Raw genomic sequence first — 144,179 nt, 5'->3', positions numbered from 1 at the left:
ATTATCTTCAAATAAAAACTACTCAGAAGCATTCTGTGAAACTTCTTTCTGTTCTGTGCTTTCAACTAACAGAGTTGAAGCTTACTTTTGATTGAAGAGTTCTGAAACACTGTTTCTGTAGAAACTGCAAGCGGACATTCGGAGCCCTAAGGGGCCTATAGTGGAAAAAGGAATATCTTCAAAGAAAAACTACACAGAAGCATTCTGTGAAACTTCTTTCTGTTCTGTGCATTCAACTAACAGAGATGAATATTGCTTTGATAGAGTAGTTCTGAAACACTCTTTCTGTGGAAACTGCAAGTGGACATACAGAGCGCTAATGGGCTAATAGTGGAAAAAGAATATCTTCAAATAAAAACTACACAGAAGCATTCTGTGAAACTTATTTCTGTTCTTTCCATTCAACTAACAGATTTGAAGCTGACTTTTGATTGAACAGTTCTGAAACATTGTTTCTGTAGAAACGGTAAGTGGACATTCGGAGCCCTAAGGGTCCTATAGTGGAAAAAGGAATATCTTCAAATAAAAACTACGCAGAAGCATTCTGTGAAACTTCTTTCTGTTCTGTGCATTCAAGTAACAGAGTTGAATATTACTTTTGATAGAGCAGTTCTGAAACACTGTTTCTGTAGAAACTACAAGGGGACACTCAGAGCGCTATCGGGCTTATAGTGGAAAAAGGAATATCTTCAAATAAAAACTACACAGAAGCATTCTGTGAAACTTCTTTCTCTTCTCTGCATTCAACTAACAGAGTTGAACCTACTTTTGATAGAGCAGCACAGAAACACTCTTTCTGTACAAACCGCAAGTGGACAATCATAGCGCATGGGGGCCTATTGTGTAAAAAACACTTACTTCAAATAAAAACTACACAGAAGTATTCTGTGAAACTCCTTTCTGTTATGTGCATTCAACTAACAGAGATGTATATTGCTTTTGATAGATCAGTTCTGAAACACTCTTTCTGTGGAAGCTGCAACTGGACATACAGAGTGCTAATGGTCTTAAAGGGGAAAAAGGAATATCTTCAAATAAAAACTACACAGAAACATTCTGTGAAACTTATTTCTGTTCTTTGCATTCAACTAACAGAGTTGAACTATACTTTTGATTGAGCAGTTCTGAGACGCTCTTTCTGAAGAAACTGCAAGTGGACATTTGGAACCCTAAGGGGTCTACAGTGGAAAAGGGAATATCTTCAAATAAAAACTACACTGAAGCATTCTGCGAAATTTCTTTCTGTTCTGTGCATTCAACTAACAGATATGAATATTACTTTTGACAGAGCAGTTCTGAAACACCCTTTCTGTGGAAAATGCAACTGGACATACAGTGCTCTAATTGGCTTATAGTGGAAAAAGGAATATCTTCAAATAAATACTACAAAGAAGCATTCTGTGAAACTTATTTCTTTTCTTTGCATTCAACTAACAGAGTTGAACTTTACTTTTGATTGAGCAGTTCTGAGACGTTCTTTCTGAAGAAACTGCAAGTGGACATTTGGAACCCTAAGGGGCCTATAGTGGAAAAAGGAATATCTTCAATTAAAAACTACACAGAAGCATTCTCCGAAACTTCTTTCTGTTCTGTGCATTCAACTAACAGAGTTGAACTTTACTTTTGATAGAGCAGTTCTGAAATTCTCTTTCTCTAGCAACTGCAACTGGACATTCTGAGCTCTACGGGGCTTATAGTGGAAAAAGGGATATCTTCAACTAAAAACTACTCAGAAGCATTCTGCGAAACTTCTTTCTGTTCTGTGCATTCTACTAACAGAGTTGAACATTACTATTGATTGAGCAGTTCTGAAACACTCTTTCTGTAGAAACTGCAAGTGGACATTCGTAGCACTAAGGAGCCTATGCTGGAGAAAGGAATAACTACAAAGAAAAACTACACAGAAGCATTCAGTGAAACTTCTTTCTCTTCTGTGCAATCAACTAAAAGGGTTGAAGCTTACTTTTGATTAAGCAATTCTGATACACTCTTTTTGTAGAAACTGCAATTGGACATTCATAGCGCTAAGGGTCCTATACCGCAAAATAGAATATCGACAAATAAAAACTACACAGAAGCATTCTGTGAAACTTTTTTCTCTTCTGTGCATTCAAGTAATAGAGTTGAACCACCTTTTGAGAGAGCAGCACAGAAACACTCTTTCTGTAGAAACTGCAAGTGGACAATCATAGCGCATGGGGGCCTATAGTGTAAAAAGGACTTACTTCAAATAAAAACTACACAGAAGCATTCTGTGAAACTTCTTTCTGTTCTGTGCATTCAACTAACAGAGTTGGAACTTTGTTTTGATTGAGCAGCACTGAAACACTCTTTCATTAGAAACTGCAAGTGGACATTCATACCGCTAAGAGGCCTACAGTGGAAAATGAAATGTCTTCAAATAAAAACTACACAGAAGCATTCTGTGAAAGTACTTTTTGTTCAGTGCGTTCAACTAACAGAGTTGAAGCTTACTTTTGATTGAGCAGTTCTGAAACACAGTTTCTGTGGAATCTGCAAGTGGATATTCGGAGTCCCAAGAGGACTATAGTGGCAAAAGAAATATCTTCAAATAAAAACTACACAGAAGGATTTTTTGAAACTGCTTTCTCTTCTGTGAATTCAACTAACAGAGTTGAAGCTTACTTTTGATTGAGAAGTTCTGAAACACCGTTTCAGTAGAAACTGTAAGTGGACATTCTGAGTCCTAAGGGTCCTATAGTGGAAAACGGAATATCTTCAAATAAAAACTACACAGAAGCATTCTGCGAAACTTCTTTGTGTTCTGTGCATTCAAGTAACAGAGTTGAATATTACTTTTGGTAGAGCAGTTCTGAAAGACTGTTTCTGTAGAAACTACAAGTGGACACTCAGAGCGCTATTGGGCTTAGAGTGGAAAAAAGAGAATCTTCAAATTAAAACTACTCAGAAGCATTCTGCGAAACTTCTTTCTGTTCTGTGCATTCAACTAACAGAGTTGAAGCTTTCTTGCTATTGAACAGTTCTGAAACATTGTTTCTGTAGAAACTGCAAGTGGACATTCGGAGCCCTATGGGGCCTATAGTGGAAAAAGGATATGTTCAAATAAAAACTACACTGAAGCATTCTGCGAAATTACTTTCTGTTCTGTGCATTCAACTAACAGAGATGAATATTACTTTTGATAGAGCAGTGCTGAAACACCCTTTCTGTGGAAAATGCAACTGGACATACAGAGCTCTAATTGGCTTATAGTGGAAAAAGGAATATCTTCAAATAAAAACTACAAAGAAGCATTCTGTGAAACTTATTTCTCTTCTGTGCATTCAACTAACAGAGTTGAACTTTACTTTTGATTGAGCAGTTCTGAGACGCTCTTTCTGAAGAAACTGCAAGTGGACATTTGGAATCGTAAGGGGCCTATAGTGGAAAAAGGAGTATCTTCAAATAAAAACTACACAGAAGCATTCTCCGAAACTACTTTCTGTTCCGTGCATTCAACTAACAGAGTTGAACATTACTTTTGACAGAGCAGTTCTGAAACACTCTTTCTGTAGAAACTGCAACTGGACATTCAGAGCTCTACGGGGCTTATAGTTGAAAAAGGGATATCTTCAACTAAAAACTACTCAGAAGCATTCTGCGAAACTTCTTTCTGTTCTGTGCATTCAACTAACAGAGTTGAACATTACTATTGATTGAGCAGTTCTGAAACACTCTTTCTGTAGAAACTGAAAGTGGACATTCGTTGCACTAAGGAGCCTATACTGGAAAAAGGAGTAACTACAAACAAAAACTACACAGAAGCATTCAGTGAAACTTCTTTCTCTTCTGTGCAATCAACTAAAAGAGTTGAAGCTTACTTTTGATTGAGCAATTCTGATACACTCTTTCTGTAGAAACTGAAATTGGACATTCATAGCGCTAAGGGTCTTATACCGCAAAAAAGAATATCTACAAATAAAAACTACACAGAAGCATTCTGTGAAACTTCTTTCTCTTCTGTGCATTCAACTAATAGAGTTGAACCACCTTTTGAGAGAGCAGCACAGAAACACTCTTTCTGTAGAAACTGCAAGTGGACAATCATAGCGCATGGGGGCCTATAGGGTAAAAAGGACTTACTTCAAATAAAAACTACACAGAAGCATTCTGTGAAACTTCTTTCTGTTCTGTGCATTCAACTAACAGAGTTGGAACTTTGTTTTGATTGAGCAGCACTGAAACACTCCTTCATTAGAAACTGCAAGTGGACATTCATACCGCTAAGAGGCCTACAGTGGAAAATGAAATGTCTTCAAATAAAAACTACACAGAAGCATTCTGTGAAAGTACTTTTTGTTCAGTGCGTTCAACTAACAGAGTTGAAGCTTACTTTTGATTGAGCAGTTCTGAAACACAGTTTCTGTGGAAACTGCAAGTGCATATTCGGAGCCCCAAGAGGACTATAGTGGCAAAAGGAATATCTTCAAATAAAAACTACACAGAAGCATTTTATGAAACTGCTTTCTGTTCTGTGAATTCAACTAACAGTGTTGAAGCTTACTTTTGATTGAGCAGTTCTGAAACACTGTTTCTGTAGAAACTGTAAGTGGACATTCGGAGCCCTACGGGTCCTATAGTGGAAAAAGGAATATTTTCAAATAAAAACTACACAGAAGCACTCTGCAAAACTACTTTCTGTTCTGTGCATTCAAGTAACAGAGTTGAATATTACTTTTGATAGAGCAGTTCTGAAACACTGTTTCTGTACAAACTACAAGTGGACACTCAGAGCGCTATTGGGCTTATAGTGGAAAAAGGAATATCTTCAAATCAAAACTACTCGGAAGCATTCTGCGAAACTTCTTTCTGTTCTGTGCTTTCTACTAACAGAATTGAAGTTTACTTTTGATTGAAGTGTTCTGAAACACTGATTCTGTAGAAACTGCAAGTGGACATTCGGAGCCCTAAGGGGCCTATAGTGGAAAAAGGAATATCTTCAAAGAAAAACTACACAGAAGATTTCTGTGAAACTTTTTTCTGTTCTGTGCATTCAACTAACAGAGATGAATATTGCTTTGATAGAGCAGTTCTGAAACACTCTTTCTGTGGAAACTGGAAGTGGACATAGAGAGCGCTAATGGGCTTATAGTGGAAAAAGTATATCTTCAAATAAAAACTACACATAAGCATTCTGTGAAACTTATTTATGTTCTTTCCATTCAACTAACAGATTTGAAGCTTACTTTTGATTTAACAGTTCTGAAACATTGTTTCTGTAGAAACGGTAAGTGGACATTCGGAGCCCTAAGTGTCCTATAGTGGAAAAAGGAATATCTTCAAATAAAAACTACGCAGAAGCATTCTGTGAAACTTCTTTCTGTTCTGTGCATTCAAGTAACAGAGTTGAATATTACTTTTGATAGAGCAGTTCTGAAACACTGTTTCTGTAGAAACTACAAGGGGACACTCAGAGCGCTATCGGGCATATAGTGGAAAAGGAATATCTTCTAATAAAAACTACACAGAAGCATTGTGTGAAACTTCTTTCTGTTCTGTGCATTCAACTAACAGAGTTGGAAGTTTGTTTTGATTGAGCAGCACTGAAACACTCTTTCATTAGAAACTGCAAGTGGACATTCATACCGCTAAGAGGCCTACAGTGGAAAATGAAATGTCTTCAAATAAAAACTACACAGAAGCATTCTGTGAAAGTACTTTTTGTTCAGTGCGTTCAACTAACAGATTTGAAGCTTACTTTTGATTGAGCAGTTCTGAAACACAGTTTCTGTGGAATCTGCAAGTGGATATTCGGAGACCCAAGAGGACTCTAGTGGCAAAAGGAATATCTTCAAATAAAAACTACACAGAAGGATTTCTTGAAACTGCTTTCTGTTCTGTGAATTCAACTAACAGAGGTGAAGCTTACTTTTGATTCAGAAGTTCTGAAAGACCGTTTCAGTAGAAACATTAAGTGGACATTCTGAGCCCTAAGGGTCCTATAGTGGAAAATGGAATATCTTCAAATAAAAACTACACAGAAGCATTCTGCGAAACTTCTTTCTGATCTGTGCATTCAAGTAACAGAGTTGAATATTACTTTTGGTAGAGCAGTTCTGAAAGACTGTTTCTGTAGAAACTACAAGTGGACACTCAGAGCGCTATTGGGCTTAGAGTGGAAAAAAGAATATCTTCAAATTAAAACTACTCAGAAGCATTCTGCGAAACTTCTTTCTGTTCTGTGCATTCAGCTAACAGAGTTGAAGCTTTCTTGTGATTGAACAGTTCTGAAACACTGTTTCTGTAGAAACTGCAAGTGGACATTCGGAGCCCTAAGGGGCCTATAGTGGAAAAAGAATATCTTCAAATAAAAACTACACTGAAGCATTCTGCGAAATTTCTTTCTGTTCTGTGCATTCAACTAACAGAGATGAATATTACTTTTGGTAGAGCAGTGCTGAAACACCCTTTCTGTGGAAAATGCAACTGGACAAACAGAGCTCTAATTGGCTTATAGTGGATAAAGGAATATCTTCAAATAAAAACTACAAAGAAGCATTCTGTGAAACTTATTTCTGTTCTTTGCATTCAACTAACAGAGTTGAACTTTACTTTTGATTGAGCAGTTCTGAGACGCTCTTTCTGAAGAAACTGCAAGTGGACATTTGGAACCCTAAGGGGCCTATAGTGGAAAAAGGAATATCTTCAAATAAAAACTACACAGAAGCATTCTCCGAAACTTCTTTCTGTTCTGTGCATTCAACTAACAGAGTTGAACATTACTTTGACAGAGCAGTTCTGAAACACTCATTCTGTAGAAACTGCAACTGGACATTCAGAGCTCTACGGGGCTTATAGTGGAAAGGGGATATCTTCAACTAAAAACTACTCAGAAGCATTCTGCGAAACTTCTTTCTGTTCTGAGCATTCAACCAACAGAATTGAACATTACTATTGATTGAGCAGTTCTGAAACACTCTTTCTGTAGAAACTGCAAGTGGACATTCGTAGCACTAAGGAGCCTATACTGGAAAAAGGAGTAACTACAAACAAAAACTACACAGAAGCATTCAGTGAAACTTCTTTCTCTTCTGTGCAATCAACTAAAAGAGTTGAAGCTTACTTTTGATTGAGCAATTCTGATACACTCTTTCTGTAGAAACTGCAATTGGACATTCATAGCGCTAAGGGTCCTATACCGCAAAAAAGAATATCTACAAATAAAAACTACACAGAAGCATTCTGTGAAACTTCTTTCTCTTCTGTGCATTCAACTAATAGAGTTGAACCACCTTTTGAGAGAGCAGCACAGAAACACTCTTTCTGTAGAAACTGCAAGTGGACAATCATAGCGCATGGGGGCCTATAGTGTAAAAAGGACTTACTTCAAATAAAAACTACACAGAAGCATTCTGTGAAACTTCTTTCTGTTCTGTGCATTCAACTAACAGAGTTGGAACTTTGTTTTGATTGAGCAGCACTGAAACACTCTTTCATTAGAAACTGCAATTGGACATTCATACCGCTAAGAGGCGTACAGTGGAAAATGAAATGTCTTCAAATAAAAACTACACAGAAGCATTCTGTGAAAGTACTATTTGTTCAGTGCGTTAAACTAACAGAGTTGAAGCTTACTTTTGATTGAGCAGTTCTGAAACACAGTTTCTGTGGAAACTGCAAGTGCATATTCGGAGCCCCAAGAGGACTATAGTGGCAAAAGGAATATCTTCAAATAAAAAGTACACAGAAGGATTTTTTGAAACTGCTTTCTGTTCTGTGAATTCAACTAACAGAGTTGAAGCTTACTTTTGATTGAGAAGTTCTGAAACACCGTTTCAGTAGAAACTGTAAGTGGACATTCTAAGCCCTAAGGGTCCTATAGTGGAAAATGGAATATCTTCAAATAAAAACTACACAGAAGCATTCTGCGAAACTTCTTTGTGTTCTGTGCATTCAAGTAACAGAGTTGAATATTATTTTGGTAGAGCAGTTCTGAAAGACTGTTTCTGTAGAAACTACAAGTGGACACTCAGAGCGCTCTTGGGCTTAGAGTGGAAAAAAGAATATCTTCAAATTAAAACTACTCAGAAGCATTCTGCGAAACTTCTTTCTGTTCTGTGCATTCAACTAACAGAGTTGAAGTTTTCTTGTGATTGAACAGTTCTGAAACACTGTTTCTGTAGAAACTGCAAGTGGACATTCGGAGCCCTAAGGGGCCTATAGTGGAAAAAGAATATCTTCAAATAAAAACTACAATGAAGCATTCTGCGAAATTTCTTTCTGTTCTGTGCATACAACTAACAGAGATGAATATTACTTTTGATAGAGCAGTGCTGAAACACACTTTCTGTGGAAAATGCAACTGGACATACAGAGCTCTAATTGGCTTATAGTGGAAAAAGGAATATCTTCAAATAAAAACTACAAAGAAGCATTCTGTGAAACTTATTTCTCTTCTTTGCATTCAACTAACAGAGTTGAACTTTACTTTGACAGAGCAGTTCTGAAACACTCTTTCTGTAGAAACTGCAACTGGACATTCAGAGCTCTACGGGGCTTATAGTGGAAAAAGGGATATCTTCAACTAAAAACTACTCAGAAGCATTCTGCGAAACTTCTTTCTGTTCTGTGCATTCAACTAACAGAGTTGAACATTACTATTGATTGAGCAGTTCTGAAACACTCTTTCTGTAGAAACTGCAAGTGGACATTCGTAGCACTAAGGAGCCTATACTGGAAAAAGGAGTAACTACAAACAAAAACTACAGAGAAGCATTCAGTGAAACTTCTTTCTCTTCTGTGCAATCAACTAAAAGAGTTGAAGCTTACTTTTGATTGAGGAATTCTGATACACTCTTTCTGTTGAAACTGCAATTGGTCATTCATAGCGCTAAGGGTCCTATACCGCAAAAAAGAATATCTACAAATAAAAACTACACAGAAGCATTCTGTGAAACTTCTTTCTCTTCTGTGGATTCAACTAATAGAGTTGAACCACCTTTTGAGAGAGCAGCACAGAAACACTCTTTCTGTAGAAACTGCAAGTGGACAATCATAGCGCATGGGGGCCTATAGTGTAAAAAGGACTTACTTCAAATAAAAACTACACAGAAGCATTCTGTGAAACTTCTTTCTGTTCTGTGCATTCAACTAACAGAGTTGGACCTTTCTTTTGATTGAGCACAACGGAAACACTCTTTCATTAGAAACTGCAAGTGGACATTCATAGCGCTAAGAGGCCTACAGTGGAAAATGTAATGTCTTCAAATAAAAAGTACACAGAAGCATTCTGTGATAGTTCTTTTTGTTCAGTGCATTCAACTAACAGAGTTGAAGCTTACTTTTGATTGAGCAGTTCTGAAACACAGTTTCTGTGGAAACTGTAAGTGGACATTCGGAGCCCCAAGAGGACTCTAGTGGCAAAAGGAATATCTTCAAATAAGAACTACACAGAAGCATTTTATGAAACTGCTTTCTGTTCTGTGAATTCAACTAACAGAGTTGACGCTTACTTTTGATAGAACAGTTCTGAAGCATTGTTTCTGTAGAAACTGTAAGTGGACATTCGGAGCCCTAAGGGTCCTAGAGTGGAAAAAGGAATATCTTCAAATAAAAACTACACAGAAGCATTCTGCGAAAATTCTTTCTGTTCTGTGCATTCAAGTAACAGAGTTGAATATTTCTTTTGATAGAGGAGTTCTGAAACACTTTTTCTGTAGAAACTACAAGGGGACACGCAGAGCGCTATCGGGCTTATAGTGGAAAAAGGAATATCTTCAAATAAAAAATACACAGAAGCATTCTGTGAAACTTCTTTCTCTTCTGTGCATTCAACTAACAGAGTTGAACCTACTTTTGATAGAGCAGCACAGAAACACTCTTTCTGTACAAACCGCAAGCGGACAATCATAGCGCATGGGGGCCTATAGTGTAAAAAGGACTTACTTCAAATAAAAACTACACAGAAGCATTCTTTGAAACTTCTTTCTGTTCTGTGCATTCAACTAAGAGAGATGAATATTGCTTTTGATAGAGCAGTTCTGAAACACTCTTTCTGTGGAAACTCCAACTGGACATACAGAGCGCTAATGGGCTTATAGTGGAAAAAGGAATATCTTCAAATAAAAACTGCACAGAAGCATTCTGTGAAACTTATTTCTGTTCTTTGCATTCAACTAACCGAGTTGAAGCTTACTTTTGATTGAACAGTTCTGAAACATTGTTTCTGTAGAAACGGTAAGTGGAAATTCGGAGCCCTAAGGGTCCTATAGTGGAAAAAGGAATATCTTCAAATAAAAACTACACAGAAGCATTCTGCAAAACTCCTCTCTGTTCTGTGCATTCAAGTAACAGAGTTGAATATTACTTTTGATAGAGCAGTTCTGAAACACTGTTTCTGTAGAAACTACAAGGGGACACTCAGAGAGCTATCTGGCTTATAGTTGAAAAAGGAATATCTTCAAATAAAAACTACACAGAAGCATTCTGTGAAACTTCTTTCTCTTCTGTGCATTCAACTAATAGAATTGAACCACCTTTTGAGAGAGCAGCACAGAAACACTCTTTCTGTAGAAACTGCATGTGGACAATCACAGCGCATGGGGGCGTATAGTGTAAAAAGGACTTACTTCAAATAAAAATTGTACAGAAGCATTCTGTGAAACTTCTTTCTGTTCTGTGCATTCAACTAACAGAGTTGGAACTTTGTTTTGATTGAGCAGCACTGAAACACTCTTTCATTAGAAACTGCAAGTGGACATTCATACCGCTAAGAGGCCTACAGTGGAAAATGAAATGTCTTCAAATAAAAACTACACAGAAGCATTCTGTGAAAGTACTTTTTGTTCAGTGCGTTCAACTAACAGAGTTGAAGCTTACTTTTGATTGAGCAGTTCTGAAACACAGTTTCTGTGGAAACTGCAAGTGCATATTCGGAGCCCCTAGAGGACTATAGTGGCAAAAGGAATATCTTCAAATAAAAAGTACACAGAAGCATTTTATGAAACTGCTTTCTGTTCTGTGAATTCAACTAACAGAGTTGAAGATTACTTTTGATTGAGCAGTTCTGAAACACTGTTTCTGTAGAAACTGTAAGTGGACATTCGGAGCCCTACGGGTCCTATAGTGGAAAAAGGAATATTTTCAAATAAAAAATACACAGAAGCATTCTGCGAAACTACTTTCTGTTCTGTGCATTCAAGTAACAGAGTTGAATATTACTTTTGATAGAGCAGTTGTGAAACACTGTTTCTGTAGCAACTACAAGTGGACACTCAGAGCGGTATTGGGCTTATAGTGGAAAAAGGATTATCTTCAAATAAAAACTACTCAGAAGCATTCTGTGAAACTTCTTTCTGTTCTGTGCTTTCAACTAACAGAGTTGAAGCTTACTTTTGATTGAAGAGTTCTGAAACACTGTTTCTGTAGAAACTGCAAGCGGACATTCGGAGCCCTAAGGGGCCTATAGTGGAAAAAGGAATATCTTCAAAGAAAAACTACACAGAAGCATTCTGTGAAACTTCTTTCTGTTCTGTGCATTCAACTAACAGAGATGAATATTGCTTTGATAGAGTAGTTCTGAAACACTCTTTCTGTGGAAACTGCAAGTGGACATACAGAGCGCTAATGGGCTAATAGTGGAAAAAGAATATCTTCAAATAAAAACTACACAGAAGCATTCTGTGAAACTTATTTCTGTTCTTTCCATTCAACTAACAGATTTGAAGCTGACTTTTGATTGAACAGTTCTGAAACATTGTTTCTGTAGAAACGGTAAGTGGACATTCGGAGCCCTAAGGGTCCTATAGTGGAAAAAGGAATATCTTCAAATAAAAACTACGCAGAAGCATTCTGTGAAACTTCTTTCTGTTCTGTGCATTCAAGTAACAGAGTTGAATATTACTTTTGATAGAGCAGTTCTGAAACACTGTTTCTGTAGAAACTACAAGGGGACACTCAGAGCGCTATCGGGCTTATAGTGGAAAAAGGAATATCTTCAAATAAAAACTACACAGAAGCATTCTGTGAAACTTCTTTCTCTTCTCTGCATTCAACTAACAGAGTTGAACCTACTTTTGATAGAGCAGCACAGAAACACTCTTTCTGTACAAACCGCAAGTGGACAATCATAGCGCATGGGGGCCTATTGTGTAAAAAACACTTACTTCAAATAAAAACTACACAGAAGTATTCTGTGAAACTCCTTTCTGTTATGTGCATTCAACTAACAGAGATGTATATTGCTTTTGATAGATCAGTTCTGAAACACTCTTTCTGTGGAAGCTGCAACTGGACATACAGAGTGCTAATGGTCTTAAAGGGGAAAAAGGAATATCTTCAAATAAAAACTACACAGAAACATTCTGTGAAACTTATTTCTGTTCTTTGCATTCAACTAACAGAGTTGAACTATACTTTTGATTGAGCAGTTCTGAGACGCTCTTTCTGAAGAAACTGCAAGTGGACATTTGGAACCCTAAGGGGTCTACAGTGGAAAAGGGAATATCTTCAAATAAAAACTACACTGAAGCATTCTGCGAAATTTCTTTCTGTTCTGTGCATTCAACTAACAGATATGAATATTACTTTTGACAGAGCAGTTCTGAAACACCCTTTCTGTGGAAAATGCAACTGGACATACAGTGCTCTAATTGGCTTATAGTGGAAAAAGGAATATCTTCAAATAAATACTACAAAGAAGCATTCTGTGAAACTTATTTCTTTTCTTTGCATTCAACTAACAGAGTTGAACTTTACTTTTGATTGAGCAGTTCTGAGACGTTCTTTCTGAAGAAACTGCAAGTGGACATTTGGAACCCTAAGGGGCCTATAGTGGAAAAAGGAATATCTTCAATTAAAAACTACACAGAAGCATTCTCCGAAACTTCTTTCTGTTCTGTGCATTCAACTAACAGAGTTGAACTTTACTTTTGATAGAGCAGTTCTGAAATTCTCTTTCTCTAGCAACTGCAACTGGACATTCTGAGCTCTACGGGGCTTATAGTGGAAAAAGGGATATCTTCAACTAAAAACTACTCAGAAGCATTCTGCGAAACTTCTTTCTGTTCTGTGCATTCTACTAACAGAGTTGAACATTACTATTGATTGAGCAGTTCTGAAACACTCTTTCTGTAGAAACTGCAAGTGGACATTCGTAGCACTAAGGAGCCTATGCTGGAGAAAGGAATAACTACAAAGAAAAACTACACAGAAGCATTCAGTGAAACTTCTTTCTCTTCTGTGCAATCAACTAAAAGGGTTGAAGCTTACTTTTGATTAAGCAATTCTGATACACTCTTTTTGTAGAAACTGCAATTGGACATTCATAGCGCTAAGGGTCCTATACCGCAAAATAGAATATCGACAAATAAAAACTACACAGAAGCATTCTGTGAAACTTTTTTCTCTTCTGTGCATTCAAGTAATAGAGTTGAACCACCTTTTGAGAGAGCAGCACAGAAACACTCTTTCTGTAGAAACTGCAAGTGGACAATCATAGCGCATGGGGGCCTATAGTGTAAAAAGGACTTACTTCAAATAAAAACTACACAGAAGCATTCTGTGAAACTTCTTTCTGTTCTGTGCATTCAACTAACAGAGTTGGAACTTTGTTTTGATTGAGCAGCACTGAAACACTCTTTCATTAGAAACTGCAAGTGGACATTCATACCGCTAAGAGGCCTACAGTGGAAAATGAAATGTCTTCAAATAAAAACTACACAGAAGCATTCTGTGAAAGTACTTTTTGTTCAGTGCGTTCAACTAACAGAGTTGAAGCTTACTTTTGATTGAGCAGTTCTGAAACACAGTTTCTGTGGAATCTGCAAGTGGATATTCGGAGTCCCAAGAGGACTATAGTGGCAAAAGAAATATCTTCAAATAAAAACTACACAGAAGGATTTTTTGAAACTGCTTTCTCTTCTGTGAATTCAACTAACAGAGTTGAAGCTTACTTTTGATTGAGAAGTTCTGAAACACCGTTTCAGTAGAAACTGTAAGTGGACATTCTGAGTCCTAAGGGTCCTATAGTGGAAAACGGAATATCTTCAAATAAAAACTACACAGAAGCATTCTGCGAAACTTCTTTGTGTTCTGTGCATTCAAGTAACAGAGTTGAATATTACTTTTGGTAGAGCAGTTCTGAAAGACTGTTTCTGTAGAAACTACAAGTGGACACTCAGAGCGCTATTGGGCTTAGAGTGGAAAAAAGAGAATCTTCAAATTAAAACTACTCAGAAGCATTCTGCGAAACTTCTTTCTGTTCTGTGCATTCAACTAACAGAGTTGAAGCTTTCTTGCTATTGAACAGTTCTGAAACATTGTTTCTGTAGAAACTGCAAGTGGACATTCGGAGCCCTATGGGGCCTATAGTGGAAAAAGGATATGTTCAAATAAAAACTACACTGAAGCATTCTGCGAAATTACTTTCTGTTCTGTGCATTCAACTAACAGAGATGAATATTACTTTTGATAGAGCAGTGCTGAAACACCCTTTCTGTGGAAAATGCAACTGGACATACAGAGCTCTAATTGGCTTATAGTGGAAAAAGGAATATCTTCAAATAAAAACTACAAAGAAGCATTCTGTGAAACTTATTTCTCTTCTGTGCATTCAACTAACAGAGTTGAACTTTACTTTTGATTGAGCAGTTCTGAGACGCTCTTTCTGAAGAAACTGCAAGTGGACATTTGGAATCGTAAGGGGCCTATAGTGGAAAAAGGAGTATCTTCAAATAAAAACTACACAGAAGCATTCTCCGAAACTACTTTCTGTTCCGTGCATTCAACTAACAGAGTTGAACATTACTTTTGACAGAGCAGTTCTGAAACACTCTTTCTGTAGAAACTGCAACTGGACATTCAGAGCTCTACGGGGCTTATAGTTGAAAAAGGGATATCTTCAACTAAAAACTACTCAGAAGCATTCTGCGAAACTTCTTTCTGTTCTGTGCATTCAACTAACAGAGTTGAACATTACTATTGATTGAGCAGTTCTGAAACACTCTTTCTGTAGAAACTGAAAGTGGACATTCGTTGCACTAAGGAGCCTATACTGGAAAAAGGAGTAACTACAAACAAAAACTACACAGAAGCATTCAGTGAAACTTCTTTCTCTTCTGTGCAATCAACTAAAAGAGTTGAAGCTTACTTTTGATTGAGCAATTCTGATACACTCTTTCTGTAGAAACTGAAATTGGACATTCATAGCGCTAAGGGTCTTATACCGCAAAAAAGAATATCTACAAATAAAAACTACACAGAAGCATTCTGTGAAACTTCTTTCTCTTCTGTGCATTCAACTAATAGAGTTGAACCACCTTTTGAGAGAGCAGCACAGAAACACTCTTTCTGTAGAAACTGCAAGTGGACAATCATAGCGCATGGGGGCCTATAGGGTAAAAAGGACTTACTTCAAATAAAAACTACACAGAAGCATTCTGTGAAACTTCTTTCTGTTCTGTGCATTCAACTAACAGAGTTGGAACTTTGTTTTGATTGAGCAGCACTGAAACACTCCTTCATTAGAAACTGCAAGTGGACATTCATACCGCTAAGAGGCCTACAGTGGAAAATGAAATGTCTTCAAATAAAAACTACACAGAAGCATTCTGTGAAAGTACTTTTTGTTCAGTGCGTTCAACTAACAGAGTTGAAGCTTACTTTTGATTGAGCAGTTCTGAAACACAGTTTCTGTGGAAACTGCAAGTGCATATTCGGAGCCCCAAGAGGACTATAGTGGCAAAAGGAATATCTTCAAATAAAAACTACACAGAAGCATTTTATGAAACTGCTTTCTGTTCTGTGAATTCAACTAACAGTGTTGAAGCTTACTTTTGATTGAGCAGTTCTGAAACACTGTTTCTGTAGAAACTGTAAGTGGACATTCGGAGCCCTACGGGTCCTATAGTGGAAAAAGGAATATTTTCAAATAAAAACTACACAGAAGCACTCTGCAAAACTACTTTCTGTTCTGTGCATTCAAGTAACAGAGTTGAATATTACTTTTGATAGAGCAGTTCTGAAACACTGTTTCTGTACAAACTACAAGTGGACACTCAGAGCGCTATTGGGCTTATAGTGGAAAAAGGAATATCTTCAAATCAAAACTACTCGGAAGCATTCTGCGAAACTTCTTTCTGTTCTGTGCTTTCTACTAACAGAATTGAAGTTTACTTTTGATTGAAGTGTTCTGAAACACTGATTCTGTAGAAACTGCAAGTGGACATTCGGAGCCCTAAGGGGCCTATAGTGGAAAAAGGAATATCTTCAAAGAAAAACTACACAGAAGATTTCTGTGAAACTTTTTTCTGTTCTGTGCATTCAACTAACAGAGATGAATATTGCTTTGATAGAGCAGTTCTGAAACACTCTTTCTGTGGAAACTGGAAGTGGACATAGAGAGCGCTAATGGGCTTATAGTGGAAAAAGTATATCTTCAAATAAAAACTACACATAAGCATTCTGTGAAACTTATTTATGTTCTTTCCATTCAACTAACAGATTTGAAGCTTACTTTTGATTTAACAGTTCTGAAACATTGTTTCTGTAGAAACGGTAAGTGGACATTCGGAGCCCTAAGTGTCCTATAGTGGAAAAAGGAATATCTTCAAATAAAAACTACGCAGAAGCATTCTGTGAAACTTCTTTCTGTTCTGTGCATTCAAGTAACAGAGTTGAATATTACTTTTGATAGAGCAGTTCTGAAACACTGTTTCTGTAGAAACTACAAGGGGACACTCAGAGCGCTATCGGGCATATAGTGGAAAAGGAATATCTTCTAATAAAAACTACACAGAAGCATTGTGTGAAACTTCTTTCTGTTCTGTGCATTCAACTAACAGAGTTGGAAGTTTGTTTTGATTGAGCAGCACTGAAACACTCTTTCATTAGAAACTGCAAGTGGACATTCATACCGCTAAGAGGCCTACAGTGGAAAATGAAATGTCTTCAAATAAAAACTACACAGAAGCATTCTGTGAAAGTACTTTTTGTTCAGTGCGTTCAACTAACAGATTTGAAGCTTACTTTTGATTGAGCAGTTCTGAAACACAGTTTCTGTGGAATCTGCAAGTGGATATTCGGAGACCCAAGAGGACTCTAGTGGCAAAAGGAATATCTTCAAATAAAAACTACACAGAAGGATTTCTTGAAACTGCTTTCTGTTCTGTGAATTCAACTAACAGAGGTGAAGCTTACTTTTGATTCAGAAGTTCTGAAAGACCGTTTCAGTAGAAACATTAAGTGGACATTCTGAGCCCTAAGGGTCCTATAGTGGAAAATGGAATATCTTCAAATAAAAACTACACAGAAGCATTCTGCGAAACTTCTTTCTGATCTGTGCATTCAAGTAACAGAGTTGAATATTACTTTTGGTAGAGCAGTTCTGAAAGACTGTTTCTGTAGAAACTACAAGTGGACACTCAGAGCGCTATTGGGCTTAGAGTGGAAAAAAGAATATCTTCAAATTAAAACTACTCAGAAGCATTCTGCGAAACTTCTTTCTGTTCTGTGCATTCAGCTAACAGAGTTGAAGCTTTCTTGTGATTGAACAGTTCTGAAACACTGTTTCTGTAGAAACTGCAAGTGGACATTCGGAGCCCTAAGGGGCCTATAGTGGAAAAAGAATATCTTCAAATAAAAACTACACTGAAGCATTCTGCGAAATTTCTTTCTGTTCTGTGCATTCAACTAACAGAGATGAATATTACTTTTGGTAGAGCAGTGCTGAAACACCCTTTCTGTGGAAAATGCAACTGGACAAACAGAGCTCTAATTGGCTTATAGTGGATAAAGGAATATCTTCAAATAAAAACTACAAAGAAGCATTCTGTGAAACTTATTTCTGTTCTTTGCATTCAACTAACAGAGTTGAACTTTACTTTTGATTGAGCAGTTCTGAGACGCTCTTTCTGAAGAAACTGCAAGTGGACATTTGGAACCCTAAGGGGCCTATAGTGGAAAAAGGAATATCTTCAAATAAAAACTACACAGAAGCATTCTCCGAAACTTCTTTCTGTTCTGTGCATTCAACTAACAGAGTTGAACATTACTTTGACAGAGCAGTTCTGAAACACTCATTCTGTAGAAACTGCAACTGGACATTCAGAGCTCTACGGGGCTTATAGTGGAAAGGGGATATCTTCAACTAAAAACTACTCAGAAGCATTCTGCGAAACTTCTTTCTGTTCTGAGCATTCAACCAACAGAATTGAACATTACTATTGATTGAGCAGTTCTGAAACACTCTTTCTGTAGAAACTGCAAGTGGACATTCGTAGCACTAAGGAGCCTATACTGGAAAAAGGAGTAACTACAAACAAAAACTACACAGAAGCATTCAGTGAAACTTCTTTCTCTTCTGTGCAATCAACTAAAAGAGTTGAAGCTTACTTTTGATTGAGCAATTCTGATACACTCTTTCTGTAGAAACTGCAATTGGACATTCATAGCGCTAAGGGTCCTATACCGCAAAAAAGAATATCTACAAATAAAAACTACACAGAAGCATTCTGTGAAACTTCTTTCTCTTCTGTGCATTCAACTAATAGAGTTGAACCACCTTTTGAGAGAGCAGCACAGAAACACTCTTTCTGTAGAAACTGCAAGTGGACAATCATAGCGCATGGGGGCCTATAGTGTAAAAAGGACTTACTTCAAATAAAAACTACACAGAAGCATTCTGTGAAACTTCTTTCTGTTCTGTGCATTCAACTAACAGAGTTGGAACTTTGTTTTGATTGAGCAGCACTGAAACACTCTTTCATTAGAAACTGCAATTGGACATTCATACCGCTAAGAGGCGTACAGTGGAAAATGAAATGTCTTCAAATAAAAACTACACAGAAGCATTCTGTGAAAGTACTATTTGTTCAGTGCGTTAAACTAACAGAGTTGAAGCTTACTTTTGATTGAGCAGTTCTGAAACACAGTTTCTGTGGAAACTGCAAGTGCATATTCGGAGCCCCAAGAGGACTATAGTGGCAAAAGGAATATCTTCAAATAAAAAGTACACAGAAGGATTTTTTGAAACTGCTTTCTGTTCTGTGAATTCAACTAACAGAGTTGAAGCTTACTTTTGATTGAGAAGTTCTGAAACACCGTTTCAGTAGAAACTGTAAGTGGACATTCTAAGCCCTAAGGGTCCTATAGTGGAAAATGGAATATCTTCAAATAAAAACTACACAGAAGCATTCTGCGAAACTTCTTTGTGTTCTGTGCATTCAAGTAACAGAGTTGAATATTATTTTGGTAGAGCAGTTCTGAAAGACTGTTTCTGTAGAAACTACAAGTGGACACTCAGAGCGCTCTTGGGCTTAGAGTGGAAAAAAGAATATCTTCAAATTAAAACTACTCAGAAGCATTCTGCGAAACTTCTTTCTGTTCTGTGCATTCAACTAACAGAGTTGAAGTTTTCTTGTGATTGAACAGTTCTGAAACACTGTTTCTGTAGAAACTGCAAGTGGACATTCGGAGCCCTAAGGGGCCTATAGTGGAAAAAGAATATCTTCAAATAAAAACTACAATGAAGCATTCTGCGAAATTTCTTTCTGTTCTGTGCATACAACTAACAGAGATGAATATTACTTTTGATAGAGCAGTGCTGAAACACACTTTCTGTGGAAAATGCAACTGGACATACAGAGCTCTAATTGGCTTATAGTGGAAAAAGGAATATCTTCAAATAAAAACTACAAAGAAGCATTCTGTGAAACTTATTTCTCTTCTTTGCATTCAACTAACAGAGTTGAACTTTACTTTGACAGAGCAGTTCTGAAACACTCTTTCTGTAGAAACTGCAACTGGACATTCAGAGCTCTACGGGGCTTATAGTGGAAAAAGGGATATCTTCAACTAAAAACTACTCAGAAGCATTCTGCGAAACTTCTTTCTGTTCTGTGCATTCAACTAACAGAGTTGAACATTACTATTGATTGAGCAGTTCTGAAACACTCTTTCTGTAGAAACTGCAAGTGGACATTCGTAGCACTAAGGAGCCTATACTGGAAAAAGGAGTAACTACAAACAAAAACTACAGAGAAGCATTCAGTGAAACTTCTTTCTCTTCTGTGCAATCAACTAAAAGAGTTGAAGCTTACTTTTGATTGAGGAATTCTGTTGAAACTGCAATTGGTCATTCATAGCGCTAAGGGTCCTATACCGCAAAAAAGAATATCTACAAATAAAAACTACACAGAAGCATTCTGTGAAACTTCTTTCTCTTCTGTGGATTCAACTAATAGAGTTGAACCACCTTTTGAGAGAGCAGCACAGAAACACTCTTTCTGTAGAAACTGCAAGTGGACAATCATAGCGCATGGGGGCCTATAGTGTAAAAAGGACTTACTTCAAATAAAAACTACACAGAAGCATTCTGTGAAACTTCTTTCTGTTCTGTGCATTCAACTAACAGAGTTGGACCTTTCTTTTGATTGAGCACAACGGAAACACTCTTTCATTAGAAACTGCAAGTGGACATTCATAGCGCTAAGAGGCCTACAGTGGAAAATGTAATGTCTTCAAATAAAAAGTACACAGAAGCATTCTGTGATAGTTCTTTTTGTTCAGTGCATTCAACTAACAGAGTTGAAGCTTACTTTTGATTGAGCAGTTCTGAAACACAGTTTCTGTGGAAACTGTAAGTGGACATTCGGAGCCCCAAGAGGACTCTAGTGGCAAAAGGAATATCTTCAAATAAGAACTACACAGAAGCATTTTATGAAACTGCTTTCTGTTCTGTGAATTCAACTAACAGAGTTGACGCTTACTTTTGATAGAACAGTTCTGAAGCATTGTTTCTGTAGAAACTGTAAGTGGACATTCGGAGCCCTAAGGGTCCTAGAGTGGAAAAAGGAATATCTTCAAATAAAAACTACACAGAAGCATTCTGCGAAAATTCTTTCTGTTCTGTGCATTCAAGTAACAGAGTTGAATATTTCTTTTGATAGAGGAGTTCTGAAACACTTTTTCTGTAGAAACTACAAGGGGACACGCAGAGCGCTATCGGGCTTATAGTGGAAAAAGGAATATCTTCAAATAAAAAATACACAGAAGCATTCTGTGAAACTTCTTTCTCTTCTGTGCATTCAACTAACAGAGTTGAACCTACTTTTGATAGAGCAGCACAGAAACACTCTTTCTGTACAAACCGCAAGCGGACAATCATAGCGCATGGGGGCCTATAGTGTAAAAAGGACTTACTTCAAATAAAAACTACACAGAAGCATTCTTTGAAACTTCTTTCTGTTCTGTGCATTCAACTAAGAGAGATGAATATTGCTTTTGATAGAGCAGTTCTGAAACACTCTTTCTGTGGAAACTCCAACTGGACATACAGAGCGCTAATGGGCTTATAGTGGAAAAAGGAATATCTTCAAATAAAAACTGCACAGAAGCATTCTGTGAAACTTATTTCTGTTCTTTGCATTCAACTAACCGAGTTGAAGCTTACTTTTGATTGAACAGTTCTGAAACATTGTTTCTGTAGAAACGGTAAGTGGAAATTCGGAGCCCTAAGGGTCCTATAGTGGAAAAAGGAATATCTTCAAATAAAAACTACACAGAAGCATTCTGCGAAACTCCTCTCTGTTCTGTGCATTCAAGTAACAGAGTTGAATATTACTTTTGATAGAGCAGTTCTGAAACACTGTTTCTGTAGAAACTACAAGGGGACACTCAGAGAGCTATCTGGCTTATAGTTGAAAAAGGAATATCTTCAAATAAAAACTACACAGAAGCATTCTGTGAAACTTCTTTCTCTTCTGTGCATTCAACTAATAGAATTGAACCACCTTTTGAGAGAGCAGCACAGAAACACTCTTTCTGTAGAAACTGCATGTGGACAATCACAGCGCATGGGGGCGTATAGTGTAAAAAGGACTTACTTCAAATAAAAATTGTACAGAAGCATTCTGTGAAACTTCTTTCTGTTCTGTGCATTCAACTAACAGAGTTGGAACTTTGTTTTGATTGAGCAGCACTGAAACACTCTTTCATTAGAAACTGCAAGTGGACATTCATACCGCTAAGAGGCCTACAGTGGAAAATGAAATGTCTTCAAATAAAAACTACACAGAAGCATTCTGTGAAAGTACTTTTTGTTCAGTGCGTTCAACTAACAGAGTTGAAGCTTACTTTTGATTGAGCAGTTCTGAAACACAGTTTCTGTGGAAACTGCAAGTGCATATTCGGAGCCCCTAGAGGACTATAGTGGCAAAAGGAATATCTTCAAATAAAAAGTACACAGAAGCATTTTATGAAACTGCTTTCTGTTCTGTGAATTCAACTAACAGAGTTGAAGATTACTTTTGATTGAGCAGTTCTGAAACACTGTTTCTGTAGAAACTGTAAGTGGACATTCGGAGCCCTACGGGTCCTATAGTGGAAAAAGGAATATTTTCAAATAAAAAATACACAGAAGCATTCTGCGAAACTACTTTCTGTTCTGTGCATTCAAGTAACAGAGTTGAATATTACTTTTGATAGAGCAGTTGTGAAACACTGTTTCTGTAGCAACTACAAGTGGACACTCAGAGCGGTATTGGGCTTATAGTGGAAAAAGGATTATCTTCAAATAAAAACTACTCAGAAGCATTCTGTGAAACTTCTTTCTGTTCTGTGCTTTCAACTAACAGAGTTGAAGCTTACTTTTGATTGAAGAGTTCTGAAACACTGTTTCTGTAGAAACTGCAAGCGGACATTCGGAGCCCTAAGGGGCCTATAGTGGAAAAAGGAATATCTTCAAAGAAAAACTACACAGAAGCATTCTGTGAAACTTCTTTCTGTTCTGTGCATTCAACTAACAGAGATGAATATTGCTTTGATAGAGTAGTTCTGAAACACTCTTTCTGTGGAAACTGCAAGTGGACATACAGAGCGCTAATGGGCTAATAGTGGAAAAAGAATATCTTCAAATAAAAACTACACAGAAGCATTCTGTGAAACTTATTTCTGTTCTTTCCATTCAACTAACAGATTTGAAGCTGACTTTTGATTGAACAGTTCTGAAACATTGTTTCTGTAGAAACGGTAAGTGGACATTCGGAGCCCTAAGGTTCCTATAGTGGAAAAAGGAATATCTTCAAATAAAAACTACGCAGAAGCATTCTGTGAAACTTCTTTCTGTTCTGTGCATTCAAGTAACAGAGTTGAATATTACTTTTGATAGAGCAGTTCTGAAACACTGTTTCTGTAGAAACTACAAGGGGACACTCAGAGCGCTATCGGGCTTATAGTGGAAAAAGGAATATCTTCAAATAAAAACTACACAGAAGCATTCTGTGAAACTTCTTTCTCTTCTCTGCATTCAACTAACAGAGTTGAACCTACTTTTGATAGAGCAGCACAGAAACACTCTTTCTGTACAAACCGTAAGTGGACAATCATAGCGCATGGGGGCCTATTGTGTAAAAAACACTTACTTCAAATAAAAACTACACAGAAGTATTCTGTGAAACTCCTTTCTGTTATGTGCATTCAACTAACAGAGATGTATATTGCTTTTGATAGATCAGTTCTGAAACACTCTTTCTGTGGAAGCTGCAACTGGACATACAGAGTGCTAATGGTCTTAAAGGGGAAAAAGGAATATCTTCAAATAAAAACTACACAGAAACATTCTGTGAAACTTATTTCTGTTCTTTGCATTCAACTAACAGAGTTGAACTATACTTTTGATTGAGCAGTTCTGAGACGCTCTTTCTGAAGAAACTGCAAGTGGACATTTGGAACCCTAAGGGGTCTACAGTGGAAAAGGGAATATCTTCAAATAAAAACTACACTGAAGCATTCTGCGAAATTTCTTTCTGTTCTGTGCATTCAACTAACAGATATGAATATTACTTTTGACAGAGCAGTTCTGAAACACCCTTTCTGTGGAAAATGCAACTGGACATACAGTGCTCTAATTGGCTTATAGTGGAAAAAGGAATATCTTCAAATAAATACTACAAAGAAGCATTCTGTGAAACTTATTTCTTTTCTTTGCATTCAACTAACAGAGTTGAACTTTACTTTTGATTGAGCAGTTCTGAGACGTTCTTTCTGAAGAAACTGCAAGTGGACATTTGGAACCCTAAGGGGCCTATAGTGGAAAAAGGAATATCTTCAATTAAAAACTACACAGAAGCATTCTCCGAAACTTCTTTCTGTTCTGTGCATTCAACTAACAGAGTTGAACTTTACTTTTGATAGAGCAGTTCTGAAATTCTCTTTCTCTAGCAACTGCAACTGGACATTCTGAGCTCTACGGGGCTTATAGTGGAAAAAGGGATATCTTCAACTAAAAACTACTCAGAAGCATTCTGCGAAACTTCTTTCTGTTCTGTGCATTCTACTAACAGAGTTGAACATTACTATTGATTGAGCAGTTCTGAAACACTCTTTCTGTAGAAACTGCAAGTGGACATTCGTAGCACTAAGGAGCCTATGCTGGAGAAAGGAATAACTACAAAGAAAAACTACACAGAAGCATTCAGTGAAACTTCTTTCTCTTCTGTGCAATCAACTAAAAGGGTTGAAGCTTACTTTTGATTAAGCAATTCTGATACACTCTTTTTGTAGAAACTGCAATTGGACATTCATAGCGCTAAGGGTCCTATACCGCAAAATAGAATATCGACAAATAAAAACTACACAGAAGCATTCTGTGAAACTTTTTTCTCTTCTGTGCATTCAAGTAATAGAGTTGAACCACCTTTTGAGAGAGCAGCACAGAAACACTCTTTCTGTAGAAACTGCAAGTGGACAATCATAGCGCATGGGGGCCTATAGTGTAAAAAGGACTTACTTCAAATAAAAACTACACAGAAGCATTCTGTGAAACTTCTTTCTGTTCTGTGCATTCAACTAACAGAGTTGGAACTTTGTTTTGATTGAGCAGCACTGAAACACTCTTTCATTAGAAACTGCAAGTGGACATTCATACCGCTAAGAGGCCTACAGTGGAAAATGAAATGTCTTCAAATAAAAACTACACAGAAGCATTCTGTGAAAGTACTTTTTGTTCAGTGCGTTCAACTAACAGAGTTGAAGCTTACTTTTGATTGAGCAGTTCTGAAACACAGTTTCTGTGGAATCTGCAAGTGGATATTCGGAGTCCCAAGAGGACTATAGTGGCAAAAGAAATATCTTCAAATAAAAACTACACAGAAGGATTTTTTGAAACTGCTTTCTCTTCTGTGAATTCAACTAACAGAGTTGAAGCTTACTTTTGATTGAGAAGTTCTGAAACACCGTTTCAGTAGAAACTGTAAGTGGACATTCTGAGTCCTAAGGGTCCTATAGTGGAAAACGGAATATCTTCAAATAAAAACTACACAGAAGCATTCTGCGAAACTTCTTTGTGTTCTGTGCATTCAAGTAACAGAGTTGAATATTACTTTTGGTAGAGCAGTTCTGAAAGACTGTTTCTGTAGAAACTACAAGTGGACACTCAGAGCGCTATTGGGCTTAGAGTGGAAAAAAGAGAATCTTCAAATTAAAACTACTCAGAAGCATTCTGCGAAACTTCTTTCTGTTCTGTGCATTCAACTAACAGAGTTGAAGCTTTCTTGCTATTGAACAGTTCTGAAACATTGTTTCTGTAGAAACTGCAAGTGGACATTCGGAGCCCTATGGGGCCTATAGTGGAAAAAGGATATGTTCAAATAAAAACTACACTGAAGCATTCTGCGAAATTACTTTCTGTTCTGTGCATTCAACTAACAGAGATGAATATTACTTTTGATAGAGCAGTGCTGAAACACCCTTTCTGTGGAAAATGCAACTGGACATACAGAGCTCTAATTGGCTTATAGTGGAAAAAGGAATATCTTCAAATAAAAACTACAAAGAAGCATTCTGTGAAACTTATTTCTCTTCTGTGCATTCAACTAACAGAGTTGAACTTTACTTTTGATTGAGCAGTTCTGAGACGCTCTTTCTGAAGAAACTGCAAGTGGACATTTGGAATCGTAAGGGGCCTATAGTGGAAAAAGGAGTATCTTCAAATAAAAACTACACAGAAGCATTCTCCGAAACTACTTTCTGTTCCGTGCATTCAACTAACAGAGTTGAACATTACTTTTGACAGAGCAGTTCTGAAACACTCTTTCTGTAGAAACTGCAACTGGACATTCAGAGCTCTACGGGGCTTATAGTTGAAAAAGGGATATCTTCAACTAAAAACTACTCAGAAGCATTCTGCGAAACTTCTTTCTGTTCTGTGCATTCAACTAACAGAGTTGAACATTACTATTGATTGAGCAGTTCTGAAACACTCTTTCTGTAGAAACTGAAAGTGGACATTCGTTGCACTAAGGAGCCTATACTGGAAAAAGGAGTAACTACAAACAAAAACTACACAGAAGCATTCAGTGAAACTTCTTTCTCTTCTGTGCAATCAACTAAAAGAGTTGAAGCTTACTTTTGATTGAGCAATTCTGATACACTCTTTCTGTAGAAACTGAAATTGGACATTCATAGCGCTAAGGGTCTTATACCGCAAAAAAGAATATCTACAAATAAAAACTACACAGAAGCATTCTGTGAAACTTCTTTCTCTTCTGTGCATTCAACTAATAGAGTTGAACCACCTTTTGAGAGAGCAGCACAGAAACACTCTTTCTGTAGAAACTGCAAGTGGACAATCATAGCGCATGGGGGCCTATAGGGTAAAAAGGACTTACTTCAAATAAAAACTACACAGAAGCATTCTGTGAAACTTCTTTCTGTTCTGTGCATTCAACTAACAGAGTTGGAACTTTGTTTTGATTGAGCAGCACTGAAACACTCCTTCATTAGAAACTGCAAGTGGACATTCATACCGCTAAGAGGCCTACAGTGGAAAATGAAATGTCTTCAAATAAAAACTACACAGAAGCATTCTGTGAAAGTACTTTTTGTTCAGTGCGTTCAACTAACAGAGTTGAAGCTTACTTTTGATTGAGCAGTTCTGAAACACAGTTTCTGTGGAAACTGCAAGTGCATATTCGGAGCCCCAAGAGGACTATAGTGGCAAAAGGAATATCTTCAAATAAAAACTACACAGAAGCATTTTATGAAACTGCTTTCTGTTCTGTGAATTCAACTAACAGTGTTGAAGCTTACTTTTGATTGAGCAGTTCTGAAACACTGTTTCTGTAGAAACTGTAAGTGGACATTCGGAGCCCTACGGGTCCTATAGTGGAAAAAGGAATATTTTCAAATAAAAACTACACAGAAGCATTCTGCAAAACTACTTTCTGTTCTGTGCATTCAAGTAACAGAGTTGAATATTACTTTTGATAGAGCAGTTCTGAAACACTGTTTCTGTACAAACTACAAGTGGACACTCAGAGCGCTATTGGGCTTATAGTGGAAAAAGGAATATCTTCAAATCAAAACTACTCGGAAGCATTCTGCGAAACTTCTTTCTGTTCTGTGCTTTCTACTAACAGAATTGAAGTTTACTTTTGATTGAAGTGTTCTGAAACACTGATTCTGTAGAAATTGCAAGTGGACATTCGGAGCCCTAAGGGGCCTATAGTGGAAAAAGGAATATCTTCAAAGAAAAACTACACAGAAGATTTCTGTGAAACTTTTTTCTGTTCTGTGCATTCAACTAACAGAGATGAATATTGCTTTGATAGAGCAGTTCTGAAACACTCTTTCTGTGGAAACTGGAAGTGGACATAGAGAGCGCTAATGGGCTTATAGTGGAAAAAGTATATCTTCAAATAAAAACTACACATAAGCATTCTGTGAAACTTATTTATGTTCTTTCCATTCAACTAACAGATTTGAAGCTTACTTTTGATTTAACAGTTCTGAAACATTGTTTCTGTAGAAACGGTAAGTGGACATTCGGAGCCCTAAGTGTCCTATAGTGGAAAAAGGAATATCTTCAAATAAAAACTACGCAGAAGCATTCTGTGAAACTTCTTTCTGTTCTGTGCATTCAAGTAACAGAGTTGAATATTACTTTTGATAGAGCAGTTCTGAAACACTGTTTCTGTAGAAACTACAAGGGGACACTCAGAGCGCTATCGGGCATATAGTGGAAAAGGAATATCTTCTAATAAAAACTACACAGAAGCATTGTGTGAAACTTCTTTCTGTTCTGTGCATTCAACTAACAGAGTTGGAAGTTTGTTTTGATTGAGCAGCACTGAAACACTCTTTCATTAGAAACTGCAAGTGGACATTCATACCGCTAAGAGGCCTACAGTGGAAAATGAAATGTCTTCAAATAAAAACTACACAGAAGCATTCTGTGAAAGTACTTTTTGTTCAGTGCGTTCAACTAACAGATTTGAAGCTTACTTTTGATTGAGCAGTTCTGAAACACAGTTTCTGTGGAATCTGCAAGTGGATATTCGGAGACCCAAGAGGACTCTAGTGGCAAAAGGAATATCTTCAAATAAAAACTACACAGAAGGATTTCTTGAAACTGCTTTCTGTTCTGTGAATTCAACTAACAGAGGTGAAGCTTACTTTTGATTCAGAAGTTCTGAAAGACCGTTTCAGTAGAAACATTAAGTGGACATTCTGAGCCCTAAGGGTCCTATAGTGGAAAATGGAATATCTTCAAATAAAAACTACACAGAAGCATTCTGCGAAACTTCTTTCTGATCTGTGCATTCAAGTAACAGAGTTGAATATTACTTTTGGTAGAGCAGTTCTGAAAGACTGTTTCTGTAGAAACTACAAGTGGACACTCAGAGCGCTATTGGGCTTAGAGTGGAAAAAAGAATATCTTCAAATTAAAACTACTCAGAAGCATTCTGCGAAACTTCTTTCTGTTCTGTGCATTCAGCTAACAGAGTTGAAGCTTTCTTGTGATTGAACAGTTCTGAAACACTGTTTCTGTAGAAACTGCAAGTGGACATTCGGAGCCCTAAGGGGCCTATAGTGGAAAAAGAATATCTTCAAATAAAAACTACACTGAAGCATTCTGCGAAATTTCTTTCTGTTCTGTGCATTCAACTAACAGAGATGAATATTACTTTTGGTAGAGCAGTGCTGAAACACCCTTTCTGTGGAAAATGCAACTGGACAAACAGAGCTCTAATTGGCTTATAGTGGATAAAGGAATATCTTCAAATAAAAACTACAAAGAAGCATTCTGTGAAACTTATTTCTGTTCTTTGCATTCAACTAACAGAGTTGAACTTTACTTTTGATTGAGCAGTTCTGAGACGCTCTTTCTGAAGAAACTGCAAGTGGACATTTGGAACCCTAAGGGGCCTATAGTGGAAAAAGGAATATCTTCAAATAAAAACTACACAGAAGCATTCTCCGAAACTTCTTTCTGTTCTGTGCATTCAACTAACAGAGTTGAACATTACTTTGACAGAGCAGTTCTGAAACACTCATTCTGTAGAAACTGCAACTGGACATTCAGAGCTCTACGGGGCTTATAGTGGAAAGGGGATATCTTCAACTAAAAACTACTCAGAAGCATTCTGCGAAACTTCTTTCTGTTCTGAGCATTCAACCAACAGAATTGAACATTACTATTGATTGAGCAGTTCTGAAACACTCTTTCTGTAGAAACTGCAAGTGGACATTCGTAGCACTAAGGAGCCTATACTGGAAAAAGGAGTAACTACAAACAAAAACTACACAGAAGCATTCAGTGAAACTTCTTTCTCTTCTGTGCAATCAACTAAAAGAGTTGAAGCTTACTTTTGATTGAGCAATTCTGATACACTCTTTCTGTAGAAACTGCAATTGGACATTCATAGCGCTAAGGGTCCTATACCGCAAAAAAGAATATCTACAAATAAAAACTACACAGAAGCATTCTGTGAAACTTCTTTCTCTTCTGTGCATTCAACTAATAGAGTTGAACCACCTTTTGAGAGAGCAGCACAGAAACACTCTTTCTGTAGAAACTGCAAGTGGACAATCATAGCGCATGGGGGCCTATAGTGTAAAAAGGACTTACTTCAAATAAAAACTACACAGAAGCATTCTGTGAAACTTCTTTCTGTTCTGTGCATTCAACTAACAGAGTTGGAACTTTGTTTTGATTGAGCAGCACTGAAACACTCTTTCATTAGAAACTGCAATTGGACATTCATACCGCTAAGAGGCGTACAGTGGAAAATGAAATGTCTTCAAATAAAAACTACACAGAAGCATTCTGTGAAAGTACTATTTGTTCAGTGCGTTAAACTAACAGAGTTGAAGCTTACTTTTGATTGAGCAGTTCTGAAACACAGTTTCTGTGGAAACTGCAAGTGCATATTCGGAGCCCCAAGAGGACTATAGTGGCAAAAGGAATATCTTCAAATAAAAAGTACACAGAAGGATTTTTTGAAACTGCTTTCTGTTCTGTGAATTCAACTAACAGAGTTGAAGCTTACTTTTGATTGAGAAGTTCTGAAACACCGTTTCAGTAGAAACTGTAAGTGGACATTCTAAGCCCTAAGGGTCCTATAGTGGAAAATGGAATATCTTCAAATAAAAACTACACAGAAGCATTCTGCGAAACTTCTTTGTGTTCTGTGCATTCAAGTAACAGAGTTGAATATTATTTTGGTAGAGCAGTTCTGAAAGACTGTTTCTGTAGAAACTACAAGTGGACACTCAGAGCGCTCTTGGGCTTAGAGTGGAAAAAAGAATATCTTCAAATTAAAACTACTCAGAAGCATTCTGCGAAACTTCTTTCTGTTCTGTGCATTCAACTAACAGAGTTGAAGTTTTCTTGTGATTGAACAGTTCTGAAACACTGTTTCTGTAGAAACTGCAAGTGGACATTCGGAGCCCTAAGGGGCCTATAGTGGAAAAAGAATATCTTCAAATAAAAACTACAATGAAGCATTCTGCGAAATTTCTTTCTGTTCTGTGCATACAACTAACAGAGATGAATATTACTTTTGATAGAGCAGTGCTGAAACACACTTTCTGTGGAAAATGCAACTGGACATACAGAGCTCTAATTGGCTTATAGTGGAAAAAGGAATATCTTCAAATAAAAACTACAAAGAAGCATTCTGTGAAACTTATTTCTCTTCTTTGCATTCAACTAACAGAGTTGAACTTTACTTTGACAGAGCAGTTCTGAAACACTCTTTCTGTAGAAACTGCAACTGGACATTCAGAGCTCTACGGGGCTTATAGTGGAAAAAGGGATATCTTCAACTAAAAACTACTCAGAAGCATTCTGCGAAACTTCTTTCTGTTCTGTGCATTCAACTAACAGAGTTGAACATTACTATTGATTGAGCAGTTCTGAAACACTCTTTCTGTAGAAACTGCAAGTGGACATTCGTAGCACTAAGGAGCCTATACTGGAAAAAGGAGTAACTACAAACAAAAACTACAGAGAAGCATTCAGTGAAACTTCTTTCTCTTCTGTGCAATCAACTAAAAGAGTTGAAGCTTACTTTTGATTGAGGAATTCTGATACACTCTTTCTGTTGAAACTGCAATTGGTCATTCATAGCGCTAAGGGTCCTATACCGCAAAAAAGAATATCTACAAATAAAAACTACACAGAAGCATTCTGTGAAACTTCTTTCTCTTCTGTGGATTCAACTAATAGAGTTGAACCACCTTTTGAGAGAGCAGCACAGAAACACTCTTTCTGTAGAAACTGCAAGTGGACAATCATAGCGCATGGGGGCCTATAGTGTAAAAAGGACTTACTTCAAATAAAAACTACACAGAAGCATTCTGTGAAACTTCTTTCTGTTCTGTGCATTCAACTAACAGAGTTGGAACTTTGTTTTGATTAAGCAGCACTGAAACACTCTTTCATTAGAAACTGCAAGTGGACATTCATACCGCTAAGGGGCCTACAGTGGAAAATGAAATGTCTTCAAATAAAAACTACACAGAAGCATTCTGTGAAAGTACTTTTTGTTCAGTGCGTTCAACTAACAGAGTTGAAGCTTACTTTTGATTGAGCAGTTCTGAAACACAGTTTCTGTGGAATCTGCAAGTGGATATTCGGAGTCCCAAGAGGATCATAGTGGCAAAAGAAATATCTTCAAATAAAAACTACACAGAAGGATTTTTTGAAACTGCTTTCTGTTCTATGAATTCAACTAACAGAGTTGAAGCTTACTTTTGATTGAGAAGTTCTGAAACACAGTTTCAGTAGAAACTGTAAGTGGACATTGTGAGCCCTAAGGGTCCTATAGTGGAAAATGGAATATCTTCAAATAAAAACTACACAGAAGCATTCTGCGAAACTTCTTTGTGTTCTGTGCATTCAAGTAACAGAGTTGAATATTACTTTTGGTAGAGCAGTTCTGAAAGACTGTTTCTGTAGAAACTACAAGTGGACACTCAGAGCGCTCTTGGGCTTAGAGTGGAAAAAAGAATATCTTCAAATTAAAACTACTCAGAAGCATTCTGCGAAACTTCTTTCTGTTCTGTGCATTCAACTAACAGAGTTGAAGCTTTCTTGTGATTGAACAGTTCTGAAACACTGTTTCTGTAGAAACTGCAAGTGGACATTCGGAGCCCTAAGGGGCCTATAGTGGAAAAAGAATATCTTCAAATAAAAACTACACTGAAGCATTCTGCGAAATTTCTTTCTGTTCTGTGCATTCAACTAACAGATATGAATATTACTTTTGATAGAGCAGTGCTGAAAGACCCTTTCTGTGGAAAATGCAACTGGACATACAGAGCTCTAATTGGCATATAGTGGAAAAAGGAATAACTTCAAATAAAAACTACAAAGAAGCATTCTGTGAAACTTATTTCTGTTCTTTGCATTCAACTAACAGAGTTGAATTTTACTTTGATTGAGCAGTTCTGAGACGCTCTTTCTGAAGAAACTGCAAGTGGACATTTGGAACCCTAAGTGGCCTATAGTGGAAAAAGGAATATCTTCAAATAAAAACTACACAGAAGCATTCTCCGAAACTTCTTTCTGTTCTGTGCATTCAACTAACAGAGATGAATATTACTTTTGACAGAGCAGTGCTGAAACACACTTTCTGTGGAAAATGCAACTGGACATACAGAGCTCTAATTGGCTTATAGTGTAAAAAGGAATATCTTCAAATAAAAACTACAAAGAAGCATTCTGTGAAACTTATTTCTCTTCTTTGCATTCAACTAACAGAGTTGAACTTTACTTTTGACAGAGCAGTTCTGAAACACTCTTTCTGTAGAAACTGCAACTGGACATTCAGAGCTCTACGGGGCTTATGGTGGAAAAAGGGATATCTTCAACTAAAAACTACTCAGAAGCATTCTGCGAAACTTCTTTCTGTTCTGTGCATTCAACTAACAGAGTTGAACATTACTATTGATTGAGCAGTTCTGAAACACTCTTTCTGTAGAAACTGCAAGTGGACATTCGTAGCACTAAGGAGCCTATACTGGAAAAAGGAGTAACTACAAACAAAAACTACACAGAAGCATTCAGTGAAACTTCTTTCTCTTCTGTGCAATCAAGTAAAAGGGTTGAAGCTTACTTTTGATTGAGCAATTCTGATACACTCTTTCTGTAGAAACTGAAATTGGACATTCATAGCGCTAAGGGTCCTATACCGCAAAAAAGAATATCTACAAATAAAAACTACACAGAAGCATTCTGTGAGACTTCTTTCTCTTCTGTACATTCAACTAATAGAGTTGAACCACCTTTTGAGAGAGCAGCACAGAAACACTCTTTCTGTAGAAACTGCAAGTGGACAATCATAGCGCATGGGGGCCTATAGTGTAAAAAGGACTTACTTCAAATAAAAACTACACAGAAGCATTCTGTGAAACTTCTTTCTGTTCTGTGCATTCAACTAACAGAGTTGGAACATTGTTTTGATTGAGAAGCACTGAAACACTCTTTCATTAGAAACTGCAAGTGGACATTCATACCGCTAAGAGGCCTACAGTGGAAAATGAAATGTCTTCAAATAAAAACTACACAGAAGCATTCTGTGAAAGTAATTTTTGTTCAGTGCGTTCAACTAACAGAGTTGAAGCTTACTTTTGATTGAGCAGTTCTGAAACACAGTTTCTGTGGAATCTGCAAGTGGATATTCAGAGTCCCAAAAGGACTATAGTGGCAAAAGTAATATCTTCAAATAAAAACTACACAGAAGGATTTTTTGAAACTGCTTTCTGTTCTGTGAATTCAACTAACAGAGTTGAAGCTTACTTTTGATTGAGAAGTTCTGAAACACCGTTTCAGTAGAAACTGTAAGTGGACATTCTGAGCCCTAAGGGTCCTATAGTGGAAAATGGAATACCTTCAAATAAAAACTACACAGAAGCATTCTGCGAAACTTCTTTGTGTTCTGTGCATTCAAGTAACAGAGTTGAATATTACTTTTGGTAGAGCAGTTCTGAAAGACTGTTTCTGTAGAAACTACAAGTGGACACTCAGAGCGCTCTTGGGCTTAGAGTGGAAAAAAGAATATCTTCAAATTAAAACTACTCAGAAGCATTCTGCGAAACTTCTTTCTGTTCTGTGCATTCAACTAACAGAGTTGAAGCTTTCTTGTGATTGAACAGTTCTGAAACACTGTTTCTGTAGAAACTGCAAGTGGACATTCGGAGCCCTAAGAGGCCTATAGTGGAAAAAGAATATCTTCAAATAAAAACTACACTGAAGCATTCTGCGAAATTTCTTTCTGTTCTGTGCATTCAACTAACAGAGATGAATATTACTTTTGATAGAGCAGTGCTGAAACACCCTTTCTGTGGAAAATGCAACTGGACATACAGAGCTCTAATTGGCTTATAGTGGAAAAAGGAATATCTTCAAATAAAAACTACAAAGAAGCATTCTGTGAAACTAATTTCTCTTCTTTGCATTCAACTAACAGAGTTGAAATTTACTTTTGACAGAGCAGTTCTGAAACACTCTTTCTGTAGAAACTGCAACGGGACATTCAGAGCTCTACGGGGCTTATAGTGGAAAAAGGGATATCTTCAACTAAAAACTACTCAGAAGCATTCTGCGAAACTTCTTTCTGTTCGGTGCATTCAACTAACAGAGTTGAACATTACTATTGATTGAGCAGTTCTGAAACACTCTTTCTGTAGAAACTGCAAGTGGACATTCGTAGCACTAAGGAGCCTATACTGGAAAAAGGAGTAACTAGAAACAAAAACTACACAGAAGCATTCAGTGAAACTTCTTTCTCTTCTGTGCAATCAACTAAAAGAGTTGAAGCTTACTTTTGATTTAGCAATTCTGATACACTCTTTCTGTAGAAACTGCAATTGGACATTCATAGCGCTAAGGGTCCTATACCGCAAAAAAGAATATCTACAAATAAAAACTACACAGAAGCATTCTGTGAAACTTCTTTCTCTTCTGTGCATTCAACTAATAGAGTTGAACCACCTTTTGAGAGAGCAGCACAGAAACACTCTTTCTGTAGAAACTGCAAGTGGACAATCATAGCGCATGGAGTCCTATAGTGTAAAAAGGACTTAATTCAAATAAAACTACACAGAAGCATTCTGTGAAACTTCTTTCTGTTCTGTGCATTCAACTAACAGAGTTGGAACTTTGTTTTGATTGAGCAGCACTGAAACACTCTTTCATTAGAAACTGCAAGTGGACATTCATACCGCTAAGAGGCCTACAGTGGAAAATGAAATGTCTTCAAATAAAAACTACACAGAAGCATTCTGTGAAAGCACTTTTTGTTCAGTGCGTTCAACTAACAGAGTTGAAGCTTACTTTTGATTGAGCAGTTCTGAAACACACTTTCTGTGGAATCTGCAAGTGGATATTCGGAGTCCCAAGAGGACTATAGTGGCAAAAGTAATATCTTCAAATAAAAACTACACAGAAGGATTTTTTCAAACTGCTTTCTGTTCTGTGAATTCAACTAACAGAGTTGAAGCTTACTTTTGATTGAGAAGTTCTGAAACACCGTTTCAGTAGAAACTGTAAGTGGACATTCTGAGCCCTAAGGGTCCTATAGTGGAAAACGGAATATCTTCAAATAAAAACTACACAGAAGCATTCTGCGAAACTTCTTTGTGTTCTGTGCATTCAAGTAACAGAGTTGAATATTACTTTTGGTAGAGCAGTTCTGAAAGACTGTTTCTGTAGAAACTACAAGTGGACACTCAGAGCGCTCTTGGGCTTAGAGTGGAAAAAAGAATATCTTCAAATTAAAACTACTCAGAAGCATTCTGCGAAACTTCTTTCTGTTCTGTGCATTCAACTAACAGAGTTGAAGTTTTCTTGTGATTGAACAGTTCTGAAACCCTGTTTCTGTAGAAACTGCAAGTGGACATTCGGAGCCCTAAGGGGCCTATAGTGGATAAAGAATATCTTCAAATAAAAACTACACTGAAGCATTCTGCGAAATTTCTTTCTGTTCTGTGCATACAACTAACAGAGATGAATATTACTTTTGATAGAGCAGTGCTGAAACACAATTTCTGTGGAAAATGCAACTGGACATACAGAGCTCTAATTGGCTTATAGTGGAAAAAGGAATATCTTCAAATAAAAACTACAAAGAAGCATTCTGTGAAACTTATTTCTCTTCTTTGCATTCAACTAACAGAGTTGAACTTTACTTTGACAGAGCAGTTCTGAAACACTCTTTGTTTAGAAACTGCAACTGGACATTTAGAGCTCTACGGGGCTTATAGTGGAAAAAGGGATATCTTCAACTAAAAACTACTCAGAAGCATTCTGCGAAACTTCTTTCTGTTCTGTGCATTCAACTAACAGAGTTGAACATTACTATTGATTGAGCAGTTCTGAAACACTCTTTCTGTAGAAACTGCAAGTGGACATTCGTAGCACTAAGGAGCCTATACTGGAAAAAGGAGTAACTACAAACAAAAACTACAGAGAAGCATTCAGTGAAACTTCTTTCTCTTCTGTGCAATCAACTAAAAGAGTTGAAGCTTACTTTTGATTGAGCAATTCTGATACACTCTTTCTGTAGAAACTGCAATTGGACATTCATAGCGCTAAGGGTCCTATACCGCAAAAAAGAATATCTACAAATAAAAACTACACAGAAGCATTCTGTGAAACTTCTTTCTCTTCTGTGCATTCAACTAATAGAGTTGAACCACCTTTTGAGAGAGCAGCACAGAAACACTCTTTCTGTAGAAACTGCAAGTGGACAATCATAGCGCATGGGGGCCTATAGTGTAAAAAGGACTTACTTCAAATAAAAACTACACAGAAGCATTCTGTGAAACTTCTTTCTGTTCTGTGCATTCAACTAACAGAGTTGGAACTTTGTTTTGATTGAGCAGCACTGAAACACTCTTTCATTAGAAACTGCAATTGGACATTCATACCGCTAAGAGGCGTACAGTGGAAAATGAAATGTCTTCAAATAAAAACTACACAGAAGCATTCTGTGAAAGTACTATTTGTTCAGTGCGTTAAACTAACAGAGTTGAAGCTTACTTTTGATTGAGCAGTTCTGAAACACAGTTTCTGTGGAAACTGCAAGTGCATATTCGGAGCCCCAAGAGGACTATAGTGGCAAAAGGAATATCTTCAAATAAAAAGTACACAGAAGGATTTTTTGAAACTGCTTTCTGTTCTGTGAATTCAACTAACAGAGTTGAAGCTTACTTTTGATTGAGAAGTTCTGAAACACCGTTTCAGTAGAAACTGTAAGTGGACATTCTAAGCCCTAAGGGTCCTATAGTGGAAAATGGAATATCTTCAAATAAAAACTACACAGAAGCATTCTGCGAAACTTCTTTGTGTTCTGTGCATTCAAGTAACAGAGTTGAATATTATTTTGGTAGAGCAGTTCTGAAAGACTGTTTCTGTAGAAACTACAAGTGGACACTCAGAGCGCTCTTGGGCTTAGAGTGGAAAAAAGAATATCTTCAAATTAAAACTACTCAGAAGCATTCTGCGAAACTTCTTTCTGTTCTGTGCATTCAACTAACAGAGTTGAAGTTTTCTTGTGATTGAACAGTTCTGAAACACTGTTTCTGTAGAAACTGCAAGTGGACATTCGGAGCCCTAAGGGGCCTATAGTGGAAAAAGAATATCTTCAAATAAAAACTACAATGAAGCATTCTGCGAAATTTCTTTCTGTTCTGTGCATACAACTAACAGAGATGAATATTACTTTTGATAGAGCAGTGCTGAAACACACTTTCTGTGGAAAATGCAACTGGACATACAGAGCTCTAATTGGCTTATAGTGGAAAAAGGAATATCTTCAAATAAAAACTACAAAGAAGCATTCTGTGAAACTTATTTCTCTTCTTTGCATTCAACTAACAGAGTTGAACTTTACTTTGACAGAGCAGTTCTGAAACACTCTTTCTGTAGAAACTGCAACTGGACATTCAGAGCTCTACGGGGCTTATAGTGGAAAAAGGGATATCTTCAACTAAAAACTACTCAGAAGCATTCTGCGAAACTTCTTTCTGTTCTGTGCATTCAACTAACAGAGTTGAACATTACTATTGATTGAGCAGTTCTGAAACACTCTTTCTGTAGAAACTGCAAGTGGACATTCGTAGCACTAAGGAGCCTATACTGGAAAAAGGAGTAACTACAAACAAAAACTACAGAGAAGCATTCAGTGAAACTTCTTTCTCTTCTGTGCAATCAACTAAAAGAGTTGAAGCTTACTTTTGATTGAGGAATTCTGATACACTCTTTCTGTTGAAACTGCAATTGGTCATTCATAGCGCTAAGGGTCCTATACCGCAAAAAAGAATATCTACAAATAAAAACTACACAGAAGCATTCTGTGAAACTTCTTTCTCTTCTGTGGATTCAACTAATAGAGTTGAACCACCTTTTGAGAGAGCAGCACAGAAACACTCTTTCTGTAGAAACTGCAAGTGGACAATCATAGCGCATGGGGGCCTATAGTGTAAAAAGGACTTACTTCAAATAAAAACTACACAGAAGCATTCTGTGAAACTTCTTTCTGTTCTGTGCATTCAACTAACAGAGTTGGAACTTTGTTTTGATTAAGCAGCACTGAAACACTCTTTCATTAGAAACTGCAAGTGGACATTCATACCGCTAAGGGGCCTACAGTGGAAAATGAAATGTCTTCAAATAAAAACTACACAGAAGCATTCTGTGAAAGTACTTTTTGTTCAGTGCGTTCAACTAACAGAGTTGAAGCTTACTTTTGATTGAGCAGTTCTGAAACACAGTTTCTGTGGAATCTGCAAGTGGATATTCGGAGTCCCAAGAGGATCATAGTGGCAAAAGAAATATCTTCAAATAAAAACTACACAGAAGGATTTTTTGAAACTGCTTTCTGTTCTATGAATTCAACTAACAGAGTTGAAGCTTACTTTTGATTGAGAAGTTCTGAAACACAGTTTCAGTAGAAACTGTAAGTGGACATTGTGAGCCCTAAGGGTCCTATAGTGGAAAATGGAATATCTTCAAATAAAAACTACACAGAAGCATTCTGCGAAACTTCTTTGTGTTCTGTGCATTCAAGTAACAGAGTTGAATATTACTTTTGGTAGAGCAGTTCTGAAAGACTGTTTCTGTAGAAACTACAAGTGGACACTCAGAGCGCTCTTGGGCTTAGAGTGGAAAAAAGAATATCTTCAAATTAAAACTACTCAGAAGCATTCTGCGAAACTTCTTTCTGTTCTGTGCATTCAACTAACAGAGTTGAAGCTTTCTTGTGATTGAACAGTTCTGAAACACTGTTTCTGTAGAAACTGCAAGTGGACATTCGGAGCCCTAAGGGGCCTATAGTGGAAAAAGAATATCTTCAAATAAAAACTACACTGAAGCATTCTGCGAAATTTCTTTCTGTTCTGTGCATTCAACTAACAGATATGAATATTACTTTTGATAGAGCAGTGCTGAAAGACCCTTTCTGTGGAAAATGCAACTGGACATACAGAGCTCTAATTGGCATATAGTGGAAAAAGGAATAACTTCAAATAAAAACTACAAAGAAGCATTCTGTGAAACTTATTTCTGTTCTTTGCATTCAACTAACAGAGTTGAATTTTACTTTGATTGAGCAGTTCTGAGACGCTCTTTCTGAAGAAACTGCAAGTGGACATTTGGAACCCTAAGTGGCCTATAGTGGAAAAAGGAATATCTTCAAATAAAAACTACACAGAAGCATTCTCCGAAACTTCTTTCTGTTCTGTGCATTCAACTAACAGAGATGAATATTACTTTTGACAGAGCAGTGCTGAAACACACTTTCTGTGGAAAATGCAACTGGACATACAGAGCTCTAATTGGCTTATAGTGTAAAAAGGAATATCTTCAAATAAAAACTACAAAGAAGCATTCTGTGAAACTTATTTCTCTTCTTTGCATTCAACTAACAGAGTTGAACTTTACTTTTGACAGAGCAGTTCTGAAACACTCTTTCTGTAGAAACTGCAACTGGACATTCAGAGCTCTACGGGGCTTATGGTGGAAAAAGGGATATCTTCAACTAAAAACTACTCAGAAGCATTCTGCGAAACTTCTTTCTGTTCTGTGCATTCAACTAACAGAGTTGAACATTACTATTGATTGAGCAGTTCTGAAACACTCTTTCTGTAGAAACTGCAAGTGGACATTCGTAGCACTAAGGAGCCTATACTGGAAAAAGGAGTAACTACAAACAAAAACTACACAGAAGCATTCAGTGAAACTTCTTTCTCTTCTGTGCAATCAAGTAAAAGGGTTGAAGCTTACTTTTGATTGAGCAATTCTGATACACTCTTTCTGTAGAAACTGAAATTGGACATTCATAGCGCTAAGGGTCCTATACCGCAAAAAAGAATATCTACAAATAAAAACTACACAGAAGCATTCTGTGAGACTTCTTTCTCTTCTGTACATTCAACTAATAGAGTTGAACCACCTTTTGAGAGAGCAGCACAGAAACACTCTTTCTGTAGAAACTGCAAGTGGACAATCATAGCGCATGGGGGCCTATAGTGTAAAAAGGACTTACTTCAAATAAAAACTACACAGAAGCATTCTGTGAAACTTCTTTCTGTTCTGTGCATTCAACTAACAGAGTTGGAACATTGTTTTGATTGAGAAGCACTGAAACACTCTTTCATTAGAAACTGCAAGTGGACATTCATACCGCTAAGAGGCCTACAGTGGAAAATGAAATGTCTTCAAATAAAAACTACACAGAAGCATTCTGTGAAAGTAATTTTTGTTCAGTGCGTTCAACTAACAGAGTTGAAGCTTACTTTTGATTGAGCAGTTCTGAAACACAGTTTCTGTGGAATCTGCAAGTGGATATTCAGAGTCCCAAAAGGACTATAGTGGCAAAAGTAATATCTTCAAATAAAAACTACACAGAAGGATTTTTTGAAACTGCTTTCTGTTCTGTGAATTCAACTAACAGAGTTGAAGCTTACTTTTGATTGAGAAGTTCTGAAACACCGTTTCAGTAGAAACTGTAAGTGGACATTCTGAGCCCTAAGGGTCCTATAGTGGAAAATGGAATACCTTCAAATAAAAACTACACAGAAGCATTCTGCGAAACTTCTTTGTGTTCTGTGCATTCAAGTAACAGAGTTGAATATTACTTTTGGTAGAGCAGTTCTGAAAGACTGTTTCTGTAGAAACTACAAGTGGACACTCAGAGCGCTCTTGGGCTTAGAGTGGAAAAAAGAATATCTTCAAATTAAAACTACTCAGAAGCATTCTGCGAAACTTCTTTCTGTTCTGTGCATTCAACTAACAGAGTTGAAGCTTTCTTGTGATTGAACAGTTCTGAAACACTGTTTCTGTAGAAACTGCAAGTGGACATTCGGAGCCCTAAGAGGCCTATAGTGGAAAAAGAATATCTTCAAATAAAAACTACACTGAAGCATTCTGCGAAATTTCTTTCTGTTCTGTGCATTCAACTAACAGAGATGAATATTACTTTTGATAGAGCAGTGCTGAAACACCCTTTCTGTGGAAAATGCAACTGGACATACAGAGCTCTAATTGGCTTATAGTGGAAAAAGGAATATCTTCAAATAAAAACTACAAAGAAGCATTCTGTGAAACTAATTTCTCTTCTTTGCATTCAACTAACAGAGTTGAAATTTACTTTTGACAGAGCAGTTCTGAAACACTCTTTCTGTAGAAACTGCAACGGGACATTCAGAGCTCTACGGGGCTTATAGTGGAAAAAGGGATATCTTCAACTAAAAACTACTCAGAAGCATTCTGCGAAACTTCTTTCTGTTCGGTGCATTCAACTAACAGAGTTGAACATTACTATTGATTGAGCAGTTCTGAAACACTCTTTCTGTAGAAACTGCAAGTGGACATTCGTAGCACTAAGGAGCCTATACTGGAAAAAGGAGTAACTAGAAACAAAAACTACACAGAAGCATTCAGTGAAACTTCTTTCTCTTCTGTGCAATCAACTAAAAGAGTTGAAGCTTACTTTTGATTTAGCAATTCTGATACACTCTTTCTGTAGAAACTGCAATTGGACATTCATAGCGCTAAGGGTCCTATACCGCAAAAAAGAATATCTACAAATAAAAACTACACAGAAGCATTCTGTGAAACTTCTTTCTCTTCTGTGCATTCAACTAATAGAGTTGAACCACCTTTTGAGAGAGCAGCACAGAAACACTCTTTCTGTAGAAACTGCAAGTGGACAATCATAGCGCATGGAGTCCTATAGTGTAAAAAGGACTTAATTCAAATAAAACTACACAGAAGCATTCTGTGAAACTTCTTTCTGTTCTGTGCATTCAACTAACAGAGTTGGAACTTTGTTTTGATTGAGCAGCACTGAAACACTCTTTCATTAGAAACTGCAAGTGGACATTCATACCGCTAAGAGGCCTACAGTGGAAAATGAAATGTCTTCAAATAAAAACTACACAGAAGCATTCTGTGAAAGCACTTTTTGTTCAGTGCGTTCAACTAACAGAGTTGAAGCTTACTTTTGATTGAGCAGTTCTGAAACACACTTTCTGTGGAATCTGCAAGTGGATATTCGGAGTCCCAAGAGGACTATAGTGGCAAAAGTAATATCTTCAAATAAAAACTACACAGAAGGATTTTTTCAAACTGCTTTCTGTTCTGTGAATTCAACTAACAGAGTTGAAGCTTACTTTTGATTGAGAAGTTCTGAAACACCGTTTCAGTAGAAACTGTAAGTGGACATTCTGAGCCCTAAGGGTCCTATAGTGGAAAACGGAATATCTTCAAATAAAAACTACACAGAAGCATTCTGCGAAACTTCTTTGTGTTCTGTGCATTCAAGTAACAGAGTTGAATATTACTTTTGGTAGAGCAGTTCTGAAAGACTGTTTCTGTAGAAACTACAAGTGGACACTCAGAGCGCTCTTGGGCTTAGAGTGGAAAAAAGAATATCTTCAAATTAAAACTACTCAGAAGCATTCTGCGAAACTTCTTTCTGTTCTGTGCATTCAACTAACAGAGTTGAAGTTTTCTTGTGATTGAACAGTTCTGAAACCCTGTTTCTGTAGAAACTGCAAGTGGACATTCGGAGCCCTAAGGGGCCTATAGTGGATAAAGAATATCTTCAAATAAAAACTACACTGAAGCATTCTGCGAAATTTCTTTCTGTTCTGTGCATACAACTAACAGAGATGAATATTACTTTTGATAGAGCAGTGCTGAAACACAATTTCTGTGGAAAATGCAACTGGACATACAGAGCTCTAATTGGCTTATAGTGGAAAAAGGAATATCTTCAAATAAAAACTACAAAGAAGCATTCTGTGAAACTTATTTCTCTTCTTTGCATTCAACTAACAGAGTTGAACTTTACTTTGACAGAGCAGTTCTGAAACACTCTTTGTTTAGAAACTGCAACTGGACATTTAGAGCTCTACGGGGCTTATAGTGGAAAAAGGGATATCTTCAACTAAAAACTACTCAGAAGCATTCTGCGAAACTTCTTTCTGTTCTGTGCATTCAACTAACAGAGTTGAACATTACTATTGATTGAGCAGTTCTGAAACACTCTTTCTGTAGAAACTGCAAGTGGACATTCGTAGCACTAAGGAGCCTATACTGGAAAAAGGAGTAACTACAAACAAAAACTACAGAGCAGCATTCAGTGAAACTTCTTTGTCTTCTGTGCAATCAACTAAAAGAGTTGAAGCTTACTTTTGATTGAGCAATTCTGATACACTCTTTCTGTTGAAACTGCAATTGGTCATTCATAGCGCTAAGGGTCCTATACCGCAAAAAAGAATATCTACAAATAAAAACTACACAGAAGCATTCTGTGAAACTTCTTTCTCTTCTGTGGATTCAACTAATAGAGTTGAACCACCTTTTGAGAGAGCAGCACAGAAACACTCTTTCTGTAGAAACTGCAAGTGGACAATCATAGCGCATGGGGGCCTATAGTGTAAAAAGGACTTACTTCAAATAAAAACTACACAGAAGCATTCTGTGAAACTTCTTTCTGTTCTGTGCATTCAACTAACAGAGTTGGAACTTTGTTTTGATTGAGCAGCACTGAAACACTCTTTCATTAGAAACTGCAAGTGGACATTCATACCGCTAAGGGGCCTACAGTGGAAAATGAAATGTCTTCAAATAAAAACTACACAGAAGCATTCTGTGAAAAAAATTTTTGTTCAGTGCGTTCAACTAACAGAGTTGAAGCTTACTTTTGATTGAGCAGTTCTGAAACACAGTTTCTGTGGAATCTGCAAGTGGATATTCGGAGTCCCAAGAGGACTATAGTGGCAAAAGTAATATCTTCAAATAAAAACTACACAGAAGGATTTTTTGAAACTGCTTTCTGTTCTGTGAATTCAACTAACAGAGTTGAAGCTTACTTTTGATTGAGAAGTTCTGAAACACCGATTCAGTAGAAACTGTAAGTGGACATTCTGAACCCTAAGGGTCCTATAGTGGAAAATGGAATACCTTCAAATAAAAACTACACAGAAGCATTCTGCGAAACTTCTTTGTGTTCTGTGCATTCAAGTAACAGAGTTGAATATTACTTTTGGTAGAGCAGTTCTGAAAGAGTGTTTCTGTAGAAACTACAAGTGGACACTCAGAGCGCTCTTGGGCTTAGAGTGGAAAAAAGAATATCCTCAAATTAAAACTACTCAGAAGCATTCTGCGAAACTTCTTTCTGTTCTGTGCATTCAACTAACAGAGTTGAAGCTTTCTTGTGATTGAACAGTTCTGAAACACTGTTTCTGTAGAAACTGCAAGTGGACATTCGGAGCCCTAAGGGGCCTATAGTGGAAAAAGAATATCTTCAAATAAAAACTACACTGAAGCATTCTGCGAAATTTCTTTCTGTTCTGTGCATTCAACTAACAGAGATGAATATTGCTTTTGATAGAGCAGTGCTGAAACACCCTTTCTGTGGAAAATGCAACTGGACATACAGAGCTCTAATTGGCTTATAGTGGAAAAAGGAATATCTTCAAATAAAAACTACAAAGAAGCATTCTGTGAAACTTATTTCTGTTCTTTGCATTCAACTAACAGAGTTGAACTTTACTTTTGATTGAGCAGTTCTGAGACGCTCTTTCTGAAGAAACTGTAAGTGGACATTTGGAACCCTAAGGGGCCTATAGTGGAAAAAGGAATATCTTCAAATAAAAACTACACAGAAGCATTCTACGAAACATCTTTCTGTTCTGTGCATTCAACTAACAGAGTTGAACATTACTTTTGACAGAGCAGTTCTGAAACACTCTTTCGGTAGGAACTGCAACTGGACATTCAGAGCTCTACGTTGCTTATATTGGAAAAAGGGATATCTTCAACTAAAAACTACTCAGAAGCATTCTGCGAAACTTCTTTCTGTTCTGTGCATTCAACTAACAGAGTTGAACATTACTATTGATTGAGCAGTTCTGAAACACTCTTTCTGTAGAAACTGCAAGTGGACATTCGTAGCACTAAGGAGCCTATACTGGAAAAAGGAGTAACTACAAACAAAAACTACACAGAAGCATTCAGTGAAACTTCTTTCTCTTCTGTGCTATCAACTAAAAGAGTTGAAGCTTACTTTTGATTGAGCAATTCTGATACACTCTTTCTGTAGAAACTGCAATTGGACATTCATAGCGCTAAGGGTCCTATACCGCAAAAAAGAATATCTACAAATAAAAACTACACAGAAGCATTCTGTGAAACTTCTTTCTCTTCTGTGCATTCAACTAATAGAGTTGAACCACCTTTTGAGAGAGCAGTACAGAAACACTCTTTCTGTAGAAACTGCAAGTGGACAATCATAGCGCATGGGGGCCTATAGTGTAAAAAGTACTTACTTCAAATTAAAACTACACAGAAGCATTCTGTGAAACTTCTTTCTGTTCTGTGCATTCAACTAACAGAGTTGGAACTTTGTTTTGATTGAGCAGCACTGAAACACTCTTTCATTAGAAACTGCAAGTGGACATTCATACCGCTAAGAGGCCTACAGTGGAAAATGAAATGTCTTCAAATAAAAACTACACAGAAGCATTCTGTGAAAGTACTTTTTGTTCAGTGCGTTGAACTAACAGAGTTGAAGCTTACTTTTGATTGAGCAGTTCTGAAACACAGTTTCTGTGGAAACTGCAAGTGCATATTCGGAGCCCCAAGAAGACTCTAGTGGCAAAAGGAATATCTTCAAATAAAAACTACACAGAAGCATTTTATGAAACTGCTTTCTGTTCTGTGAATTCAACTAACAGAGTTGAAGCTTACTTTTTATTGAGCAGTTCTGAAACACAGTTTCTGTGGAAAATGTAAGTGGACATTCGGAGCCCTACGGGTCCTATAGTGGAAAAAGGAATATTTTCAAATAAAAACTACACAGAAGCATTCTGCGAAACTACTTTCTGTTCTGTGCATTCAAGTAACAGAGTTGAATATTACTTTTGATAGAGCAGTTCTGAAACACTGTTTCTGTAGAAACTACAAGTGGACACTCAGAGCGCTATTGGGCTTATAGTGGAAAAAGGATAATCTTCAAATAAAAACTACTCAGAAGCATTCTGTGAAACTTCTTTCTGTTCTGTGCTTTCAACTAACAGAGTTGAAGCTTACTTTTGATTGAAGAGTTCTGAAACACTGTTTCTGTAGAAACTGCAAGCGGACATTCGGAGCCCTAAGGGGCCTATAGCGGAAAAAGGAATATCTTCAAAGAAAAACTACACAGAAGCATTCTGTGAAACTTCTTTCTGTTCTGTGCATTCAACTAACAGAGATGAATATTGCTTTGATAGAGTAGTTCTGAAACACTCTTTCTGTGGAAACTGCAAGTGGACATACAGAGCGCTAATGGGCTAATAGTGGAAAAAGAATATCTTCAAATAAAAACTACACAGAAGCATTCTGTGAAACTTATTTCTGTTCTTTCCATTCAACTAACAGATTTGAAGCTGACTTTTGATTGAACAGTTCTGAAACATTGTTTCTGTAGAAACGGTAAGTGGACATTCGGAGCCCTAAGTGTCCTATAGTGGAAAAAGGAATATCTTCAAATAAAAACTACGCAGAAGCATTCTGTGAAAGTTCTTTCTGTTCTGTGCATTCAAGTAACAGAGTTGAATATTACTTTTGATAGAGCAGTTCTGAAACACTGTTTCTGTAGAAACTACAAGGGGACACTCAGAGCGCTCTCGGGCTTATAGTGGAAAAAGGAATATCTTCAAATAAAAACTACACAGAAGCATTCTGTGAAACTTCTTTCTCTTCTCTGCATTCAACTAACAGAGTTGAACCTACTTTTGATAGAGCAGCACATAAACACTCTTTCTGTACAAACCGCAAGTGGACAATCATAGCGCATGGGGGCCTATAGTGTAAAAAACACTTACTTCAAATAAAAACTACACAGAAGTATTCTGTGAAACTCCTTTCTGTTATGTGCATTCAACTAACAGAGATAAATATTGCTTTTGATAGATCAGTTCTGAAACATTCTTTCTGTGGAAACTGCAACTGGACATACAGAGTGCTAATGGTCTTAAAGGGGAAAAAGGAATATCTTCAAATAAAAACTACACAGAAGCATTCTGTGAAACTTATTTCTGTTCTTTGCATTCAACTAACAGTGTTGAACTATACTGTTGATTGAGCAGTTCGGAGACGCTCTTTCTGAAGAAACTGCAAGTGGATATTTGGAACCCTAAGGGGTCTACAGTGGAAAAGGGAATATCTTCAAATAAAAACTACACTGAAGCATTCTGCGAAATTTCTCTCTGTTCTGTGCATTCAACTAACAGATATGAATATTACTTTTGACAGAGCAGTTCTGAAACACTCTTTCTGTGGAAAATGCAACTGGACATACAGTGCTCTAATTGGCTTATAGTGGAAAAAGGAATATCTTCAAATAAATACTACAAAGAAGCATTCTGTGAAACTTATTTCTGTTCTTTGCATTCAACTAACAGAGTTGAACTTTACTTTTGATTGAGCAGTTCTGAGACGTTCTTTCTGAAGAAACTGCAAGTGGACATTTGGAACCCTAAGGGGCCTATAGTGGAAAAAGGAATATCTTCAAATAAAAACTACACAGAAGCATTCTCCGAAACTTCTTTCTGTTCTGTGCATTCAACTAACAGAGTTGAACTTTACTTTTGATAGAGCAGTTCTGAAACCCTCTTTCTCTAGCAACTGCAACTGGACATTCTGAGCTCTACGGGGCTTATAGTGGAAAAAGGGATATCTTCAACTAAAAACTACTCAGAAGCATTCTGCGAAACTTCTTTCTGTTCTGTGCATTCTACTAACAGAGTTGAACATTACTATTGATTGAGCAGTTCTGAAACACTCTTTCTGTAGAAACTGCAAGTGGACATTCGTAGCACTAAGGAGCCTATGCTGGAGAAAGGAATAAATACAAAGAAAAACTACACAGAAGCATTCAGTGAAACTACTTTCTGTTCTGTGCATTCAAGTAACAGAGTTGAAGCTAACTTTTGATTGAGCAATTCTGAAACACTCTTTCTGTAGAAACTGCAATTGGACATTCATAGCGCTAAGGGGCCTATACAGCAAAAAAAATATCTACAAATAAAAACTACACAGAAGCATTCTGTGAAACTTCTTTGTCTTCTGTGCATTCAACTAACAGAGTTGAACCTACTTTTGCTAGAGCAGCACAGAAACACTCTTTCTGTAGAAACTGCAAGTGGACAATCACAGCACATGGGGGCCTATAGTGTAAAAAGGACTTACTTCAAATAAAAACTACACAGAAGCATTCTGTGAAACTTCTTTCTGTTCTGTGCATTCAACTAACAGAGCTGGAACTTTGTTTTGATTGAGCAGCACTGAAACACTCTTTCATTAGAAACTGCAAGTGGACATTCATACCGCTAAGAGGCCTACAGTGGAAAATGAAATGTCTTCAAATAAAAACTACACAGAAGCATTCTCTGAAAGTACTTTTTGTTCAGTGCGTTCAAGTAACAGAGCTGAAGCTTACTTTTGATTGAGCAGTTCTGAAACACAGTTTCTGTGGAATCTGCAAGTGGATATTCGGAGTCCCAAGAGGACTATAGTGGCAAAAGTAATATCTTCAAATAAAAACTACACAGAAGGATTTTTTGAAACTGCTTTCTGTTCTGTGAATTCAACTAACAGAGTTCAAGCTTACTTTTGATTGAGAAGTTCTGAAACACCGTTTCAGTAGAAAATGTAATTGGACATTCTGAGCCCTAAGGGTCCTATAGTGGAAAATGGAATATCTTCAAATAAAAACTACACAGAAGCATTCTGCGAAACTTCTTTGTGTTCTGTGCATTCAAGTAACAGAGTTGAATATTACTTTTGGTAGAGCAGTTCTGAAAGACTGTTTCTGTAGAAACTACAAGTGGACACTCAGAGCGCTCTTGGGCTTAGAGTGGAAAAAAGAATATCTTCAAATTAAAACTACTCAGAAGCATTCTGCGAAACTTCTTTCTGTTCTGTGCATTCAACTAACAGAGTTGAAGCTTTCTTGTGATTGAACAGTTCTGAAACACTGTTTCTGTAGAAACTGCAAGTGGACATTCGGAGCCCTAAGGGGCCTATAGTGGAAAAAGAATATCTTCAAATAAAAACTACACTGAAGCATTCTGCGAAATTTCTTTCTGTTCTGTGCATTCAACTAACAGAGATGAATATTACTTTTGATAGAGCAGTGCTGAAACACCCTTTCTGTGGAAAATGCAACTGGACATACAGAGCTCTAATTGGCTTATAGTGGAAAAAGGAATATCTTCAAATAAAAACTACAAAGAAGCATTCTGTGAAACTTATTTCTGTTCTTTGCATTCAACTAACAGAGTTGAACTTTACTTTTGATTGAGCAGTTCTGAGACGCTCTTTCTGAAGAAACTGCAAGTGGACATTTGGAACCCTAAGGGGCCTATAGTGGAAAAAGGAATATCTTCAAATAAAAACTACACAGAAACATTCTCCGAAACTTCTTTCTGTTCTGTGCATTCAACTAACAGAGTTGAACATTACTTTAGACAGAGCAGTTCTGAAACACTCTTTCTGTAGAAACTGCAACTGGACATTCAGAGCTCTACGTTGCTTATATTGGAAAAAGGGATATCTTCAACTAAAAACTACTCAGAAGCATTCTGCGAAACTTCTTTCTGTTCTGTGCATTCAACTAACAGAGTTGAACATTACTATTGATTGAGCAGTTCTGAAACACTCTTTCTGTAGAAACTGCAAGTGCACATTCGTAGCACTAAGGAGCCTATACTGCAAAAAGGAGTAACTACAAACAAAAACTACACAGAAGCATTCAGTGAAACTTCTTTCTCTTCTGTGCAATCAACTAAAAGAGTTGAAGCTTACTTTTGATTGAGCAATTCTGATACACTCTTTCTGTAGAAACTGCAATTGGACATTCATAGCGCTAAGGGTCCTATACCGCAAAAAAGAATATCGACAAATAAAAACTACACAGAAGCATTCTGTGAAACTTCTTTCTCTTCTGTGCATTCAACTAATAGAGTTGAACCACCTTTTGAGAGAGCAGAACAGAAACACTCTTTCTGTAGAAACTGCAAGTGGGCAATCATAGCGCATGGGGGCCTATAGTGTAAAAAGGACTTACTTCAAATAAAAATTACACAGAAGCATTCTGTGCAACTTCTTTCTGTTCTGTGCATTCAACTAACAGAGTTGGAACTTTGTTTTGATTGAGCAGCACTGAAACACTCTTTCATTAGAAACTGCAAGTGGACATTCATACCGCTAAGAGGCCTACAGTGGAAAATGAAATGTCTTCAATTAAAAACTACACAGAAGCATTCTGTGTAAGTACTTTTTGTTCAGTGCGTTCAACTAACAGAGTTGAAGCTTACTTTTGATTGAGCAGTTCTGAAACACAGTTTCTGTGGAATCTGCAAGTGGATATTCGGAGTCCCAAGAGGACTATAGTGGCAAAAGTAATATCTTCAAATAAAAACTACACAGAAGGATTTTTTGAAACTGCTTTCTGTTCTGTGAATTCAACTAACAGAGTTGAAGCTTACTTTTGATTGAGAAGTTCTGCAACACCGTTTCAGTAGAAACTGTAAGTGGACATTCTGAGCCCTAAGGGTTCTATAGTGGAAAATGGAATATCTTCAAATAAAAACTACACAGAAGCATTCTGCGAAACTTCTTTGTGTTCTGTGCATTCAAGTAACAGTGTTGAATATTACTTTTGGTAGAGCAGTTCTGAAAGACTGTTTCTGTAGAAACTACAAGTGGACACTCAGAGCGCTCTTGGGCTTAGAGTGGAAAAAAGAATATCTTCAAATTAAAACTACTCAGAAGCATTCTGCGAAACTTATTTCTGTTCTGTGCATTCAACTAACAGAATTGAAGCTTTCTTGTGATTGAACAGTTCTGAAACACTGTTTCTGTAGAAACTGCAAGTGGACATTCGGAGCCCTAAGGGGCCTATAGTGGAAAAAGAATATCTTCAAATAAAAACTACACTGAAGCATTCTGCGAAATTTCTTTCTGTTCTGTGCATTCAACTAACAGAGATGAATATTACTTTTGATAGAGCAGTGCTGAAACACCCTTTCTGTGGAAAATGCAACTGGACATACAGAGCTCTAATTGGCTTATAGTGGAAAAAGGAATATCTTCAAATTAAAACTACTCAGAAGCATTCTGCGAAACTTCTTTCTGTTCTGTGCATTCAACTAACAGATTTGAAGCTTACTTTTGATTGAACAGTTCTGAAACACTGTTTCTGTAGAAACTGTAAGTGGACATTCGGAGCCCTACGGGTCCTATAGTGGAAAAAGGAATATTTTCAAATAAAAACTACACAGAAGCATTCTGCGAAACTACTTTCTGTTCTGTGCATTCAAGTAACAGAGTTGAATATTACTTTTGATAGAGCAGTTCTGAAACACTGTTTCTGTAGAAACTACAAGTGGACACTCAGAGCGCTATTGGGCTTATAGTGGAAAAAGGAATATCTTCAAATAAAAACTACTCGGAAGCATTCTGCGAAACTTCTTTCTGTTCTGTGCTTTCAACTAACAGAATTGAAGTTTACTTTTGATTGAAGTGTTCTGAAACACTGTTTCTGTAGAAACTGCAAGTGGACATTCGGAGCCCAAAGGGGCCTATAGTGGAAAAAGGAATATCTTCAAAGACATACTACACAGAAGCATTCTGTGAAACTTCTTTCTGTTCTGTGCATTCAACTAACAGAGATGAATATTGCTTTGATAGAGCAGTTCTGAAACACTCTTTCTGTGGAAACTGCAAGTGGACATACAAAACGCTAATGGGCTTATAGTGTAAAAGGAATATCTTCAAATAAAAACTACACATAAGCATTCTGTGAAACTTATTTATGTTCTTTCCATTCAACTAACAGATTTGAAGCTTACTTTTGATTTAACAGTTCTGAAAACTTGTTTCTGTAGAAACGGTAATTGGACATTCGGAGCCCTAAGGGTCCTATAGTGGAAAAAGGTATATCTTCAAATAAAAACTACGCAGAAGCATTCTGTGAAACTTCTTTCTGTTCTGTGCATTCAAGTAACAGAGTTGAATATTACTTTTGATAGAGCAGTTCTGAAACACTGTTTCTGTAGAAACTACAAGGGGATACTCAGAGCGCTATCGGGCTTATAGTGGAAAAAGGAATATCGTCTAATAAAAACTACACAGAAGCATTCTGTGAAACTTCTTTCTGTTCTGTGCATTCAACTAACAGAGTTGGAAGTTTGTTTTGATTGAGCAGCACTGAAACACTCTTTCATTAGAAACTGCAAGTGGACATTCATACCGCTAAGAGGCCTACAGTGGAAAATGAAATGTCTTCAAATAAAAACTACACAGAAGCATTCTGTGAAAGTACTTTTTGTTCAGTGCGTTCAACTAACAGATTTGAAGCTTACTTTTGATTGAGCAGTTCTGAAACACAGTTTCTGTGGAATCTGCAAGTGGATATTCGGAGTCCCAAGAGGACTATAGTGGCAAAAGTAATATCTTCAAATAAAAACTACACAGAAGGATTTTTTGAAACTGCTTTCTGTTCTGTGAATTCAACTAACAGAGTTGAAGCTTACTTTTGATTGAGAAGTTCTGAAACACCGTTTCAGTAGAAACTTTAAAAGGACATTCTAAGCCCTAAGGGTCCTATAGTGGAAAATGGAATATCTTCAAATAAAAACTACACAGAAGCATTCTGCAAAACTTCTTTCTGTTCTGTGCATTCAAGTAACAGAGTTGAATATTACTTTTGGTAGAGCAGTTCTGAAAGACTGTTTCTGTAGAAACTACAAGTGGACACTCAGAGCGCTATTGGGCTTATAGTGGAAAAAAGAATATCTTCAAATTAAAACTACTCAGAAGCATTCTGCGAAACTTCTTTCTGTTCTGTGCATTCAGCTAACAGAGTTGAAGCTTTCTTGTGATTGAATAGTTCTGAAACACTGTTTCTGTAGAAACTGCAAGTGGACATTCGGAGCCCTAAGGGGCCTATAGTGGAAAAAGAATATCTTCAAATAAAAACTACACTGAAGCATTCTGCGAAATTTCTTTCTGTTCTGTGCATTCAACTAACAGAGATGAATATTACTTTTGATAGAGCAGTGCTGAAACACCCTTTCTGTGGAAAATGCAACTGGACATACAGAGCTCTAATTGGCTTATAGTGGAAAAAGGAATATCTTCAAATAAAAACTACAAGGAAGCATTCTGTGAAACTTATTTCTGTTCTTTGCATTCAACTAACAGAGTTGAACTTTAGTTTTGATTGAGCAGTACTGACACGCTCTTTCTGAAGAAACTGCAAGTGGACATTTGGAACCCTAAGATGCCTATAGTGGAAAAAGGAATATCTTCAAATAAAAACTACACAGAAGCATTCTCCGAAACTTCTTTCTGTTCTGTGCATTCAACTAACAGAGTTGAACATTACTTTTGACAGAGCAGTTCTGAAACACTCTTTCTGTAGAAACTGCAACTGGACATTCAGAGCTCTACGGGGCGTATAGTGGAAAAAGGGATATCTTCAACTAAAAACTACTCAGAAGCATTCTGCGAAACTTCTTTCTGTTCTGAGCATTCAACTAACAGAGTTGAACATTACTATTGATTGAGCAGTTCTGAAACACTCTTTCTGTAGAAACTGCAAGTGGACATTCGTAGCACTAAGGAGCCTATACTGGAAAAAGGAGTAACTACAAACAAAAACTACACAGAAGCATTCAGTGAAACTTCTTTCTCTTCTGTGCAATCAACTAAAAGAGTTGAAGCTAAATTTTGATTGAGCAATTCTGATACACTCTTTCTGTAGAAACTGCAATTGGACATTCATAGCGCTAAGGGTCCTATACCGCAAAAAAGAATATCTACAAATAAAAACTACACAGAAGCATTCTGTGAAACGTCTTTCTCTTCTGTGCATTCAACTAATAGAGTTGAACCACCTTTTGAGAGAGCAGTACAGAAACACTCTTTCTGTAGAAACTGCAAGTGGACAATCATAGCGCATGGGGGCCTATAGTGTAAAAAGGACTTACTTCAAATAAAAACTACACAGAAGCATTCTGTGAAACTTCTTTCTGTTCTGTGCATTCAACTAACAGAGTTGGAACTTTGTTTTGATTGAGCAGCACTGAAACACTCTTTCATTAGAAACTGCAAGTGGACATTCATACCGCTAAGAGGCCTACAGTGGAAAATGAAATGTCTTCAAATAAAAACTACACAGAAGCGTTCTGTGAAAGTACTTTTTGTTCAGTGCGTTCAACTAACAGAGTTGAAGCTTACTTTTGATTGAGCAGTTCTGAAACACAGTTTCTGTGGAATCTGCAAGTGGATATTCGGAGTCCCAAGAGGACAATAGTGGCAAATGTAATATCTTCAAATAAAAACTACACAGAAGGATTTTTTGAAACTGCTTTCTGTTCTGTGAATTCAACTAACAGAGTTGAAGCTTACTTTTGATTGAGAAGTTCTGAAACACCGATTCAGTAGAAACTGTAAGTGGACATTCTGAACCCTAAGGGTCCTATAGTGGAAAATGGAATACCTTCAAATAAAAACTACACAGAAGCATTCTGCGAAACTTCTTTGTGTTCTGTGCATTCAAGTAACAGAGTTGAATATTACTTTTGGTAGAGCAGTTCTGAAAGAGTGTTTCTGTAGAAACTACAAGTGGACACTCAGAGCGCTCTTGGGCTTAGAGTGGAAAAAAGAATATCCTCAAATTAAAACTACTCAGAAGCATTCTGCGAAACTTCTTTCTGTTCTGTGCATTCAACTAACAGAGTTGAAGCTTTCTTGTGATTGAACAGTTCTGAAACACTGTTTCTGTAGAAACTGCAAGTGGACATTCGGAGCCCTAAGGGGCCTATAGTGGAAAAAGAATATCTTCAAATAAAAACTACACTGAAGCATTCTGCGAAATTTCTTTCTGTTCTGTGCATTCAACTAACAGAGATGAATATTGCTTTTGATAGAGCAGTGCTGAAACACCCTTTCTGTGGAAAATGCAACTGGACATACAGAGCTCTAATTGGCTTATAGTGGAAAAAGGAATATCTTCAAATAAAAACTACAAAGAAGCATTCTGTGAAACTTATTTCTGTTCTTTGCATTCAACTAACAGAGTTGAACTTTACTTTTGATTGAGCAGTTCTGAGACGCTCTTTCTGAAGAAACTGTAAGTGGACATTTGGAACCCTAAGGGGCCTATAGTGGAAAAAGGAATATCTTCAAATAAAAACTACACAGAAGCATTCTACGAAACATCTTTCTGTTCTGTGCATTCAACTAACAGAGTTGAACATTACTTTTGACAGAGCAGTTCTGAAACACTCTTTCGGTAGGAACTGCAACTGGACATTCAGAGCTCTACGTTGCTTATATTGGAAAAAGGGATATCTTCAACTAAAAACTACTCAGAAGCATTCTGCGAAACTTCTTTCTGTTCTGTGCATTCAACTAACAGAGTTGAACATTACTATTGATTGAGCAGTTCTGAAACACTCTTTCTGTAGAAACTGCAAGTGGACATTCGTAGCACTAAGGAGCCTATACTGGAAAAAGGAGTAACTACAAACAAAAACTACACAGAAGCATTCAGTGAAACTTCTTTCTCTTCTGTGCTATCAACTAAAAGAGTTGAAGCTTACTTTTGATTGAGCAATTCTGATACACTCTTTCTGTAGAAACTGCAATTGGACATTCATAGCGCTAAGGGTCCTATACCGCAAAAAAGAATATCTACAAATAAAAACTACACAGAAGCATTCTGTGAAACTTCTTTCTCTTCTGTGCATTCAACTAATAGAGTTGAACCACCTTTTGAGAGAGCAGTACAGAAACACTCTTTCTGTAGAAACTGCAAGTGGACAATCATAGCGCATGGGGGCCTATAGTGTAAAAAGTACTTACTTCAAATTAAAACTACACAGAAGCATTCTGTGAAACTTCTTTCTGTTCTGTGCATTCAACTAACAGAGTTGGAACTTTGTTTTGATTGAGCAGCACTGAAACACTCTTTCATTAGAAACTGCAAGTGGACATTCATACCGCTAAGAGGCCTACAGTGGAAAATGAAATGTCTTCAAATAAAAACTACACAGAAGCATTCTGTGAAAGTACTTTTTGTTCAGTGCGTTGAACTAACAGAGTTGAAGCTTACTTTTGATTGAGCAGTTCTGAAACACAGTTTCTGTGGAAACTGCAAGTGCATATTCGGAGCCCCAAGAAGACTCTAGTGGCAAAAGGAATATCTTCAAATAAAAACTACACAGAAGCATTTTATGAAACTGCTTTCTGTTCTGTGAATTCAACTAACAGAGTTGAAGCTTACTTTTTATTGAGCAGTTCTGAAACACAGTTTCTGTGGAAAATGTAAGTGGACATTCGGAGCCCTACGGGTCCTATAGTGGAAAAAGGAATATTTTCAAATAAAAACTACACAGAAGCATTCTGCGAAACTACTTTCTGTTCTGTGCATTCAAGTAACAGAGTTGAATATTACTTTTGATAGAGCAGTTCTGAAACACTGTTTCTGTAGAAACTACAAGTGGACACTCAGAGCGCTATTGGGCTTATAGTGGAAAAAGGATAATCTTCAAATAAAAACTACTCAGAAGCATTCTGTGAAACTTCTTTCTGTTCTGTGCTTTCAACTAACAGAGTTGAAGCTTACTTTTGATTGAAGAGTTCTGAAACACTGTTTCTGTAGAAACTGCAAGCGGACATTCGGAGCCCTAAGGGGCCTATAGCGGAAAAAGGAATATCTTCAAAGAAAAACTACACAGAAGCATTCTGTGAAACTTCTTTCTGTTCTGTGCATTCAACTAACAGAGATGAATATTGCTTTGATAGAGTAGTTCTGAAACACTCTTTCTGTGGAAACTGCAAGTGGACATACAGAGCGCTAATGGGCTAATAGTGGAAAAAGAATATCTTCAAATAAAAACTACACAGAAGCATTCTGTGAAACTTATTTCTGTTCTTTCCATTCAACTAACAGATTTGAAGCTGACTTTTGATTGAACAGTTCTGAAACATTGTTTCTGTAGAAACGGTAAGTGGACATTCGGAGCCCTAAGTGTCCTATAGTGGAAAAAGGAATATCTTCAAATAAAAACTACGCAGAAGCATTCTGTGAAAGTTCTTTCTGTTCTGTGCATTCAAGTAACAGAGTTGAATATTACTTTTGATAGAGCAGTTCTGAAACACTGTTTCTGTAGAAACTACAAGGGGACACTCAGAGCGCTCTCGGGCTTATAGTGGAAAAAGGAATATCTTCAAATAAAAACTACACAGAAGCATTCTGTGAAACTTCTTTCTCTTCTCTGCATTCAACTAACAGAGTTGAACCTACTTTTGATAGAGCAGCACATAAACACTCTTTCTGTACAAACCGCAAGTGGACAATCATAGCGCATGGGGGCCTATAGTGTAAAAAACACTTACTTCAAATAAAAACTACACAGAAGTATTCTGTGAAACTCCTTTCTGTTATGTGCATTCAACTAACAGAGATAAATATTGCTTTTGATAGATCAGTTCTGAAACATTCTTTCTGTGGAAACTGCAACTGGACATACAGAGTGCTAATGGTCTTAAAGGGGAAAAAGGAATATCTTCAAATAAAAACTACACAGAAGCATTCTGTGAAACTTATTTCTGTTCTTTGCATTCAACTAACAGTGTTGAACTATACTGTTGATTGAGCAGTTCGGAGACGCTCTTTCTGAAGAAACTGCAAGTGGATATTTGGAACCCTAAGGGGTCTACAGTGGAAAAGGGAATATCTTCAAATAAAAACTACACTGAAGCATTCTGAGAAATTTCTCTCTGTTCTGTGCATTCAACTAACAGATATGAATATTACTTTTGACAGAGCAGTTCTGAAACACTCTTTCTGTGGAAAATGCAACTGGACATACAGTGCTCTAATTGGCTTATAGTGGAAAAAGGAATATCTTCAAATAAATACTACAAAGAAGCATTCTGTGAAACTTATTTCTGTTCTTTGCATTCAACTAACAGAGTTGAACTTTACTTTTGATTGAGCAGTTCTGAGACGTTCTTTCTGAAGAAACTGCAAGTGGACATTTGGAACCCTAAGGGGCCTATAGTGGAAAAAGGAATATCTTCAAATAAAAACTACACAGAAGCATTCTCCGAAACTTCTTTCTGTTCTGTGCATTCAACTAACAGAGTTGAACTTTACTTTTGATAGAGCAGTTCTGAAACCCTCTTTCTCTAGCAACTGCAACTGGACATTCTGAGCTCTACGGGGCTTATAGTGGAAAAAGGGATATCTTCAACTAAAAACTACTCAGAAGCATTCTGCGAAACTTCTTTCTGTTCTGTGCATTCTACTAACAGAGTTGAACATTACTATTGATTGAGCAGTTCTGAAACACTCTTTCTGTAGAAACTGCAAGTGGACATTCGTAGCACTAAGGAGCCTATGCTGGAGAAAGGAATAAATACAAAGAAAAACTACACAGAAGCATTCAGTGAAACTACTTTCTGTTCTGTGCATTCAAGTAACAGAGTTGAAGCTAACTTTTGATTGAGCAATTCTGAAACACTCTTTCTGTAGAAACTGCAATTGGACATTCATAGCGCTAAGGGGCCTATACAGCAAAAAAAATATCTACAAATAAAAACTACACAGAAGCATTCTGTGAAACTTCTTTGTCTTCTGTGCATTCAACTAACAGAGTTGAACCTACTTTTGCTAGAGCAGCACAGAAACACTCTTTCTGTAGAAACTGCAAGTGGACAATCACAGCGCATGGGGGCCTATAGTGTAAAAAGGACTTACTTCAAATAAAAACTACACAGAAGCATTCTGTGAAACTTCTTTCTGTTCTGTGCATTCAACTAACAGAGCTGGAACTTTGTTTTGATTGAGCAGCACTGAAACACTCTTTCATTAGAAACTGCAAGTGGACATTCATACCGCTAAGAGGCCTACAGTGGAAAATGAAATGTCTTCAAATAAAAACTACACAGAAGCATTCTCTGAAAGTACTTTTTGTTCAGTGCGTTCAAGTAACAGAGCTGAAGCTTACTTTTGATTGAGCAGTTCTGAAACACAGTTTCTGTGGAATCTGCAAGTGGATATTCGGAGTCCCAAGAGGACTATAGTGGCAAAAGTAATATCTTCAAATAAAAACTACACAGAAGGATTTTTTGAAACTGCTTTCTGTTCTGTGAATTCAACTAACAGAGTTCAAGCTTACTTTTGATTGAGAAGTTCTGAAACACCGTTTCAGTAGAAAATGTAATTGGACATTCTGAGCCCTAAGGGTCCTATAGTGGAAAATGGAATATCTTCAAATAAAAACTACACAGAAGCATTCTGCGAAACTTCTTTGTGTTCTGTGCATTCAAGTAACAGAGTTGAATATTACTTTTGGTAGAGCAGTTCTGAAAGACTGTTTCTGTAGAAACTACAAGTGGACACTCAGAGCGCTCTTGGGCTTAGAGTGGAAAAAAGAATATCTTCAAATTAAAACTACTCAGAAGCATTCTGCGAAACTTCTTTCTGTTCTGTGCATTCAACTAACAGAGTTGAAGCTTTCTTGTGATTGAACAGTTCTGAAACACTGTTTCTGTAGAAACTGCAAGTGGACATTCGGAGCCCTAAGGGGCCTATAGTGGAAAAAGAATATCTTCAAATAAAAACTACACTGAAGCATTCTGCGAAATTTCTTTCTGTTCTGTGCATTCAACTAACAGAGATGAATATTACTTTTGATAGAGCAGTGCTGAAACACCCTTTCTGTGGAAAATGCAACTGGACATACAGAGCTCTAATTGGCTTATAGTGGAAAAAGGAATATCTTCAAATAAAAACTACAAAGAAGCATTCTGTGAAACTTATTTCTGTTCTTTGCATTCAACTAACAGAGTTGAACTTTACTTTTGATTGAGCAGTTCTGAGACGCTCTTTCTGAAGAAACTGCAAGTGGACATTTGGAACCCTAAGGGGCCTATAGTGGAAAAAGGAATATCTTCAAATAAAAACTACACAGAAACATTCTCCGAAACTTCTTTCTGTTCTGTGCATTCAACTAACAGAGTTGAACATTACTTTAGACAGAGCAGTTCTGAAACACTCTTTCTGTAGAAACTGCAACTGGACATTCAGAGCTCTACGTTGCTTATATTGGAAAAAGGGATATCTTCAACTAAAAACTACTCAGAAGCATTCTGCGAAACTTCTTTCTGTTCTGTGCATTCAACTAACAGAGTTGAACATTACTATTGATTGAGCAGTTCTGAAACACTCTTTCTGTAGAAACTGCAAGTGCACATTCGTAGCACTAAGGAGCCTATACTGCAAAAAGGAGTAACTACAAACAAAAACTACACAGAAGCATTCAGTGAAACTTCTTTCTCTTCTGTGCAATCAACTAAAAGAGTTGAAGCTTACTTTTGATTGAGCAATTCTGATACACTCTTTCTGTAGAAACTGCAATTGGACATTCATAGCGCTAAGGGTCCTATACCGCAAAAAAGAATATCGACAAATAAAAACTACACAGAAGCATTCTGTGAAACTTCTTTCTCTTCTGTGCATTCAACTAATAGAGTTGAACCACCTTTTGAGAGAGCAGAACAGAAACACTCTTTCTGTAGAAACTGCAAGTGGGCAATCATAGCGCATGGGGGCCTATAGTGTAAAAAGGACTTACTTCAAATAAAAATTACACAGAAGCATTCTGTGCAACTTCTTTCTGTTCTGTGCATTCAACTAACAGAGTTGGAACTTTGTTTTGATTGAGCAGCACTGAAACACTCTTTCATTAGAAACTGCAAGTGGACATTCATACCGCTAAGAGGCCTACAGTGGAAAATGAAATGTCTTCAATTAAAAACTACACAGAAGCATTCTGTGTAAGTACTTTTTGTTCAGTGCGTTCAACTAACAGAGTTGAAGCTTACTTTTGATTGAGCAGTTCTGAAACACAGTTTCTGTGGAATCTGCAAGTGGATATTCGGAGTCCCAAGAGGACTATAGTGGCAAAAGTAATATCTTCAAATAAAAACTACACAGAAGGATTTTTTGAAACTGCTTTCTGTTCTGTGAATTCAACTAACAGAGTTGAAGCTTACTTTTGATTGAGAAGTTCTGCAACACCGTTTCAGTAGAAACTGTAAGTGGACATTCTGAGCCCTAAGGGTTCTATAGTGGAAAATGGAATATCTTCAAATAAAAACTACACAGAAGCATTCTGCGAAACTTCTTTGTGTTCTGTGCATTCAAGTAACAGTGTTGAATATTACTTTTGGTAGAGCAGTTCTGAAAGACTGTTTCTGTAGAAACTACAAGTGGACACTCAGAGCGCTCTTGGGCTTAGAGTGGAAAAAAGAATATCTTCAAATTAAAACTACTCAGAAGCATTCTGCGAAACTTATTTCTGTTCTGTGCATTCAACTAACAGAATTGAAGCTTTCTTGTGATTGAACAGTTCTGAAACACTGTTTCTGTAGAAACTGCAAGTGGACATTCGGAGCCCTAAGGGGCCTATAGTGGAAAAAGAATATCTTCAAATAAAAACTACACTGAAGCATTCTGCGAAATTTCTTTCTGTTCTGTGCATTCAACTAACAGAGATGAATATTACTTTTGATAGAGCAGTGCTGAAACACCCTTTCTGTGGAAAATGCAACTGGACATACAGAGCTCTAATTGGCTTATAGTGGAAAAAGGAATATCTTCAAATTAAAACTACTCAGAAGCATTCTGCGAAACTTCTTTCTGTTCTGTGCATTCAACTAACAGATTTGAAGCTTACTTTTGATTGAACAGTTCTGAAACACTGTTTCTGTAGAAACTGTAAGTGGACATTCGGAGCCCTATGGGTCCTATAGTGGAAAAAGGAATATTTTCAAATAAAAACTACACAGAAGCATTCTGCGAAACTACTTTCTGTTCTGTGCATTCAAGTAACAGAGTTGAATATTACTTTTGATAGAGCAGTTCTGAAACACTGTTTCTGTAGAAACTACAAGTGGACACTCAGAGCGCTATTGGGCTTATAGTGGAAAAAGGAATATCTTCAAATAAAAACTACTCGGAAGCATTCTGCGAAACTTCTTTCTGTTCTGTGCTTTCAACTAACAGAATTGAAGTTTACTTTTGATTGAAGTGTTCTGAAACACTGTTTCTGTAGAAACTGCAAGTGGACATTCGGAGCCCAAAGGGGCCTATAGTGGAAAAAGGAATATCTTCAAAGACATACTACACAGAAGCATTCTGTGAAACTTCTTTCTGTTCTGTGCATTCAACTAACAGAGATGAATATTGCTTTGATAGAGCAGTTCTGAAACACTCTTTCTGTGGAAACTGCAAGTGGACATACAAAACGCTAATGGGCTTATAGTGTAAAAGGAATATCTTCAAATAAAAACTACACATAAGCATTCTGTGAAACTTATTTATGTTCTTTCCATTCAACTAACAGATTTGAAGCTTACTTTTGATTTAACAGTTCTGAAAACTTGTTTCTGTAGAAACGGTAATTGGACATTCGGAGCCCTAAGGGTCCTATAGTGGAAAAAGGTATATCTTCAAATAAAAACTACGCAGAAGCATTCTGTGAAACTTCTTTCTGTTCTGTGCATTCAAGTAACAGAGTTGAATATTACTTTTGATAGAGCAGTTCTGAAACACTGTTTCTGTAGAAACTACAAGGGGATACTCAGAGCGCTATCGGGCTTATAGTGGAAAAAGGAATATCGTCTAATAAAAACTACACAGAAGCATTCTGTGAAACTTCTTTCTGTTCTGTGCATTCAACTAACAGAGTTGGAAGTTTGTTTTGATTGAGCAGCACTGAAACACTCTTTCATTAGAAACTGCAAGTGGACATTCATACCGCTAAGAGGCCTACAGTGGAAAATGAAATGTCTTCAAATAAAAACTACACAGAAGCATTCTGTGAAAGTACTTTTTGTTCAGTGCGTTCAACTAACAGATTTGAAGCTTACTTTTGATTGAGCAGTTCTGAAACACAGTTTCTGTGGAATCTGCAAGTGGATATTCGGAGTCCCAAGAGGACTATAGTGGCAAAAGTAATATCTTCAAATAAAAACTACACAGAAGGATTTTTTGAAACTGCTTTCTGTTCTGTGAATTCAACTAACAGAGTTGAAGCTTACTTTTGATTGAGAAGTTCTGAAACACCGTTTCAGTAGAAACTTTAAAAGGACATTCTAAGCCCTAAGGGTCCTATAGTGGAAAATGGAATATCTTCAAATAAAAACTACACAGAAGCATTCTGCAAAACTTCTTTCTGTTCTGTGCATTCAAGTAACAGAGTTGAATATTACTTTTGGTAGAGCAGTTCTGAAAGACTGTTTCTGTAGAAACTACAAGTGGACACTCAGAGCGCTATTGGGCTTATAGTGGAAAAAAGAATATCTTCAAATTAAAACTACTCAGAAGCATTCTGCGAAACTTCTTTCTGTTCTGTGCATTCAGCTAACAGAGTTGAAGCTTTCTTGTGATTGAATAGTTCTGAAACACTGTTTCTGTAGAAACTGCAAGTGGACATTCGGAGCCCTAAGGGGCCTATAGTGGAAAAAGAATATCTTCAAATAAAAACTACACTGAAGCATTCTGCGAAATTTCTTTCTGTTCTGTGCATTCAACTAACAGAGATGAATATTACTTTTGATAGAGCAGTGCTGAAACACCCTTTCTGTGGAAAATGCAACTGGACATACAGAGCTCTAATTGGCTTATAGTGGAAAAAGGAATATCTTCAAATAAAAACTACAAGGAAGCATTCTGTGAAACTTATTTCTGTTCTTTGCATTCAACTAACAGAGTTGAACTTTAGTTTTGATTGAGCAGTACTGACACGCTCTTTCTGAAGAAACTGCAAGTGGACATTTGGAACCCTAAGATGCCTATAGTGGAAAAAGGAATATCTTCAAATAAAAACTACACAGAAGCATTCTCCGAAACTTCTTTCTGTTCTGTGCATTCAACTAACAGAGTTGAACATTACTTTTGACAGAGCAGTTCTGAAACACTCTTTCTGTAGAAACTGCAACTGGACATTCAGAGCTCTACGGGGCGTATAGTGGAAAAAGGGATATCTTCAACTAAAAACTACTCAGAAGCATTCTGCGAAACTTCTTTCTGTTCTGAGCATTCAACTAACAGAGTTGAACATTACTATTGATTGAGCAGTTCTGAAACACTCTTTCTGTAGAAACTGCAAGTGGACATTCGTAGCACTAAGGAGCCTATACTGGAAAAAGGAGTAACTACAAACAAAAACTACACAGAAGCATTCAGTGAAACTTCTTTCTCTTCTGTGCAATCAACTAAAAGAGTTGAAGCTAAATTTTGATTGAGCAATTCTGATACACTCTTTCTGTAGAAACTGCAATTGGACATTCATAGCGCTAAGGGTCCTATACCGCAAAAAAGAATATCTACAAATAAAAACTACACAGAAGCATTCTGTGAAACGTCTTTCTCTTCTGTGCATTCAACTAATAGAGTTGAACCACCTTTTGAGAGAGCAGTACAGAAACACTCTTTCTGTAGAAACTGCAAGTGGACAATCATAGCGCATGGGGGCCTATAGTGTAAAAAGGACTTACTTCAAATAAAAACTACACAGAAGCATTCTGTGAAACTTCTTTCTGTTCTGTGCATTCAACTAACAGAGTTGGAACTTTGTTTTGATTGAGCAGCACTGAAACACTCTTTCATTAGAAACTGCAAGTGGACATTCATACCGCTAAGAGGCCTACAGTGGAAAATGAAATGTCTTCAAATAAAAACTACACAGAAGCATTCTGTGAAAGTACTTTTTGTTCAGTGCGTTCAACTAACAGAGTTGAAGCTTACTTTTGATTGAGCAGTTCTGAAACACAGTTTCTGTGGAATCTGCAAGTGGATATTCGGAGTCCCAAGAGGACAATAGTGGCAAATGTAATATCTTCAAATAAAAACTACACAGAAGGATTTTTTGAAACTGCTTTCTGTTCTGTGAATTCAACTAACAGAGTTGAAGCTTACTTTTGATTGAGAAGTTCTGAAACACCGTTTCAGTAGAAACTGTAAGTGGACATTCTGAGCCCTAAGTGTCCTATAGTGGAAAATGGAATATCTTCAAATAAAAACTACACAGAAGCATTCTGCGAAACTTCTTGGTGTTCTGTGCATTCAAGTAACAGAGTTGAATATTACTTTTGGTAGAGCAGTTGTGAAAGACTGTTTCTGTAGAAACTACAAGTGGACACTCAGAGCGCTATTGGGCTTAGAGTGGAAAAAAGAATATCTTCAAATTAAAACTACTCAGAAGCATTCTGCGAAACTTCTTTCTGTTCTGTGCATTCAACTAACAGAGTTGAAGCTTTCTTGCGATTGAACAGTTCTGAAACATTGTTTCTGTAGAAATTGCAAGTGGACATTCGGAGCCCTAAGGGGCCTATAGTGGAAAAAGGATATCTTCAAATAAAAACTACACTGAAGCAATCTGCGAAATTTGTTTCTGTTCTGTGCATTCAACTAACAGAGATGAATATTACTTTTGATAGAGCATTGCTGAAACACCCTTTCTGTGGAAAATGCAACTGGACATACAGAGCTCTAATTGGCTTATAGTGGAAAAAGGAATATCTTCAAATAAAAATTACAAAGAAGCATTCTGTGAAACTTATTTCTGTTCTTTGCATTCAACTAACAGTGTTGAACTTTACTTTTGATTGAGCAGTTCTGAGACGCTCTTTCTGAAGAAACTGCAACTGGACATTTGGAACCCTAAGGGGCCTATAGTGGAAAAAGGAATATCTTCAAATAAAAACTACACAGAAGCATTCTGTGAAACTTCTTTCTGTTCTGTGCATTCAACTAACAGAGTTGAACATTACTTTTGACAGAGCAGTTCTGAAACAATCTTTCTGTAGAAACTGCAACTGGACATACAGAGCTCTACGTTGCTTATATTGGAAAAAGGGATATCTTCAACTAAAAACTACTCAGAAGCATTCTGCGAAACTTCTTTCTGTTCTGTGCATTCAACTAACAGAGTTGAACATTACTATTGATTGAGCAGTTCTGAAACACTCTTTCTGTAGAAACTGCAAGTGGACATTCGTAGCACTAAGGAGCCTATACTGGAAAAAGGAGTAACTACAAACAAAAACTACACAGAAGCATTCAGTGAAACTTCTTTCTCTTCTGTGCAATCAACTAAAAGAGTTGAAGCTAAATTTTGATTGAGCAATTCTGATACACTCTTTCTGTAGAAACTGCAATTGGACATTCATAGCGCTAAGGGTCCTATACCGCAAAAAAGAATATCTACAAATAAAAACTACACAGAAGCATTCTGTGAAATGTCTTTCTCTTCTGTGCATTCAACTAATAGAGTTGAACCACCTTTTGAGAGAGCAGTACAGAAACACTCTTTCTGTAGAAACTGCAAGTGGACAATCATAGCGCATGGGGGCCTATAGTGTAAAAAGGACTTACTTCAAATAAAAACTACACAGAAGCATTCTGTGAAACTTCTTTCTGTTCTGTGCATTCAACTAACAGAGTTGGAACTTTGTTTTGATTGAGCAGCACTGAAACACTCTTTCATTAGAAACTGCAAGTGGACATTCATAGCGCTAAGAGGCCTACAGTGGAAAATGAATTGTCTTCAAATAAAAACTACACAGAAGCATTCTGTGAAAGTACTTTTTGTTCAGTGCGTTCAACTAACAGAGTTGAAGCTTACTTTTGATTGAGCAGTTGTGAAACACAGTTTCTGTGGAAACTGCAAGTGCATATTCGGAGCCCCAAGAGGACTATAGTGGCAAAAGGAATATCTTCAAATAAAAACTACACAGAAGCATTTTATGAAACTGCTTTCTGTTCTGTGAATTCAACTAACAGAGTTGAAGCTTACTTATTATTGAGCAGTTCTGAAACACTGTTTCTGTAGAAACTGTAAGTGGATATTCGGAGCCCTACGGGTCCTATAGTGGAAAAAGGAATATTTTCAAATAAAAACTACACAGAAGCATTCTGCGAAACTACTTTCTGTTCTGTGCATTCAAGTAACAGAGTTGAATATTACTTTTGATAGAGCAGTTCTGAAACACTGTTTCTGTAGAAACTACAAGTGGACACTCAGAGCGCTATTGGGCTTATAGTGGAAAAAGGATTATCTTCAAATAAAAACTACTCAGAAGCATTCTGTGAAACTTCTTTCTGTTCTGTGCTTTCAACTAACAGAGTTGAAGCTTACTTTTGATTGAAGAGTTCTGAAACACTGTTTCTGTAGAAACTGCAAGCGGACATTCGGAGCCATAAGGGGCCTATAGCGGAAAAAGGAATATCTTCAAAGAAAAACTACACAGAAGCATTCTGTGAAACTTCTTTCTGTTCTGTGCATTCAACTAACAGAGATGAATATTGCTTTGATAGAGCAGTTCTGAAACACTCTTTCTGTGGAAACTGCAAGTGGACATACAGAGCGCTAATGGGCTAGTAGTGGAAAAAGAATATCTTCAAATAAAAACTACACAGAAGCATTCTGTGAAACTTATTTCTGTTCTTTCCATTCAACTAACAGATTTGAAGCTTACTTTTGATTGAACAGTTCTGAAACATTGTTTCTGTAGAAACGGTAAGTGGACATTCGGAGCCCTAAGGGTCCTATAGTGGAAAAAGTAATATCTTCAAATAAAAACTACGCAGAAGCATTCTGTGAAACTTCTTTCTGTTCTGTGCATTCAAGTAACAGAGTTGAATATTACTTTTGATAGAGCAGTTCTGAAACACTGTTTCTGTAGAAACTACAAGGGGACACTCAGAGCGCTCTCGGGCTTATAGTGGATAAAGGAATGTCTTCAAATAAAAACTACACAGAAGCATTCTGTGAAATTTCTTTCTCTTCTCTGCATTCAACTAACAGAGTTGAACCTACTTTTGATAGAGCAGCATAGAAACACTCCTTCTGTACAAACCGCAAGTGGACAATCATAGCGCATGGGGGCCTATAGTGTAAAAAACACTTACTTCAAATAAAAACTACACAGAAGTATTCTGTGAAACTCCTTTCTGTTATGTGCATTCAACTAACAGAGATGAATATTGCTTTTGATAGATCAGTTCTGAAACACTCTTTCTGTGGAAACTGCAACTGGACATACAGAGTGCTAATGGTCTTAAAGGGGAAAAAGGAATATCTTCAAATAAAAACTACACAGAAGCATTCTGTGAAACTTATTTCTGTTCTTTGCATTCAACTAACAGAGTTGAACTATACTTTTGATTGAGCAGTTCTGAGACGCTCTTTCTGAAGAAACTGCAAGTGGACATTTGGAACCCTAAGGGGTCTACAGTGGAAAAGGGAATATCTTCAAATAAAAACTACACTGAAGCATTCTGCGAAATTTCTTTCTGTTCTGTGCATTCAACTAACAGATATGAATATTACTTTTGACAGAGCAGTTCTGAAACACTCTTTCTGTGGAAAATGCAACTGGACATACAGTGCTCTAATTGGCTTATAGTGGAAAAAGGAATATCTTCAAATAAATACTACAAAGAAGCATTCTGTGAAACTTATTTCTGTTCTTTGCATTCAACTAACAGAGTTGAACTTTACTTTTGATTGAGCAGTTCTGAGACGTTCTTTCTGAAGAAACTGCAAGTGGACATTTGGAACCCTAAGGTGCCTATAGTGGAAAAAGGAATATCTTCAAATAAAAACTACACAGAAGCATTCTCCGAAACTTCTTTCTGTTCTGTGCATTCAACTAACAGAGTTGAACTTTACTTTTGATAGAGCAGTTCTGAAACACTCTTTCTCTAGCAACTGCAACTGGACATTCTGAGCTCTACGGGGCTTATAGTGGAAAAAGGGATATCTTCAACTAAAAATTACTCAGAAGCATTCTGCGAAACTTCTTTCTGTTCTGTGCATTCTACTAACAGAGTTGAACATTACTATTGATTGAGCAGTTCTGAAACACTCTTTCTGTAGAAACTGCAAGTGGACATTCGTAGCACTAAGGAGCCTATGCTGGAGAAAGGAATAACTACAAAGAAAAACTACACAGAAGCATTCAGTGAAACTACTTTCTGTTCTGTGCATTCAAGTAACAGAGTTGAAGCTAACATTTGATTGAGCAATTCTGAAACACTCTTTCTGTAGAAACTGCAATTGGACATTCATAGCGCTAAGGGGCCTATACAGCAAAAAAAATATCTACAAATAAAAACTACACAGAAGCATTCTGTGAAACTTCTTTGTCTTCTGTGCATTCAACTAACAGAGTTGAACCTACTTTTGCTAGAGCAGCACAGAAACACTCTTTCTGTAGAAACTGCAAGTGGACAATCACAGCGCATGGGGGCCTATAGTGTAAAAAGGACTTACTTCAAATAAAAACTACACAGAAGCATTCTGTGAAACTTCTTTCTGTTCTGTGCATTCAACTAACAGAGCTGGAACTTTGTTTTGATTGAGCAGCACTGAAACACTCTTTCATTAGAAACTGCAAGTGGACATTCATACCGCTAAGAGGCCTACAGTGGAAAATGAAATGTCTTCAAATAGAAACTACACAGAAGCATTCTCTGAAAGTACTTTTTGTTCAGTGCGTTCAAGTAACAGAGCTGAAGCTTACTTTTGATTGAGCAGTTCTGAAACACAGTTTCTGTGGAATCTGCAAGTGGATATTCGGAGTCCCAAGAGGACTATAGTGGCAAAAGTAATATCTTCAAATAAAAACTACACAGAAGGATTTTTTGAAACTGCTTTCTGTTCTGTGAATTCAACTAACAGAGTTCAAGCTTACTTTTGATTGAGAAGTTCTGAAACACCGTTTCAGTAGAAAATGTAATTGGACATTCTGAGCCCTAAGGGTCCTATAGTGGAAAATGGAATATCTTCAAATAAAAACTACACAGAAGCATTCTGCGAAACTTCTTTGTGTTCTGTGCATTCAAGTAACAGAGTTGAATATTACTTTTGGTAGAGCAGTTCTGAAAGACTGTTTCTGTAGAAACTACAAGTGGACACTCAGAGCGCTCTTGGGCTTAGAGTGGAAAAAAGAATATCTTCAAATTAAAACTACTCAGAAGCATTCTGCGAAACTTCTTTCTGTTCTGTGCATTCAACTAACAGAGTTGAAGCTTTCTTGTGATTGAACAGTTCTGAAACACTGTTTCTGTAGAAACTGCAAGTGGACATTCGGAGCCCTAAGGGGCCTATAGTGGAAAAAGAATATCTTCAAATAAAAACTACACTGAAGCATTCTGCGAAATTTCTTTCTGTTCTGTGCATTCAACTAACAGAGATGAATATTACTTTTGATAGAGCAGTGCTGAAACACCCTTTCTGTGGAAAATGCAACTGGACATACAGAGCTCTAATTGGCTTATAGTGGAAAAAGGAATATCTTCAAATAAAAACTACAAAGAAGCATTCTGTGAAACTTATTTCTGTTCTTTGCATTCAACTAACAGAGTTGAACTTTACTTTTGATTGAGCAGTTCTGAGACGCTCTTTCTGAAGAAACTGCAAGTGGACATTTGGAACCCTAAGGGGCCTATAGTGGAAAAAGGAATATCTTCAAATAAAAACTACACAGAAACATTCTCCGAAACTTCTTTCTGTTCTGTGCATTCAACTAACAGAGTTGAACATTACTTTAGACAGAGCAGTTCTGAAACACTCTTTCTGTAGAAACTGCAACTGGACATTCAGAGCTCTACGTTGCTTATATTGGAAAAAGGGATATCTTCAACTAAAAACTACTCAGAAGCATTCTGCGAAACTTCTTTCTGTTCTGTGCATTCAACTAACAGAGTTGAACATTACTATTGATTGAGCAGTTCTGAAGCACTCTTTCTGTAGAAACTGCAAGTGCACATTCGTAGCACTAAGGAGCCTATACTGCAAAAAGGAATAACTACAAACAAAAACTACACAGAAGCATTCAGTGAAACTTCTTTCTCTTCTGTGCAATCAACTAAAAGAGTTGAAGCTTACTTTTGATTGAGCAATTCTGATACACTCTTTCTGTAGAAACTGCAATTGGACATTCATAGCGCTAAGGGTCCTATACCGCAAAAAAGAATATCGACAAATAAAAACTACACAGAAGCATTCTGTGAAACTTCTTTCTCTTCTGTGCATTCAACTAATAGAGTTGAACCACCTTTTGAGAGAGCAGAACAGAAACACTCTTTCTGTAGAAACTGCAAGTGGGCAATCATAGCGCATGGGGGCCTATAGTGTAAAAAGGACTTACTTCAAATAAAAATTACACAGAAGCATTCTGTGCAACTTCTTTCTGTTCTGTGCATTCAACTAACAGAGTTGGAACTTTGTTTTGATTGAGCAGCACTGAAACACTCTTTCATTAGAAACTGCAAGTGGACATTCATACCGCTAAGAGGCCTACAGTGGAAAATGAAATGTCTTCAATTAAAAACTACACAGAAGCATTCTGTGTAAGTACTTTTTGTTCAGTGCGTTCAACTAACAGAGTTGAAGCTTACTTTTGATTGAGCAGTTCTGAAACACAGTTTCTGTGGAATCTGCAAGTGGATATTCGGAGTCCCAAGAGGACTATAGTGGCAAAAGTAATATCTTCAAATAAAAACTACACAGAAGGATTTTTTGAAACTGCTTTCTGTTCTGTGAATTCAACTAACAGAGTTGAAGCTTACTTTTGATTGAGAAGTTCTGCAACACCGTTTCAGTAGAAACTGTAAGTGGACATTCTGAGCCCTAAGGGTTCTATAGTGGAAAATGGAATATCTTCAAATAAAAACTACACAGAAGCATTCTGCGAAACTTCTTTGTGTTCTGTGCATTCAAGTAACAGTGTTGAATATTACTTTTGGTAGAGCAGTTCTGAAAGACTGTTTCTGTAGAAACTACAAGTGGACACTCAGAGCGCTCTTGGGCTTAGAGTGGAAAAAAGAATATCTTCAAATTAAAACTACTCAGAAGCATTCTGCGAAACTTATTTCTGTTCTGTGCATTCAACTAACAGAATTGAAGCTTTCTTGTGATTGAACAGTTCTGAAACACTGTTTCTGTAGAAACTGCAAGTGGACATTCGGAGCCCTAAGGGGCCTATAGTGGAAAAAGAATATCTTCAAATAAAAACTACACTGAAGCATTCTGCGAAATTTCTTTCTGTTCTGTGCATTCAACTAACAGAGATGAATATTACTTTTGATAGAGCAGTGCTGAAACACCCTTTCTGTGGAAAATGCAACTGGACATACAGAGCTCTAATTGGCTTATAGTGGAAAAAGGAATATCTTCAAATTAAAACTACTCAGAAGCATTCTGCGAAACTTCTTTCTGTTCTGTGCATTCAACTAACAGATTTGAAGCTTACTTTTGATTGAACAGTTCTGAAACACTGTTTCTGTAGAAACTGTAAGTGGACATTCGGAGCCCTACGGGTCCTATAGTGGAAAAAGGAATATTTTCAAATAAAAACTACACAGAAGCATTCTGCGAAACTACTTTCTGTTCTGTGCATTCAAGTAACAGAGTTGAATATTACTTTTGATAGAGCAGTTCTGAAACACTGTTTCTGTAGAAACTACAAGTGGACACTCAGAGCGCTATTGGGCTTATAGTGGAAAAAGGAATATCTTCAAATAAAAACTACTCGGAAGCATTCTGCGAAACTTCTTTCTGTTCTGTGCTTTCAACTAACAGAATTGAAGTTTACTTTTGATTGAAGTGTTCTGAAACACTGTTTCTGTAGAAACTGCAAGTGGACATTCGGAGCCCAAAGGGGCCTATAGTGGAAAAAGGAATATCTTCAAAGACATACTACACAGAAGCATTCTGTGAAACTTCTTTCTGTTCTGTGCATTCAACTAACAGAGATGAATATTGCTTTGATAGAGCAGTTCTGAAACACTCTTTCTGTGGAAACTGCAAGTGGACATACAAAACGCTAATGGGCTTATAGTGTAAAAGGAATATCTTCAAATAAAAACTACACATAAGCATTCTGTGAAACTTATTTATGTTCTTTCCATTCAACTAACAGATTTGAAGCTTACTTTTGATTTAACAGTTCTGAAAACTTGTTTCTGTAGAAACGGTAATTGGACATTCGGAGCCCTAAGGGTCCTATAGTGGAAAAAGGTATATCTTCAAATAAAAACTACGCAGAAGCATTCTGTGAAACTTCTTTCTGTTCTGTGCATTCAAGTAACAGAGTTGAATATTACTTTTGATAGAGCAGTTCTGAAACACTGTTTCTGTAGAAACTACAAGGGGATACTCAGAGCGCTATCGGGCTTATAGTGGAAAAAGGAATATCGTCTAATAAAAACTACACAGAAGCATTCTGTGAAACTTCTTTCTGTTCTGTGCATTCAACTAACAGAGTTGGAAGTTTGTTTTGATTGAGCAGCACTGAAACACTCTTTCATTAGAAACTGCAAGTGGACATTCATACCGCTAAGAGGCCTACAGTGGAAAATGAAATGTCTTCAAATAAAAACTACACAGAAGCATTCTGTGAAAGTACTTTTTGTTCAGTGCGTTCAACTAACAGATTTGAAGCTTACTTTTGATTGAGGAGTTCTGAAACACAGTTTCTGTGGAATCTGCAAGTGGATATTCGGAGTCCCAAGAGGACTATAGTGGCAAAAGTAATATCTTCAAATAAAAACTACACAGAAGGATTTTTTGAAACTGCTTTCTGTTCTGTGAATTCAACTAACAGAGTTGAAGCTTACTTTTGATTGAGAAGTTCTGAAACACCGTTTCAGTAGAAACTTTAAAAGGACATTCTAAGCCCTAAGGGTCCTATAGTGGAAAATGGAATATCTTCAAATAAAAACTACACAGAAGCATTCTGCAAAACTTCTTTCTGTTCTGTGCATTCAAGTAACAGAGTTGAATATTACTTTTGGTAGAGCAGTTCTGAAAGACTGTTTCTGTAGAAACTACAAGTGGACACTCAGAGCGCTATTGGGCTTAGAGTGGAAAAAAGAATATCTTCAAATTAAAACTACTCAGAAGCATTCTGCGAAACTTATTTCTGTTCTGTGCATTCAACTAACAGAATTGAAGCTTTCTTGTGATTGAACAGTTCTGAAACACTGTTTCTGTAGAAACTGCAAGTGGACATTCGGAGCCCTAAGGGGCCTATAGTGGAAAAAGAATATCTTCAAATAAAAACTACACTGAAGCATTCTGCGAAATTTCTTTCTGTTCTGTGCATTCAACTAACAGAGATGAATATTACTTTTGATAGAGCAGTGCTGAAACACCCTTTCTGTGGAAAATGCAACTGGACATACAGAGCTCTAATTGGCTTATAGTGGAAAAAGGAATATCTTCAAATTAAAACTACTCAGAAGCATTCTGCGAAACTTCTTTCTGTTCTGTGCATTCAACTAACAGATTTGAAGCTTACTTTTGATTGAACAGTTCTGAAACACTGTTTCTGTAGAAACTGTAAGTGGACATTCGGAGCCCTACGGGTCCTATAGTGGAAAAAGGAATATTTTCAAATAAAAACTACACAGAAGCATTCTGCGAAACTACTTTCTGTTCTGTGCATTCAAGTAACAGAGTTGAATATTACTTTTGATAGAGCAGTTCTGAAACACTGTTTCTGTAGAAACTACAAGTGGACACTCAGAGCGCTATTGGGCTTATAGTGGAAAAAGGAATATCTTCAAATAAAAACTACTCGGAAGCATTCTGCGAAACTTCTTTCTGTTCTGTGCTTTCAACTAACAGAATTGAAGTTTACTTTTGATTGAAGTGTTCTGAAACACTGTTTCTGTAGAAACTGCAAGTGGACATTCGGAGCCCAAAGGGGCCTATAGTGGAAAAAGGAATATCTTCAAAGACATACTACACAGAAGCATTCTGTGAAACTTCTTTCTGTTCTGTGCATTCAACTAACAGAGATGAATATTGCTTTGATAGAGCAGTTCTGAAACACTCTTTCTGTGGAAACTGCAAGTGGACATACAAAACGCTAATGGGCTTATAGTGTAAAAGGAATATCTTCAAATAAAAACTACACATAAGCATTCTGTGAAACTTATTTATGTTCTTTCCATTCAACTAACAGATTTGAAGCTTACTTTTGATTTAACAGTTCTGAAAACTTGTTTCTGTAGAAACGGTAATTGGACATTCGGAGCCCTAAGGGTCCTATAGTGGAAAAAGGTATATCTTCAAATAAAAACTACGCAGAAGCATTCTGTGAAACTTCTTTCTGTTCTGTGCATTCAAGTAACAGAGTTGAATATTACTTTTGATAGAGCAGTTCTGAAACACTGTTTCTGTAGAAACTACAAGGGGATACTCAGAGCGCTATCGGGCTTATAGTGGAAAAAGGAATATCGTCTAATAAAAACTACACAGAAGCATTCTGTGAAACTTCTTTCTGTTCTGTGCATTCAACTAACAGAGTTGGAAGTTTGTTTTGATTGAGCAGCACTGAAACACTCTTTCATTAGAAACTGCAAGTGGACATTCATACCGCTAAGAGGCCTACAGTGGAAAATGAAATGTCTTCAAATAAAAACTACACAGAAGCATTCTGTGAAAGTACTTTTTGTTCAGTGCGTTCAACTAACAGATTTGAAGCTTACTTTTGATTGAGCAGTTCTGAAACACAGTTTCTGTGGAATCTGCAAGTGGATATTCGGAGTCCCAAGAGGACTATAGTGGCAAAAGTAATATCTTCAAATAAAAACTACACAGAAGGATTTTTTGAAACTGCTTTCTGTTCTGTGAATTCAACTAACAGAGTTGAAGCTTACTTTTGATTGAGAAGTTCTGAAACACCGTTTCAGTAGAAACTTTAAAAGGACATTCTAAGCCCTAAGGGTCCTATAGTGGAAAATGGAATATCTTCAAATAAAAACTACACAGAAGCATTCTGCAAAACTTCTTTCTGTTCTGTGCATTCAAGTAACAGAGTTGAATATTACTTTTGGTAGAGCAGTTCTGAAAGACTGTTTCTGTAGAAACTACAAGTGGACACTCAGAGCGCTATTGGGCTTATAGTGGAAAAAAGAATATCTTCAAATTAAAACTACTCAGAAGCATTCTGCGAAACTTCTTTCTGTTCTGTGCATTCAGCTAACAGAGTTGAAGCTTTCTTGTGATTGAATAGTTCTGAAACACTGTTTCTGTAGAAACTGCAAGTGGACATTCGGAGCCCTAAGGGGCCTATAGTGGAAAAAGAATATCTTCAAATAAAAACTACACTGAAGCATTCTGCGAAATTTCTTTCTGTTCTGTGCATTCAACTAACAGAGATGAATATTACTTTTGATAGAGCAGTGCTGAAACACCCTTTCTGTGGAAAATGCAACTGGACATACAGAGCTCTAATTGGCTTATAGTGGAAAAAGGAATATCTTCAAATAAAAACTACAAGGAAGCATTCTGTGAAACTTATTTCTGTTCTTTGCATTCAACTAACAGAGTTGAACTTTAGTTTTGATTGAGCAGTACTGAGACGCTCTTTCTGAAGAAACTGCAAGTGGACATTTGGAACCCTAAGATGCCTATAGTGGAAAAAGGAATATCTTCAAATAAAAACTACACAGAAGCATTCTCCGAAACTTCTTTCTGTTCTGTGCATTCAACTAACAGAGTTGAACATTACTTTTGACAGAGCAGTTCTGAAACACTCTTTCTGTAGAAACTGCAACTGGACATTCAGAGCTCTACGGGGCGTATAGTGGAAAAAGGGATATCTTCAACTAAAAACTACTCAGAAGCATTCTGCGAAACTTCTTTCTGTTCTGAGCATTCAACTAACAGAGTTGAACATTACTATTGATTGAGCAGTTCTGAAACACTCTTTCTGTAGAAACTGCAAGTGGACATTCGTAGCACTAAGGAGCCTATACTGGAAAAAGGAGTAACTACAAACAAAAACTACACAGAAGCATTCAGTGAAACTTCTTTCTCTTCTGTGCAATCAACTAAAAGAGTTGAAGCTAAATTTTGATTGAGCAATTCTGATACACTCTTTCTGTAGAAACTGCAATTGGACATTCATAGCGCTAAGGGTCCTATACCGCAAAAAAGAATATCTACAAATAAAAACTACACAGAAGCATTCTGTGAAACGTCTTTCTCTTCTGTGCATTCAACTAATAGAGTTGAACCACCTTTTGAGAGAGCAGTACAGAAACACTCTTTCTGTAGAAACTGCAAGTGGACAATCATAGCGCATGGGGGCCTATAGTGTAAAAAGGACTTACTTCAAATAAAAACTACACAGAAGCATTCTGTGAAACTTCTTTCTGTTCTGTGCATTCAACTAACAGAGTTGGAACTTTGTTTTGATTGAGCAGCACTGAAACACTCTTTCATTAGAAACTGCAAGTGGACATTCATACCGCTAAGAGGCCTACAGTGGAAAATGAAATGTCTTCAAATAAAAACTACACAGAAGCGTTCTGTGAAAGTACTTTTTGTTCAGTGCGTTCAACTAACAGAGTTGAAGCTTACTTTTGATTCAGCAGTTCTGAAACACAGTTTCTGTGGAATCTGCAAGTGGATATTCGGAGTCCCAAGAGGACAATAGTGGCAAATGTAATATCTTCAAATAAAAACTACACAGAAGGATTTTTTGAAACTGCTTTCTGTTCTGTGAATTCAACTAACAGAGTTGAAGCTTACTTTTGATTGAGAAGTTCTGAAACACCGTTTCAGTAGAAACTGTAAGTGGACATTTTGAGCCCTAAGTGTCCTATAGTGGAAAATGGAATATCTTCAAATAAAAACTACACAGAAGCATTCTGCGAAACTTCTTGGTGTTCTGTGCATTCAAGTAACAGAGTTGAATATTACTTTTGGTAGAGCAGTTGTGAAAGACTGTTTCTGTAGAAACTACAAGTGGACACTCAGAGCGCTATTGGGCTTAGAGTGGAAAAAAGAATATCTTCAAATTTAAACTACTCAGAAGCATTCTGCGAAACTTCTTTCTGTTCTGTGCATTCAACTAACAGAGTTGAAGCTTTCTTGCGATTGAACAGTTCTGAAACATTGTTTCTGTAGAAATTGCAAGTGGACATTCGGAGCCCTAAGGGGCCTATAGTGGAAAAAGGATATCTTCAAATAAAAACTACACTGAAGCAATCTGCGAAATTTGTTTCTGTTCTGTGCATTCAACTAACAGAGATGAATATTACTTTTGATAGAGCATTGCTGAAACACCCTTTCTGTGGAAAATGCAACTGGACATACAGAGCTCTAATTGGCTTATAGTGGAAAAAGGAATATCTTCAAATAAAAATTACAAAGAAGCATTCTGTGAAACTTATTTCTGTTCTTTGCATTCAACTAACAGTGTTGAACTTTACTTTTGATTGAGCAGTTCTGAGACGCTCTTTCTGAAGAAACTGCAACTGGACATTTGGAACCCTAAGGGGCCTATAGTGGAAAAAGGAATATCTTCAAATAAAAACTACACAGAAGCATTCTGTGAAACTTCTTTCTGTTCTGTGCATTCAACTAACAGAGTTGAACATTACTTTTGACAGAGCAGTTCTGAAACAATCTTTCTGTAGAAACTGCAACTGGACATTCAGAGCTCTACGTTGCTTATATTGGAAAAAGGGATATCTTCAACTAAAAACTACTCAGAAGCATTCTGCGAAACTTCTTTCTGTTCTGTGCATTCAACTAACAGAGTTGAACATTACTATTTATTGAGCAGTTCTGAAACACTCTTTCTGTAGAAACTGCAAGTGGACATTCGTAGCACTAAGGAGCCTATACTGGAAAAAGGAGTAACTACAAACAAAAACTACACAGAAGCATTCAGTGAAACTTCTTTCTCTTCTGTGCAATCAACTAAAAGAGTTGAAGCTAAATTTTGATTGAGCAATTCTGATACACTCTTTCTGTAGAAACTGCAATTGGACATTCATAGCGCTAAGGGTCCTATACCGCAAAAAAGAATATCTACAAATAAAAACTACACAGAAGCATTCTGTGAAATGTCTTTCTCTTCTGTGCATTCAACTAATAGAGTTGAACCACCTTTTGAGAGAGCAGTACAGAAACACTCTTTCTGTAGAAACTGCAAGTGGACAATCATAGCGCATGGGGGCCTATAGTGTAAAAAGGACTTACTTCAAATAAAAACTACACAGAAGCATTCTGTGAAACTTCTTTCTGTTCTGTGCATTCAACTAACAGAGTTGGAACTTTGTTTTGATTGAGCAGCACTGAAACACTCTTTCATTAGAAACTGCAAGTGGACATTCATAGCGCTAAGAGGCCTACAGTGGAAAATGAATTGTCTTCAAATAAAAACTACACAGAAGCATTCTGTGAAAGTACTTTTTGTTCAGTGCGTTCAACTAACAGAGTTGAAGCTTACTTTTGATTGAGCAGTTGTGAAACACAGTTTCTGTGGAAACTGCAAGTGCATATTCGGAGCCCCAAGAGGACTATAGTGGCAAAAGGAATATCTTCAAATAAAAACTACACAGAAGCATTTTATGAAACTGCTTTCTGTTCTGTGAATTCAACTAACAGAGTTGAAGCTTACTTATTATTGAGCAGTTCTGAAACACTGTTTCTGTAGAAACTGTAAGTGGATATTCGGAGCCCTACGGGTCCTATAGTGGAAAAAGGAATATTTTCAAATAAAAACTACACAGAAGCATTCTGCGAAACTACTTTCTGTTCTGTGCATTCAAGTAACAGAGTTGAATATTACTTTTGATAGAGCAGTTCTGAAACACTGTTTCTGTAGAAACTACAAGTGGACACTCAGAGCGCTATTGGGCTTATAGTGGAAAAAGGATTATCTTCAAATAAAAACTACTCAGAAGCATTCTGTGAAACTTCTTTCTGTTCTGTGCTTTCAACTAACAGAGTTGAAGCTTACTTTTGATTGAAGAGTTCTGAAACACTGTTTCTGTAGAAACTGCAAGCGGACATTCGGAGCCATAAGGGGCCTATAGCGGAAAAAGGAATATCTTCAAAGAAAAACTACACAGAAGCATTCTGTGAAACTTCTTTCTGTTCTGTGCATTCAACTAACAGAGATGAATATTGCTTTGATAGAGCAGTTCTGAAACACTCTTTCTGTGGAAACTGCAAGTGGACATACAGAGCGCTAATGGGCTAGTAGTGGAAAAAGAATATCTTCAAATAAAAACTACACAGAAGCATTCTGTGAAACTTATTTCTGTTCTTTCCATTCAACTAACAGATTTGAAGCTTACTTTTGATTGAACAGTTCTGAAACATTGTTTCTGTAGAAACGGTAAGTGGACATTCGGAGCCCTAAGGGTCCTATAGTGGAAAAAGTAATATCTTCAAATAAAAACTACGCAGAAGCATTCTGTGAAACTTCTTTCTGTTCTGTGCATTCAAGTAACAGAGTTGAATATTACTTTTGATAGAGCAGTTCTGAAACACTGTTTCTGTAGAAACTACAAGGGGACACTCAGAGCGCTCTCGGGCTTATAGTGGATAAAGGAATGTCTTCAAATAAAAACTACACAGAAGCATTCTGTGAAATTTCTTTCTCTTCTCTGCATTCAACTAACAGAGTTGAACCTACTTTTGATAGAGCAGCATAGAAACACTCCTTCTGTACAAACCGCAAGTGGACAATCATAGCGCATGGGGGCCTATAGTGTAAAAAACACTTACTTCAAATAAAAACTACACAGAAGTATTCTGTGAAACTCCTTTCTGTTATGTGCATTCAACTAACAGAGATGAATATTGCTTTTGATAGATCAGTTCTGAAACACTCTTTCTGTGGAAACTGCAACTGGACATACAGAGTGCTAATGGTCTTAAAGGGGAAAAAGGAATATCTTCAAATAAAAACTACACAGAAGCATTCTGTGAAACTTATTTCTGTTCTTTGCATTCAACTAACAGAGTTGAACTATACTTTTGATTGAGCAGTTCTGAGACGCTCTTTCTGAAGAAACTGCAAGTGGACATTTGGAACCCTAAGGGGTCTACAGTGGAAAAGGGAATATCTTCAAATAAAAACTACACTGAAGCATTCTGCGAAATTTCTTTCTGTTCTGTGCATTCAACTAACAGATATGAATATTACTTTTGACAGAGCAGTTCTGAAACACTCTTTCTGTGGAAAATGCAACTGGACATACAGTGCTCTAATTGGCTTATAGTGGAAAAAGGAATATCTTCAAATAAATACTACAAAGAAGCATTCTGTGAAACTTATTTCTGTTCTTTGCATTCAACTAACAGAGTTGAACTTTACTTTTGATTGAGCAGTTCTGAGACGTTCTTTCTGAAGAAACTGCAAGTGGACATTTGGAACCCTAAGGTGCCTATAGTGGAAAAAGGAATATCTTCAAATAAAAACTACACAGAAGCATTCTCCGAAACTTCTTTCTGTTCTGTGCATTCAACTAACAGAGTTGAACTTTACTTTTGATAGAGCAGTTCTGAAACACTCTTTCTCTAGCAACTGCAACTGGACATTCTGAGCTCTACGGGGCTTATAGTGGAAAAAGGGATATCTTCAACTAAAAATTACTCAGAAGCATTCTGCGAAACTTCTTTCTGTTCTGTGCATTCTACTAACAGAGTTGAACATTACTATTGATTGAGCAGTTCTGAAACACTCTTTCTGTAGAAACTGCAAGTGGACATTCGTAGCACTAAGGAGCCTATGCTGGAGAAAGGAATAACTACAAAGAAAAACTACACAGAAGCATTCAGTGAAACTACTTTCTGTTCTGTGCATTCAAGTAACAGAGTTGAAGCTAACTTTTGATTGAGCAATTCTGAAACACTCTTTCTGTAGAAACTGCAATTGGACATTCATAGCGCTAAGGGGCCTATACAGCAAAAAAAATATCTACAAATAAAAACTACACAGAAGCATTCTGTGAAACTTCTTTGTCTTCTGTGCATTCAACTAACAGAGTTGAACCTACTTTTGCTAGAGCAGCACAGAAACACTCTTTCTGTAGAAACTGCAAGTGGACAATCACAGCGCATGGGGGCCTATAGTGTAAAAAGGACTTACTTCAAATAAAAACTACACAGAAGCATTCTGTGAAACTTCTTTCTGTTCTGTGCATTCAACTAACAGAGCTGGAACTTTGTTTTGATTGAGCAGCACTGAAACACTCTTTCATTAGAAACTGCAAGTGGACATTCATACCGCTAAGAGGCCTACAGTGGAAAATGAAATGTCTTCAAATAAAAACTACACAGAAGCATTCTCTGAAAGTACTTTTTGTTCAGTGCGTTCAACTAACGGAGTTGAAGCTTACTTTTGATTGAGCAGTTCTGAAACACAGTTTCTGTGGAATCTGCAAGTGGATATGCGGAGTACCAAGAGGACTATAGTGCCAAAAGTAATATCTTCAAATAAAAACTACACAGAAGGATTTTTTGAAACTGCTTTCTGTTCTGTGAATTCAACTAACAGAGTTGAAGCTTACTTTTGATTGAGAAGTTCTGAAACACCGTTTCAGTAGAAACTGTAAGTGGACATTCTGAGCCCTAAGGGTCCTATAGTGGAAAATGGAATATCTTCAAATAAAAACTACACAGAAGCATTCTGCGAAACTTCTTGGTGTTCTGTGCATTCAAGTAACAGAGTTGAATATTACTTTTGGTAGAGCAGTTGTGAAAGACTGTTTCTGTAGAAACTACAAGTGGACACTCAGAGCGCTATTGGGCTTAGAGTGGAAAAAAGAATATCTTCAAATTAAAACTACTCAGAAGCATTCTGCGAAACTTCTTTCTGTTCTGTGCATTCAACTAACAGAGTTGAAGCTTTCTTGCGATTGAACAGTTCTGAAACATTGTTTCTGTAGAAATTGCAAGTGGACATTCGGAGCCCTAAGGGGCCTATAGTGGAAAAAGGATATCTTCAAATAAAAACTACACTGAAGCAATCTGCGAAATTTGTTTCTGTTCTGTGCATTCAACTAACAGAGATGAATATTACTTTTGATAGAGCATTGCTGAAACACCCTTTCTGTGGAAAATGCAACTGGACATACAGAGCTCTAATTGGCTTATAGTGGAAAAAGGAATATCTTCAAATAAAAATTACAAAGAAGCATTCTGTGAAACTTATTTCTGTTCTTTGCATTCAACTAACAGTGTTGAACTTTACTTTTGATTGAGCAGTTCTGAGACGCTCTTTCTGAAGAAACTGCAACTGGACATTTGGAACCCTAAGGGGCCTATAGTGGAAAAAGGAATATCTTCAAATAAAAACTACACAGAAGCATTCTGTGAAACTTCTTTCTGTTCTGTGCATTCAACTAACAGAGTTGAACATTACTTTTGACAGAGCAGTTCTGAAACAATCTTTCTGTAGAAACTGCAACTGGACATTCAGAGCTCTACGTTGCTTATATTGGAAAAAGGGATATCTTCAAATAAAAACTACTCAGAAGCATTCTGCGAAACTTCTTTCTGTTCTGTGCATTCAACTAACAGAGTTGAACATTACTATTGATTGAGCAGTTCTGAAACACTCTTTCTGTAGAAACTGCAAGTGGACATTCGTAGCACTAAGGAGCCTATACTGGAAAAAGGAGTAACTACAAACAAAAACTACACAGAAGCATTCAGTGAAACTTCTTTCTCTTCTGTGCAATCAACTAAAAGAGTTGAAGCTAAATTTTGATTGAGCAATTCTGATACACTCTTTCTGTAGAAACTGCAATTGGACATTCATAGCGCTAAGGGTCCTATACCGCAAAAAAGAATATCTACAAATAAAAACTACACAGAAGCATTCTGTGAAATGTCTTTCTCTTCTGTGCATTCAACTAATAGAGTTGAACCACCTTTTGAGAGAGCAGTACAGAAACACTCTTTCTGTAGAAACTGCAAGTGGACAATCATAGCGCATGGGGGCCTATAGTGTAAAAAGGACTTACTTCAAATAAAAACTACACAGAAGCATTCTGTGAAACTTCTTTCTGTTCTGTGCATTCAACTAACAGAGTTGGAACTTTGTTTTGATTGAGCAGCACTGAAACACTCTTTCATTAGAAACTGCAAGTGGACATTCATAGCGCTAAGAGGCCTACAGTGGAAAATGAATTGTCTTCAAATAAAAACTACACAGAAGCATTCTGTGAAAGTACTTTTTGTTCAGTGCGTTCAACTAACAGAGTTGAAGCTTACTTTTGATTGAGCAGTTGTGAAACACAGTTTCTGTGGAAACTGCAAGTGCATATTCGGAGCCCCAAGAGGACTATAGTGGCAAAAGGAATATCTTCAAATAAAAACTACACAGAAGCATTTTATGAAACTGCTTTCTGTTCTGTGAATTCAACTAACAGAGTTGAAGCTTACTTATTATTGAGCAGTTCTGAAACACTGTTTCTGTAGAAACTGTAAGTGGATATTCGGAGCCCTACGGGTCCTATAGTGGAAAAAGGAATATTTTCAAATAAAAACTACACAGAAGCATTCTGCGAAACTACTTTCTGTTCTGTGCATTCAAGTAACAGAGTTGAATATTACTTTTGATAGAGCAGTTCTGAAACACTGTTTCTGTAGAAACTACAAGTGGACACTCAGAGCGCTATTGGGCTTATAGTGGAAAAAGGATTATCTTCAAATAAAAACTACTCAGAAGCATTCTGTGAAACTTCTTTCTGTTCTGTGCTTTCAACTAACAGAGTTGAAGCTTACTTTTGATTGAAGAGTTCTGAAACACTGTTTCTGTAGAAACTGCAAGCGGACATTCGGAGCCATAAGGGGCCTATAGCGGAAAAAGGAATATCTTCAAAGGAAAACTACACAGAAGCATTCTGTGAAACTTCTTTCTGTTCTGTGCATTCAACTAACAGAGATGAATATTGCTTTGATAGAGCAGTTCTGAAACACTCTTTCTGTGGAAACTGCAAGTGGACATACAGAGCGCTAATGGGCTAGTAGTGGAAAAAGAATATCTTCAAATAAAAACTACACAGAAGCATTCTGTGAAACTTATTTCTGTTCTTTCCATTCAACTAACAGATTTGAAGCTTACTTTTGATTGAACAGTTCTGAAACATTGTTTCTGTAGAAACGGTAAGTGGACATTCGGAGCCCTAAGGGTCCTATAGTGGAAAAAGTAATATCTTCAAATAAAAACTACGCAGAAGCATTCTGTGAAACTTCTTTCTGTTCTGTGCATTCAAGTAACAGAGTTGAATATTACTTTTGATAGAGCAGTTCTGAAACACTGTTTCTGTAGAAACTACAAGGGGACACTCAGAGCGCTCTCGGGCTTATAGTGGATAAAGGAATATCTTCAAATAAAAATTACACAGAAGCATTCTGTGAAACTTCTTTCTCTTCTCTGCATTCAACTAACAGAGTTGAACCTACTTTTGATAGAGCAGCATAGAAACACTCCTTCTGTACAAACCGCAAGTGGACAATCATAGCGCATGGGGGCCTATAGTGTAAAAAACACTTACTTCAAATAAAAACTACACAGAAGTATTCTGTGAAACTCCTTTCTGTTATGTGCATTCAACTAACAGAGATGAATATTGCTTTTGATAGATCAGTTCTGAAACACTCTTTCTGTGGAAACTGCAACTGGACATACAGAGTGCTAATGGTCTTAAAGGGGAAAAAGGAATATCTTCAAATAAAAACTACACAGAAGCATTCTGTGAAACTTATTTCTGTTCTTTGCATTCAACTAACAGAGTTGAACTATACTTTTGATTGAGCAGTTCTGAGACGCTCTTTCTGAAGAAACTGCAAGTGGACATTTGGAACCCTAAGGGGTCTACAGTGGAAAAGGGAATATCTTCAAATAAAAACTACACTGAAGCATTCTGCGAAATTTCTTTCTGTTCTGTGCATTCAACTAACAGATATGAATATTACTTTTGACAGAGCAGTTCTGAAACACTCTTTCTGTGGAAAATGCAACTGGACATACAGTGCTCTAATTGGCTTATAGTGGAAAAAGGAATATCTTCAAATAAATACTACAAAGAAGCATTCTGTGAAACTTATTTCTGTTCTTTGCATTCAACTAACAGAGTTGAACTTTACTTTTGATTGAGCAGTTCTGAGACGTTCTTTCTGAAGAAACTGCAAGTGGACATTTGGAACCCTAAGGTGCCTATAGTGGAAAAAGGAATATCTTCAAATAAAAACTACACAGAAGCATTCTCCGAAACTTCTTTCTGTTCTGTGCATTCAACTAACAGAGTTGAACTTTACTTTTGATAGAGCAGTTCTGAAACACTCTTTCTCTAGCAACTGCAACTGGACATTCTGAGCTCTACGGGGCTTATAGTGGAAAAAGGGATATCTTCAACTAAAAATTACTCAGAAGCATTCTGCGAAACTTCTTTCTGTTCTGTGCATTCTACTAACAGAGTTGAACATTACTATTGATTGAGCAGTTCTGAAACACTCTTTCTGTAGAAACTGCAAGTGGACATTCGTAGCACTAAGGAGCCTATGCTGGAGAAAGGAATAACTACAAAGAAAAACTACACAGAAGCATTCAGTGAAACTACTTTCTGTTCTGTGCATTCAAGTAACAGAGTTGAAGCTAACTTTTGATTGAGCAATTCTGAAACACTCTTTCTGTAGAAACTGCAATTGGACATTCATAGCGCTAAGGGGCCTAAACAGCAAAAAAGAATATCTACAAATAAAAACTACACAGAAGCATTCTGTGAAACTTCTTTGTCTTCTGTGCATTCAACTAACAGAGTTGAACCTACTTTTGATAGAGCAGCACAGAAACACTCTTTCTGTAGAAACTGCAAGTGGACAATCATAGGGCATGGGGGCCTAGAGTGTAAAAAGGACTTACTTCAAATGAAAACTACACAGAAGCATTCTGTGAAACTTCTTTCTGTTCTGTGCATTCAACTAACAGAGCTGGAACTTTGTTTTGATTGAGCAGCACTGAAACACTCTTTCATTAGAAACTGCAAGTGGACATTCATACCGCTAAGAGGCCTACAGTGGAAAATGAAATGTCTTCAAATAAAAACTACACAGAAGCATTCTCTGAAAGTACTTTTTGTTCAGTGCGTTCAACTAACGGAGTTGAAGCTTACTTTTGATTGAGCAGTTCTGAAACACAGTTTCTGTGGAATCTGCAAGTGGATATGCGGAGTACCAAGAGGACTATAGTGCCAAAAGTAATATCTTCAAATAAAAACTACACAGAAGGATTTTTTGAAACTGCTTTCTGTTCTGTGAATTCAACTAACAGAGTTGAAGCTTACTTTTGATTGAGAAGTTCTGAAACACCGTTTCAGTAGAAACTGTAAGTGGACATTCTGAGCCCTAAGGGTCCTATAGTGGAAAATGGAATATCTTCAAATAAAAACTACACAGAAGCATTCTGCGAAACATCTTTGTGTTCTGTGCATTCAAGTAACAGAGTTGAATATTACTTTTGGTAGAGAAGTTCTGAAAGACTGTTTCTGTAGAAACTACAAGTGGACACTCAGAGCGCTATTGGGCTTAGAGTGGAAAAAAGAATATCTTCAAATTAAAACTACTCAGAAGCATTCTGCGAAACTTCTCTCTGTTCTGTGCATTCAACTAACAGAGTTGAAGCTTTCTTGCGATTGAACAGTTCTGAAACATTGTTTCTGTAGAAACTGCAAGTGGACATTCGGAGCCCTAAGGGGCCTATAGTGGAAAAAGAATATCTTCAAATAAAAACTACACTGAAGCATTCTGCCAAATTTCTTTCTGTTCTGTGCATTCAACTAACAGAGATGAATATTACTTTTGATAGAGCAGTGCTGAAACACCCTTTCTGTGGAAAATGCAACTGGACATACAGAGCTCTAATTGGCTTATAGTGGAAAAAGGAATATCTTCAAATAAAAACTACATAGAAGCATTCTGTGAAACTTATTTCTCTTCTGTGCATTCAACTAACAGAGTTGAACTTTACTTTTGATTGAGCGGTTCTGAGACGCTCTTTCTGAAGAAACTGCAAGTGGACATTTGGAACCGTAAGGGGCCTATAGTGGAAAAAGGAATATCTTCAAATAAAAACTACACAGAAGCATTCTCTGAAACTTCTTTCTGTTCCGTGCATTCAACTAACAGTGTTGAACATTACTTTTGACAGAGCAATTATGAAACACTCTTTCTGTAGAAACTGCAACTGGACATTCAGAGCTCTACGGGGCTTATAGTTGAAAAAGGGATATCTTCAACTAAAAACTACTCAGAAGCATTCTGCCCAACTTCTTTCTGTTCTGTGCATTCAGCTAACAGAGTTGAACATTACTATTGATTGAGCAGTTCTGAAACACTCTTTCTGTAGAAACTGCAAGTGGACATTCGTAGCACTAAGGAGCCTATACTGGAAAAAGGAGTAACTACAAACAAAAACTACACAGAATCATTCAGTGAAACTTCTTTCTCTTCTGTGCAATCAACTAAAAGAGTTGAAGCTTACTTTTGATTGAGCAATTCTGATACACTCTTTCTGTAGAAACTGCAATTGGACATTCATAGCGCTAAGGGTCCTATACCGCAAAAAAGAATATCTACAAATAAAAACTACACAGAAGCATTCTGTGAAACTTCTTTCTCTTCTGTGCATTCAACTAATAGAGTTGAACCACCTTTTGAGAGAGCAGCACAGAAACACTCTTTCTGTAGAAACTGCAAGTGGACAATCATTGCGCATGGTGGCCTATAGGGTAAAAAGGACTTACTTCAAATAAAAACTACACAGAAGCATTCTGTGAAACTTCTTTCTGTTCTGTGCATTCAACTAACAGAGTTGGAACTTTGTTTTGATTGAGCAGCACTGAAACACTCTTTCATTAGAAACTGCAAGTGGACATTCATACCGCTAAGAGGCCTACAGTGGAAAATGAAATGTCTTCAAATAAAAACTACACAGAAGCATTTTGTGAAAGTACTTTTTGTTCAGTGCGTTCAACTAACAGAGTTGAAGCTTACTTTTGATTGAGCAGTTCTGAAACACAGTTTCTGTGGAAACTGCAAGTGCATATTCGGAGCCCCAAGAGGACTATAGTGGAAAAAGGAATATTTTCAAATAAAAACTACACCGAAGCATTCTGCGAAACTACTTTCTGTTGTGTGCATTCAAGTAACAGAGTTGAATATTAATTTTGATAGAGCAGTTCTGAAACTCTGTTTCTGTAGAAACTACAAGTGGACACTCAGAGCGCTATTGGGCTTATAGTGGAAAAAGGAATATCTTCAAATAAAAACTACTCGGAAGCATTCTGTGAAACTTCTTTCTATTCTGTGCTTTCAACTAACAGAATTGAAGTTTACTTTTGATTGAAATGTTCTGAAACACTGTTTCTGTAGAAACTGCAAGTGGACATTCGGAGCCCTAAGGGGCCTATAGTGGAAAAAGGAATATCTTCAAAGAAAAACTACACAGAACCATTCTGTGAAACTTCTTTCTGTTCTGTGCATTCAACTAACAGAGATGAATATTGCTTTGATAGAGCAGTTCTGAAACACTCTTTCTGTGGAAACTGCAAGTGGACATACAGAGCGCTAATGGGCTTATAGTGGAAAAAGTATATCTTCAAAAAAAAACTACACATAAACATTCTGTGAAACTTATTTATGTTCTTTCCATTCAACTAACAGATTTGAAGCTTACTTTAGATTTAACAGTTCTGAAAACTTGTTTCTGTAGAAACGGTAAGTGGACATTCGAAGCCCTAAGTGTCCTATAGTGGAAAAAGGAATATCTTCAAATAAAAACTACGCAGAAGCATTCTGTGAAACTTCTTTCTGTTCTGTGCATTCACGTAACAGAGTTGAATATTACTTTTGATAGAGCAGTTCTGAAACACTGTTTCTGTAGAAACTAAAAGGGGACACTCAGAGCGCTATCGGGCTTATAGTGGAAAAAGGAATATCTTCTAATAAAAACTACACAGAAGCATTCTGTGAAACTTCTTTCTGTTCTGTGCATTCAACTAACAGAGTTGGAAGTTTGTTTTGATTGAGCAGCACTGAAACACTCTTTCATTAGAAACTGCAAGTGGACATTCATACCGCTAAGAGGCCTACAGTGGAAAATGAAATGTCTTCAAATAAAAACTACACAGAAGCATTCTGTGAAAGTACTTTTTGTTCAGTGCGTTCAACTAACAGATTTGAAGCTTACTTTTGATTGAGCAGTTCTGAAACACAGTTTCTGTGGAATCTGCAAGTGGATATTCGGAGTCCCAAGAGGACTATAGTGGCAAAAGTAATATCTTCAAATAAAAACTACACAGAAGGATTTTTTGAAACTGCTTTCTGTTCTGTGAATTCAACTAACAGAGTTGAAGCTTACTTTTGATTGAGAAGTTCTGAAATACCGTTTCAGTAGAAAGTGTAAGTGGACATTCTGAGCCCTAAGGGTCCTATAGTGGAAAATGGAATATCTTCAAATAAAAACTACACAGAAGCATTCTGCGAAACTTCTTTCTGTTCTGTGCATTCAAGTAACAGAGTTGAATATTACTTTTGGTAGAGCAGTTCTGAAAGACTGTTTCTGTAGAAACTACAAGTGGACACTCAGAGCGCTATTGGGCTTAGAGTGGAAAAAGGAATATCTTCAAATTAAAACTACTCAGAAGCATTCTGCGAAACTTCTTTCTGTTCTGTGCATTCAGCTAACAGAGTTGAAGCTTTCTTGTGATTGAACAGTTCTGAAACACTGTTTCTGTAGAAACTGCAAGTGGACATTCGGAGCCCTAAGGGGCCTATAGTGGAAAAAGAATATCTTCAAATAAAAACTACACTGAAGCATTCTGCGAAATTTCTTTCGGTTCTGTGCATTCAACTAACAGAGACGAATATTACTTTTGATAGAGCAGTGCTGAAACACCCTTTCTGTGGAAAATGCAACTGGACATACAGAGCTCTAATTGGCTTATAGTGGAAAAAGGAATATCTTCAAATAAAAACTACAAAGAAGCATTCTGTGAAACTTATTTCTGTTCTTTGCATTCAACTAACAGAGTTGAACTTTACTTTTGATTGAGCAGTACTGAGACGCTCATTCTGAAGAAACTGCAAGTGGACATTTGGAACCCTAAGGTGCCTATAGTGGAAAAAGGAATATCTTCAAATAAAAACTACACAGAAGCATTCTCCGAACTTCTTTCTGTTCTGTGCATTCAACTAACAGAGTTGAACATTACTTTTGACAGAGCAGTTCTGAAACACTCTTTCTGTAGAAACTGCAACTGGACATTCAGAGCTCTACGGGGCTTATAGTGGAAAAAGGGATATCTTCAACTAAAAACTACGCAGAAGCATTCTGCGAAACTTCTTTCTGTTCTGAGCATTCAGCTAACAGAGTTGAACATTACTATTGATTGAGCAGTTCTGAAACACTCTTTCTGTAGAAACTGCAAGTGGACATTCGTAGCACTAAGGAGCCTATACTGGAAAAAGGAGTAACTACAAACAAAAACTACACAGAAGCATTCAGTGAAACTTCTTTCTCTTCTGTGCAATCAACTAAAAGAGTTGAAGCTTACTTTTGATTGAGCAATTCTGATACACTCTTTCTGTAGAAACTGCAATTGGACATTCATAGCGCTAAGGGTCCTATACCGCAAAAAAGAATATCTACAAATAAAAACTACACAGAAGCATTCTGTGAAACATCTTTCTCTTCTGTGCATTCAACTAATGGAGTTGAACCACCTTTTGAGAGAGCAGCACAGAAACACTCTTTCTGTAGAAACTGCAAGTGGACAATCATAGCGCATGGTGGCCTATAGGGTAAAAAGGACTTACTTCAAATAAAAACTACACAGAAGCATTCTGTGAAACTTCTTTCTGTTCTGTGCATTCAACTAACAGAGTTGGAACTTTGTTTTGATTGAGCAGCACTGAAACACTCTTTCATTAGAAACTGCAAGTGGACATTCATAGCGCTAAGAGGCCTACAGTGGAAAATGAATTGTCTTCAAATAAAAACTACACAGAAGCATTCTGTGAAAGTACTTTTTGTTCAGTGCGTTCAACTAACAGAGTTGAAGCTTACTTTTGATTGAGCAGTTGTGAAACACAGTTTCTGTGGAAACTGCAAGTGCATATTCGGAGCCCCAAGAGGACTATAGTGGCAAAAGGAATATCTTCAAATAAAAACTACACAGAAGCATTTTATGAAACTGCTTTCTGTTCTATGAATTCAACTAACAGAGTTGAAGCTTACTTATTATTGAGCAGTTCTGAAACACTGTTTCTGTAGAAACTGTAAGTGGATATTCGGAGCCCTACGGGTCCTATAGTGGAAAAAGGAATATTTTCAAATAAAAACTACACAGAAGCATTCTGCGAAACTACTTTCTGTTCTGTGCATTCAAGTAACAGAGTTGAATATTACTTTTGATAGAGCAGTTCTGAAACACTGTTTCTGTAGAAACTACAAGTGGACACTCAGAGCGCTACTGGGCTTATAGTGGAAAAAGGATTATCTTCAAATAAAAACTACTCAGAAGCATTCTGTGAAACTTCTTTCTGTTCTGTGCTTTCAACTAACAGAGTTGAAGCTTACTTTTGATTGAAGAGTTCTGAAACACTGTTTCTGTAGAAACTGCAAGCGGACATTCGGAGCCATAAGGGGCCTATAGCGGAAAAAGGAATATCTTCAAAGGAAAACTACACAGAAGCATTCTGTGAAACTTCTTTCTGTTCTGTGCATTCAACTAACAGAGATGAATATTGCTTTGATAGAGCAGTTCTGAAACACTCTTTCTGTGGAAACTGCAAGTGGACATACAGAGCGCTAATGGGCTAGTAGTGGAAAAAGAATATCTTCAAATAAAAACTACACAGAAGCATTCTGTGAAACTTATTTCTGTTCTTTCCATTCAACTAACAGATTTGAAGCTTACTTTTGATTGAACAGTTCTGAAACATTGTTTCTGTAGAAACGGTAAGTGGACATTCGGAGCCCTAAGGGTCCTATAGTTGAAAAAGTAATATCTTCAAATAAAAACTACGCAGAAGCATTCTGTGAAACTTCTTTCTGTTCTGTGCATTCAAGTAACAGAGTTGAATATTACTTTTGATAGAGCAGTTCTGAAACACTGTTTCTGTAGAAACTACAAGGGGACACTCAGAGCGCTCTCGGGCTTATAGTGGATAAAGAATATCTTCAAATAAAAACTACACAGAAGCATTCTGTGAAACTTCTTTCTCTTCTCTGCATTCAACTAACAGAGTTGAACCTACTTTTGATAGAGCAGCATAGAAACACTCCTTCTGTACAAACCGCAAGTGGACAATCATAGCGCATGGGGGCCTATAGTGTAAAAAACACTTACTTCAAATAAAAACTACACAGAAGTATTCTGTGAAACTCCTTTCTGTTATGTGCATTCAACTAACAGAGATGAATATTGCTTTTGATAGATCAGTTCTGAAACACTCTTTCTGTGGAAACTGCAACTGGACATACAGAGTGCTAATGGTCTTAAAGGGGAAAAAGGAATATCTTCAAATAAAAACTACACAGAAGCATTCTGTGAAACTTATTTCTGTTCTTTGCATTCAACTAACAGAGTTGAACTATACTTTTGATTGAGCAGTTCTGAGACGCTCTTTCTGAAGAAACTGCAAGTGGACATTTGGAACCCTAAGGGGTCTACAGTGGAAAAGGGAATATCTTCAAATAAAAACTACACTGAAGCATTCTGCGAAATTTCTTTCTGTTCTGTGCATTCAACTAACAGATATGAATATTACTTTTGACAGAGCAGTTCTGAAACACTCTTTCTGTGGAAAATGCAACTGGACATACAGTGCTCTAATTGGCTTATAGTGGAAAAAGGAATATCTTCAAATAAATACTACAAAGAAGCATTCTGTGAAACTTATTTCTGTTCTTTGCATTCAACTAACAGAGTTGAACTTTACTTTTGATTGAGCAGTTCTGAGACGTTCTTTCTGAAGAAACTGCAAGTGGACATTTGGAACCCTAAGGTGCCTATAGTGGAAAAAGGAATATCTTCAAATAAAAACTACACAGAAGCATTCTCCGAAACTTCTTTCTGTTCTGTGCATTCAACTAACAGAGTTGAACTTTACTTTTGATAGAGCAGTTCTGAAACACTCTTTCTCTAGCAACTGCAACTGGACATTCTGAGCTCTACGGGGCTTATAGTGGAAAAAGGGATATCTTCAACTAAAAATTACTCAGAAGCATTCTGCGAAACTTCTTTCTGTTCTGTGCATTCTACTAACAGAGTTGAACATTACTATTGATTGAGCAGTTCTGAAACACTCTTTCTGTAGAAACTGCAAGTGGACATTCGTAGCACTAAGGAGCCTATGCTGGAGAAAGGAATAACTACAAAGAAAAACTACACAGAAGCATTCAGTGAAACTACTTTCTGTTCTGTGCATTCAAGTAACAGAGTTGAAGCTAACATTTGATTGAGCAATTCTGAAACACTCTTTCTGTAGAAACTGCAATTGGACATTCATAGCGCTAAGGGGCCTAAACAGCAAAAAAGAATATCTACAAATAAAAACTACACAGAAGCATTCTGTGAAACTTCTTTGTCTTCTGTGCATTCAACTAACAGAGTTGAACCTACTTTTGATAGAGCAGCACAGAAACACTCTTTCTGTAGAAACTGCAAGTGGACAATCATAGGGCATGGGGGCCTATAGTGTAAAAAGGACTTACTTCAAATGAAAACTACACAGAAGCATTCTGTGAAACTTCTTTCTGTTCTGTGCATTCAACAAACAGAGCTGGAACTTTGTTTTGATTGAGCAGCACTGAAACACTCTTTCATTAGAAACTGCAAGTGGACATTCATACCGCTAAGAGGCCTACAGTGGAAAATGAAATGTCTTCAAATAAAAACTACACAGAAGCATTCTCTGAAAGTACTTTTTGTTCAGTGCGTTCAACTAACGGAGTTGAAGCTTACTTTTGATTGAGCAGTTCTGAAACACAGTTTCTGTGGAATCTGCAAGTGGATATGCGGAGTACCAAGAGGACTATAGTGCCAAAAGTAATATCTTCAAATAAAAACTACACAGAAGGATTTTTTGAAACTGCTTTCTGTTCTGTGAATTCAACTAACAGAGTTGAAGCTTACTTTTGATTGAGAAGTTCTGAAACACCGTTTCAGTAGAAACTGTAAGTGGACATTCTGAGCCCTAAGGGTCCTATAGTGGAAAATGGAATATCTTCAAATAAAAACTACACAGAAGCATTCTGCGAAACATCTTTGTGTTCTGTGCATTCAAGTAACAGAGTTGAATATTACTTTTGGTAGAGAAGTTCTGAAAGACTGTTTCTGTAGAAACTACAAGTGGACACTCAGAGCGCTATTGGGCTTAGAGTGGAAAAAAGAATATCTTCAAATTAAAACTACTCAGAAGCATTCTGCGAAACTTCTCTCTGTTCTGTGCATTCAACTAACAGAGTTGAAGCTTTCTTGCGATTGAACAGTTCTGAAACATTGTTTCTGTAGAAACTGCAAGTGGACATTCGGAGCCCTAAGGGGCCTATAGTGGAAAAAGAATATCTTCAAATAAAAACTACACTGAAGCATTCTGCCAAATTTCTTTCTGTTCTGTGCATTCAACTAACAGAGATGAATATTACTTTTGATAGAGCAGTGCTGAAACACCCTTTCTGTGGAAAATGCAACTGGACATACAGAGCTCTAATTGGCTTATAGTGGAAAAAGGAATATCTTCAAATAAAAACTACATAGAAGCATTCTGTGAAACTTATTTCTCTTCTGTGCATTCAACTAACAGAGTTGAACTTTACTTTTGATTGAGCGGTTCTGAGACGCTCTTTCTGAAGAAACTGCAAGTGGACATTTGGAACCGTAAGGGGCCTATAGTGGAAAAAGGAATATCTTCAAATAAAAACTACACAGAAGCATTCTCTGAAACTTCTTTCTGTTCTGTGCATTCAACTAACAGTGTTGAACATTACTTTTGACAGAGCAATTATGAAACACTCTTTCTGTAGAAACTGCAACTGGACATTCAGAGCTCTACGGGGCTTATAGTTGAAAAAGGGATATCTTCAACTAAAAACTACTCAGAAGCATTCTGCCCAACTTCTTTCTGTTCTGTGCATTCAGCTAACAGAGTTGAACATTACTATTGATTGAGCAGTTCTGAAACACTCTTTCTGTAGAAACTGCAAGTGGACATTCGTAGCACTAAGGAGCCTATACTGGAAAAAGGAGTAACTACAAACAAAAACTACACAGAATCATTCAGTGAAACTTCTTTCTCTTCTGTGCAATCAACTAAAAGAGTTGAAGCTTACTTTTGATTGAGCAATTCTGATACACTCTTTCTGTAGAAACTGCAATTGGACATTCATAGCGCTAAGGGTCCTATACCGCAAAAAAGAATATCTACAAATAAAAACTACACAGAAGCATTCTGTGAAACTTCTTTCTCTTCTGTGCATTCAACTAATAGAGTTGAACCACCTTTTGAGAGAGCAGCACAGAAACACTCTTTCTGTAGAAACTGCAAGTGGACAATCATTGCGCATGGTGGCCTATAGGGTAAAAAGGACTTACTTCAAATAAAAACTACACAGAAGCATTCTGTGAAACTTCTTTCTGTTCTGTGCATTCAACTAACAGAGTTGGAACTTTGTTTTGATTGAGCAGCACTGAAACACTCTTTCATTAGAAACTGCAAGTGGACATTCATACCGCTAAGAGGCCTACAGTGGAAAATGAAATGTCTTCAAATAAAAACTACACAGAAGCATTTTGTGAAAGTACTTTTTGTTCAGTGCGTTCAACTAACAGAGTTGAAGCTTACTTTTGATTGAGCAGTTCTGAAACACAGTTTCTGTGGAAACTGCAAGTGCATATTCGGAGCCCCAAGAGGACTATAGTGGAAAAAGGAATATTTTCAAATAAAAACTACACCGAAGCATTCTGCGAAACTACTTTCTGTTGTGTGCATTCAAGTAACAGAGTTGAATATTACTTTTGATAGAGCAGTTCTGAAACTCTGTTTCTGTAGAAACTACAAGTGGACACTCAGAGCGCTATTGGGCTTATAGTGGAAAAAGGAATATCTTCAAATAAAAACTACACAGAAGCATTTTATGAAACTGCTTTCTGTTCTGTGAATTCAACTAACAGAGTTGAAGCTTACTTTTGATTGAGCAGTTCTGAAACACTGTTTCTGTAGAAACTGTAAGTGGACATTCGGAGCCCTAAGGGTCCTATAGTGGAAAAAGGAATATTTTCAAATAAAAACTACACAGAAGCATTCTGCGAAACTACTTTCTGTTCTGTGCATTCAAGTAACAGAGTTGAATATTACTTTTGATAGAGCAGTTCTGAAACACTGTTTCTGTAGAAACTACAAGTGGACACTCAGAGCGCTATTGGGCTTATAGTGGAAAAAGGAATATCTTCAAATAAAAACTACTCGGAAGGATTCTGTGAAACTTCTTTCTATTCTGTGCTTTCAACTAACAGAATTGAAGTTTACTTTTGATTGAAGTGTTCTGAAACACTGTTTCTGTAGAAACTGCAAGTGGACATTCGGAGCCCTAAGGGGCCTATAGCGGAAAAAGGAATATCTTCAAAGAAAAACTACACAGAAGCATTCTGTGAAACTTCTTTCTGTTCTGTGCATTCAGCTAACAGAGATGAATATTGCTTTGATAGAGCAGTTCTGAAACACTCTTTCTGTGGAAACTGCAACTGGACATACAGAGCGCTAATGGGCTTATAGTGGAAAAAGTATATCTTCAAAAAAAAACTACACATAAACATTCTGTGAAACTTATTTATGTTCTTTCCATTCAACTAACAGATTTGAAGCTTACTTTAGATTTAACAGTTCTGAAAACTTGTTTCTGTAGAAACGGTAAGTGGACATTCAAAGCCCTAAGTGTCCTATAGTGGAAAAAGGAATATCTTCAAATAAAAACTACGCAGAAGCATTCTGTGAAACTTCTTTCTGTTCTGTGCATTCAAGTAACAGAGTTGAATATTACTTTTGATAGAGCAGTTCTGAAACACTGTTTCTGTAGAAACTAAAAGGGGACACTCAGAGCGCTATCGGGCTTATAGTGGAAAAAGGAATATCTTCTAATAAAAACTACACAGAAGCATTCTGTGAAACTTCTTTCTGTTCTGTGCATTCAACTAACAGAGTTGGAAGTTTGTTTTGATTGAGCAGCACTGAAACACTCTTTCATTAGAAACTGCAAGTGGACATTCATACCGCTAAGAGGCCTAGAGTGGAAAATGAAATGTCTTCAAATAAAAACTACACAGAAGCATTCTGTGAAAGTACTTTTTGTTCAGTGCGTTCAACTAACAGATGTGAAGCTTACTTTTGATTGAGCAGTTCTGAAACACAGTTTCTGTGGAATCTGCAAGTGGATATTCGGAGTCCCAAGAGGACTATAGTGGCAAAAGTAATATCTTCAAATAAAAACTACACAGAAGGATTTTTTGAAACTGCTTTCTGTTCTGTGAATTCAACTAACAGAGTTGAAGCTTACTTTTGATTGAGAAGTTCTGAAACACCGTTTCAGTAGAAACTTTAAGTGGACATTCTGAGCCCTAAGGGTCCTATAGTGGAAAATGGAATATCTTCAAATAAAAACTACACAGAAGCATTCTGCGAAACTTCTTTCTGTTCTGTGCATTCAAGTAACAGAGTTGAATATTACTTTTGGTAGAGCAGTTCTGAAAGACTGTTTCTGTAGAAACTACAAGTGGACACTCAGAGCGCTATTGGGCTTAGAGTGGAAAAAGGAATATCTTCAAATTAAAACTACTCAGAAGCATTCTGCGAAATTTCTTTCTGTTCTGTGCATTCAGCTAACAGAGTTGAAGCTTTCTTGTGATTGAACAGTTCTGAAACACTGTTTCTGTAGAAACTGCAAGTGGACATTCGGAGCCCTAAGGGGCCTATAGTGGAAAAAGAATATCTTCAAATAAAATCTACACTGAAGCATTCTGCGAAATTTCTTTCGGTTCTGTGCATTCAACTAACAGAGACGAATATTACTTTTGATAGAGCAGTGCTGAAACACCCTTTCTGTGGAAAATGCAACTGGACATACAGAGCTCTAATTGGCTTATAGTGGAAAAAGGAATATCTTCAAATAAAAACTACAAAGAAGCATTCTGTGAAACTTATTTCTGTTCTTTGCATTCAACTAACAGAGTTGAACTTTACTTTTGATTGAGCAGTACTGAGACGCTCATTCTGAAGAAACTGCAAGTGGACATTTGGAACCCTAAGGTGCCTATAGTGGTAAAAGGAATATCTTCAAATAAAAACTACACAGAAGCATTCTCCGAAACTTCTTTCTGTTCTGTGCATTCAACTAACAGAGTTGAACATTACTTTTGACAGAGCAGTTCTGAAACACTCTTTCTGTAGAAACTGCAACTGGACATTCAGAGCTCTACGGGGCTTATAGTGGAAAAAGGGATATCTTCAACTAAAAACTACTCAGAAGCATTCTGCGAAACTTCTTTCTGTTCTGAGCATTCAACTAACAGAGTTGAACATTACTATTGATTGAGCAGTTCTGAAACACTCTTTCTGTAGAAACTGCAAGTGGACATTCGTAGCACTAAGGAGCCTATACTGGAAAAAGGAGTTACTACAAACAAAAACTACACAGAAGCATTCAGTGAAACTTCTTTCTCTTCTGTGCAATCAACAAAAAGAGTTGAAGCTTACTTTTGATTGAGCAATTCTGATACACTCATTCTGTAGAAACTGCAATTGGACATTCATAGCGCTAAGGGTCCTATACCGCAAAAAAGAATATCTACAAATAAAAACTACACAGAAGCATTCTGTGAAACATCTTTCTCTTCTGTGCGTTCAACTAATGGAGTTGAACCACCTTTTGAGAGAGCAGCACAGAAACACTCTTTCTGTAGAAACTGCAAGTGGACAATCATAGCGCATGGGGGCCTATAGTGTAAAAAGGACTTACTTCAAATAAAAACTACACAGAAGCATTCTGTGAAACTTCTTTCTGTTCTGTGCATTCAACTAACAGAGTTGGAACTTTGTTTTGATTGAGCAGCACTGAAACACTCTTTCGTTAGAAACTGCAAGTGGACATTCATACCGCTAAGAGGCCTACACTGGAAAATGAAATGTCTTCAAATAAAAACTACACAGAAGCATTCTGTGAAAGTACTTTTTGTTCAGTGCGTTCAACTAACAGAGTTGAAGCTTACTTTTGATTGAGCAGTTCTGAAACACAGTTTCTGTGGAATCTGCAAGTGCTTATTCGGAGCCCCAAGAGGACTATAGTGGCAAAAGGAATATCTTCAAATAAAAACTACACAGAAGGATTTTTTGAAACTGCTTTCTGTTCTGTGAATTCAACTAACAGAGTTGAAGCTTACTTTTGATTGAGAAGTTCTGAAACACCGTTTCAGTAGAAAATGTAAGTGGACATTCTAAGCCCTAAGGGTCCTATAGTGGAAAACGGAATATCTTCAAATAAAAACTACACAGAAGCATTCTGCGAAACTTCTTTGTGTTCTGTGCAATCAAGTAACAGAGTTGAATATTACTTTTGGTAGAGCAGTTCTGAAGGACTGTTTCTGTAGAAACTACAAGTGGACACTCAGAGCGCTATTGGGCTTAGAGTGGAAAAAAGAATATCTTCAAATTAAAACTACTCAGAAGCATTCTGCGAAACTTCTTTCTGTTCTGTGCATTCAACTAACAGAGTTGAAGCTTTCTTGTGATTGAACAGTTCTGAAACACTGTTTCTGTAGAAACTGCAAGTGGACATTCGGAGACCTAAGGGGCCTATAGTGGAAAAAGAATATCTTCAAATAAAAACTACACTGAAGCATTCTGCGAAATTTCTTTCTGTTCTGTGCATTCAACTAACAGAGATGAATATTACTTTTGATAGAGCAGTGCTGAAACACACTTTCTGTGGAAAATGCAACTGGACATACAGAGCTCTAATTGGCTTATAGTGGAAAAAGGAATATCTTCAAATAAAAACTACAAAGAAGCATTCTGTGAAACTTATTTCTCTTCTTTGCATTCAACTAACAGAGTTGAACTTTACTTTTGACAGAGCAGTTCTGAAACACTCTTTCTGTAGAAACTGCAACTGGACATTCAGAGCTCTACGGGGCTTATAGTGGAAAAAGGGATATCTTCAACTAAAAACTACTGAGAAGCATTCTGCGAAACTTCTTTCTGTTCTGTGCATTTAACTAACAGAGTTGAACATTACTATTGATTGAGCAGTTCTGAAACACTCTTTCTGTAGAAACTGCAAGTGGACATTCGTAGCACTAAGGAGCCTATACTGGAAAAAGGAGTAACTACAAACAAAAACTACACAGAACTATTCAGTGAAACTTCTTTCTCTTCTGTGCAATCAACTAAAAGAGTTGAAGCTTACTTTTGATTGAGCAATTCTGATACACTCTTTCTGTAGAAACTGCAATTGGACATTCATAGCGCTAAGGGTCCTATACCGCAAAAAAGAATACCTACAAATAAAAACTACACAGAAGCATTATGTGAAACTTCTTTCTCTTCTGTGCATTCAACTAATAGAGTTGAACCACCTTTTGAGAGAGCAGCACAGAAACACTCTTTCTGTAGAAACTGCAAGTGGACAATCTTAGCGCATGGGGTCCTATAGTGTAAAAAGGACTTACTTCAAATAAAAACTACACAGAAGCATTCTGTGAAACTTCTTTCTGTTCTGTGCATTCAACTAACAGAGTTGGAACTTTGTTTTGATTGAGCAGCACTGAAACACTCTTTCATTAGAAACTGCAAGTGGACATTCATACCGCTAAGAGGACTACAGTGGAAAATGAAATGTCTTCAAATAAAAACTACACAGAAGCATTCTGTGAAAGTACTTTTTGTTCAGTGCGTTCAACTAACAGAGTTGAAGCTTACTTTAGACTGAGCAGTTCTGAAACACAGTTTCTGTGGAAACTGCAAGTCCATATTCGGAGCCCCAAGAGAACTATAGTGGCAAAAGTAATATCTTCAAGTAAAAACTACACAGAAGCATTTTTTGAAACTGCTTTCTGTTCTGTGAATTCAACTAACAGAGTTGAAGCTTACTTTTGATTGAGAAGTTCTGAAACACCGTTTCAGTAGAAACTGTAAGTGGACATTCTGAGCCCTAAGGGTCCTATAGTGGAAAACGGAATATCTTCAAATAAAAACTGCACAGAAGCATTCTGCGAAACTTCTTTGTGTTCTGTGCATTCAAGTAACAGAGTTGAATATTACTTTTGGTAGAGCAGTTCTGAAAGACTGTTTCTGTAGAAACTACAAGTGGACACTCAGAGCGCTATTGGGCTTAGAGTGGAAAAAAGAATATCTTCAAATTAAAACTACTCAGAAGCATTCTGCGAAACTTCTTTCTGTTCTGTGCCTTAAACTAACAGAGTTGAAGCTTTCTTGTGATTGAACAGTTCTGAAACACTGTTTCTGTAGAAACTGCAAGTGGACATTCGGAGCCCTAAGGGGCCTATAGTGGAAAAAGAATATCTTCAAATAAAAACTACACTGAAGCATTCTGCGAAATTTCTTTCTGTTCTGTGCATACAACTAACAGAGATGAATATTACTTTTGATAGAGCAGTGCTGAAACACACTTTCTGTGGAAAATGCAACTGGACATAGAGAGCTCCAATTGGCTTATAGTGGAAAAAGGAATATCTTCAAATAAAAACTACAAAGAAGCATTCTGTGAAACTTATTTCTCTTCTTTGCATTCAACTAACAGAGTTGAAATTTACTTTGACAGAGCAGTTGTGAAACACTCTTTCTGTAGAAACTGCAACTGGACATTCAGAGCTCTACGGGGCTTATAGTGGAAAAAGGGATATCTTCAACTAAAAACTACTCAGAAGCATTCTGCGAAACTTCTTTCTGTTCTGTGCATTCAACTAACAGAGTTGAACATTACTATTGATTGAGCAGTTCTGAAACACTCTTTCTGTAGAAACTGCAAGTGGACATTCGTAGCACTAAGGAGCCTATACTGGAAAAAGGAGTAACTACAAACAAAAACTACAGAGATGCATTCAGTGAAACTTCTTTCTCTTCTGTGCAATCAACTAAAAGAGTTGAAGCTTACTTTTGATTGAGCAATTCTGATACACTCTTTCTGTAGAAACTGCAATTGGACATTCATAGCGCTAAGGGTCCTATACCGCAAAAAAGAATATCTACAAATAAAAACTACACAGAAGCATTCTGTGAAACTTCTTTCTCTTCTGTGCATTCAACTAATGGAGTTGAACCACCTTTTGAGAGAGCAGCACAGAAACACTCTTTCTGTAGAAACTGCAAGTGGACAATCATAGCGCATGGGGGCCTATAGTGTAAAAAGGACTTACTTCAAATAAAAACTACACAGAAGCATTCTGTGAAACTTCTTTCTGTTCTGTGCATTCAACTAACAGAGTTGGAACATTGTTTTGATTGAGCAGCACTGAAACACTCTTTCATTAGAAACTGCAAGTGGACATTCATACCGCTAAGAGGCCTACAGTGGAAAATGAAATGTCTTCAAATAAAAACTACACAGAAGCATTCTCTGAAAGTACTTTTTGTTCAGTGCGTTCAACTAACAGAGTTGAAGCTTACTTTTGATTGAGCAGTTCTGAAACACAGTTTCTGTGGAATCTGCAAGTGGATATTCGGAGTCCCCAGAGCACCATAGTGGCAAAAGTAATACCTTCAAATAAAAACTACACAGAAGGATTTTTTGAAACTGCTTTCTGTTCTGTGAATTCAACTAACAGAGTTGAAGCTTACGTTTGATTGAGAAGTTCTGAAACACCGTTTCAGTAGAAACTGTAAGTGGACATTCTGAGCCCTAAGGGTCCTATAGTGGAAAATGGAATATCTTCAAATAAAAACTACACAGAAGCATTCTGCGAAACTTCTTTGTGTTCTGTGCATTCAAGTAACAGAGTTGAATATTAGTTTTGGTAGAGCAGTTCTGAAAGACTGTTTCTGTAGAAACTACAAGTGGACACTCAGAGCGCTCTTGGGCTTAGAGTGGAAAAAAGAATATCTTCAAATTAAAACTACTCAGAAGCATTCTGTGAAACTCCTTTCTGTTCTGTGCATTCAACTAACAGAGTTGAAGCTTTCTTGTGATTGAACAGTTCTGAAACACTGTTTCTGTAGAAACTGCAAGTGGACATTCAGAGCCCTAAGGGGCCTATAGTGGAAAAAGAATATCTTCAAATAAAAACTACACTGAAGCATTCTGCGAAATTTCTTTCTGTTCTGTGCATTCAACTAACAGAGATGAATATTACTTTTGATAGAGCAGTGCTGAAACACCCTTTCTGTGGAAAATGCAACTGGACATACAGAGCTCTAATTGGCTTATAGTGGAAAAAGGAATATCTTCAAATAAAAACTACAAAGAAGCATTCTGTGAAACTTATTTCTGTTCTTTGCATTCAACTAACAGCGTTGAACTTTACTTTTGATTGAGCAGTTCTGAGACGCTCTTTCTGAAGAAACTGCAAGTGGACATTTGGAACCCTAAGTGGCCTATAGTGGAAAAAGGAATATCTTCAAATAAAAACTACACAGAAGCATTCTCCGAAACTTCTTTCTGTTCTGTGCATTCAACTAACAGAGATGAATATTACTTTTGATAGAGCAGTGCTGAAACACACTTTCTGTGGAAAATGCAACTGGACATACAGAGCTCTAATTGGCTTATAGTGGAAAAAGGAATATCTTCAAATAAAAACTACACAGAAGCATTCTCCGAAACTTCTTTCTGTTCCGTGCATTCAACTAACAGAGTTGAACATTACTTTTGACAGAGCAGTTCTGAAACACTCTTTCTGTAGAAACTGCAACTGGACATTCAGAGCTCTACGGGGCTTATAGTGGAAAAAGGGATATCTTCAACTAAAAACTACTCAGAAGCATTCTGCGAAACTTCTTTCTGTTCTGTGCATTCAACTAACAGAGTTCAACATTACTATTGATTGAGCAGTTCTGAAACACTCTTTCTGTAGAAACTGCAAGTGGACAATCGTAGCACTAAGGAGCCTATAGTGGAAAAAGTAGTAACTACAAACAAAAACTACACAGAATCATTCAGTGAAACTTCTTTCTCTTCTGTGCAATCAACTAAAAGAGTTGAAGCTTACTTTTGATTGAGCAATTCTGATACACTCTTTCTGTAGAAACTGCAATTGGACATTCATAGCGCTAAGGGGCCTATACCGCAAAAAAGAATATCTACAAATAAAAACTACACAGAAGCATTCTGTGAAACTTCTTTCTCTTCTGTGCATTCAACTAATAGAGTTGAACCACCTTTTGAGAGAGCAGCACAGAAACACTCTTTCTGTAGAAACTGCAAGTGGACAATCATAGCGCATGGGGGCCTATAGTGTAAAAAGGACTTACTTCAAATAAAAACTACACAGAAGCATTCTGTGAAACTTCTTTCTGTTCTGTGCATTCAACTAACAGAGTTGGAACTTTGTTTTGATTGAGCAGCACTGAAACACTCTTTCATTAGAAACTGCAAGTGGACATTCATACCGCTAAGATGCCTACAGTGGAAAATGAAATGTCTTCAAATAAAAACTACACAGAAGCATTCTGTGAAAGTACTTTTTGTTCAGTGCGTTCAACTAACAGAGTTGAAGCTTACTTTTGATTGAGCAGTTCTGAAACACAGTTTCTGTGGAATCTGCAAGTGGATATTCGGAGTCCCAAGAGGACCATAGTGGCAAAAGTAATACCTTCAAATAAAAACTACACAGAAGGATTTTTTGAAACTGCTTTCTGTTCTGTGAATTCAACTAACAGAGTTGAAGCTTACGTATGATTGAGAAGTTCTGAAACACCGTTTCAGTAGAAACTGTAAGTGGACATTCTGAGCCCTAAGGTTCCTCTAGTGGAAAATGGAATATCTTCAAATAAAAACTACACAGAAGCATTCTGCGAAACTTCTTTGTGTTCTGTGCATTCAAGTAACAGAGTTGAATATTACTTTTGGTAGAGCAGTTCTGAAAGACTGTTTCTGTAGAAACTACAAGTGGACACTCAGAGCGCTCTTGGGCTTAGAGTGGAAAAAAGAATATCTTCAAATTAAAACTACTCAGAAGCATTCTGCGAAACTCCTTTCTGTTCTGTGCATTCAACTAACAGAGTTGAAGCTTTCTTGTGATTGAACAGTTCTGAAACACTGTTTCTGTAGAAACTGCAAGTGGACATTCAGAGCCCTAAGGGGCCTATAGTGGAAAAAGAATATCTTCAAATAAAAACTACACTGAAGCATTTTGCGAAATTTCTTTCTGTTCTGTGCATTCAACTAACAGAGATGAATATTACTTTTGATAGAGCAGTGCTGAAACACCCTTTCTGTGGAAAATGCAACTGGACATACAGAGCTCTAATTGGCTTATAGTGGGAAAAGGAATATCTTCAAATAAAAACTACAAAGAAGCATTCTGTGAAACTTATTTCTGTTCTTTGCATTCAACTAACAGAGTTGAACTTTACATTTGATTGAGCAGTTCTGAGACGCTCTTTCTGAAGAAACTGCAAGTGGACATTTGGAACCCTAAGTGGCCTATAGTGGAAAAAGGAATATCTTCAAATAAAAACTACACAGAAGTATTATCCGAAACTTCTTTCTGTTCTGTGCATTCAACTAACAGAGATGAATATTACTTTTTATAGAGCAGTGCTGAAACACACTTTCTGTGGAAAATGCAACTGGACATACAGAGCTCTAATTGGCTTATAGTGGAAAAAGGAATATCTTCAAATAAAAACTACACAGAAGCATTCTCCGAAACTTCTTTCTGTTCCGTGCATTCAACTAACAGAGTTGAACATTACTTTTGACAGAGCAGTTCTGAAACACTCTTTCTGTAGAAAGTGCAACTGGACATTCAGAGCTCTACGGGGCTTATAGTGGAAAAAGGGATATCTTCAACTAAAAACTACTCAGAAGCATTCTGCGAAACTTCTTTCTGTTCTGTGCATTCAACTAACAGAGTTCAACATTACTATTGATTGAGCAGTTCTGAAACACTCTTTCTGTAGAAACTGCAAGTGGACATTCGTAGCACTAAGGAGCCTATACTGGAAAAAGGAGTAACTACAAACAAAAACTACACAGAAGCATTCAGTGAAACTTCTTTCTCTTCTGTGCAATCAACTAAAAGAGTTGAAGCTTACTTTTGATTGAGCAATTCTGATACACTCTTTCTGTAGAAACTGCAATTGGACATTCATAGCGCTAAGGGTCCTATAACGCAAAAAAGAATATCTACAAATAAAAACTACACAGAAGCATTCTGTGAAACTTCTTTCTCTTCTGTGCATTCAACTAATAGAGTTGAACCACCTTTTGAGAGAGCAGCACAGAAACACTCTTTCTGTAGAAACTGCAAGTTGGCAATCATAGCGCATGGGGGCCTATAGTGTAAAAAGGACTTACTTCAAATAAAAACTACACAGAAGCATTCTGTGAAACTTCTTTCTGTTCTGTGCATTCAGCTAATAGAGTTGGAACTTTGTTTTGATTGAGCAGCACTGAAACACTCTTTCATTATTAACTGCAAGTGGACATTCATACCGCTAAGAGGCCTACAGTGGAAAATGTAATGTCTTCAAATAAAAACTACACAGAAGCATTCTGTGAAAGTACTTTTTGTTCAGTGCGTTCAACTAACAGAGTTGAAGCTTACTTTTGATAGAGCAGTTCTGAAACACAGTTTCTGTGGAATCTGCAAGTGGATATTCGGAGTCCCAAGAGGACTATAGTGGCAAAAGTAATATCTTCAAATAAAAACTACACAGAAGGATTTTTTGAAACTGCTTTCTGTTCTGTGAATTCAACTAACAGAGTTGAAGCTTACTTTTGATTGAGAAGTTCTGAAACACCGTTTCAGTAGAAAGTGTAATTGAACATTCTGAGCCCTAAGGGTCCTATAGTGGAAAATGGAATATCTTCAAATAAAAACTACACAGAAGCATTCTGCGAAACTTCTTTGTGTTCTGTGCATTCAAGTAACAGAGTTGAATATTACTTTTGGCAGAGCAGTTCTGAAAGACTGTTTCTGTAGAAACTACAAGTGGACACTCAGAGCGCTATTGGGGTTAGAGTGGAAAAAAAATATCTTCAAATTAAAACTACTCAGAAGCATTCTGCGAAACTTCTTTCTGTTCTGTGCATTCAACTAACCGAGTTGAAGCTTTCTTGTGATTGAACAGTTCTGAAACACTGTTTCTGTAGAAACTGCAAGTGGACATTCGGAGCCCTAAGGGGCCTATAGTGGAAAAAGAATATCTTCAAATAAAAACTACACTGAAGCATTCTGCGAAATTTCTTTCTGTTCTGTGCATACAACTAACAGAGATGAATATTACTTTTGATAGAGCAGTGCTGAAACACACTTTCTGTGGAAAATGCAACTGGACATAGAGAGCTCCAATTGGCTTATAGTGGAAAAAGGAATATCTTCAAATAAAAACTACAAAGAAGCATTCTGTGAAACTTATTTCTCTTCTTTGCATTCAACTAACAGAGTTGAACTTTACTTTGACAGAGCAGTTCTGAAACACTCCTTCTGTAGAAACTGCAACTGGACATTCAGAGCTCTACGGGGCTTATAGTGGAAAAAGGGATATCTTCAACTGAAAACTACTCAGAAGCATTCTGCGAAACTTCTTTCTGTTCTGTGCATTCAACTAACAGAGTTGAACATTACTATTGATTGAGCAGTTCTGAAACACTCTTTCTGTACAAACTGCAAGTGGACATTCGTAGCACTAAGGAGCCTATACTGGAAAAAGGAGTAACTACAAACAAAAACTACAGAGATGCATTCAGTGAAACTTCTTTCTCTTCTGTGCAATCAACTAAAAGAGTTGAAGCTTACTTTTGATTGAGCAATTCTGATACACTCTTTCTGTAGAAACTGCAATTGGACATTCATAGCGCTAAGGGTCCTATACCGCAAAAAAGAATATCTACAAATAAAAACTACACAGAAGCATTCTGTGAAACTTCTTTCTCTTCTGTGCATTCAACTAATGGAGTTGAACCACCTTTTGAGAGAGCAGCACAGAAACACTCTTTCTGTAGAAACTGCAAGTGGACAATCATAGCGCATGGGGGCCTATAGTGTAAAAAGGACTTACTTCAAATAAAAACTACACAGAAGCATTCTGTGAAACTTCTTTCTGTTCTGTGCATTCAACTAACAGAGTTGGAACATTGTTTTGATTGAGCAGCACTGAAACACTCTTTCATTAGAAACTGCAAGTGGACATTCATACCGCTAAGAGGCCTACAGTGGAAAATGAAATGTCTTCAAATAAAAACTACACAGAAGCATTCTCTGAAAGTACTTTTTGTTCAGTGCGTTCAACTAACAGAGTTGAAGCTTACTTTTGATTGAGCAGTTCTGAAACACAGTTTCTGTGGAATCTGCAAGTGGATATTCGGAGTCCCCAGAGCACCATAGTGGCAAAAGTAATACCTTCAAATAAAAACTACACAGAAGGATTTTTTGAAACTGCTTTCTGTTCTGTGAATTCAACTAACAGAGTTGAAGCTTACGTTTGATTGAGAAGTTCTGAAACACCGTTTCAGTAGAAACTGTAAGTGGACATTCTGAGCCCTAAGGGTCCTATAGTGGAAAATGGAATATCTTCAAATAAAAACTACACAGAAGCATTCTGCGAAACTTCTTTGTGTTCTGTGCATTCAAGTAACAGAGTTGAATATTAGTTTTGGTAGAGCAGTTCTGAAAGACTGTTTCTGTAGAAACTACAAGTGGACACTCAGAGCGCTCTTGGGCTTAGAGTGGAAAAAAGAATATCTTCAAATTAAAACTACTCAGAAGCATTCTGTGAAACTCCTTTCTGTTCTGTGCATTCAACTAACAGAGTTGAAGCTTTCTTGTGATTGAACAGTTCTGAAACACTGTTTCTGTAGAAACTGCAAGTGGACATTCAGAGCCCTAAGGGGCCTATAGTGGAAAAAGAATATCTTCAAATAAAAACTACACTGAAGCATTCTGCGAAATTTCTTTCTGTTCTGTGCATTCAACTAACAGAGATGAATATTACTTTTGATAGAGCAGTGCTGAAACACCCTTTCTGTGGAAAATGCAACTGGACATACAGAGCTCTAATTGGCTTATAGTGGAAAAAGGAATATCTTCAAATAAAAACTACAAAGAAGCATTCTGTGAAACTTATTTCTGTTCTTTGCATTCAACTAACAGCGTTGAACTTTACTTTTGATTGAGCAGTTCTGAGACGCTCTTTCTGAAGAAACTGCAAGTGGACATTTGGAACCCTAAGTGGCCTATAGTGGAAAAAGGAATATCTTCAAATAAAAACTACACAGAAGCATTCTCCGAAACTTCTTTCTGTTCTGTGCATTCAACTAACAGAGATGAATATTACTTTTGATAGAGCAGTGCTGAAACACACTTTCTGTGGAAAATGCAACTGGACATACAGAGCTCTAATTGGCTTATAGTGGAAAAAGGAATATCTTCAAATAAAAACTACACAGAAGCATTCTCCGAAACTTCTTTCTGTTCCGTGCATTCAACTAACAGAGTTGAACATTACTTTTGACAGAGCAGTTCTGAAACACTCTTTCTGTAGAAACTGCAACTGGACATTCAGAGCTCTACGGGGCTTATAGTGGAAAAAGGGATATCTTCAACTAAAAACTACTCAGAAGCATTCTGCGAAACTTCTTTCTGTTCTGTGCATTCAACTAACAGAGTTCAACATTACTATTGATTGAGCAGTTCTGAAACACTCTTTCTGTAGAAACTGCAAGTGGACAATCGTAGCACTAAGGAGCCTATAGTGGAAAAAGTAGTAACTACAAACAAAAACTACACAGAATCATTCAGTGAAACTTCTTTCTCTTCTGTGCAATCAACTAAAAGAGTTGAAGCTTACTTTTGATTGAGCAATTCTGATACACTCTTTCTGTAGAAACTGCAATTGGACATTCATAGCGCTAAGGGGCCTATACCGCAAAAAAGAATATCTACAAATAAAAACTACACAGAAGCATTCTGTGAAACTTCTTTCTCTTCTGTGCATTCAACTAATAGAGTTGAACCACCTTTTGAGAGAGCAGCACAGAAACACTCTTTCTGTAGAAACTGCAAGTGGACAATCATAGCGCATGGGGGCCTATAGTGTAAAAAGGACTTACTTCAAATAAAAACTACACAGAAGCATTCTGTGAAACTTCTTTCTGTTCTGTGCATTCAACTAACAGAGTTGGAACTTTGTTTTGATTGAGCAGCACTGAAACACTCTTTCATTAGAAACTGCAAGTGGACATTCATACCGCTAAGATGCCTACAGTGGAAAATGAAATGTCTTCAAATAAAAACTACACAGAAGCATTCTGTGAAAGTACTTTTTGTTCAGTGCGTTCAACTAACAGAGTTGAAGCTTACTTTTGATTGAGCAGTTCTGAAACACAGTTTCTGTGGAATCTGCAAGTGGATATTCGGAGTCCCAAGAGGACCATAATGGCAAAAGTAATACCTTCAAATAAAAACTACACAGAAGGATTTTTTGAAACTGCTTTCTGTTCTGTGAATTCAACTAACAGAGTTGAAGCTTACGTTTGATTGAGAAGTTCTGAAACACCGTTTCAGTAGAAACTGTAAGTGGACATTCTGAGCCCTAAGGTTCCTCTAGTGGAAAATGGAATATCTTCAAATAAAAACTACACAGAAGCATTCTGCGAAACTTCTTTGTGTTCTGTGCATTCAAGTAACAGAGTTGAATATTACTTTTGGTAGAGCAGTTCTGAAAGACTGTTTCTGTAGAAACTACAAGTGGACACTCAGAGCGCTCTTGGGCTTAGAGTGGAAAAAAGAATATCTTCAAATTAAAACTACTCAGAAGCATTCTGCGAAACTCCTTTCTGTTCTGTGCATTCAACTAACAGAGTTGAAGCTTTCTTGTGATTGAACAGTTCTGAAACACTGTTTCTGTAGAAACTGCAAGTGGACATTCAGAGCCCTAAGGGGCCTATAGTGGAAAAAGAATATCTTCAAATAAAAACTACACTGAAGCATTTTGCGAAATTTCTTTCTGTTCTGTGCATTCAACTAACAGAGATGAATATTACTTTTGATAGAGCAGTGCTGAAACACCCTTTCTGTGGAAAATGCAACTGGACATACAGAGCTCTAATTGGCTTATAGTGGGAAAAGGAATATCTTCAAATAAAAACTACAAAGAAGCATTCTGTGAAACTTATTTCTGTTCTTTGCATTCAACTAACAGAGTTGAACTTTACATTTGATTGAGCAGTTCTGAGACGCTCTTTCTGAAGAAACTGCAAGTGGACATTTGGAACCCTAAGTGGCCTATAGTGGAAAAAGGAATATCTTCAAATAAAAACTACACAGAAGTATTATCCGAAACTTCTTTCTGTTCTGTGCATTCAACTAACAGAGATGAATATTACTTTTTATAGAGCAGTGCTGAAACACACTTTCTGTGGAAAATGCAACTGGACATACAGAGCTCTAATTGGCTTATAGTGGAAAAAGGAATATCTTCAAATAAAAACTACACAGAAGCATTCTCCGAAACTTCTTTCTGTTCCGTGCATTCAACTAACAGAGTTGAACATTACTTTTGACAGAGCAGTTCTGAAACACTCTTTCTGTAGAAAGTGCAACTGGACATTCAGAGCTCTACGGGGCTTATAGTGGAAAAAGGGATATCTTCAACTAAAAACTACTCAGAAGCATTCTGCGAAACTTCTTTCTGTTCTGTGCATTCAACTAACAGAGTTCAACATTACTATTGATTGAGCAGTTCTGAAACACTCTTTCTGTAGAAACTGCAAGTGGACATTCGTAGCACTAAGGAGCCTATACTGGAAAAAGGAGTAACTACAAACAAAAACTACACAGAAGCATTCAGTGAAACTTCTTTCTCTTCTGTGCAATCAACTAAAAGAGTTGAAGCTTACTTTTGATTGAGCAATTCTGATACACTCTTTCTGTAGAAACTGCAATTGGACATTCATAGCGCTAAGGGTCCTATAACGCAAAAAAGAATATCTACAAATAAAAACTACACAGAAGCATTCTGTGAAACTTCTTTCTCTTCTGTGCATTCAACTAATAGAGTTGAACCACCTTTTGAGAGAGCAGCACAGAAACACTCTTTCTGTAGAAACTGCAAGTTGGCAATCATAGCGCATGGGGGCCTATAGTGTAAAAAGGACTTACTTCAAATAAAAACTACACAGAAGCATTCTGTGAAACTTCTTTCTGTTCTGTGCATTCAGCTAATAGAGTTGGAACTTTGTTTTGATTGAGCAGCACTGAAACACTCTTTCATTATTAACTGCAAGTGGACATTCATACCGCTAAGAGGCCTACAGTGGAAAATGTAATGTCTTCAAATAAAAACTACACAGAAGCATTCTGTGAAAGTACTTTTTGTTCAGTGCGTTCAACTAACAGAGTTGAAGCTTACTTTTGATAGAGCAGTTCTGAAACACAGTTTCTGTGGAATCTGCAAGTGGATATTCGGAGTCCCAAGAGGACTATAGTGGCAAAAGTAATATCTTCAAATAAAAACTACACAGAAGGATTTTTTGAAACTGCTTTCTGTTCTGTGAATTCAACTAACAGAGTTGAAGCTTACTTTTGATTGAGAAGTTCTGAAACACCGTTTCAGTAGAAAGTGTAATTGAACATTCTGAGCCCTAAGGGTCCTATAGTGGAAAATGGAATATCTTCAAATAAAAACTACACAGAAGCATTCTGCGAAACTTCTTTGTGTTCTGTGCATTCAAGTAACAGAGTTGAATATTACTTTTGGCAGAGCAGTTCTGAAAGACTGTTTCTGTAGAAACTACAAGTGGACACTCAGAGCGCTATTGGGGTTAGAGTGGAAAAAAAATATCTTCAAATTAAAACTACTCAGAAGCATTCTGCGAAACTTCTTTCTGTTCTGTGCATTCAACTAACCGAGTTGAAGCTTTCTTGTGATTGAACAGTTCTGAAACACTGTTTCTGTAGAAACTGCAAGTGGACATTCGGAGCCCTAAGGGGCCTATAGTGGAAAAAGAATATCTTCAAATAAAAACTACACTGAAGCATTCTGCGAAATTTCTTTCTGTTCTGTGCATACAACTAACAGAGATGAATATTACTTTTGATAGAGCAGTGCTGAAACACACTTTCTGTGGAAAATGCAACTGGACATAGAGAGCTCCAATTGGCTTATAGTGGAAAAAGGAATATCTTCAAATAAAAACTACAAAGAAGCATTCTGTGAAACTTATTTCTCTTCTTTGCATTCAACTAACAGAGTTGAACTTTACTTTGACAGAGCAGTTCTGAAACACTCCTTCTGTAGAAACTGCAACTGGACATTCAGAGCTCTACGGGGCCTATAGTGGAAAAAGGGATATCTTCAACTGAAAACTACTCAGAAGCATTCTGCGAAACTTCTTTCTGTTCTGTGCATTCAACTAACAGAGTTGAATATTACTATTGATTGAGCAGTTCTGAAACACTCTTTCTGTAGAAACTGCAAGTGGACATTCGTAGCACTAAGGAGCCTATACTGGAAAAAGGAGTAACTACAAACAAAAACTACAGAGAAGCATTCAGTGAAACTTCTTTCTCTTCTGTGCAATCAACTAAAAGAGTTGAAGCTTACTTTTGATTGAGCAATTCTGATACACTCTTTCTGTAGAAACTGCAATTGGACATTCATAGCGCTAAGGGTCCTATACTGCAAAAAAGAATATCTACAAATAAAAACTACACAGAAGCATTCTGTGAAACTTCTTTCTCTTCTGTGCATTCAACTAATAGAGTTGAACCACCTTTTGAGAGAGCAGCACAGAAACACTCTTTCTGTAGAAACTGCAAGTGGACAATCATAGCGCATGGGGGCCTATAGTGTAAAAAGGACTTACTTCAAATAAAAACTACACAGAAGCATTCTGTGAAACTTCTTTCTGTTCTGTGCATTCAACTAACAGAGTTGGAACTTTGTTTTGATTGAGCAGCACTGAAACACTCTTTCATTAGAAACTGCAAGTGGACATTCATATCGCTAAGAGGCCTACAGTGGAAAATGAAATGTCTTCAAATAAAAACTACACAGAAGCATTCTGTGAAAGTACTTTTTGTTCAGTGCGTTCAACTAACAGAGTTGAAGCTTACTTTTGATTGAGCAGTTCTGAAACACAGTTTCTGTGGAATCTGCAAGTGGATATTCGGAGTCCCAAGTGGACCATAGTGGCAAAAGGAATATCTTCAAATAAAAACTACACAGAAGGATTTTTTGAAACTGCTTTCTGTTCTGTGAATTCAACTAACAGAGTTGAAGCTTACGTTTGATTGAGAAGTTCTGAAACACCGTTTCAGTAGAAACTGTAAGTGGACATTCTGAGCCCTAAGGGTCCTATAGTGGAAAATGGAATATCTTCAAATAAAATCTACACAGAAGCATTCTGCGAAACTTCTTTGTGTTCTGTGCATTCAAGTAACAGAGTTGAATATTACTTTTGGTAGAGCAGTTCTGAAAGACTGTTTCTGTAGAAACTACAAGTGGACACTCAGAGTGCTCTTGGGCTTAGAGTGGAAAAAAGAATATCTTCAAATTAAAACTACTCAGAAGCATTCTGCGAAACTTCTTTCTGTTCTGTGCATTCAACTAACAGAGTTGAAGCTTTCTTGTGATTGAACAGTTCTGAAACACTGTTTCTGTAGAAACTGCAAGTGGACATTCGGAGCCCTAAGGGGCTTATAGTGGAAAAAGAATATCTTCAAATAAAAACTACACTGAAGCATTCTGCGAAATTTCTTTCTGTTCTGTGCATTCAACTAACAGAGATGAATATTACTTTTGATAGAGCAGTGCTGAAACACCCTTTCTGTGGAAAATGCAACTGGACATACAGAGCTCTAATTGGCTTATAGTGGAAAAAGGAATATCTTCAAATAAAAACTACAAAGAAGCATTCTGTGAAACTTATTTCTCTTCTGTGCATTCAACTAACAGAGTTGAACTTTACTTTTGACTGAGCAGTTCTGAGACGCTCTTTCTGAAGAAACTGCAAGTGGACATTTGGAACCGTCAGGGGCCTATAGTGGAAAAAGGAATATCTTCAAATAAAAACTACACAGAAGCATTCTCCGAAACTTCTTTCTGTTCCGTTCATTCAACTAACAGAGTTGAACATTACTTTTGACAGAGCAGTTCTGAAACACTCTTTCTGTAGAAACTGCAACTGGACATTCAGAGCTCTACGGGGCTTATAGTTGAAAAAGGGATATCTTCAACTGAAAACTACTCAGAAGCATTCTGCGAAACTTCTTTCTGATCTGTGCATTCAACTAACAGAGTTGAACATTACTATTGATTGAGCAGTTCTGAAACACTCTTTCTGTAGAAAGTGCAAGTGGACATTCGTAGCACTAAGGAGCCTATACTGGAAAAAGGAGTAACTACAAACAAAAACTACACAGAAGCATTGAGTGAAACTTCTTTCTCTTCTGTGCAATCAACTAAAAGAGTTGAAGCTTACTTTTGATTGAGTAATTCTGATACACTCTTTCTGTAGAAACTGCAATTGGACATTCATAGCGCTAAGGGTCCTATACCGCAAAAAAGAATATCTACAAATAAAAACTACACAGAAGCATTCTGTGAAACTTCTTTCTCTTCTGTGCATTCAACTAATAGAGTTGAACCACCTTTTGAGAGAGCAGCACAGAAACACTCTTTCTGTAGAAACTGCAAGTGGACAATCATAGCGCATGGGGGCCTATAGTGTAAAAAGGACTTACTTCAAATAAAAACTACACAGAAGCATTCTGTGAAACTCCTTTCTGTTCTGTGCATTCAACTAACAGAGTTGGAACTTTGTTTTGATTGAGCAGCACTGAAACACTCTTTCATTAGAAACTGCAAGTGGACATTCATACCGCTAAGAGGCCTACAGTGGAAAATGAAATGTCTTCAAATAAAAACTACACAGAAGCATTCTGTGAAAGTACTTTTTGTTCAGTGCGTTCAACTAACAGAGTTGAAGCTTACTTTTGATTGAGCAGTTCTGAAACACAGTTTCTGTGGAAACTGCAAGTGCATATTCGGAGCCCCAAGAGGACTATAGTGGCAAAAGTAATATCTTCAAATAAAAACTACACAGAAGCATTTTATGAAACTGCTTTCTGTTCTGTGAATTCAACTAACAGAGTTGAAGCTTACTTTTGATTGAGCAGTTCTGAAACACTGTTTCTGTAGAAACTGTAAGTGGACATTCGGAGCCCTAAGGGTCCTATAGTGGAAAAAGGAATATTTTCAAATAAAAACTACACAGAAGCATTCTGCGAAACTACTTTCTGTTCTGTGCATTCAAGTAACAGAGTTGAATATTACTTTTGATAGAGCAGTTCTGAAACACTGTTTCTGTAGAAACTACAAGTGGACACTCAGAGCGCTATTGGGCTTATAGTGGAAAAAGGAATATCTTCAAATAAAAACTACTCGGAAGCATTCTGCGAAACTTCTTTCTGTTCTGTGCTTTCAACTAACAGAATTGAAGTTTACTTTTGATTGAAGTGTTCTGAAACACTGTTTCTGTAGAAACTGCAAGTGGACATTCGGAGCCCTAAGGGGCCTATAGTGGAAAAAGGAATATCTTCAAAGAAAAACTACACAGAAGCATTCTGTGAAACTTCTTTCTGTTCTGTGCATTCAACTAACAGAGATGAATATTGCTTTGATAGAGCAGTTCTGAAACACTCTTTCTGTGGAAACTGCAAGTGGACATACAGAGCGCTAATGGGCTTATAGTGGAAAAAGAATATCTTCAAATAAAAACCACACATAATCATTCTGTGAAACTTATTTATTTTCTTTCCATTCAACTAACAGATTTGAAGCTTACTTTTGATTTAACAGTTCTGAAAACTTGTTTCTGTAGAAACGGTAAGTGGACATTCGGAGCCCTAAGTGTCGTATAGTGGAAAAAGGAATATCTTCAAATAAAAACTACGCAGAAGCATTCTGTGAAACTTCTTTCTGTTCTGTGCATTCTAGTAACAGAGTTGAATATTACTTTTGATAGAGCAGTTCTGAAACACTGTTTCTGTAGAAACTACAAGGGGACACTCAGAGCGCTATCGGGCTTAGAGTGGAAAAAGGAATATCTTCTAATAAAAACTGCACAGAAGCATTCTGTGAAACTTCTTTCTGTTCTGTGCATTCAACTAACAGAGTTGGAAGTTTGTTTTGATGGAGCAGCACTGAAACACTCTTTCATTAGAAACTGCAAGTGGACATTCATACCGCTAAGAGGCCTACAGTGGAAAATGAAATGTCTTCAAATAAAAACTACACAGAAGCATTCTGTGAAAGTACTTTTTTTCCAGTGCGTTCAACTAACAGATTTGAAGCTTACTTTTGATTGAGCAGTTCTGAAACACAGTTTCTGTGGAATCTGCAAGTGGATATTCGGAGTCCCAAGAGGACTATAGTGGCAAAAGTAATATCTTCAAATAAAAACTACACAGAAGGATTTTTTGAAACTGCTTTCTGTTCTGTGAATTCAACTAACAGAGTTGAAGCTTACTTTTGATTGAGAAGTTCTGAAACACCGTTTCAGTAGAAACTGTAAGTGGACATTCAGAGCCCTAAGGGTCCTATAGTGGAAAATGGAATATCTTCAAATAAAAACTACACAGAAGCATTCTGCGAAACTTCTTTGTGTTCTGTGCATTCAAGTAACAGAGTTGAATATTACTTTTGGTAGAGCAGTTCTGAAAGACTGTTTCTGTAGAAACTACAAGTGGACACTCAGAGCGCTATTGGGCTTAGAGTGGAAAAAAGGATATCTTCAAATTAAAACTACTCAGAAGCATTCTGCGAAACTTCTTTCTGTTCTGTGCATTCAACTAACAGAGTTGAAGCTTTCTTGTGATTGAACAGTTCTGAAACACTGCTTCTGTAGAAACTGCAAGTGGACATTCGGAGCCCTAAGGGGCCTATAGTGGAAAAAGAATATCTTCAAATAAAAACTACACTGAAGCATTCTGCGAAATTTCTTTCTGTTCTGTGCATTCAACTAACAGAGATGAATATTACTTTTGATAGAGCAGTGCTGAAACACCCTTTCTGTGGAAAATGCAACTGGACATACAGAGCTCTAATTGGCTTATAGTGGAAAAAGGAATATCTTCAAATAAAAACTACCAAGAAGCATTCTGTGAAACTTATTTCTGTTCTTTGCATTCAACTAACAGAGTTGAACTTTACTTTTGATTGAGCAGTACTGAGACGCTCTTTCTGAAGAAACTGCAAGTGGACATTTGGAACCATAAGGGGCCTATAGTGGAAAAAGGAATATCTTCAAATAAAAACTACACAGAAGCATTCTCCGAAACTTCTTTCTGTTCTGTGCATTCAACTAACAGAGTTGAACATTACTTTTGACAGAGCAGTTCTGAAACTCTCTTTCTGTAGAAACTGCAACTGGACATTCAGAGCTCTACGGGGCTTATAGTGGAAAAAGGGATATCTTCAACTAAAAACTACTCAGAAGCATTCTGCGAAACTTCTTTCTGTTCTGAGCATTCAACTAACAGAGTTGAACATTACTGTTGATTGAGCAGTTCTGAAACACTCTTTCTGTAGAAACTGCAAGTGGACATTCGTAGCACTAAGGAGCCTATACTGGAAAAAGGAGTAACTACAAACAAAAACTACACAGAAGCAATGAGTGAAACTTCTTTCTCTTCTGTGCAATCAACTAAAAGAGTTGAAGCTTACTTTTGATTGAGCAATTCTGATACAATCTTTCTGTAGAAACTGCAATTGGACATTCATAGCGCTAAGGGTCCTATACCGCAAAAAAGAATATCTACAAATTAAAACTACACAGAAGCATTGTGTGAAACTTCTTTCTCTTCTGTGCATTCAACTAATAGAGTTGAACCACCTTTTGAGAGAGCAGCACAGAAACACTCTTTCTGTAGAAACTGCAAGTGGACAATCATAGCGCATGGGGGCCTATAGTGTAAAAAGGACTTACTTCAAATAAAAACTACACAGAAGCATTCTGTGAAACTTCTTTCTGTTCTGTGCATTCAACTAACAGAGTTGGAACTTTGTTTTGATTGAGCAGCACTGAAACACTCTTTCATTATTAACTGCAAGTGGACATTCATACCGCTAAGAGGCCTACAGTGGAAAATGTAATGTCTTCAAATAAAAACTACACAGAAGCATTCTGTGAAAGTACTTTTTGTTCAGTGCGTTCAACTAACAGAGTTGAAGCTTACTTTTGATAGAGCAGTTCTGAAACACAGTTTCTGTGGAATCTGCAAGTGGATATTCGGAGTCCCAAGAGGACTATAGTGGCAAAAGTAATATCTTCAAATAAAAACTACACAGAAGGATTTTTTGAAACTGCTTTCTGTTCTGTGAATTCAACTAACAGAGTTGAAGCTTACTTTTGATTGAGAAGTTCTGAAACACCGTTTCAGTAGAAAGTGTAAGTGGACATTCTGAGCCCTAAGGGTCTTATAGTGGAAAATGGAATATCTTCAAATAAAAACTACACAGAAGCATTCTGCGAAACTTCTTTGTGTTCTGTGCATTCAAGTAACAGAGTTGAATATTACTTTTGGTAGAGCAGTTCTGAAAGACTGTTTCTGTAGAAACTACAAGTGGACACTCAGAGCGCTATTGGGCTTAGAGTGGAAAAAAGAATATCTTCAAATTAAAACTACTCAGAAGCATTCTGCGAGACTTCTTTCTGTTCTGTGCATTCAACTAACCGAGTTGAAGCTTTCTTGTGATTGAACAGTTCTGAAACACTGTTTCTGTAGAAACTGCAAGTGGACATTCGGAGCCCTAAGGGGCCTATAGTGGAAAAAGAATATCTTCAAATAAAAACTACACTGAAGCATTCTGCGAAATTTCTTTCTGTTCTGTGCATTCAACTAACAGAGATGAATATTACTTTTGATAGAGCAGTGCTGAAACACACTTTCTGTGGAAAATGCAACTGGACATACAGAGCTCTAATTGGCTTATAGTGGAAAAAGGAATATCTTCAAATAAAAACTACAAAGAAGCATTCTGTGAAACTCATTTCTCTTCTTTGCATTCAACTAACAGAGTTGAACTTTACTTTTGACAGAGCAGTTTTGAAACACTCTTTCTGTAGAAACTGCAACTGGACATTCAGAGCTCTACGGGGCTTATAGTGGAAAAAGGGATATCTTCAATTAAAAACTACTCAGAAGCATTCTGCGAAACTTCTTTCTGTTCTGTGCATTCAACTAACAGAGTTGAACATTACTATTGATTGAGCAGTTCTGAAACACTCTTTCTGTAGAAACTGTAAGTGGACATTCGTAGCACTAAGGAGCCTATACTGGAAAAAGGAATAACTACAAACAAAAACTACACAGAACTATTCAGTGAAACTTCTTTCTCTTCTGTGCAATCAACTAAAAGTGTTGAAGCTTACTTTTGATTGAGCAACTCTGATACACTCTTTCTGTAGAAACTGCCATTGGACATTCATAGCGCTAAGGGTCCTATACCGCAAAAAAGAATATCTAAAAATAAAAACTACACAGAAGCATTCTGTGAAACTTCTTTCTCTTCTGTGCATTCAACTAATAGAGTTGAACCACCTTTTGAGAGAGCAGCACAGAAACACTCTTTCTGTAGAAACTGCAAGTGGACAATCATAGCGCATGGGGTCCTACAGTGTAAAAAGGACTTACTTCAAATAAAAACTACACAGAAGGATTCTGTGAAACTTCTTTCTGTTCTGTGCATTCAACTAACAGAGTTGGAACTTTGTTTTGATTGAGCAGCACTGAAACACTCTTTCATTAGAAACTGCAAGTGGGCATTCATACCGCTAAGAGGACTACAGTGGAAAATGAAATGTCTTCAAATAAAAACTACAAAGAAGCATTCTGTGGAACTTATTTCTCTTCTTTGCATTCAACTAACAGAGTTGAACTTTACTTTGACAGAGCAGTTCTGAAACACTCTTTCTGTAGAAACTGCAACTGGACATTCAGAGCTCTACGGGGCTTATAGTGGAAAAAGGGATATCTTCAACTAAAAACTACTCAGAAGCATTCTGCGAAACTTCTTTCTGTTCTGTGCATTCAACTAACAGAGTTGAACATTACTATTGATTGAGCAGTTCTGAAACACTCTTTCTGTAGAAACTGCAAGTGGACATTCGTAGCGCTAAGGGGCCTATACCGCAAAAAATAATATCTACAAATAAAAACTACACAGAAGCATTCTGTGAAACGTCTTTCTCTTCTGTGCATTCAACTAATAGAGTTGAACCACCTTTTGAGAGAGCAGCACAGAAACACTCTTTCTGTAGAAACTGCAAGTGGACAATCATAGCGCATGGGGGCCTATAGTGTAAAAAGGACTTACTTCAAATAAAAACTACACAGAAGCATTCTGTGAAACTTCTTTCTGTTCTGTGCATTCAACTAACAGAGTTGAACTTTGCTTTTGATTGAGCAGTTCTGAGACACTCTTTCTGAAGAAACTGCAAGTGGACATTAGGAACCCTAAGTGGCCTATAGTGGAAAAAGGAATATCTTCAAATAAAAACTACACAGAAGCATTCTCCGAAACTTCTTTCTGTTCTGTGCATTCAACTAACAGAGATGAATATTACTTTTGATAGAGCAGTGCTGAAACACACTTTCTGTGGAAAATGCAACTGAACATACAGAGCTCTAATTGGCTTATAGTGGAAAAAGGAATATCTTCAAATAAAAACTACACAGAAGCATTCTCCGAAACTTCTTTCTCTTCCGTGCATTCAACTAACAGAGTTGAACATTACTTTTGACAGAGCAGTTCTGAAACACTCTTTCTGTAGAAACTGCAACTGGACATTCAGAGCTCTACGGGGCTTATAGTGGAAAAAGGGATATCTTCAACTAAAAACTACTCAGAAGCATTCTGCGAAACTTCTTTCTGTTCTGTGCATTCAACTAACAGAGTTGAACATTACTATTGATTGAGCAGTTCTGAAACACTCTTTCTGTAGAAACTGCAAGTGGACATTCGTAGCACTAAGGAGCCTATACTGGAAAAAGGAGTAACTACAAACAAAAACTACACAGAAGCATTCAGTGAAACTTCTTTCTCTTCTGTGCAATCAACTAAAAGAGTTGAAGCTTACTTTTGATTGAGCAATTCTGATACACTCTTTCTGTAGAAACTGCAATTGGACATTCATAGCGCTAAGGGTCCTATACCGCAAAAAAGAATATCTACAAATAAAAACTACACAGAAGCATTCTGTGAAACTTCTTTCTCTTCTGTGCATTCAACTAATAGAGTTGAACCACCTTTTGAGAGAGCAGCACAGAAACACTCTTTCTGTAGAAACTGCAAGTGGACAATCATAGCGCATGGGGGCCTATAGTGTAAAAAGGACTTACTTCAAATAAAAACTACACAGAAGCATTCTGTGAAACTTCTTTCTGTTCTGTGCATTCACCTAATAGAGCTGGAACTTTGTTTTGATTGAGCAGCACTGAAACAGTCTTTCATTATTAACTGCAAGTGGACATTCATACCGCTAAGAGGCCAACAGTGGAAAATGTAATGTCTTCAAATAAAAACTACACAGAAGCATTCTGTGAAAGTACTTTTTGTTCAGTGCGTTCAACTAACAGAGTTGAAGCTTACTTTTGATAGAGCAGTTCTGAAACACAGTTTCTGTGGAATCTGCAAGTGGATATTCGGAGTCCCAAGAGGAATATAGTGGCAAAAGGAATATCTTCAAATAAAAACTACACAGAAGTATTTTTTGAAACTGCTTTCTGTTCTGTGAATTCAACTAACAGAGTTGAAGCTTACTTTTTATTGAGAGGTTCTGAAACACCGTTTCAGTAGAAACTGTAAGTGGACATTCTGAGCCCTAAGGGTCCTATAGTGGAAAATGGAATATCTTCAAATAAAAACTACACAGAAGCATTCTGCGAAACTTCTTTGTGTTCTGTGCATTCAAGTAACAGAGTTGAATATTACTTTTGGTAGAGCAGTTCTGAAAGACTGTTTCTGTAGAAACTACAAGTGGACACTCAGAGCGCTATTGGGCTTAGAGTGGAAAAAAGAATATCTTCAAATTAAAACTACTCAGAAGCATTCTGCGAAACTTCTTTCTGTTCTGTGCATTCAACTAACAGAGTTGAAGCTTTCTTGTGATTGAACAGTTCTGAAACACTGTTTCTGTAGAAACTGCAAGTGGACATTCGGAGCCCTAAGGGGCCTATAGTGGAAAAAGAATATCTTCAAATAAAAACTACACTGAAGCATTCTGCGAAATTTCTTTCTGTTCTGTGCATTCAACTAACAGAGATGAATATTACTTTTGATAGAGCAGTGCTGAAACACCCTTTCTGTGGAAAATGCAACTGGACATACAGAGCTCTAATTGGCTTATAGTGGAAAAAGGAATATCTTCAAATAAAAACTACAAAGAAGCATTCTGTGAAACTTATTTCTGTTCTTTGCATTCAACTAACAGAGTTGAACTTTACTTTTGATTGAGCAGTACTGAGACGCTCTTTCTGAAGAAACTGCAAGTGGACATTTGGAACCATAAGGGGCCTATAGTGGTAAAAGGAATATCTTCAAATAAAAACTACACAGAAGCATTCTCCGAAACTTCTTTCTGTTCTGTGCATTCAACTAACAGAGTTGAACATTTCTTTTGATAGAGTAGCACAGAAACACTCTTTCTGTAGAGACTGCAATTGGACAAACATAGCGCATGGGGTCCTATAGTGTAAAAAGTACTTACTTCAAATAAAAACTACACAGAAGCATTTTGTGAAACTTCTTTCTGTTCTGTGCATTCAACTAAGAGAGATGAATATTGCTTTTGATAGAGCAGTTCTGAAACACTCTTTCTGTGGAAACTGCAACTGGACATACAGAGCGCTAATGGGCTTATAGTGGAAAAAGGAATATCCTCAAATAAAAACTGCACAGAAGCATTCTGTGAAACTTATTTCTGTTCTTTGCATTCAACTAACCGAGTTGAAGCTTACTTTTGATTGAACAGTTCTGAAACATTGTTTCTGTAGAAACGGTAAGTGGACATTCGGAGCCATAAGGGTCCTATAGTGGAAAAAGGAATATCTTCAAATAAAAACTACAGAGAAGCATTCTGCGAAACATTTCCCTGTTCTGTGCATTCAAGTAACAGAGTTGAATATTACTTTTGATATAGCAGTTCTGAAACACTGTTTCTGTAGAAACTACAAGGGGACACTCAGAGAAGAGAGCTATCGGGCTTATAGTGGAAAAAGGAATATCTTCAAATAAAAACTACACAGAAGCATTCTGTGAAAGTACTTTTTGTTCAGTGCGTTCCACTAACAGAGTTGAAGCTTACTTTTGATTGAGCAGTTCTGAAACACAGTTTCTGTGGAAACTGCAAGTGCATATTCGGAGCACCAAGAGGACTATAGTGGCAAAAGGAATATCTTCAAATAAAAACTACACAGAAGCATTTTATGAAACTGCTTTCTGTTCTGTGTATTCAACTAACAGAGTTGAAGCTTACTTTTGATTGAGCAGTTCTGAAACACTGTTTCTGTAGAAACTGTAAGTGGACATTCGTAGTCCTACGGGTCCTATAGTGGAAATAGGAATATTTTCAAATAAAAACTACACAGAAGCATTCTGCGAAACTACTTTCTGTTCTGTGCATTCAAGTAACAGAGTTGAATATTACTTTTGATAGAGCAGTTCTGAAACACTGTTTCTGTAGAAACTACAAGTGGACACTCAGAGCGCTATTGGGTTTATAGTGGAAAAAGGAATATCTTCAAATAAAAACTACTCAGAAGCATTCTGCGAAACTTCTTTCTGTTCTGTGCTTTCCACTAACAGAATTGAAGCTTACTTTTGATTGAAGAGTTCTGAAACACTGTTTCTGTAGAAACTGCAAGCGGACATTCGGAGCCCTAAGGGGCCTATAGTGGAAAAAGGAATATCTTCAAAGAAAAACTACACAGAAGCATTCTGTGAAACTTCTTTCTGTTCTGTGCATTCAACTATCAGAGATGAATATTGCTTTGATAGAGTAGTTCTGAAACACTCTTTTTGTGGAAACTGCAAGTGGACATACAGAGCGCTAATGGGCTTATAGTGGAAAAAGAATATCTTCAAATAAAAACTACACAGAAGCATTCTGTCAAACTTATTTCTGTTCTTTCCATTCAACTAACAGATTTGAAGCTTACTTTTGATTGAACAGTTCTGAAACATTGTTTCTGTAGAAACGGTAAGTGGACATTCGGAGCCCTATGTGTCCTATAGTGGAAAAAGGAATATCTTCAAATAAAAAGTATGCAGAAGCATTCTGTGAAACTTCTTTCTCTTCTGTGCATTCAAGTAACAGAGTTGAATATTACTTTTGATAGAGCAGTTCTGAAACACTCTTTCTGTAGAAACTACAAGGGGACACTCAGAGCACTATCGGGCTTATAGTGGAAAAAGGAATATCTTCAAATAAAAACTACACAGAAGCATTCTGTGAAACTGTTTTCTCTTCTCTGCATTCGACTAACAGAGTTGAACCTACTTTTGATAGAGCAGCACAGAAACACTCTTTCTGTACAAACTGCAAGTGGAGAATCATAGGGCATGGGGGCCTATAGTGTAAAAAACACTTACTTCAAATAAAAACTACACAGAAGCATTCTGTGAAACTCCTTTCTGTTCTGTGCATTCAACTAACAGAGATGAATATTGCTTTTGATAGATCAGTTCTGAAACACTCTTTCTGTGGAAACTGCAACTGGACATACAGAGTGCTAATGGTCTTAAAGGGGAAAAAGGAATATCTTCAAATAAAAACTACACAGAAGCATTCTGTGAAACTTATTTCTGTTCTTTGCATTCAACTAACAGAGTTGAACTTTACTTTTGATTGAGCAGTTCTGAGACGCTCTTTCTGAAGAAACTGCAAGTGGACATTTGGAACCCTAAGGGGTCTACAGTGGAAAAAGGAATATCTTCAAATAAAAACTACACTGAAGCATTCTGCGAAATTTCTTTCTGTTCTGTGCATTCAACTAACAGATATGAAAATTACTTTTGACAGAGCAGTTCTGAAAGACCCTTTCTGTGGAAATTGCAACTGGACATACAGTGCTCTAATTGGCTTATAGTGGAAAAAGGATATCTTCAGATAAATACTAGAAAGAAGCCTTCTGTGAAACTTATTTCTGTTCTTTGCATTCAACTAACAGAGTTGAACTTTACTTTTGATTGAGCAGTTCTGAGACGTTCTTTCTGAAGAAACTGCAAGTGGACATTTTGAACCCTAAGGGGCCTATAGTGGAAAAAGGAATATCTTCATATAAAAACTACACAGAAGCATTCTCCGAAACTTCTTTCTGTTCTGTGCATTCAACTAACAGAGTTGAACTTTACTTTTGATAGAGCAGGTCTGAAACACTCTTTCTCTAGCAACTGCAACTGGACATTCTGAGCTCTACGGGGCTTATAGTGGAAAAAGGGATATCTTCAACTAAAAACTACTCAGAAGCATTCTGCGAAACTTCTTTCTGTTCTGTGCATTCTACTAACAGAGTTGAACATTACTATTGATTGAGCAGTTCTGAAACACTCTTTCTGTAGAAACTGCAAGTGGACATTTGTAGCACTAAGGAGCCTATGCTGGAAAAAAGAATAACTGCAAACAAAATCTACACAGAAGCATTCAGTGAAACTGCTTTCTGTTCTGTGCATTCAAGAAACAGAGTTGAAGCTAACTTTTGATTGAGCAATTCTGAAACACTCTTTCTGTAGAAACTGCAATTGGACTTTCATAGCGCTAAGGGGCCTATACAGCAAAAAAGAATATCTACAAATAAAAACTACACAGAAGCATTCTGTGAAACTTCTTTGTCTTCTGTGCATTCAACTAACAGAGTTGAACCTACTTTTGATAGAGCAGCACAGAAACACTCTTTCTGTAGAAACTGCAAGTGGACAATCATAGCGCATGGGGGCCTATACTGTAAAAAGGACTTACTTCAAATAAAAACTACACAGAAGCATTCTGTGAAACTTCTTTCTGTTCTGTGCATTCAACTAACAGAGTTGGAACTTTGTTTTGATTGAGCAGCACTGAAACACTCTTTCATTAGAAACTGCAATTGGACATTCATACCGCTAAGAGGCCTACAGTGGAAAATGAAATGTCTTCAAATAAATCTACACAGAAGCATTCTGTGAAAGTACTTTTTGTTCAGTGCGTTCAACTAACAGTGTTGAAGCTTACTTTTGATAGAGCAGTTCTGAAACACAGTTTCTGTGGAAACTGCAAGTGCATATTCGGAGCCCCAAGAGGACTATAGTGGCAAAAGGAATATCTTCAAATAAAACTACCAACCCAAATGTCCAACAAAGATAGACTGGATTAAGAAAATGTGGCACATATACACCATGGAATACTATGCAGCCATAAAAAATGATGAGTTCTTGTGCTTTGTAGGGACATGGATGAAACTGGAAAACATCATTCTCAGTAAACTATCGCAAGGACAAAAAACCAAACACCGCATGTTCTCACTCATAGGTGGGAATTGAACAATGAGAACTCATGGACACAGGAAGGGGAACATCGCACTCCGGGGACTGTTGTGGGGTGGGGGGAGGGGGGAGGGACAGCATTAGGAGATACACCTAATGCTAAATGACGAGTTAATGGGTGCAGGAATTCAACATGGCACATGGATACATATGTAACAAAACTGCACATTGTGCACATGTACCCTAAAACCCTAAAGTATAATAAAAAAAAAAAAAAAATTAAAAATGAAACAAACAAGTAAATAAAAAAAAAAAAAAAAAAAAGGACACAGAAGGATTTTTTGAAACTGCTTACTGTTCTGTGAATTCAACTAACAGAGTTGAAGCTTACTTTTGATTGAGAAGTTCTGAAACACCGTTTCAGTAGAAACTGTTAGTGGACATTCTGAGACCTAAGGGTCCTATAGTGGAAAATGGAATATCTTCAAATAAAAACTACACAGAAGCATTCTGCGAAACTTCTTTGTGTTCTGTACATTCAAGTAACAGAGTTGAATATTACTTTTGGTAGAGCAGTTCTGAAAGACTGTTTCTGTAGAAACTACAAGTGGACACTCAGAGCGCTCTTGGGCTTAGAGTGGAAAAAAGAATATCTTCAAATTAAAACTACTCCGAAGCATTCTGTGAAACTTCTTTCTGTTCTGTGCATTCAACTAACAGAGTTGAAGCTTTCTTGTGATTGAACATCTCAGAAACACTGTTTCTGTAGAAACTGCAAGTGGACATTCGGAGCCCTAAGGGGCCTATAGTGGAAAAAGTATATCTTCAAATAAAAACTACACTGAAGCATTCTGCGAAATTATTTCTGTTCTGTGCATTCAACTAACAGAGATGAATATTACTTTTGATAGAGCAGTGCTGAAACACACTTTCTGTGGAAAATGCAACTGGACATACAGAGCTCTAATTGGCTTATAGTGGAAAAAGGAATATGTTCAAATAAAAACTACAAAGGAGCATTCTGTGAAACTTATTTCTGTTCTTTGCATTCAACTAACAGAGTTGAACTTTACTTTTGATTGAGCAGTTCTGAGACGCTCTTTCTGAGGAAACTGCAAGTGGACATTTGGAACCCTAAGGGGCCTATAGTGGAAAAAGGAATATCTTCAAATAAAAACTACACAGAAGCATTCTCCGAAACTTCTTTCTGTTCTGTGCATTCAACTAACAGAGTTGAACATTACTTTTGACAGAGCAGTTCTGAACACTCTTTCTGTAGAAACTGCAACTGGACATTCAGAGCTCTACGGGGCTTATAGTGGAAAAAGGGATATCTTCAACTAAAAACTTCTCAGAAGCATTCTGCGAAACTTCTTTCTGTTCTGTGTATTCAACTAACAGAGTTGAACATTACTATTGATTGAGCAGTTCTGAAACACTCTTTCTGTAGAAACTGCAAGTGGACATTCGTAGCACTAAGGAGCCTATACTGGAAAAAGGAGTAACTACAAACAAAAACTACACAGAAGCATTCAGTGAAACTTCTTTCTCTTCTGTGCAATCAACTAAAAGAGATGAAGCTTACTTTTGATTGAGCAATTCTGATACACTCTTTCTGTAGAAACTGCAATTGGACATTCATAGCGCTAAGGGTCCTATACCGCAAAAAAGAATATCTGCAAATAAAAACTACACAGAAGCATTGTGTGAAACTTCTTTCTCTTCTGTGCATTCAACTAATAGAGTTGAACCACCTTTTGAGAGAGCAGCACAGAAACACTCTTTCTGTAGAAACTGCAAGTGGACAATCATAGCGCATGGGGGCCTATAGTGTAAAAAGGACTTACTTCAAATAAAAACTACACAGAAGCATTCTGTGAAACTTCTTTCTGTTCTGTGCATTCAACTAACAGAGTTGGAACTTTATTTTGATTGAGCAGCACTGAAACACTCTTTCATTAGAAACTGCAAGTGGACATTCATACCGCTAAGAGTCCTACAGTGGAAAATCAAATGTCTTCAAATAAAATCTACACCGAAGCATTCTGTGAAAGTACTTTTTGTTCAGTGCGTTCAACTAACAGAGTTGAAGCTTACTTTTGATTGAGCAGTTCTGAAACACAGTTTCTGTGGAAACTGCAAGTGCATATTCGGAGGCCCAAGAGGACTCTAGTGGCAAAAGGAATATCTTCAAATAAAAAGTACACAGAAGCATTTTATGAAACTGCTTTCTGTTCTGTGAATTCAACTAACAGAGTTGAAGCTTACTTTTGATTGAGAAGTTCTGAAACACCGTTTCAGTAGAAACTGTAAGTGGACATTCTGAGCCCTAAGGGTCCTATAGTGGAAAATGGAATATCTTCAAATAAAAACTACACAGAAGCATTCTGCGAAACTTCTTTGTGTTCTGTGCATTCAAGTAACAGAGTTGAATATTACTTTTTTTAGAGCAGTTCTGAAAGACTGTTTCTGTAGAAACTACAAGTGGACACTCAGAGCGCTCTTGGGCTTAGAGTGGAAAAAAGAATATCTTCAAATTAAAACTACTCCGAAGCATTCTGTGAAACTTCTTTCTGTTCTGTGCATTCAACTAACAGAGTTGAAGCTTTCTTGTGATTGAACATCTCAGAAACACTGTTTCTGTAGAAACTGCAAGTGGACATTCGGAGCCCTAAGGGGCCTATAGTGGAAAAAGTATATCTTCAAATAAAAACTACACTGAAGCATTCTGCGAAATTATTTCTGTTCTGTGCATTCAACTAACAGAGATGAATATTACTTTTGATAGAGCAGTGCTGAAACACACTTTCTGTGGAAAATGCAACTGGACATACAGAGCTCTAATTGGCTTATAGTGGAAAAAGGAATATGTTCAAATAAAAACTACAAAGGAGCATTCTGTGAAACTTATTTCTGTTCTTTGCATTCAACTAACAGAGTTGAACTTTACTTTTGATTGAGCAGTTCTGAGACGCTCTTTCTGAGGAAACTGCAAGTGGACATTTGGAACCCTAAGGGGCCTATAGTGGAAAAAGGAATATCTTCAAATAAAAACTACACAGAAGCATTCTCCGAAACTTCTTTCTGTTCTGTGCATTCAACTAACAGAGTTGAACATTACTTTTGACAGAGCAGTTCTGAACACTCTTTCTGTAGAAACTGCAACTGGACATTCAGAGCTCTACGGGGCTTATAGTGGAAAAAGGGATATCTTCAACTAAAAACTTCTCAGAAGCATTCTGCGAAACTTCTTTCTGTTCTGTGTATTCAACTAACAGAGTTGAACATTACTATTGATTGAGCAGTTCTGAAACACTCTTTCTGTAGAAACTGCAAGTGGACATTCGTAGCACTAAGGAGCCTATACTGGAAAAAGGAGTAACTACAAACAAAAACTACACAGAAGCATTCAGTGAAACTTCTTTCTCTTCTGTGCAATCAACTAAAAGAGATGAAGCTTACTTTTGATTGAGCAATTCTGATACACTCTTTCTGTAGAAACTGCAATTGGACATTCATAGCGCTAAGGGTCCTATACCGCAAAAAAGAATATCTGCAAATAAAAACTACACAGAAGCATTGTGTGAAACTTCTTTCTCTTCTGTGCATTCAACTAATAGAGTTGAACCACCTTTTGAGAGAGCAGCACAGAAACACTCTTTCTGTAGAAACTGCAAGTGGACAATCATAGCGCATGGGGGCCTATAGTGTAAAAAGGACTTACTTCAAATAAAAACTACACAGAAGCATTCTGTGAAACTTCTTTCTGTTCTGTGCATTCAACTAACAGAGTTGGAACTTTATTTTGATTGAGCAGCACTGAAACACTCTTTCATTAGAAACTGCAAGTGGACATTCATACCGCTAAGAGTCCTACAGTGGAAAATCAAATGTCTTCAAATAAAATCTACACCGAAGCATTCTGTGAAAGTACTTTTTGTTCAGTGCGTTCAACTAACAGAGTTGAAGCTTACTTTTGATTGAGCAGTTCTGAAACACAGTTTCTGTGGAAACTGCAAGTGCATATTCGGAGGCCCAAGAGGACTCTAGTGGCAAAAGGAATATCTTCAAATAAAAAGTACACAGAAGCATTTTATGAAACTGCTTTCTGTTCTGTGAATTCAACTAACAGAGTTGAAGCTTACTTTTGATTGAGAAGTTCTGAAACACCGTTTCAGTAGAAACTGTAAGTGGACATTCTGAGCCCTAAGGGTCCTATAGTGGAAAATGGAATATCTTCAAATAAAAACTACACAGAAGCATTCTGCGAAACTTCTTTGTGTTCTGTGCATTCAAGTAACAGAGTTGAATATTACTTTTTTTAGAGCAGTTCTGAAAGACTGTTTCTGTAGAAACTACAAGTGGACACTCAGAGCGCTCTTGGGCTTAGAGTGGAAAAAAGAATATCTTCAAATTAAAACTACTCCGAAGCATTCTGTGAAACTTCTTTCTGTTCTGTGCATTCAACTAACAGAGTTGAAGCTTTCTTGTGATTGAACATCTCAGAAACACTGTTTCTGTAGAAACTGCATGTGGACATTCGGAGCCCTAAGGGGCCTATAGTGGAAAAAGTATATCTTCAAATAAAAACTACACTGAAGCATTCTGCGAAATTATTTCTGTTCTGTGCATTCAACTAACAGAGATGAATATTACTTTTGATAGAGCAGTGCTGAAACACACTTTCTGTGGAAAATGCAACTGGACATACAGAGCTCTAATTGGCTTATAGTGGAAAAAGGAATATGTTCAAATAAAAACTACAAAGGAGCATTCTGTGAAACTTATTTCTGTTCTTTGCATTCAACTAACAGAGTTGAACTTTACTTTTGATTGAGCAGTTCTGAGACGCTCTTTCTGAGGAAACTGCAAGTGGACATTTGGAACCCTAAGGGGCCTATAGTGGAAAAAGGAATATCTTCAAATAAAAACTACACAGAAGCATTCTCCGAAACTTCTTTCTGTTCTGTGCATTCAACTAACAGAGTTGAACATTACTTTTGACAGAGCAGTTCTGAACACTCTTTCTGTAGAAACTGCAACTGGACATTCAGAGCTCTACGGGGCTTATAGTGGAAAAAGGGATATCTTCAACTAAAAACTTCTCAGAAGCATTCTGCGAAACTTCTTTCTGTTCTGTGTATTCAACTAACAGAGTTGAACATTACTATTGATTGAGCAGTTCTGAAACACTCTTTCTGTAGAAACTGCAAGTGGACATTCGTAGCACTAAGGAGCCTATACTGGAAAAAGGAGTAACTACAAACAAAAACTACACAGAAGCATTCAGTGAAACTTCTTTCTCTTCTGTGCAATCAACTAAAAGAGATGAAGCTTACTTTTGATTGAGCAATTCTGATACACTCTTTCTGTAGAAACTGCAATTGGACATTCATAGCGCTAAGGGTCCTATACCGCAAAAAAGAATATCTGCAAATAAAAACTACACAGAAGCATTGTGTGAAACTTCTTTCTCTTCTGTGCATTCAACTAATAGAGTTGAACCACCTTTTGAGAGAGCAGCACAGAAACACTCTTTCTGTAGAAACTGCAAGTGGACAATCATAGCGCATGGGGGCCTATAGTGTAAAAAGGACTTACTTCAAATAAAAACTACACAGAAGCATTCTGTGAAACTTCTTTCTGTTCTGTGCATTCAACTAACAGAGTTGGAACTTTATTTTGATTGAGCAGCACTGAAACACTCTTTCATTAGAAACTGCAAGTGGACATTCATACCGCTAAGAGTCCTACAGTGGAAAATCAAATGTCTTCAAATAAAATCTACACCGAAGCATTCTGTGAAAGTACTTTTTGTTCAGTGCGTTCAACTAACAGAGTTGAAGCTTACTTTTGATTGAGCAGTTCTGAAACACAGTTTCTGTGGAAACTGCAAGTGCATATTCGGAGGCCCAAGAGGACTCTAGTGGCAAAAGGAATATCTTCAAATAAAAAGTACACAGAAGCATTTTATGAAACTGCTTTCTGTTCTGTGAATTCAACTAACAGAGTTGAAGCTTACTTTTGATTGAGAAGTTCTGAAACACCGTTTCAGTAGAAACTGTAAATGGACATTCTGAGCCCTAAGGGTCCTATAGTGGAAAATGGAATATCTTCAAATAAAAACTACACAGAAGCATTCTGCGAAACTTCTTGGTGTTCTGTGCATTCAAGTAACAGAGTTGAATATTACTTTTTTTAGAGCAGTTCTGAAAGACTCTTTCTGTAGAAACTACAAGTGGACACTCAGAGCGCTCTTGGGCTTATAGTGGAAAAAAGAATATCTTCTAATTAAAACTACTCAGAAGCATTCTGCGAAACTTCTTTCTGTTCTGTGCATTCAACTAACAGAGTTGAACCTTTCTTGTGATTGAACAGTTCTGAAACACTGTTTCTGTAGAAACTGCAAGTGGACATTCGAAGCCCTAAGGGGCCTATAGTGGAAAAAGAATATCTTCAAATAAAATCTACACTGAAGCATTCTGCGAAATTTCTTTCTGTTCTGTGCATTCAACTAACAGAGATGAATATTACTTTTGATAGAGCAGTGCTGAAACACCCTTTCTGTGGAAAATGCAACTGGACATACAGAGCTCTAATTGGCTTATAGTGGAAAAAGGAATATCTTCAAATAAAAACTACAAAGAAGCATTCTGTGAAACTTATTTCTGTTCTTTGCATTCAACTAACAGAGTTGAACTTTACTTTTGATTCAGCAGTTCTGAGACGCTCTTTCTGAAGAAACTGCAAGTGGACATTTGGAACCCTAAGGGGCCTATAGTGGAAAAAGGAATATCTTCAAATAAAAACTACACAGAAGCATTCTCCGAAACTTCTTTCTGTTCTGTGCATTCAACTAACAGAGTTGAACATTACTATTGATTGAGCAGTTCTGAAACACTCTTTCTGTAGAAACTGCAAGTGGACATTCGTAGCACTAAGGAGCCTATACTGGAAAAAGGAGTAACTACAAACAAAAACTACACAGAAGCATTCAGTGAAACTTCTTTCTCTTCTGTGCAATCAACTAAAAGAGTTGAAGCTTACTTTTGATTGAGCAATTCTGATACACTCTTTCTGTAGAAACTGCAATTGGACATTCATAGCGCTAAGGGTCCTATACCGCAAAAAAGAATATCTACAAATAAAAACTACACAGAAGCATTCTGTGAAACTTCTTTCTCTTCTGTGCATTCAACTAATAGAGTTGAACCACCTTTTGAGAGAGCAGCACAGAAACACTCTTTCTGTAGAAACTGCAAGTGGACAATCATAGCGCATGGGGGCCTATAGTGTAAAAAGGACTTACTTCAATTAAAAACTACACAGAAGCATTCTGTGAAACTTCTTTCTGTTCTGTGCATTCAACTAACAGAGTTGGAACTTTGTTTTGATTGAGCAGCACTGAAACACTCTTTCATTAGAAACTACAAGTGGACATTCATACCGCTAAGAGGCCTACAGTGGAAAATCAAATGTCTTCAAATAAAAACTACACAGAAGCATTCTTTGAAAGTACTTTTTGTTCAGTGCGTTCAACTAACAGAGTTGAAGCTTAGTTTTGATTGAGCAGTTCTGAAACACAGTTTCTGTGGAAACTGCAAGTGCATATTTGGAGCCCCAAGAGGACTATAGTGGCAAAAGGAATATCTTCAAATAAAAACTACACAGAAGGATTTTTTGAAACTGCTTTCTGTTCTGTGAATTCAACTAACAGAGTTGAAGCTTACTTTTGATTGAGAAGTTCTAAAACACCGTTTCAGTAGAAACTGTAAGTGGACATTCTGAGCCCTAAGGGTCCTATAGTGGAATATGGAGTATCTTCAAATAAAAACTACACAGAAGCATTCTGCGAAACTTCTTTGTGTTCTGTGCATTCAAGTAACAGAGTTGAATATTACTTTTGGTAGAGCAGTTCTGAAAGACTGTTTCTGTAGAAACTACAAGTGGACACTCAGAGCGCTATTGGGCTTAGAGTGGAAAAAAGAATATCTTCAAATTAAAACTACTCAGAAGCATTCTGCGAAACTTCTTTCTGTTCTGTGCATTCAACTAACAGAGTTGAAGCTTTCTTGTGATTGAACAGTTCTGAAACACTGTTTCTGTAGAAACTGCAAGTGGACATTCGGAGCCCTAAGGGGCCTATAGTGGAAAAGGAATATCTTCAAATAAAAATACACTGAAGCATTCTGCGAAATTTCTTTCTGTTCTGTGCATTCAACTAACAGAGATGAATATTACTTTTGATAGTGCAGTGCTGAAACACCCTTTCTGTGGAAAATGCAACTGGACATACAGAGCTCTAATTGGCTTATAGTGGAAAAAGGAATACCTTCAAATAAAAACTACAAAGAAGCATTCTGTGAAACTTATTTCTGTTCTTTGCATTCAACTAACAGAGTTGAACTTTACTTTTGATTGAGCAGTTCTGAGACGCTCTTTCTGAAGGAACTGCAAGTGGACATTTGGAACCCTAAGGGGCCTATAGTGGAAAAAGGAATATCTTCAAATAAAAACTACACAGAAGCATTCTCCGAACCTTCTTTCTGTTCTGTGCATTCAACTAACAGGGTTGAACATTACTTTTGACAGAGCAGTTCTGAAACACTCTTTCTGTAGAAACTGCAACTGGACATTCAGAGCTCTACGGGGCTTATAGTGGAAAAAGGGACATCTTCAACTAAAAACTACTCAGAAGCATTCTGCGAAACTTCTTTCTGTTCTGTGCATTCAACTAACAGACTTGAACATTACTATTGATTGAACAGTTCTGAAACACTCTTTCTGTAGAAACTGCAAGTGGACATTCGTAGAACTAAGGAGCCTATACTGGAAAAAGGAGTAACTACAAACAAAAACTACACAGAAGCATTCAGTGAAACTTCTTTCTCTTCTGTGCAATCAACTAAAAGAGTTGAAGCTTACTTTTGATTGAGCAATTCTGATACACTCTTTCTGTAGAAACTGCAATTGGACATTCATAGCGCTAAGGGTCCTATACCGCAAAAAAGAATATCTACAAATAAAAACTACACAGAAGCATTCTGTGAAACTTCTTTCTCTTCTGTGCATTCAACTAATAGAGTTGAACCACCTTTTGAGAGAGCAGCACAGAAACACTCTTTCTGTAGAAACTGCAAGTGGACAATCATAGCGCATGGGGGCCTATAGTGTAAAAAGGACTTACTTCAAATAAAAACTACACAGAAGCATTCTGTGAAACTTCTTTCTGTTCTGTGCATTCAACTAACAGAGTTGGAACTTTATTTTGATTGAGCAGCACTGAAACACTCTTTCATTAGAAACTGCAAGTGGACATTCATACCGCTAAGAGGCCTACAGTGGAAAATCAAATGTCTTCAAATAAAATCTACACCGAAGCATTCTGTGAAAGTACTTTTTGTTCAGTGCGTTCAACTAACAGAGTTGAAGCTTACTTTTGATTGAGCAGTTCTGAAACACAGTTTCTGTGGAAACTGCAAGTGCATATTCGGAGGCCCAAGAGGACTCTAGTGGCAAAAGGAATATCTTCAAATAAAAAGTACACAGAAGCATTTTATGAAACTGCTTTCTGTTCTGTGAATTCAACTAACAGAGTTGAAGCTTACTTTTGATTGAGAAGTTCTGAAACACCGTTTCAGTAGAAACTGTAAGTGGACATTCTGAGCCCTAAGGGTCCTATAGTGGAAAATGGAATATCTTCAAATAAAAACTGCACAGAAGCATTCTGCGAAACTTCTTTGTGTTCTGTGCATTCAAGTAACAGAGTTGAATATTACTTTTTTTAGAGCAGTTCTGAAAGACTGTTTCTGTAGAAACTACAAGTGGACACTCAGAGCGCTCTTGGGCTTATAGTGGAAAAAAGAATATCTTCTAATTAAAACTACTCAGAAGCATTCTGCGAAACTTCTTTCTGTTCTGTGCATTCAACTAACAGAGTTGAACCTTTCTTGTGATTGAACAGTTCTGAAACACTGTTTCTGTAGAAACTGCAAGTGGACATTCGAAGCCCTAAGGGGCCTATAGTGGAAAAAGAATATCTTCAAATAAAATCTACACTGAAGCATTCTGCGAAATTTCTTTCTGTTCTGTGCATTCAACTAACAGAGATGAATATTACTTTTGATAGAGCAGTGCTGAAACTCCCTTTCTGTGGAAAATGCAACTGGACATACAGAGCTCTAATTGGCTTATAGTGGAAAAAGGAATATCATCAAATAAAAACTACAAAGAAGCATTCTGTGAAACTTATTTCTGTTCTTTGCATTCAACTAACAGAGTTGAAATTTACTTTTGATTCAGCAGTTCTGAGACGCTCTTTCTGAAGAAACTGCATGTGGACATTTGGAACCCTAAGGGGCCTATAGTGGAAAAAGGAATATCTTCAAATAAAAACTACACAGAAGCATTCTCCGAAACTTCTTTCTGTTCTGTGCATTCAACTAACAGAGTTGAACATTACTATTGATTGAGCAGTTCTGAAACACTCTTTCTGTAGAAACTGCAAGTGGACATTCGTAGCACTAAGGAGCCTATACTGGAAAAAGGAGTAACTACAAACAAAAACTACACAGAAGCATTCAGTGAAACTTCTTTCTCTTCTGTGCAATCAACTAAAAGAGTTGAAGCTTACTTTTGATTGAGCAATTCTGATACACTCTTTCTGTAGAAACTGCAATTGGACATTCATAGCGCTAAGGGTCCTATACCGCAAAAAAGAATATCTACAAATAAAAACTACACAGAAGCATTCTGTGAAACTTCTTTCTCTTCTGTGCATTCAACTAATAGAGTTGAACCACCTTTTGAGAGAGCAGCACAGAAACACTCTTTCTGTAGAAACTGCAAGTGGACAATCATAGCGCATGGGGGCCTATAGTGTAAAAAGGACTTACTTCAATTAAAAACTACACAGAAGCATTCTGTGAAACTTCTTTCTGTTCTGTGCATTCAACTAACAGAGTTGGAACTTTGTTTTGATTGAGCAGCACTGAAACACTCTTTCATTAGAAACTACAAGTGGACATTCATACCGCTAAGAGGCCTACAGTGGAAAATCAAATGTCTTCAAATAAAAACTACACAGAAGCATTCTGTGAAAGTACTTTTTGTTCAGTGCGTTCAACTAACAGAGTTGAAGCTTAGTTTTGATTGAGCAGTTCTGAAACACAGTTTCTGTGGAAACTGCAAGTGCATATTTGGAGCCCCAAGAGGACTATAGTGGCAAAAGGAATATCTTCAAATAAAAACTACACAGAAAGATTTTTTGAAACTGCTTTCTGTTCTGTGAATTCAACTAACAGAGTTGAAGCTTACTTTTGATTGAGAAGTTCTAAAACACCGTTTCAGTAGAAACTGTAAGTGGACATTCTGAGCCCTAAGGGTCCTATAGTGGAATATGGAGTATCTTCAAATAAAAACTACACAGAAGCATTCTGCGAAACTTCTTTGTGTTCTGTGCATTCAAGTAACAGAGTTGAATATTACTTTTGGTAGAGCAGTTCTGAAAGACTGTTTCTGTAGAAACTACAAGTGGACACTCAGAGCGCTATTGGGCTTAGAGTGGAAAAAAGAATATCTTCAAATTAAAACTACTCAGAAGCATTCTGCGAAACTTCTTTCTGTTCTGTGCATTCAACTAACAGAGTTGAAGCTTTCTTGTGATTGAACAGTTCTGAAACACTGTTTCTGTAGAAACTGCAAGTGGACATTCGGAGCCCTAAGGGGCCTATAGTGGAAAAGGAATATCTTCAAATAAAAATACACTGAAGCATTCTGCGAAATTTCTTTCTGTTCTGTGCATTCAACTAACAGAGATGAATATTACTTTTGATAGTGCAGTGCTGAAACACCCTTTCTGTGGAAAATGCAACTGGACATACAGAGCTCTAATTGGCTTATAGTGGAAAAAGGAATACCTTCAAATAAAAACTACAAAGAAGCATTCTGTGAAACTTATTTCTGTTCTTTGCATTCAACTAACAGAGTTGAACTTTACTTTTGATTGAGCAGTTCTGAGACGCTCTTTCTGAAGGAACTGCAAGTGGACATTTGGAACCCTAAGGGGCCTATAGTGGAAAAAGGAATATCTTCAAATAAAAACTACACAGAAGCATTCTCCGAACCTTCTTTCTGTTCTGTGCATTCAACTAACAGGGTTGAACATTACTTTTGACAGAGCAGTTCTGAAACACTCTTTCTGTAGAAACTGCAACTGGACATTCAGAGCTCTACGGGGCTTATAGTGGAAAAAGGGACATCTTCAACTAAAAACTACTCAGAAGCATTCTGCGAAACTTCTTTCTGTTCTGTGCATTCAACTAACAGACTTGAACATTACTATTGATTGAACAGTTCTGAAACACTCTTTCTGTAGAAACTGCAAGTGGACATTCGTAGAACTAAGGAGCCTATACTGGAAAAAGGAGTAACTACAAACAAAAACTACACAGAAGCATTCAGTGAAACTTCTTTCTCTTCTGTGCAATCAACTAAAAGAGTTGAAGCTTACTTTTGATTGAGCAATTCTGATACACTCTTTCTGTAGAAACTGCAATTGGACATTCATAGCGCTAAGGGTCCTATACCGCAAAAAAGAATATCTACAAATAAAAACTACACAGAAGCATTCTGTGAAACTTCTTTCTCTTCTGTGCATTCAACTAATAGAGTTGAACCACCTTTTGAGAGAGCAGCACAGAAACACTCTTTCTGTAGAAACTGCAAGTGGACAATCATAGCGCATGGGGGCCTATAGTGTAAAAAGGACTTACTTCAAATAAAAACTACACAGAAGCATTCTGTGAAACTTCTTTCTGTTCTGTGCATTCAACTAACAGAGTTGGAACATTATTTTGATTGAGCAGCACTGAAACACTCTTTCATTAGAAACTGCAAGTGGACATTCATACCGCTAAGAGGCCTACAGTGGAAAATCAAATGTCTTCAAATAAAATCTACACCGAAGCATTCTGTGAAAGTACTTTTTGTTCAGTGCGTTCAACTAACAGAGTTGAAGCTTACTTTTGATTGAGCAGTTCTGAAACACAGTTTCTGTGGAAACTGCAAGTGCATATTCGGAGGCCCAAGAGGACTCTAGTGGCAAAAGGAATATCTTCAAATAAAAAGTACACAGAAGCATTTTATGAAACTGCTTTCTGTTCTGTGAATTCAACTAACAGAGTTGAAGCTTACTTTTGATTGAGAAGTTCTGAAACACCGTTTCAGTAGAAACTGTAAGTGGACATTCTGAGCCCTAAGGGTCCTATAGTGGAAAATGGAATATCTTCAAATAAAAACTACACAGAAGCATTCTGCGAAACTTCTTTGTGTTCCGTGCATTCAAGTAACAGAGTTGAATATTACTTTTTTTAGAGCAGTTCTGAAAGACTGTTTCTGTAGAAACTACAAGTGGACACTCAGAGCGCTCTTGGGCTTAGAGTGGAAAAAAGAATATCTTCAAATTAAAACTACTCCGAAGCATTCTGTGAAACTTCTTTCTGTTCTGTGCATTCAACTAACAGAGTTGAAGCTTTCTTGTGATTGAACATCTCAGAAACACTGTTTCTGTAGAAACTGCATGTGGACATTCGGAGCCCTAAGGGGCCTATAGTGGAAAAAGTATATCTTCAAATAAAAACTACACTGAAGCATTCTGCGAAATTATTTCTGTTCTGTGCATTCAACTAACAGAGATGAATATTACTTTGATAGAGCAGTTCTGAAACACTCTTTCTGTGGAAACTGCAAGTGGACATACAGAGCGCTATTGGGGTTATAGTGGAAAAAATATCTTCAAATAAAAACTACACAGAAGCATTCTGTGAAACTTATTTCTGTTCTTTCCATTCAACTAACAGATTTGAAGCTTACTTTTGATTGAACAGTTCTGAAACACTGTTTCTGTAGAAACTAGAAGGGGACACTCAGAGCGCTATCAGGCTTATAGTGGAAAAAGGAATATCTTCAAATATAAACTACACAGAAGCATTGTGTGAAACTTCTTTCTCTTCTCTGCATTCAACTAACAGAGTTGAACCTACTTTTGATAGAGCAGCACAGAAACACTCTTTCTGTTCAAAACGCAAGTGGACAATCATAGCGCATGGGGGCCTATAGTGTAAAAAACACTTACTTCAAATAAAAACTACACAGAAGCATTCTGTGAAACTCCTTTCTGTTCTCTGCATTCAACAAACAGAGATAAATATTGCTTTTGATTGATCAGTTCTGAAACACTCTTTCTGTGGAAACTGCAACTGGACATACAGAGTGCTAATGGTCTTAAAGTGGAAAAAGGAATATCTTCAAATAAAAACTACACAGAAGCATTCTGTTAAACTTATTTCTGTTCTTTGCATTCAACTAAAAGAGTTGAACATTACTTTTGATTGAGCAGTTCTGAGACGCTCTTTCTGAAGAAACTGCAAGTGGACATTTGGAACCCTAAGGGGTCTACAGTGGAAAAAGGAATATCTTCAAATAAAAACTACACTGAAGCATTCTGCGAAATTTCTTTCTGTTCTGTGCATTCAACTAACAGATGTGAATATTACTTTTGACAGAGCACTTCTGGAACACTCTGTGGAAAATGCAACTGCACATACAGTGATCTAATTGGCTTATAGTGGAAAAAGGAATATCTTCAAATAAATACTACAAGGAAGCATTCTGTGAAACTTATTTCTGTTCTTTGCATTCAACTAACAGAGTTGAACTTTACTTTTGATTGTGCAGTTCTGAGACGTTCTTTCTGAAGAAACTGCAAG

The sequence above is a fragment of the Symphalangus syndactylus genome, chromosome 23, assembly GCF_028878055.3.
Source record: "Symphalangus syndactylus isolate Jambi chromosome 23, NHGRI_mSymSyn1-v2.1_pri, whole genome shotgun sequence".
In the NCBI taxonomy this organism is placed as follows: domain Eukaryota; kingdom Metazoa; phylum Chordata; class Mammalia; order Primates; family Hylobatidae; genus Symphalangus; species Symphalangus syndactylus.
This window is presented reverse-complemented; position numbering follows the sequence as displayed.